This window comes from Erithacus rubecula (assembly GCF_903797595.1).
Source record: "Erithacus rubecula genome assembly, chromosome: 3".
Lineage (NCBI taxonomy): Eukaryota > Metazoa > Chordata > Aves > Passeriformes > Muscicapidae > Erithacus > Erithacus rubecula.
In genome coordinates this window covers 6,197,495-6,341,673 of record NC_136689.1, presented here as the reverse complement: position 1 = coordinate 6,341,673, position 144,179 = coordinate 6,197,495, and the positions used below count along the sequence as shown (strand labels likewise).

General features: G+C 42.1%; 4 protein-coding genes across 18 annotated transcripts in view; 2 read left to right on the top strand and 2 right to left on the bottom strand.

The window, feature by feature from the left end:
* Positions 1–31,704: 31,704 nt before the first annotated feature.
* On the bottom strand, positions 31,705–58,145 carry ACTR3B (actin related protein 3B). 2 transcript variants are annotated; one of them, XM_079301092.1, is made up of 12 exons: positions 57,988–58,145; positions 50,691–50,746; positions 48,743–48,867; positions 47,706–47,816; positions 47,245–47,340; positions 46,985–47,092; positions 45,607–45,750; positions 44,867–45,040; positions 42,413–42,505; positions 33,705–33,830; positions 33,220–33,303; positions 31,705–32,643 (listed from the first exon to the last, which is right to left on the bottom strand). In XM_079301092.1, exons 1-12 carry the CDS (start codon positions 58,029–58,031, stop codon positions 32,548–32,550), a joined length of 1,257 nt encoding a protein of 418 aa, XP_079157218.1. In that variant the 5' UTR covers positions 58,032–58,145; the 3' UTR covers positions 31,705–32,547. The 2 variants fall into 2 exon arrangements, with proteins under 2 accessions (XP_079157218.1, XP_079157219.1); XM_079301093.1 differs by having other exon boundaries at positions 32,364–32,639.
* Positions 58,146–80,560: 22,415 nt separating this feature from the next.
* On the top strand, positions 80,561–94,734 carry XRCC2 (X-ray repair cross complementing 2). Of its 3 annotated transcripts, none has more exons than XR_013773640.1 (4): positions 80,561–80,641; positions 84,938–85,019; positions 90,584–93,998; positions 94,537–94,734. XR_013773640.1 is itself a non-coding variant. In XM_079300900.1 (3 exons), the coding sequence occupies exons 1-3, from the start codon at positions 80,603–80,605 to the stop codon at positions 91,297–91,299; spliced, it is 837 nt and encodes a 278-aa protein (XP_079157026.1). In that variant the 5' UTR covers positions 80,561–80,602; the 3' UTR covers positions 91,300–94,734. The 3 variants fall into 3 exon arrangements, 1 of the variants encoding a protein (XP_079157026.1); XR_013773641.1 differs by having other exon boundaries at positions 94,517–94,734; XM_079300900.1 differs by having other exon boundaries at positions 90,584–94,734.
* A 35,229-nt stretch (positions 94,735–129,963) lies between these two features.
* Positions 129,964–135,589, bottom strand: LOC306800002 (uncharacterized protein). Of its 4 annotated transcripts, XM_079301729.1 has the most exons (3): positions 132,929–135,589; positions 132,391–132,556; positions 129,964–131,485 (listed from the first exon to the last, which is right to left on the bottom strand). In XM_079301729.1, the coding sequence occupies exons 1-3, from the start codon at positions 132,974–132,976 to the stop codon at positions 130,833–130,835; spliced, it is 867 nt and encodes a 288-aa protein (XP_079157855.1). In that variant the 5' UTR covers positions 132,977–135,589; the 3' UTR covers positions 129,964–130,832. The 4 variants fall into 4 exon arrangements, 1 of the variants encoding a protein (XP_079157855.1); XR_013773737.1 differs by lacking the exon at positions 129,964–131,485 and having other exon boundaries at positions 132,426–132,556; positions 133,058–135,587; XR_013773738.1 differs by lacking the exon at positions 129,964–131,485 and having other exon boundaries at positions 132,433–132,556; positions 132,929–135,587.
* The window catches only part of KMT2C (lysine methyltransferase 2C), a 190,884-nt gene continuing 179,250 nt past the window's right edge, over positions 132,546–144,179 (top strand). For all 9 annotated transcript variants that reach the window (XM_079301725.1, XM_079301717.1, XM_079301728.1 and 6 more), the window contains exon 1: positions 132,546–132,737. In XM_079301725.1, coding sequence (XP_079157851.1) covers positions 132,562–132,737 — 176 coding nt within the window. In that variant the 5' untranslated portion in view covers positions 132,546–132,561. The remainder of the gene's footprint in view (positions 132,738–144,179) is intronic.

Below are 144,179 nucleotides of genomic sequence, written 5' to 3'. Positions count from 1 at the left end.
TCCAAGCCACAACATCCATGAGTACTCTCCCAGCCCTTCCTACTACTCCTCATGTGCTTCCTCTGAATATGGAGTTTGTGCAGAGTTTTTCATCTTTAAATTGTCTTTTATCTATTTTTTTCCAAACATCTCCCCAGTTTTCTGTCTCAAATTTTTGTACAGACTTATAGAATCATAGAACAGTTTGGGTTGGAGCAGATCTTTAAAGGTCATCAAGTCCAACCTGCCTGCCACAGGTAGGGACACTCCTCACTAGACCAGGTGTCTCAGAGTCTCACCCATCCTAGCCTTGAATGTTTCCAGGAATGGGGGTTCTACCACCTCTCTGGTCAATCTGTGCCATCCTCATTGTAAAAACATGCATTTATTATATCTAGTTTGAATCTACCCTCCTTCACTTCAAAACAATTCCCCCTCATCCTGTCATAGGAGGCCTTCCTAAATAGTTAGTCTTTCTTATAGGTTTCCCTTAAGAACTGAAATGCCACTGAAAGGGGCCCTGGGAGCACACAGCACTAACCTGCCTCTCTTGAGGATCTCTGGCACCCAAATTTGTTGCCATTAGGCACCATAAAAACTTTGGTAAACTTTTTGATGGGAAGGAGGAACATCAACGTGACTTGTTTGGGTTATTCCCACTCTAAGACACCTCATTCTGCTGCTGCCACAGTGTTAGTGCCTGGTTTTCATCAGGTCCAAGGACTTTAAAATTCCATAATAAACTCCTAGTAGAGGCTTACTTAACACATGATTAAGGAACTAAAATGAAACTGCTGCAACAAGCATTTTTTTCCACTAAAACCTCTATATAGAAAAAATTGATAAGATGTCAAGTTTTCCCTTTAACCAATTTATCTTCCTTGCAGAGTTAATAGTAAGATCATCTTGAATAACTAATCCACAGCCCTAAAGCAGAAGCTATCATTTATTTTAGCATTTGCATTTAAACAAAATGATATTACAATTCAGCAGGACATGATATGTAATCCAATAGCCTGAGGTAATATAATTCTAGTCCATGTAGCAATTATTCCCACAAATAATCTGACCACACATGACCAGTAAAATTTATAGCAAGTACTTTTTGTATTTACTGCTAAATATGGCTAAATTCAGTAATGAAAAGTAAAAATGTTCTTGACTTTAAAGAACTGATTAATTGAGCTTCAAGCATTCACTGGTAAAAATTTAATTTGCTTCAGTACATCAGCTTTGTTGTACCATTAAGGCTTCTGATTTTTAATGAAATACCAATGTGAATCTTTGACAGCCATTTGAGGGAATTCACTACCAAGGTTTATTTATTAGTGAAATGCAATCTCTTCACTATCTTTACTCTTACAGAATGTCAAATCAGTATCTCAATTTCCAGAGAGTAAGTCAATCCTACCTGGTCTTCAAACCACCAAGATCTCCAGTCCTGGACTCTTCCAGCAGAAAGTGTTTTAGATCAGCAGCTCTGCCATGGCTTGCATAACTGACCTCAGCCTGATGAGAGCATTAGGCACTTGTACACAAATCTATAGCATGGCTACTGACTTCAGGATTATGATCTGTGCTTGTGAAGGAAGAAGAATAAATCACACACACAAAAAAACAAGTATGTGTCTAAGGAAACCATAGAGTGCTGGTGGTAAAGAGGGTAGATTGTCTGCTTGCTCTTCTGTTCTACATTTTCCCTCTCACATGTTATTGGCTGTGCAAAACACAAGCTTGGATTGATTTTGATTTGATCTTGAATGGTCATTCTCATGTTCTTATGAATTGATCATTCAGTAGAAGCTATTTCATCCCCTTCAAACTGATAGCATGGCTTTCCTCTTATTATATGGTCAAGTTAACAAACCAGAAAGCTATAATTTTTTTTTTCCCCAGAAAGCCCTTCTGTACATAAGGCAGACATTTCAGACATTTACACATGAAATGATGGAATTGTTGGGTAAAGTTTCCAGGGACCTTTACCTAGCATAAGACAGCATAAAGTCTGCAAGACACTGACAATCTTTCAGAGGTTTTTCAAACACCTTCCATAAAACACTTTTCATCAAAACACTGAAGTTTGGATAGGCATCAGTATAAATGAAAGATTACAAACCTCTGCATTAATTACCAGGAGAAAAGACATCAAATTCTTCTTTCCCTAGAAACACAAATACTTCACACACAGCCTCTGGAGCTGTGTGCTGGAACCCTTGGCAGCAATAAGGAAAATTAGCACATTAGTAAGAAAGTTGAAGGTAATGCCAATGGCTGAAGACAGAGCCAGGCTGTTGTCACATTCCCAGCCTTGAGCTGGGCATGCCTAAGAGAGAAGCTGAGGAAGACAAAAATCATCATCCCTATCCTCTTTGAACTGTCCATACAAGAAAATTTCTCTTTGTTAATGTCCAGCAAAATTATGCCAGCCTAATCTGACAGTTTTGTAGAGGGGCTTGTCAAGCAGCCTGGGTGACAGAAGTGTCACCTGTGGATGCTGCAGGAGCTGCTGCCTGCACTGAACAGAAGGTGGCTGCACCACCTGCCTGGCAGCTGAAAAAACTGGGGTGTGCTGCCTCTCCCAGCTCACCAGGCCAGACTGGCTCAGCTGTGATGCCAAACTGTCACCACAATGCAGCCTTGTCCCTGTGACAGCTATTTCAGGGGATTGTCTCAATGTGGGGAGCTCTACCACAGCCCAGGGCAATGCTTTTCACAAGTGTTCACCAAATTCATTCAGCCTTCAGGTTCACATTTGCTACCTCTGGATTTTCCTCTGAAAAATGAACAAAGAACCCACAATTATTTCAGGAACAGGACAGGCTATTGCTGGTCTCATTCTGCAGTTTGCAGAAGCTCCAGAGATCTCAAGGTTTTCTAAGGGAATAATGGTATTCAGATCTCTGCTGATATTAAAGAACTGTCACAGATTTTGCTCCTAAACCTTAACCTCTTCAAATAATAAATTACTTTTCTTCTGCTTTATTAGCTATTTCTTCCAGCCTCAGATTCTTTACCTCAGAGCAGTAATTTCTCATAAACTTTCTGTTGAAATTGCATTTGTTCCTGTACTGTGCATTTTATTCCTTGTCTATCAAGCTCTCTTCCCTTCCTGACTTGTATGACTTACACTTTACATCTGTAAGTGCTTTGCAATTAATCTGCGCTGCAATAATTTTTCATCCCTGTTGCTTTGTCCTTTTTATTGGTTACACCTTTTAATCTCCTCACTTGATCTGGTATTATCTGCCTCTAAAAATGCCTGTCTGACTCTTGATGTGACAATGTAATAGCAATAATTTTACAGGGAGCACAGGATACAGGTTCCCAATCAGTTCCTGGGAACTGCCATGATTTAGTGAGTCTGAAAAGTGCCTGGGAGTGTGACTATGCCACACCACGATGAACTGAGCAAGAAATGCCAGAATTTACTTTTCAGTACATTAAACATTCCAGAAAGGCCAGAGCAAGTGGTGCCACCCAGGCTGCAGAGCAGCCCAGCCCCATTTCTGAGGACACCAGTTTTGCTGAGAGACAGAGATTACCAGCATGGGTTTATTGCTGTGCTGAGTGACAAAGAATTATTGGGGTCTGATCCAGTATCTCTGCATGACTCAGTAGCCCACATGATCTGTTCTCCCTCAGAAAACTCCACATTAATGATCACTCCATCACTGATGCTTGCAGTGAAATCAGCTGTAAGGTGCAGATGTGTTAAAGGCAGGACAGATCAAGTGATGGTTTCCTAGTGTAGCTGTGCACTATAAGGAGACAGTTTTGACAAGAAAATGAAGCACAGGACATCAGTCCTCCACAGAAACCTAACCTAGATAGCTGTGTCCCTGTCCCACTGCATGTCTGTACCTGCTCTGTATAGAGGTGTCCCAAATGTGACACTCAGCTCCCAGCCCTGGGCACACTGGGCTGCCTGGGCACCATGCTTCCTTTGTGTTGGTGAAAACCCTGATAAAAACTTCACGTGGCAGAATGTCCAGCAGCAGCTTGACTACTGGAGCCAACTGACTGGCAAGCAAATTTGGAGATAATGCAGAACTGAGAGGAGTGGTTGATGCACCAGAGGCTGTGATGCCACTCAGAGGGACCTCAGACTGGAGAAATGGGCCAGCAGGAATGTCATACAGCTCAGCAAAGGCAAGTGCCAAGTCCTACAGCTGGGGAAGAGCATCCCAAGCACCAAGAGAAGCTGGGAGCTAAGTGACTGGAAAGCAGCTTGGTGGAGGAGGCCCTGGGGTTCCTGGTGAACACCAAAATGAGCACAAATAATTTCAGTGGCAATGTGCCCCTGTAGGCAAGAAGGAAAATGGTATCCTGGGCTACACTGTGAGAATCATTGACAGCAGGGGATGGCACAGTGCTAAACATGGGTAATATTGGTCTGAATTGTTGCTGGAATGGGGGAAAACCATACCAGCTCATTCTGTGGCCACACAAACAAGCCCCCTGCAAAAATGTTCCCCTCTTACCCCTCCCAAAGCTTCATGCAGAGCCAGCCAGGCTCTGTCTGCAGCAGACCTTTGCAAAAGCAAGGCTGCCTAGGACTGGCAGGAAAAGGTGTATTTTTGCAAAGAATGTGCATTTGCAATTCCTGTCACTGAGAACAAGGCAAAGGTCAGTCCTCACCTCTGCCTGTCCCCCCAGCACAGCACAGTCTCTCTCCCCAAGATATGACCCAGATAGCTTTCTCCACTTAAAAATGCAGCAGCTGCACCATGGCTGCCCTTCAGTCATGTGTTTCTGAGGTTCACAGATTTGTAATGCCAGGAGGGAACATTAGGATCAGTGAGTATGACAGCACCGTAATACAGGGCATAACATTTCACCTGCTAATTCCTGCATAATTTCTGCTTGAACTGAGTAAAGCTTACCAGGAGAAATCCAGCAGTGATGCAGAATCCACAAAATCATTAGATGGAGTATTACAGGGCTGCTAGCTTGTAAAAAGTTTTGTGTCATTACCCTGGATATATCCAGCTTGAAGTTCTGGCACAGGATCTCACCATGTCTTTGCCTGCTCATTTCCCCAGGCCTCTGTCTTCTGTAATTTTCTGTCCCACACAGGTGCTTACAGTCTATGAGTAACCTTCCTCCTTTAATTAGATTTTTTGCTAAACTCAGATAATATTTTTAAATATAAGTGGCTATACTTGAAATAAGGACTGCATTGCATCTTCATTCAGACTTCAAGATAATTTCTGGCCACTGAACACACTACAACAGCAAACAGCAATAATATCACTTTCTTTTGATCCATTTTCCTTTGGATTTACATCAGAGGCTCCCATTAGATTAGAGCCACACAATTATATCAGACAACCACTGCACACTGTTTATTGACCATGACCTCCCATCCCCTCCCCAAGTCAATGACTTCCAGGAGGCAGAACCACATCCTGCCAGCTCCAGGCACAGCTCCACTTCCCAGAGGCACATGTTGGCATTTGGGTGCATTGAAAGTGCTGGTTCTTTAAATCATTCCACATCACAGAACACTGTATAACTGTCCTTCCCTCACCATTATTCACCACTTCCAGCTGCTGCTCCAAACCACAATGAGCCTACCTTTGCCTTTATCTGAATAAATGCATTGTATTGAGCTACCCCCTGTGTGTAACTGCTCCCTGAGTTTTCCTGGTAAGTCAGCTCTTTAAGATATTTGCATGGTTCAGATGATTCAGTATGCCTTTTATTGTGGGGTTTAATAGATGGTTTAATGGTCATTTAATATCACTGAGCACAATTTCTGTAATCCTCCCACCAAAGCCAAAGTTCCTGATTCATGTCATCCCTCAGGGGCAGAAACACCAGGATTGCTTTGGCTCACAGGCATTTTGAGAGATGCACACCTCTCTTCTGGGAGCCTTCCTACCCTGTAAACATCAATACAGTTTTAATCTAACACCAAAGAGAGCAAAGGCTCTGTGTGTGTGCCCACACCCCCTCCACACACATCCATAAACTCGTGGGACATGTGCCTTTGCCAGATGTGTGGGTCTGCAATTCCCAGCCCTGTCTCTGGGCAGATGAATTGCACCAACACATCACGGGCAGAGAGCACTCTGATTAGGAGTGGGGGTGACAGATGACCAAAGCCTGTTCCTGGACTGTGAACAGCTCACAGTGCTGCAGCAGGAGGTACAAGATATCCTGCATTCTGAGAGGGATGAGCAGCAGTGGGGCAGGAGGAGCTCAGGAGCCCTCAGCAATCTGTACTTCAAACATGCAGTTAAATCTCCAGTCCTGTCTGGTATGATCACACTAGCAATTTGTCAATAGTTGTTAAAATATCCCATATTTTCAGGGTGCATCAGGATCACAATCCATGTTAAGGGTATGTTCAGTTTCTAAAGGGTCACTCAGTGTTATAGATGTGGGTGTTCAATGCTATGAGCTCCAATAACTCTTATTTGGCTTTTTCATTTCTTCCTGGTGTTTGAAAGCCCTTGGTAAGATACAACTCCAGTGACTGCACTGTGGTGCTCTCACCTCAGCTCTCCACCTGAGATTCTACTTTATATTCAGTGGTAACACCCTTCTTGGCAGGGTCAGGTGAAAATTTCAAAAGCCCATTGATGGCTCTACAGCAGGAGGCTCCATGACTTACAAGCTGAAATTTTGTGGACTTTAACACGGACTCTCCTCCTAAATAATTTTGATGCTTTGGAAAAGCTGTTATTTCCAGCTGCCTTTTGCTTAACAGCAGGATCCCCAGTTCCTGCAGAGGTTCTGTTTTGGTTGCTGCTGTTACAGTGCTAGTGAATATGGTGGAAAGGAATAAACAGTTGATCTGTTTATTCTGATGACTCGACTCAATGCATCTGGATGGAAAGATACAGAGAATTATTGTCTGATTATGTATTCTTTGGCATTAATCTCAGTAGCTGAAATGAAATATTGGGCTATTATGAAGTGTGAATGAGCTTCTAATGTGATTGGGAAGGTTAAGATTTGAGCAGTGGCTTGGTTCTCTCATTCATCTTCAGCATGCCAGATGGTGTGTCATTGGGCTTTTATTGGTTCTTTATCAATTTTATTAGCCATATGATTTGATTGATCTTATTTTGCCTGAGCAAAAAGATCAATTCAAAAGGTATAACTTACAAGAGCAGCTCCCTACCTTAAAGAAATAGAAGAACCTAACAAGCATTAAAGAAGGTTGAGATCAGTGTTCTTAGAGGAGCTCCAAAACACATCCACACAAAAACAGATGTGGCCATCGGGAGATGGAGGAAGGTGGATGCACTTCATCAGATTGGGGCACTGATGGCTCCTGGAGATGCAGCTGAGAAGGGGCATCAAGCACAATCATCCTGCAGAAGCAGCACAGCACTTGCACTGCTGTGTGCAGTTCACCGCTCAGGTGAGAGGCACCTGTGTAAATTGGAAGTATCAACAAGAAAGAAAGAAAGAAAGAAGCATTTCCAAGCTTGGGATCACCCCAACAGCATTTCTAGAAGGGGTCTCATTCAGATGAGGAGTCTGGAGAAGACAATTGTCAAGGTTTCTGCCATCCCTTGGGACAGACATCACAGTAGCTTTGACATCCAGCACTGTCACCTCCAGGCACATTTTGCCAGTGTCTACATGGAGACACTGCAGGTGACCTCACAGTGTATCTCAGAGATCCTCCCTGAGCAGTTAGGGAAATCTAGGAAGTATTAACTTCATCCTACATTTAGAGCTGAACAACTCTCTGTAATATCAACATCTCAACAATCTCTCTCCCCCAACAAGTTCTTCATGGAATAAAATGTGAGCACATGGCTTACACACAGCCATCTCAATCTGAGAATTTACTATCTCTAAATTTAAATCTGCATCTCACCAGCAATTTCTGAAAGCAGGACTAGAATGCATCTCTTATACCAAAGATAAACTATTTACTGGATAAATAATGGAGACATCCTAAATTAGGGGATACAAACACCATTCACACTGATGGCCATGGATTTTCTACAGTAGAAAATGGGCCCAAACAGGTACAAACACACCTGTGCTACAACAGCAACCCCAAACCTAAGGGCAATATGGGGATTTGTAAACCTCATTCAGTGCCAGGAGCAAGCCAGTGCTCAGAAATGGGGTTTTATGCCTCACACCCTGCCAGAGTAGTGCCACTGAGCTGGAAGTTTAGGGATGGAGCAGCTTCTTCCACAGCCTAAGAGCCAGGGGAGCTGACAGTACCTGTGAGAACACATATCCTATTCACAGCCATATGCTCCTCCAGCATCCTGGCCTCTGTGAAACCCCATCTAACAGCTTCCTGATAAGAAAGTGTTTCACAGTCAAGGTTAAAGCAGAAAATCAAAAAAGAGCACTTCCCCCCTGCCCACAGTCCAAATGGAACAGGGAGAGACACAAATAAAACACCCAGCCAAGAGGAGGGAGGAAATGCTGATGAAGAGAGTGTGAGTGAACATTATGAATCCCATTACACTTCTATCTCACAGAGCAGATTGCTGCTGGCAGGAATTTCTGATGTACAGTCTAACTTGCTGTACAGTCTTATCACATATAAAATTGCAGTAATCATAATGCCAAGGAATGAGACAATGACAAATGAAAAAGCTTTCAGAAGTTAATGTTCACAACACACTGCCAGCAAAACACACAATCTATTTAATTAGTAAAATGCCATGAGATACTGTTCAATTCTCCATTCAGAGAGACTGTGAGTAAATATGCAAGAGTGTTATAATCCAAAGAAATAGCTGCATTAAAGATTGAAATATATGTGGCTGGTGAGATGCAGACACTGCACATTAAAATAAACACACTGCCTCATAAATTTAACACACTTGACATCATAATGGGCAATGAAAACTATGTCACCTATGAAAACAGCTGCAGATCCTTTACAACCACTGGCACAGACTGCTGCAGATTCACATCAGCTTGCCCAGTGTCTGGTCTTGCTACTCAGCTGCTCTGCCACCAGAACAGCCATGGGTGGAAGAAAAACCAGTGGTTCTATGTTGGGATGGAGAGAATCAATGATCCACCCATGCCATGGTGTCAGCTCTCTAGACACAGCTCCTTTCTCCATTTTCCTGGCTCTTCACTTGGCTCTTTGCCTCAGTTTAGACAACAAATTCCACACTCTAAATCAGATGCAATCTCACCAGCTCAGCCTTTCCTAAATGTTCTTCCCCTTTCTTCTCTCATGCCTGGGGACATGTCCCTTGGTGTGCTCACAGTGTAGTGGAACTGGTTTCAATCTCCACCACACACCACCTGCAGCACTTACATAACACTCCAAGCCAGGAATGGGCAGGTATCTCCTTCTATCATCCTCACAGTCACCTCCATTGATAAAAATATTCTTGAAAAGGCATTCACACTTCCCAGGAAGCTCTGGAAAGCAGCCTCAGCCATCACAACCTTCTCTAACAGACACAGTGCCAAAGGATAACTTTTATTCAGGTTTAGCACCTGTGCCAACATGGAAATCCCAACTACTTGGTTGTGCTGGGCCCAGCTGAGAGTGGAGGGCTCACCCCAGCACAGCTGAGATTCCCTGGAAATGTATGCATAGGATGAGGGAGTGAGGAAAAGGACATGATGGCACTGTCACCAGTTCAGGTCCCTGTGCATATTTTAGACCATTGTGTTGCACTTCTTACATGCAGCACGGAATATTTAATATTCAGGGGACTCCATGTGGTCCTCAGGATGTCTACCCAGCAAACCATAAATTCTGTTCTATAAGCATTTACTTTGATTTAACACTGCTGGTGTCTATTCCTAAATCAGCTTTGATGTCTCCAAGTCCATGCCATTGTATGTCTGTTTCAGCAAGTGATGCAATGATTCACAGTGAGCAATCTGGTCCATCCAATAATCTATTCCCTCACCTCAGTAATTATTTTTAATTGGTGATTTATGGTTTTATGAGCAAAGCAGATTATAAGCCTAGCACAGCATCTTTCAGGGTGTGGTGCATAGTTACAGATTCTAGGATGTGGGTTTAAGCTCATATGACTCTCTCAAGTCCAGGATTGACTGACACATCACAAAATGTCACTTCATTAGGAGACAAACAGAAATAATCCAAGCAGAACAATTTTTATTGATAAAATGGAGCAGAGAAATATCAGGGTCACTTATCATTTTGTGTGTGAGGAAGAGGCAATGAAATCTTTATCGGGAAATTCTCTCTGACAGGAATGCACTTAATCTTGTCAGAGATAACACAGCCACAGTAATGTAGTGCTTGATATTTATAATAGCTACAGCAGATAGCCCTACCCAAACATGCTGTTTCAGCAGTTCACAGGGCTTAAACTACTTTATGTCAAATGCCTTTGAAGATTTCATTTCTCCCTATTTTTTGCCAGAAAAATCCAGTATCCAAGCATTTATAATGTGTCTATTGCAATTTCTCAGCCTTAATACAGAGCACAAAAGGTGCCATGTGCTCTAGAGCACACAGGTTTTGCTGCAAGATTCTTGCACCTTCAGAAGCTGCTTCTGTAGGACATGCAAAAGGTTGATTTTGATTTTGAGAGGTTCAAAATGGTGGATGGGTTCCTTTAACAGACATGCTTGCAGAAATGCTCATACCACTTGTTTTACAAGTAGCTTAAACTTTTGAAAGCAAAACTGCTTTTGAATTGCTCCAGTAAATCTCTTTTGTTCTTGCTGCCACGTTAGTGACTGCTCAGGAAAATGTAAGCACAGTCAATAACCTCCACATGGGGAACATCCCAGTCTGTGACTTCCTCAGTTCCAGGGCAGGAAATGCTTCTGCAAATGAAGCCATGATTTGTGTAGTGTATTATACATTGTCTTTCAATTATGCTACAATAGTAAAGAGAAATTCTCTTTCAGTTACTGAACTGTAAGGAATCCAAAACAACCTCCTCTGCCAGATATTTGTTGACAAATACCTCAAGTGTTGACAGCTCTACATCCTTCTCAGTGAATCTCTCTCCAGTGTTTCATTACCAAGTTTCTTGTGATGTCGATTTTAAATCCTTCTTGTTGCCAAAATCCATAATTTCTCATCACATTCTGCAGGAACTTGAGAAACAAGTTATTCTTGGTAGCAGTCCTCTGTGTGTTTGAAGACTAGCAGTACTCTTTCTCAGTCTTTTCATATTTAGGCTGAGCAAGTGTTGATCTCAATCTCTCCAGGTTATATTTTCTGCTAATTTACAGTAGCATTCAGAGAATGAACCTCTACATAAATCCCTGCCTATAGCTCCATACATGGAATCCAGGTGTCTAAGATCCCAAGGTATTTAACAGTCAATAAATAGGAACTTAGAGAATTATTTTATTCAGTTTAAAGCAGATATCTCCAGTGACTATTTTGCTTTCATCTTCATCAGCTATAAGAGCTTAGACATCTGCTTTGCCTGCAGTTGCTTACACTGTAGCCACAAAATCTTAGGAATCAAAACCAGGTATCAAATGATCCCCATATAATTCTCATTGTTTTCCACAGAACTGGTGGACTCAAATCTCTGGCAAGCCCTCACCACTTGGCTTTTATCTCTCAACAACTGCATTTGAAGAGTTTTCCCCAAAATTAGTTATTTACACCTTATATATGTATAATAAGTTATTTATAGCTCAGACAAACAATTCCTGTCCTGACCTGAAAACACTGAATTAGCAGAAAGTTTTCAGCCATGGATTTTTTAATGGCAAATATCCCCATCCTAGGAATTTTTAAAAATATTAAATCTGGGGCTGGGGAGCAGTTTCAATGCTCCACCAGGCTGAAAACAATGATAGTGATACTGGCAATCCTCCTGACCTTTCCACAGGGCCAGATGCAGCTACAAAGCAGTGTCCTTCTCAGGGAATGTGGGAATATGCTTCAGCATCTGGTGATCCAGATGAATCTCAGCCTGTCCCCTGTAAATCTTATCCCCAGATGAAGTTCTGAGGAATGTGATAACACCTTCTCTCTCCTGTGGAAGGGTTTTATGTGGATGCTGTCACCCACACAACCTGAGCAGCCTCCAGACTGCTGCCCTCCCTTCCTGTGCTGCAGAAATGCAGAGCCCTGCACAAACACACCCTGAGGGGCAGACCCTGGGCAGGCACTTACAGGAAAACCAGACTCAGCAGGAACACACAAACAGAGAAAAACCTTGCCAGGTCCAGGGTCCTCAGTCTGGGCTGAGATGCATATGTAAAAAAGCATCCCTGCATTGCTCAGTCTCCCTGCCTTGCTCTATACACACATTACCTTGCAGGCTCCGTGGCCAGTTCACCCACTGGGACTGACCCCAGCTCCTGGCAGCTGCATCTCTAATGGGAAGAGAAGCAAGCCAGTGCATGTTAACTGGCAGCATATTTCTGCAAGATGAGATTGGAAGTGACTTCAGCAACAGCTGCCAACTGAAGCATCCTTGACTGCAGATAAGAAAATTTCATTTTCATCTGCGCTCCCCTACAGACCAAAGCACCTGACTGATGTTCCTAAAGAGCACCTAAAAAGCAGGTCCTGCTAGTCACCTGTGGAAGAGGGAAGGGCAAACCACACCTTGACTCTCCAGGTTCTTCAGAGCAAATATTTCAAATTGTGATTTTGATTCTCAGAGTTGAGGTTAAGCATCCCCACTTCAATCTGAAGCTCCCCTGAAGGCCAGGATGGGGAGCAGAATAAAGCCCCCACAATCCAAGGGGAAAAGCTCAGGGATCTGGCACACCACTAAAGACACACACAGCTCTATGGGGCCAGATGGGATCCACCCACAGATACTGAGGGAGCTCCAGGAAGTTCTCACTGAGACACTTCCCATCATTTACCAGCTGTCCTGGCTAATTGGGGAAGTCCCAGTTGACTGGAAGTCAGAAGATGTGATGCTCATCTACAAGGAGGTGCAGAAGAAGAATGCAGAGAACTACAGATTCAGTGCCAAGGAAGGTCATGGGAAAATCATCTTGAGTGTCATCACACAGCACACAAGGACAAATAAGGATCAGGCTCAGCCAGCAGGGGTATAGGAAGGCAAGTCCTGCCTGGCCAACCTTATCTTCTTCTGTGACAAGGTGACCCACTCAGTGGGAGAGGGACAGGCTGTGGATGCCTGCCTGGACTACAGTAAAGCCCTTGACATTGTCTCCCACAGCATTCTCCTGGAGAAACTGGCTTCCCATGGCATAGATGGGTGTTCTGTTCACTGGGTAAAAACCTCTCTGGATGGCCAGGCCCAGGGAGTGGTGCTGAATGAAGTTTATTTGAAACATCCTGGAATGGAAAAGTAAGGCACTTTCAAGGGCCCCAAAGTATTCATTAAGTTATTTATTGTTGTTGTTGTTTTTCTTTTTTTTTTTTTCTCCTTGCTTTTCACCCTGAATGTATTTATTTTGAAATGGAAACTTAGAAATGGTGTTTTGTTCTGCCCAGAACAAATTGTTCCCTGGGAAAGAAAGGTCATGGCAATAGTGAAGTTACACAGGCAGTTTCCTGACCTTCCAGGTACAAACCCAGATACTTGACCTAACCCTGTGCCTGTGAAAATCTTCCCAGCATCAGCAGCTTCTTGCCCAGACAGACCTGGCTGGGACATCACGTGTGGCAGCTGGAGCTGAAAGAGCCATTGATTTCACCTGTACTGAAAAGGACTCCATGCTCCACTTGATTTTAGTGCTGCTTTTGTGCAGGAATCTTTGAGACTTGTTCTCCATTATCTCCACACATAAAAATGTATCCTGCCTTGAATTACAAATGCCAATAGTCCAGGTTTAAGAGATAACATTTTTGTGTCCAGGTACCAGCTCTCTGTAAAAGATGTGCAGGAATGAATCCATCACTATTGCTCTGGTTCAACAAACTGGACATTGAGGTATGGGACAGTCAGTGAGTTTGAATTTCATGGAAGTACTGATATTCAGTAAATAATAAATAATAAAACAGCAAAATTCTTGACCAGAGGGGGGAAGGGTTGCAAGCTTAGTCTTGACACACATGTAAATATCTAAAAGCCTGCAAACCCTGTAATCTAAGGCACACAGCAAAGGCAGGAAGGTTTGGGGCACATTTCCATGGACACAGTTGGCTCACAGTCCACCTCAGTTCTTCCACCTGTAAAATGAGCAAAACAGCATTGCTGGGCTTGTGAGACCCTGCAGGGTTTATTTCACTAAAGGTAACCTGAACATGGGAAAGTGATAGTTCCAAGATTCATAAAGCACCAAAACCTTTTTACCAACCCAGAGGTGAAAGCAGGGAGAAGTTCTGATAAGAGAAAACCTACAGAGTCTTCACAAACTTTTCAAGACAACAGAATTCTTCCTGTGTGAAACCACAGCTCCAGCAGGAAATAATTGGGGTCAAACTGTTGAAGTCAATGAGAGCCATCCCACACAGAGCAAAGAGCTTTGGGTCAGCCTGTTAAGGAGCAAGTTGAGCACAGGAGCATCCCATGAGCAAATGTGTTTCTCACTGGAAAACACCTCTTATAGCTCATACAGCTCTACTGACTTCAGAATTAAAAGTCAGATTTTTTTAAAGCAGATATTTTCCTTTCCACTGTAGCAGGAAGTCATTGTAAGGGAAGCTGAAATATTCCTCTATCAGGGTACCCAAATTTTTCATGGAGGTCAGACAGGTAAACAAGCTCAACAAAACCCAATTTCTTATGCAGAAAACCTATTCCAAGTCTTTAAGTGTTGTCATTAGTTTGGAAAACAATAGTCATGACAGGTTGGTGATATTGAAATTACTGTTTTGAAGAAAAAAAAGCAAGGCTGAAATAGCACATATCTTTGTCTAAGAGCTCCCTCTAGCTCATCAAAGAGTGCTCAATTCCACAGAACTGTTTCTTGCACCACAGAGCAACACTGCACATTTGCAAGTTGGATTTACAGAAAAGTATTGCAGTACAGAGTATATGCAGTATGAAAATCCACTTCTTGTCACTCCCGTAGGATCGAGAAGAGCAATAAGTACAAACCAGTAAGACATTAAGTTCAGTTTCCCAAGACTTTTATTTTCCTTAATGTTAAATCCAACCTGGCTTTAAAAGAGTTTTTGCTCCTTCTTGCATCTCAGAATCTTATAAAAAAAAAAAAAAATCACAGCTCTCAATACTGTTTTGGCAATTCATGTAATGCAGTTGATTTTGCTCTGCAGATTCACCAGGAGGAGATGAAAACAATTGATTTTCTAGAGGCCAAAGCAGGTCACACCCCTGGAGATCACAAGGATGGGGCCACAATCCCCACACCCAGCACTGCAAAGGCTGGACCACACAGCTGCAAATGCTGAAGGCTCATGCTGGGCTTTAACTCACTGCCAAGGACCTCAGCACAGCTTATGCAGAAAATAAAGCACAGCTGCCCTGCACTGCTTTATTGAGCAATAGAGAAACTGGTTTCTCAGTCAGCTGCATCTGCCTGGGGGTGATGTCTGAACAGAGAGCTGGGTCTGGATATCTATCAGAGGTGGACAGAGCTGTGATAACAACTGGGGAGGATCCAACAATGGCAGCAGGAAGCCTCTTCCTCCTTTTCTGCATGATGGAGCACAGGCAGCACCATGTGAGGCATGATGGGGAGTGACTGGGGGTCTCCAACACCATAAATCCACATTGACACAGTGCCAGGCACTTCAGTCTTTGCCAGTTTTTACCCTTTGTCGAGTTTCCCCAGACACTGTTTCACAGAAATCAGCATGATTCTCTTGATTTATGAACCTTGAATGAAGGACTGATAAAGAAAGTAAATGGAAGTAATGCTTGGAGTAAATGTCTTGAGACAGATCTGTTCCTGCCTCCTCCCAACATCCCACCAACCTCAATTCAGTATTTCTCTTTGCTAGGGCAATATAATCAGAATCACCATAAAACTTGCATTTTTAGCTTTACAGAACTTTCCCTCAGAATAAGTCCTACCTAAACAGAAGAAAGTCATAACAGGAAAAGCTGAATTTATTAATCCAAGCTGGATCAAGACACTTATTTTTAGTTAATAGCTCATCCTGTGTGTGAACATGCACAGTGCTCACACACAGACATTGCCTCCAAACATAATCCTGGTTAAATACCTACTCCTAGCCAAGGAGAGCTTTTTGTACAGAACAGCAGCCAGACTTAAAGAATAACTGCAAAAAAGTTTTCTTCATCTAAACTTAATTAATGAGCATTCTTATCAATTTTTAGAAATTTGCTGAGAAATCACAAGCTCTGTGCAAAAAAAAAGTTTCAAGAAGTAGAAAGGTCTAGAGTTTCTTTTCTGTTAGAAAAAAGATAAAAAATTGTGTGCCTATTTAATGTATAATTGTCAAATAAATTGCCACTATCTGATTTTCTGTTAAAGGCCAAAAGGCAAGAATTCAAATGGAAATGCCTTCTATCACTATGTTCTGTACATAAAGTAATGTATCAATGAAATGAGGAAGTTAATTGGTTTCATGTTGCTTAGAGTGCACATGGAAAAAAAATTCAAAGGACCCAATTGCTATCTCTAATTAGAATTTCTGAGGAGCAACATTGTGGAGATGGATTTTTCAGCTTCCTCAGGCATTTCCTACTCATGCCAGTCAAATTTATGCCCTCCATTTCCAATTAGTACCTTAATTCCCTCTCCATAAGTAACAAACTAGGGCTGGCTGATAGTTTATTCTAATTTACACAGTCAGAGATCTACCAAAGAATATCTGGGCAACTGGGTAAACCACTGTGTTGCAGGGATAGACAAACACTGCTACATGGAATATTTCTATTACAAAATTAAACCCATTGCAATTGTCAAAGACAGTACCTTTAGTGGAGAAAAGAAGGAGATAAAAATAGCAAAGATATTTTGGAAACAATATGGCTGTTTTAAGACCTTCAAGTACATGAGAAGGCTTTAATGAGTATCTCTGCCTTACTCACATTCTGGAAATGTGGGCTGGATCTGGTTATTCAGTATAGTCTCCTTTTGCTGTATCAAATGCACACAGGAGGCTGTCAAGTCAAGCACCTCAGAAGGGCAAACTCATCTATGGAACATGTCCCTGTGTCCCTCCCATTGCAGGGGGTTTGGACTAAATGACCTTTAAAATGCCCACCCAAACTATTCTATGAGGCTATGGTCAGGTGTCCTTCCCCAGTACCCAACTGTGAAAAAGTCAAACTTGTAAAAAAGCAAAAAATTAGAAACTGTTTTACACAAATTCATGCTCTGTTTTTCTTTCCTCCCACTCCTTCCCTGCACAGCTCAGCAAAGCAAATGGGAAACTCTTGCCACTCAGCAGCTTTCCCAAAGTTAACTGGTTTCATTGCAAGCCAGAGTGGATCCTAGAAAGGGCAGCACAATTCTGATGGAAATGGAGATCTTTCTTGGCACAGAAGACTGCTGGGCCTGGGACCTGGATGCTGATGAGGTGTTAGGTGAGTGTGGTTTGTGGGGTGACAAGTAGCACAAGGTGACTGTAGGCACAAAACAGGGAAACTGTTCAGGGGACAGAGTGCTCTGTCTGTGGCAAAACTGACAGACTGCAGGGCAGGTGTAAATAAGAGCTGTTGGCTGGTACATGCAGGCAGAACTAAAACTTGTTGTTCTACAGATGTACTGAGCTATTTCACCCTGCTCATTTGGTGCTGCTCACTGCAAAATGTCTTGGCCTTGGAATGCTGCAATTTTTTCTCAATACAGTTTTCTGAAAAAAAAAAAACCCACAACACACCACCCTCCTACCTCTAACCATTTACTGAAGGTTTTTTTTCACTAGATGTGCTCTAACCAAAGGTATAAATGCTAATTATAGAAGAAAACAGCTATGCAGTCATTCCTGTGACTGGGAAAAGGTGCAGTGGGCTTTGTGCTACCAGGTTCAGGATTCTACACAGACAGCACAGAAGGACTGAGACCACTCTGTCCCAGACAATCTGCAAGATCCCCTCAGATATTGAATCCTCTTATCCCATCACTGCTCCTAAACTGTGCTCTCCTGAGGATGACAAAATTAGAGGATGAAGACCAAGCAGCCCTCCCAGACCCAGTTTAAATCACTGCTGAACATTATATTCTGTATTTCATCTCTAATGGGACAGGAAGCACTGGACAGTGACAGGTGGAATCATTACTGAGAGTAGGAATCCTGCTAGGACTGACAAGAGACATATTCTCACTGTATAAAGGCTTACAAAAATGGCAACATCTATCCATCAGTTTCCCAATTATTGACATTTCCTGAAAGCTCTGCTCTGCTGATTCCCACTCACCTCTGTAATGGAGACAGCAAACCAAGCCCAGATTTTGGGCTGCCTCCACACTTCCATCAAGTGCCCCAGAAAAATTTCAGCAAAGATCACTGAGATGTATGACAGCTATTTTTTACCATCTTCAAAATCCCTGAAAAAGTGTACCTATTAATACCTGAACATTTCACTCTTCTGAGAAGTATTACTAAGGTATCCTTTCAAAAGAAATTGTTACAGCATATAAGGATTCCTAATTCAAGTTAGGCAGAGCTATAGCAGAATTAAGCACTATGATACATTAAATAAAAATTACTTTGTTAAAAAAAAAAAAAGGTTGGCAATATACCAGAAGCACTTTACTTACACAAAAATCAGAGTAATGAAAGAAATTGCTGTTCAGTATCTGACTTTGCACTCTGTAGGCAAACTGTAGTGGTGCAATTCCATTTACTTATACAAATGTTAGGTGAGGAATAATAAATTTGCATCAGTTAAAACTTCATGCAATGAACTAGCCAAAAGCTTGGATTTTTTAAAGTTATCAAATGTAATGACAGGATCCTAACACTACAAGTAGGATTTAAAAATAACTAGAAAGCAGGAGCCAACAGGTTAATGCAGACTGTTCATGATGGTAGTGGTGGATGGCTGTTGGGAAATTCTTCATATAAACTTTTTTTCATCAAAATTAGGAAAACCAAATGTTTTCACATTCTTATCCAATTTAGCACAACAATAAGTAAATCAGCATTTTAAAAACATTTGAACTTTTAGCAACTACCCTAGAGAAAATTACAGAACTATAAAAATACTTTCTCTATTGATCCCACAGGATAAATCAGTGTATCTTCTCCCACATTAGGAACCTGCACAGCAGCTCAGGTTCTTTGCTGAGGAACACCAGAAGTACTGCAGTAATCAGCAGGACACAAGGCAGTGCTATGATAAACCCAGCAATCTCCAAAAGAAGATGGGCATAGAATTGGAGACAGCAGGCACATGGACCCGTGGAGCAAAGTCATGCAACCAAAACAGCATCAGCTATCACAGACCTCAGATTAAATGTCAGTACAACCCTCCTCCCCATCCCTCTGTGCCCCACAACCCTCTGTGTTCAAAAACCAACACAATCCAGACTAATGCAGCCATTTGGAGTGAATTAATGCAGATTTTGACTCCCTAAGAAAGCCCTTGCAGTTACACCTGACTATTATAACAGGGTGACTAACAGGATTGTGCTGTGCTCCCAAGCAAAAGGATCAGCTGAAACACCCTCCCCAGCACCAGTGAGGGACAGGACATCCTGTTTTCAGCCACTGTCATTGCTCTTCTGGTTTTAGGTTGGAGAAAATAGATTGCTTGATCCTGGCTGCTGCCAGTGCATGCTTTCCATAGGTGCCTCTTTCCCAAACATCCCAGGCTTTGCTGCCAGAACATCTATTGTCAAGATCCTTCCCTGCCAAGGGTAAGAGACATTGGCCTCTGCATGCAGCTCACAAACTTTGCTCTAAAACTGCCAACAAATAAATGAACACTATTCAGGAGCAGTCACCCATGAAATATTGGTCTGCTTCAGACACTGACATCCCATAGCCACTGTACACATTGAAAAGATTGTCAGAGCACATGGGAAATTCATATGATGGATTTTCAGACACAGAAAAATTGTGCTGTCCTGAAAAGCAACACTATATAGTCCAAAAGGACCAACAGTTGAGCTGCTCAAGTTGCTTCTGTTATGTTGATTCCAGAAAAGTCAGCATAGACTGAGCTGGTGCATTTTTCCTGGTATGTTCACAGGGAGGATTTTCCTGCAGAGAACCTAAAGGCTCTGTGATGTGCCCAGCACTCCTAGTCAGTGCAGCAGAAAACAGTGCAGGCAGCCCAGCAAACCACTTGTCTGTAAATAATTTATTAGAAGGCTATACCCAGAGTAATGTCCTAGGAAATGGAAGCCCAGAGCAAGAGAATATTGGCAGTCTTGTGTGTGAGCAGGGAAAATGCTCTGGACAGGTACTGGAGAGGGTGCTTTTAATACTTTACCACCACCACTGATCCTTTGTACTTCCTACAGCAAGTCATTTACTGTCCTCTGCTTTTGCTTCCTCACCTGAGGCCATCAAAATTTGCACAATTCTTGACATTAAAAAGAAAACCCACATTTAAGTGGAGGGGGTCATTCTTGTGACACAGAATTTGTTCTCTGCTATGAGCCTGATCTTTTTAACCTTACAATACATCATGTGGCTTGAAGAGCAGGTAGAATTGTACAAATAATTGTAGGTAACAGCACCTGCCTTTTGCTTCTTTGAAGTCATTATTATTGGGTTAACATACCTTCACCAGCTGAATCACATCTTGATGAGGGACTTGGGGTGCACCTCAAAATTTTGAGGCAGTTGACACACAATATCTGATGTCAAAGGCAATTGCTGTTGTTCACTGCAGAGGAGCAAACCTGGCTGAAACAACAGGACACTTGACAGTAATTTTCAGTGTGCAAGACAAATAGCTGGATACTGTGCAGCTGAATGGCTGGAATGATAGATGGGCCCTGTATAATAACAGCCATCACACAGCAGCTGAGAGCAGGGAACACAAGCACCACATTCTGTTTTACAGCACCAATGAAAACACCACCAAGCTGGACTTGTCCAAATGTCCTGACCAGCAAGTGCTAGACTGACCACAGTGATGCCTCACACTGGCTAAAAGGGATTATTTCAACTTCTGCCTAATGGATTGGGCACTCTTTATATGTTTAAACTTTATATGAAGGTAATGCTTGTGACTTCCAAATTCTTTACTTTTCCTCCTGCTACACCAAGGTCAAACAGATCACACTGGGACTTTAGCCCACACGACAGGAACCACAGGCACAGCTTTTTTACCAGGACCCTCAGCAGCACATCACCTTTGTGGAAGTCAAGAGAAGGACCACTGAGCTGGGTATTGTCATTCAAAGCCCAACCAATACTGGTCACATTCCTCATCAATACCACAGATAACCAGAGATGTCCAAAAGAGCAGGCCAGCTGTTCAAAAGGCAGCTTGCAGCAAAGCCATGGAGTAATTCCCACCAAGATTATCATAAAAACAAAAGATCAGGTTCAAGGTAACAGCATCCCTTTGGCACCTCCTATATTAATATCCATTTAGCAAATACTGATGGGACAGGCTCCACTGCCTGCCCTCCTCCCCCCCAAGGAGTGGTCAGGATTTAGTCCCAATCTTCTTTCAGTGTGCTCACAGTTTAACATACTGCTCTCCTCCTTGTCTGTCTGCTTCTTCTTAGAAACTCTAATTCATGGTTTGGAAAAGGTGAAAGCCATCCTAAATAATAGGAAATTAATTCATAAAGCTATCTAGGAGTTTGTTCTTTGTTTTCAGTGGCAAGAAATGCAGACCCAGAGAGGAATTACAGTCACTGATGAACTTACAGTTGCCTTTAGGATAAGAAGGCTGAATCCCTGTGTCTGAACTCCCTATTACTGAGCTCCAAAGCTATAATAAATGCCTTGTTTGATGTCCCAAGCCCTCGATAAATCACAATATAGCAAGTCATTGTAGCCCAGTTTGTTAGAAGGAAGAGATGCTGACAGCTCAGTGAAGATAAGCAAAATAACATTAAAACAGATTCATGAAACACAAATATGGAAGGACCCGAGAATAGCTACAGTCCAGGAGTAAAATGATTTCAAAGACATCAAAAGATGATCTTTAAACATAAGCAGTACTGTCACAAATAACAACAATGTGAAATGAACCTTCTCAGCTCTGACACTGCACATCAACCCCACACCTTTGAAAAGATGTAATATTCACACTCACATAAATTATATTGGGCAGCTAAAGTACACCATCAAAAAGTACCACTGAATAATGAAGAAAGGATGCATGGAAAGAATAAACACTCACAGTTTTATCTGATCCTGACAGTTACACTCAATTTAGTGCTACCACCAGCTGGTAATTGGTAAATGGATGTCTGAATTGACTCAAAATTCAGGGCAGCACGAAAACATCACCAGAAATTTTATTAGGAAATCCAGCTTCTTTCCCTGCTTCTAGAAGTAAATAGCTTTTCTCAGCCTTTCAGAGATTTCAGTCCTAACCTGATCTTCTCAGGACTCAGAAAAAGCCTGCTGCTTCTGAAGGAGGGTTAGCAAATGTCTGTCAGAGACTGCATATACCACCAGAAGATTTAAGCCCAAGCTTGTGACACAGATCTGAGTTGAAGAAAACCCTTCTCCTTCAGTTTCAGCTGCATGTCTTGATCTCATTGCATGGAAAGAAACACAGAGTCGTTCCTCTGACCTATTTCAGACCTGTGTGAACTGCACTCAGCAGCACACACCTCCCTCCTTGGATTACAGAGAGCCAAAGCTGATGAGCTCAGGTTCAGGTATCTGAGAATCACACAGTGGAACAGATGAACTGTGTCCTAAAACACAGCACATCATCTCAGGATTGTAACCCCGTTTTCTCAGCACAAAACAGCCAATTACCTGAATATCCACCAAGGAACCAGGAATATCAAATGTGACAAATACCTTCCTCACAGAAGAGCTGACATTTTCAGGAGCAGGAAAAATTTTAAAGTAAATGTTTCATAATACCCCCTGCTTCCAGGAGGATTTGCTCACATCTGGCTCCACTTGGCTGCCCTTCACAGAGCTGAAAACAACAGAACAAGACCAAGAAACTGAGAGATCTAGAGCAAGAGATGCTGGTGTTGAGCAGCTGTGCCAGGCTGCCATGTGTTTGCCTTCCTAGTCAGCACTCACCATTCCCATGACAGTATCAGAGATCATCTGGATGGAAGAAAATTAGTATCTGTTGTTAATTACCACAGTGGAGGCGTGGTAGAATGCTGAGTGTATCTCTGGCAGTAAACAATATTGGTCAAAACACTAGATTTATTAGAGTTCACAAAAAAAAAATAGCCCTTTGACCAGAACAAACTTTTGAGAGGATTCAAATGAAAAAGAAAAAAAAAAAAAAAAAAGTAGAGAAATACTGAAAGCACTTGCCTGTAGCCCAAAAGGAAAGGAAAATCCCAGTCAGAGCCATTCATAGCAGCTAAATCACAATTTGATTTTATTAGCATAATTTGGGAAAAAACAATGCCAATTTGGGGACTGAAATACTTTATTTTCCTCACAAAAAAAAAAAAAAAATAAAAGTCACACCTGTCACAAAAATGTGCTTTATCAAAACTGGTTTTGGACTAACCTGCTTTGGTTGAGAAAATGCTGAACGGCCCATCATGAATCCTTCCTTTAAACAAAGAACAAAATCAAAAGAAAAAAAACCCAAACCCAAAAGATCCAGCCAAGCACAAAAAAAAAAAAAAAAAAAAAAAATTAGTACTTAATTTTGGGTGTCTAGTTAGAGTGACAGCTACCTTCAGAAGTTACAGACCATCCCCCAAACGGAGAAATCGCTAACAAAGAACACCAACCCCCAGATCATAAAGTATCTGAATGGTCTCAGGGAGCTGCTGGTCTGCCTGATGATTTCTGGTGGTAGCTGGAAGAGATAAAAAGTGGCTGCAAAGAGGCAGCTCCTCTTCCATGTAATTTATTATTCAAGTGTAAAAGTTTAATGCACCTATTTGAACAATTAAAGCGTGCTCTCTAGAGCAAGGTTTTCTTTTTGTCTCTGAAGACACAATGCCTCATGAATCACTAAATGCTACAGCCAGGACCCAAACATTCATTTAATAGCAAGTTGCTTGTTGCTCAGTACATACCCAGGAGCAAGAAATAGCTTTATTATTATAACAGACACAATTAAAGAAAGATAAAATCAGGAACCTCACACAAAACTCAATGGGCTTCTGCGACAAATCTGCTCACAGATGGAAGCCTAATATGTTCAAGGGTGGCTGATCTTTAATACAATTTTTATAAGATTTTTGCAGTGTTGCTATAAAAGCCTGTGGCCCAAATCATGATTGGAACAAGCCAACCTTCCCTTCAAAAAGAACTGAGCTGGCTGTTCTGCAGTTTACTTTGTTTAATGTTTCAGGTGTTTATGGCTTTGCACTTTAACTGATGGTTGCACCAAGCTGCTGCCCAGTTACATTCAGCACCAGGAGAGGAAAGGGGAATTAATTTCACTGTTACCTTCAGTTATTAAGACTTTGGAGTACACATGACCCAAGGTCTCTAACTCACTGGATAGATTTAAATTACTACCCTGTGAAAGATTTGCTTTCTTTGGCTTTAATTATGAGCATACAGCCTAACCTGTGAAAAAGAAGGCAATGTTTAGCTTTGAAAAGAATAACACCAATAAACTTGTCATCTGCTGATATAAAGTTTATTTTTCACTGCTCTTCTGCTGCTATGCAAACCACAATGGCAACTGCATCTAGCAGTGCTATTTAACTCTTCTTTACTATTTCATTAAGTTGGACCCATTTGAGAAGGTGTAAGTTCAAAAGATTGCATCTTGCCAAATACTGAGAACTGTATTCCCTGTTCTCAAAAATTACTGTTTGTAGCAGAGTCGCACAAAAAGTCATCCCCTTTCCACTGAAAAGTCACATTTTGTCACAGCTAATATTTTTCATTACATTAATCATTTAATCAAAACATCCATGGCAACTTCTCAGGACCAAGACAAGAAAACGTTGGCAGAGGGAACAGGAAAAATACCATACAGACACAAAAGGACAAAGGAGAATTTTTAGTACAATTTCAAAGCAGTTTCTGCTGGAAGAGAGAGACAGAAGAGCTTTAATGTTCATGCCATGCACACAGCAGGCTGGCTCCAGCTGCCAGGCCTTATTTGTAGCAATACTCCAGAACAAATTGTTCAATTGATAGTTCTGAAAAGCCATCCGGAGAAATGTGAAAGTCAGGGAGGGTGGTTCTTCCTTTTTCACATGTTCCCATCAGGAGGAAAGATTTTCAAAGACAAATTAGATGCTAGATACATCTCTGTAATGACAGCTTTACTGAGGTTACACGATGGTAACTCATGCAAAACAGTGAAAGAAAAGATGAAGGAAAAATTCTGTTAACCATGAAAAACTGCAAAAGCTACAAAAAGTCAGGAGTATAAACTGACCTGTATTGTTACATATGTACAACTCAAATATTTAAACATTATTCTGACATTAAGAACTGTAACAATGTCTTAAAGATGTGTTGTTTTTTTTTAAACAAACTGGAGAGTCTTTTTTTCATCGTTATCTGACAGTCCAAGGTTCACATTTCTTCAGCAACTACAGTAAAAGCACTCTCCTAAAGCATAAATCAGATTCACGTAGAGACCAACATGACAAAGATATGGGGTCTTAGGAAAATAAAACATTCTGTTTGAAATATTTAGCATCACTCCACTACTCAAAAGACACTGGTTTGATTTACACTGGTAAATTAAACACTGCCAAAGAACATTCTCAGGTGCTGGAGTGCCATCAACTACACCATTAAATTGCAATCATGATCCACAGCACCACTTTGGCCATGGCCAACTGTCAGGGAGCCAAGTAATGGCAGAGCACAGTTCAGGAATCAACAGAGGGCAGAGAGCAGCCCATAAAGCAGCCCAGACATGGTCACTTCATTGGCACAGCCAGGGAGTTTTGTAAGATCAGGCTGCTTCATGCAAGTGGGTCTCAGTGCCAAAAAAGGGCTCTGAGCATGTCCAGTTCACAAAGCATTGCTTCAACCACTCACAACTGACATGGGAAGCAAGATGATGCTTTTCAAAATTAATCTAAGGTTTGATACTTCCCTTTAGGAGAGTCATCCAAGTTCACAAAGTTAAATAGTTAGTTTACGTGTAATTTGACAAAAAGCAGCCTAAGCTTTCCAAACAACAGTTCAGCACTCTTCTGCTACTCCAAACACAGTCCTTGGTTACATTTTCATCCATTCCAAATAGCACCAGCACTGGTTTATCTTCATTGCAACTAAACAACTGCAGTTCTTCAGACACGTGTGGATGGCAGAGGTTCTTGGGAGTATATGATTTCCAAATATACAGAAATAAAATGTTTATATCCTCCTACTTGTGTTATATGTAACAATATATCATGGAAGCTCCCTTCTCCATTCCACAGCAATGGGGAACCCACAGCTTCTTGCTGAGGTGTGAAGGAAAAGAGGAGTGAGTTTAACAGTACAGGGTTGGCTAATGAAGCTTGTCTGCTTTCACTCCCTTAATACTTCAATTTCAGGGTTGTCTAGATCTGAGCTACTCTGACCAGTCCCTGCATGATAAACTCAGGGTTAGGGAAGGAAAGAAGCATAACATAACACAAAACATTCTCCTGGACTGTATCCTTTAATAACATTCCCCATGAGAGGTCACCAGCTCCTGAAAGTCAGTGAGTTGTGAACAGCATATCCATGAACTGCATGTTACAGGAAAACAGCCTGTAATCCCCCTATTAATCCTTGGCATCAGGGCACACATAGTGTAATTACAGACTGCAGCAGAATAATTTGAAAACTTTATTCCACAGGGCCATAATTAGATCCTGGCTGTAATCCTTTAATTGCCAATATAATCTAATGCATTACAGACATAGCACACAACCACACGAGCAAATGTGCTGAGAAGTTGTGCAAGAGCAACAGCAAAAGCAACAGCAGAGCCAGGGATGCAGGCTGTTAAACAAGGAACAATTAATAAACATCAGAATACACAACCTAGAAACAGCAGGGATTCTCCTCTCACTCTGCAGATTTGTTGCAATCAGTAGGTGTCCAAGAGCACAAGTCAGACTAGTCTGACTAGAAGCACAAGTCAGAACCATTGAAAAAAATCTGACATAAATTGCCACTTACGTCATTCAACAACCAAGAAAATGGCAGAAATAGATTTCCAGCAATTCTTTGGAGGAAGTTATGAGGATTTACACTGCAATAGATGCTGACCCAGCCCAAAATGGAGTGAAACCACAACAGACCATACACATCAGCCAGCACACACCCAGCTGTCAGTTCTGTGCTCATCTGAGGGCCAGGGAGGTGCCCATCACCTCAGCAACACATCTTCAATTGTATTTCAACTAATTCTTATTGCAACTAACCCACCTACACTGCTCCCAACTGCAGATTACTAGCAGTGATAGAATTACAAGCAATACAGGTTTACATTAAAAATATTTCTCCTTCATACCACCTGTCAAAGGCAGTGAACAATTTTCCCTTTGTAAAAGTGGCTGCAACTCTTGTCATTACCCCTCAGGGTGCTGGAAAAACCAACAGCAAACTGCTGAAAAATTGCTTGAGAGGAACTCAGTATCCCAGTTAAACCACTCTGCCCCTATACTTACTGATAAGAACACACATAACAGGGCAGGACTTCTTTAAATGCATCACAAACTCAAGATATATGTGGAGGCAATAATTCTCATAAACACCCTCTATTTACTGACTTTTTAAATCCACTTCCACTCTGTTTCCTGTGTAGAGAAACACCTCCCCTGACTGGCAGCTCTGTCATTTCCTTGCCTGGACTAAACTGGAAGATTAATTGAAAATGAGGGAGAAATTCCTTCATTATTTTCCATAAAATATATTCATTAATAACACAAGATACCATGGCTGTTGGGAAATATAAGTCTTTAATTTTAGAACAGTCTAAGCAATTGGGAAGATATAACAGGTTCCTGGAACCAGAAGCACAGCAGCACCCAAGCTCAAACCAGGCCTAAGTAAGAAACAATTACTAATAATATAACCTTGTTATATTCAGCTGAACTCAAGAGGACTTACAGGGAAATAGCACCAGGAAAGCAGGAGAGGTGACAGGAAGCTTGTTTATTTACAGGTATTTATATGAACCCTATGCCCCTCCCCAGTATGACATGCTTTGATGGTAAAAACATAAAATCTCATTTAAACACCTAGAAGAGTTACCAAAGTCTCCTTCTTCCCATTTTCACTCAATGGAAAGTTGAAAAATAATCCAGATGTCCTGATTTAGCTTGACCTCTACTTCAGCAATAGCTGAAGGCAGCAGATGGGTTCCTGGGCCCCTCCAGAACCTTTCAGCAGCAGGAGAGAGCTGCAAGGCACAAATGCCACTTCTACAAGCAGTGCTTGCAGAGGACAAAACCTTCTTGAACAATGTGACAAGAGCTGGCACAGCTGAGAAGGCTGCTGAGAGCTCTGTGCTGTGAGATCACACCATGGCAGCTTGTGTGTCCCCAGAACTCACCCTTACCTTGCACCAGAGAAAGCTGCAGCTCACAGGAGTTGCCCTTCCATAGAAACAGGCAGGAAGTGCAACAGGTTGGCACAGTGAGACCCAAGCTGTGAACACACAGGCAGCACCACACAGGTGGTTCACTTAAACATTAAGGTAAAAACTCTCAGGTGTTTGGAAGCCAAAGTAGTACAGCAGCATCCTTCAGCATTTTTCTTGGCTGTAGTGCAGAGAAGTGCAGCAGCCCCTCCTCAGCCACACTCCCTCAGTGTGTTCCACCAACAATGCCCAGAGACCAAAATCAGGGTGGATGTGGTTTTTTTTCCCCTCAAACTTTGAGCCTTTAAGAATCAGATGCAGCATCTGTTAATCATATCATAGAGTTTTATTAACTGAATGGAAAAAGTACTGCCAAAGGATGAATGAACCAACTTTTTAGATGCATACATGCTGGGATGACTTGACCTCAGAATATAATTATGCTACTTTTGAAGCCCAAGTGACCATGTCAGACATCTGCAACTAAGGATTTGTCACTTATATCAGAGCATACACACTGGGTGCTAAGGTATTATCTAAGAGGCAGTCCCTAGGAAAAGGTCAGGAAAAAGCACACAGAAATGAAGTGACCTGCCTGAAGTGATGCAGCATGGGCAGGACTGATATGGCATGTGGCTGTAATTAATGGAAAAGAATAAAGAATAGTATCAATATCAAAACAGGATCAATAATGCCAAAGAGAAATATTTTCCACTGACTTTGGATCAGGCCCTGGATATTGACAGAGGAATCATAAGAGGTGAAATAAAAGTGACCACAAAAACAAGACATAGATACATATCCTTTTGATTCTTTCTTCCATCATATATGCTTAGCTTGCAGAAAAGAAACCTAAGAAGCTGGGAAGTTATACAAACCCTTCACCACTTCATTTTTCCTTACCTTTTGCAAAAATGCTCTTGCTAGAAACCAGTGCATGAAAGTGAGGTAAGTGGTTATTTCACAGTTTTACCTGAGCTTTCATTTTCTGTAACTATCTGAAGGCACCACACAGCACTTCTTAATATCATGCAACACACTTTCCCATTAGGCTGGAGGCTGTGTTTCTCTGCTCAGTAGCTCTAGTGGTTTTTAATAAGGTTTTTGCTTGTTCCATCTTCAACACTTGTTTGACACAACAGCAATTTTTTCCAGATGAGAGAAAACCCAGCAATCATAAAGAATGAATTATTTACAGGAAGATCAGTCCTCCAGTACACATCACAACTTCATTAATTGTAGTTAATTGAAAGTAGCACACTGAACATATGCACAGTGCTCTTCAGGTTCATAAAAGCTTCAAGTGTTTTTAAATACTACTGAAAAAAAAGAGAAACTGCTCAGAAGATTGATAACTGGGAACAATACCTTTCAGTTCTAGAGCACTGACTCAAATCAGGTTAAAATTAATTAAAGGTAGAACACATGATCTGCTAATGGCTATGGGGGCCAGGTAATCCTTTTTTTTAAATGGGCACACAGTATCATAAATCTTCAACAAAGCCAAAAGCCCCAATTACAGCTATGCAGATCAGGGTGAATTTCTTGCTGCAGTTTAGCTTACCTGAGCTCTGCCTCCATGCAGTCCCTCCACCTAAGCCATGCTGATCTAGATGTTGGAAGAGCTTTTAGAAAGATGTTCAAGGCATTCTACAAACCAATTAAAAAAAACCAAACAAACTAACCCAAATAAACAAACAAAGCAGAGGAGCCAACTTCACAAGACTCATTTAGAAAGCAGCAGCAAAGCTCAAGACCTATTTAGCTCCAGGTTTATTGCTCAATTCATAAATTTGGAGTTTCCCCAAACATGGTGGAGCACTCTAACCGATTATTCATTGTGTTCAGGAAAATGGGTGGGGTGAAGCTATCTGCAAGATTAACACTTCAAATCATCTCACAGAAGTGTCCTGTGATCACCAGGGACAAAGTAGGATCACCCCTTCACAACAGCTGTAAGAGCAGCAAACCTTTACTCTTACCAAGCTCCAGAAATGTGCTATGTTTAGAGAGAGCACTCCTTAGGAAACCATGCTGCTGTGGAAGTGCCTGGAACTGGACCAGATACCTGCTGGTCCTTCTTGTTTATGAGTCTTGGGTTCAATTCCTTCCTCTGTCCAAAAGAATTCAAAGCCAAACCATGTGCTCCTTCTTAGGTTAACACCCAAACCACAAGGTGGGGGATCATTTTCAGAATTCATTAAGTATTTGCATCAAATCCAAAAATGTAACTGAAAAGGCTTTTCCCAACAGCAGGGGGGCTAATAAACTCACATTTCCATTGGTGCCCTGACTAATCTCACCTTGGATTTTTTTCAGCCCAATGACTGTTTTAGACTCACAGGGTCTGCAGTGCACCAGGTAGTTCAGCCTTCCAAAACTTGAAGAACAGGGAAATTCAGCTTTAGATCACTCAAACATCCTCAACACTCTCATCATCTGTATTTTTTCATGAAGAGCAAACATGAGCACATTTCCTGGTTTGTTTTCAATGCAAGTCTTGCTTACTTTCTGAAAGCTTTCTTTGTCCCCAAGACAAAATGTGTGCCCATGCCTCATGTCAGAAGATTTTATCAAAATATTACCCACCTCCTGCACATTTCAAGATACCTTGATGCCTGGCTAGAGCTGTTTGCAAATCACATGTAACTTCTCATGCTGCTTGCCCAGGATTCCCTGTTTTGTAGCACCATGTGAGTGTGCTGGTGCCTCAGCAATAACTTTCTCAGTGCACCAAACATGTGACTGTTCCTCTGAAACCTGACTTCAGCCATGCTGTGCTCATGGCTCTGGATTCTGCTGTACAGGCCAAAATCCTAAATAGGCAACAGTGCACTGGAAAACTTGAAATGTAGAATTAAACACCAACAAACTGATGTGACACTGGAACAAGCTGGAACAGTAAAGACTGTAATAGAATATCCATTTCTTTCTTAGTGAGAGGATTGAGCAAATTATGCTTCAATGTTTTTCCCAAGTGCTGAGCTTTAAATTGAAAAGCATTCAGAAGCAGGCTTGAGTCCTACAGTCCCATCTTGTTTAATTTCTAATTTATGCTGAAGCAATAATTGCTTGGTCTCAATCCCTCCATGCAAAGTAAAATCAAACTGTTTTGTCTTAAAAAATTCTTATTGGGCTACACAAACTGTATAAAACCTCTGATGACAGAGATAGGATAAATATGAGCAAGGACTGGGCAAGCAGGATTTCATCTCTATTGGATTTAAACCACGGAAGAACAAAAGCTCTGTCCATAACACAAGAACATTTGAGTCTGACACACAAATGCAAAGCCAACCTCATGAGATGAGGTGGGGGAGTAAATCAGGACTACCACAAACATTCATAAAGATGTTAACAGCTTTTATTTCACTGGTGCAAGGCCCTTGTGTCATCCACCACTCACCAACAGCAAAACAAAACATCATCTTCTAAAAAACAGCTTCAGAAAATTCAAAACAAAGGAACAGTAGCTATAATAAACTTCATACAATACTGTAAATCACTTTGTATCATCCAAACATGAACAGATCAGCTTCTATCACACATGGCTTATTTTTTCCCAAAAAAATATACCAGCACTACTCCAATACATGCCTCACACCTGAAAATGCAACACCACTCCATAACATTGACAGCTGTTCGTGCTTAGAGCTAGTCATCAATTCACCCTATCAATATCATAAAATACAAAATTATATGAAAACCTACATTTACAAAGTACTGTCCCAATCCTGCAATCTATTCCATTTGGGCAAGTACCTGTATCCATTTCAACTCCCCTAAAGGCAATGTGGTATTTAGTGCTCCATTGCTAAAGGTTTGATTGCAAACTCAGGGCACAAGTGGGAAAGGTTTAGATCTTTCCAGAAGCAGTAGAACACTGCCATATTCTTCAAGATTCAGTTTCAGTAGTATTTGCACAACCTCCTAAACCAAGACTTACCTATTTTCAATTACCTCACATTTAGGAAGAAAGAAGGAAAGGCTCTGAGTAGTCAGCAGAGAAATGGCTGTTACTGAAATGACTTGGGGCTGTATGCTGTGCTTTAGTGCACAATGGTGATCCAAATGCCTCAGAGTTACCCACATCTTGTTTCAGTATTTACAGTATCTGCTGTGCTCCTCTGCACTGCATGAGTTCCTTTACCAGCACGGTATCAGAGATCTCAATTCCACTGGATGAGCATTATGACATGACTCCAAAAACGGGATTATGACGACAAATACTAGGGCCATATTCTTCATAGTCCTTCTTGGTGTGACATACTTGGAAAAACTCTGGCTATAGAAATATAAAACAAACCCCCCCCAAAAGCGTAAGAACATAAATAGAAAAAAACCAACAAATAACATCTTGGCATTTCTGTAGATTACAGGTTAATGACATTGTATTACATTTGGAAATATAATAAAATAAAATTTGGATATGAATACAACTAATCAAGAGAAGTTTGGTCATAAGACTGCTTTTAAACACATCCATAAGAAATCCCACTCGGCAGACAGCAATTCCTCCTATTTTCCTGCATTTCCTTCTCTCTTGCATTTAAGACCATTGATTTGGATTCTATATTCCTGAAGTTCTAACTAATCTCTTGTGTTGATTTAAAGAATACAGGGACTATATTGGAAGTATCATATCAAAACTACTTCAAAATTATGTCAACCCATGATATCCTTACTTGAGCAAAGCTCCCATTTGTACAAATTTTACTGAGATAAAACTTGGGTGACGACTACAGAATGTGACATAATTTAGGCTGTCACAACAAAAAAGTTTAAAACTTTGTACTCAGATCAAATACACCCAGAATTCAACATGCAATAAAAATTAAGAACAACTTGGATGAAGACTTACTGTTGAAGCCAGCATGGAGCCTCCAAACCAAACTGCATAACGCTGCATGTGATGCGTTATCACTTGAACTTCCACTGGTTTGGGCTAAGGAAAACAGTTCATATTTAGTTGGTTTTCAAACTTAACATGGTCAGAACCAGATACCTTCAACCCTCCATTCACATCACTACCACACTTATTATTCAGACATGTTCTTCCTAGAAGACCAAGTCCAAAAACTCTTCATGATAACTCTGATGAAGGACACAAAGTTAAACCCTTTTTGCCTACAGCTCACACATCTCCTTGAAGGAAAACCAGAACTGCTCACAATAATTTTAAGATTCCTATAAAGAGACGTCATACACTGCAGGTCACCAGTGCTTTTAACAAGACATAAACATATCCTACTGACTTTACAGTGTATTTTCACTAGTGAGGTGAAAACTTTGAACTTGATTTCGGTTACTAGTCATGCAATTAATGTACTTGAAACCCTCACTTACTTTAATGCGACCGCCGCTGAGCTCCTCGCTGAGCCGCAATCTCGCATCCACCACTCTCTTCAAATCCCTTTGCAGTCGTCGTCCAAAGTCCCTGAACATCGTGGACCCTCCTGAGAGGACCACATTCTGTGCAGGAATTAAAGACACGTTCTGTAAATCCATCTTCAAACAAGTTTTCCAACAGCCAGCACTGCAGAGGTGACTATTTCAATCTCAGCATCATTAGGAAGCTGATAAGGTTAAGGTAGAACACTTTAAGCACCCTCCAGGTCACAGGAGGTTCATGGCTCCTCTGCTTTTCTCCTTTAAATGCATTTATATAGAATGGGTTATTACAAAGAAGGATTCCATTAAAACTATGAGCTAGTACCCCACATATGCAGAGCAGCAGAAGTAAGACACTACATCAAGAAGTTTTTCTGGGATGCTCACAGAAAGCAGTTTTAGCCCTGACACTAAATAAGGCTCAAATATCATCACATTACATAGCTACAAAAGCTACAAAATTATCTAGAACTCTTTTCTTTAATTTTCAGAGTTCCTCAAAAAGACACCACACCTTCACAAAGAACTGCAGCACAGAGGAAGGTATGCCTCTTCCCTTGCATGTCTGGTATTTCTCAGTTTTCAGAGCAAAACCAAATGTTTTTCAGCCTGGACTTGTACTTGGATTCTAAGGAGACATTGCACAATTTCCCATCCCTAATTCTGCAGCATCCCAGACTAACTCAGAAGTCAATTCAATGGGGGGGATTCAAAACAGGGCCTCCAGAACATAATATCAGTGGCAGCAAAAATGCAATTCGAAAATGCAATCAGAAAAAAGAACTCAACGTGACAAAACTGCACATGTGCCTCTGCACAGTGCTAAAACCACTCACATGCCTTTGGCACTTGTCCATAAGGAATTTGGATCAGAAGTTTATTGTACACAGATCCAAGGATTATCTCAGCAACATTTTTTGGCATTGCAGACCAAGACTGTGCCCATAAAGAAAGAATCCCTGACCTACTGTTTTCAGCCTGCATATAGATCTGAAGAGTCAAAGACAGGCATAATAAGTGTGCACATTTGCAGGGTGCAGAAGTGCTTGGATTTTAAACAATAGATAACCAGGGAAATCTTGTTTGTACCTTGTAAAGTGAGAAGAAAGCTGTTTGTTTATTCATGAGAAAAAAATTCCTGCACATCATAAAAACCATTACAATAGGAAAAACTCATTTCTTCACAGCTTCAGATTATCTACAGTATAAAAGAATGCATAACAAGGCAGGTGTGCTTTAATGAAAAAAAGCAGAAGTCCCCATAACATTACTGAAACATTTCCAAGAGGAAGAGAGGAAGACAGCAAAGAGGAAAGAAGCCAGAAATCACAGCTGATCCTAAAGTTAAAGCAGGAGGGAGGACTCCCCCTACTCTCCCCATACAAAAGAACATCTCTTCCCCTGCATCAAAGTGGTCATGCACTCCACTTGAGAAAAGGAAATTACTAATGGGCAAAAAAAAAAAAAAAAAAAAAAACAACAACCAACGTGAGTGATGAAATAGCAATTAAAAAGATGCCATCAGAAAATATTACCTGGAGATAATGAAGCTGGCAAAGAATGTGAAAGCAGTAATTCTACTCAAAGCAAATTAAACTTCAAGCATGGAGTCCACTCCATAAAGTGGACAATGCTATCACTAAAAATAGATTCCAGAATAAACACAAGAATAATTCAAGACCAATTCATGTAACTACAGAGTTAGCAATATCATTGGGAGGATCTTTCCACCTAGTTACCATTCCAGAGTTAGAGACTAAGAAGTCACATCTTCTTCAAATTATGATTATTTAAGTACTTCTACACACTGAAATCAGTTCAACAATAACACTGCCCAAGGAGAATACAAGCACCAAGGTAAATGTTGAAAAGGTAAGTCACCTCATTATCACATATCTGGACCAGCAAGGCTAAGCAAATTTCTGGATATAAGTAACTAGGTGACACCAACTGCATTTAGAAGGTGGTTAATCATACAGTCACAGTGCCTCTGCTCCCTGAACTTCCTGTCAGTGCCAGACCAAATCCATGCTAACCCTTTAGCAGAAGGCTTATCATACAGCCTTCAGCAACTTCTTAACTCAGCAGGTCAGGTCAGAAGCCAGGTACTCCCCACTTACAATGAAAGCAGAATCCATATCCACTCCAAACTCCTCAAACACCACACCTACCACTTACAAAGGACACAATATAGGTGAGAAAAGATGGTCAGATTAAAAAAAACAACAAAAACTAACCCAAGAAAACAACCAAGGGGTTGATTTATTCTCTAGAATAAATCTGTGTAATTCTAATAACTACTTAACAAAAAACTTAAAAATAAAGGATGATAAATCCACCTGTGGAGAAAGCTTACTAGCAATGTTTGAGTTTTCAGCCTGCCAGGAAATCCTCTGGCCTCCCAGAAAAAAACATCAAAGAAGTTTGGCTTTAAGTATCTGTTTCCAGCTGATTCCTTTAAAGAAGACTTCTTCTGATCTTACTCTGCTCAAACACACTTCAGCTGGTTTAACAGCTCCAAGCAGCCCATGTGTTTCCCAGCTAACACCAATTATCATACCTGCTGATGGAAGGAACCTCCAGCTGGTTTTTGCTTTTATAGCTAACTGGCTGAACATTTAAGTTGTTTTGAAAGAATGTGCTCCCTTGGCAGAGAGGAACCAAACCCTTCCACACACCCAAAAAAGTTAAACACAACAAGCAAATCAATGGAAGTAAGCTATTTCTGGAAGGAGACCAGGAGGGTAGATGCCAATCACAGAATCATTAAGGGTGGAAAAGACCTCTAAAATCATCGAGATCACCTCAGAGGACTGGCAAAAAAGTTCTCTGTTCTCATCTGTACCTTTTGCTTCTCTTATGAACTTTGTGGTAATGAGTTTCTCATTCTGCCATTTCTGGTATTATGCCTGTACAGTGTAATGCTGCAGAGAAATTAAATTACCCAACAAAGCAACCTAGCTCCTCCAACAGAAATCTCTGACTAAATCAAGCTTACATAAAAATTCCAAAGAGTGAAACTAGCTCCTGAAGAACTCAACACTACCAAACACAAGGTGCTGAACTGGTCTGTACATCTTCACACTGCACTGTGATGAGAGCACACTCTCAGCTGGATCCATCAGACTCTGCAGCACCAAACTGAAAAGCATTCCCTGCTTTTCTGCAAGTAAGAACAACACAGCCCATCTATTCTTTCCAGCTAACAGCCCAGATTAACATGACATGACCAGACCACCAGAGACATGTAATGAGATCAATATATGACTGTTAATAAAAATTATTATGGGTAAAACAAGGAAGGTTCATAAGCTGAAGCCAAGCACTACATTAGTAAGTGAATCAATTAAGCTACATGTGTCTGTTAATTTGGTTAAAACAAGGCACTATTTGTCAAGACAGCATGGAAATTATAAGGATAAATAGTGTTCATACAGAATGATAAATGAAGTAAAAAGAAGTAAATTTATTGTAGGAAACACTATGTTAAAAATATGTTTACTTCTAATAATGAAGAAACCATTCATTTTTTCCTTAAAATAATGAATGTAATGTGCATTTTACATTTCAAGTAATAGCAAGAGATTTCAGCATGACTTATGGTGGTGCCATTCTGCAGAAATACTCTTCAGACACAAAGGAACCAGAAAATCCTGCGGATTAAAACAACTAGCAAATTTACAAGTCTTACAAATTTATTTACAGCTGTGATAGGAATAAGCAGGGCTTCTCCACAGTACTCCTGTGCTACAATGACAGAGCTGATCTCTTGGGGCTCTCACTCAAATACAGCAGGAATACAGCAATATTCAACAGAAATGCTGCTCCTTTCCCCTGTCCTGTCATGGTGCCAGCAGATCCAAGTCCTGGCATTCTCACCACCCCTCCCTCACCCCTAGAGTCTCCCCACTCTGCTCTGGGTCAGTAACAGGGAATTTCTGTGGTGTTGGAGCACAGATCAGCAAAGCCAGTCCAACAGTGCCATCTACCCACCACACTGTGCAGCTGGAGCTGCTCTCACACCAGCTATTCCTATTTACCAGCAACTGAAGTCAGAAGTGATCTCAGAGGGCTTTTACCAGCCCATTAGCTCCTACACCTGGGACCTCTCCAGTGTTCAACTTGCTGACTGAACACTGACACAACAAGCCAAGTCCAAATCTTAACTGTAGCAACGAGACTGACTTTACTATTTCACTATGTTTTCATTTTGAGAGAGACTGAGCTGCATACTCAGCTAAGTCACCTTCTCCAAGAGCCAATTTGTCAAAATCTTCTCACCATGCACTTGTGTTTCCATGGAGAACCAGAATAATTCATCTCCAATAAAGCATCACACTTGCCAATATCCCACAGCTCCCCACCTCACGCAGAGTTTTCAACTTGAGAAGTTGGCTTAAAAGTTTGAGGTCAAGGATGTTGTCACTTGATTCAACATGATCTGAATCATGAATATTTAAGCATGCTTGGCTAAGACCTTCCAAAGGTATTTCTGACAAAATTTACCTGGCTTCAGATGTCATTTATCTTATATTCTTTCATTCAGATATTTGTGCTAAAAACACAGCAGAGAAAAGTTGAAAGAAATCAATTGTGGAACAGTGAGTGACCCTGCACTTCTATTCTTTGTACTGGGAGAAGGCAAGGACCTCAGAACTGTTAATACTGTTTTTAACTCTGGAAGTACCTGGGGAGAGACTCTGGATAAGGAAAAAGAAAGATGAAGTAGAGCCTGGAATAAAAGTGATAGTTTCTGAACCTGTTACTGACTAAAAATATTGTTTATTAGGATAGCAAGCAGTTTTTAAAACATTTCAAAGACCTTTGTCAACCTCTAAAGTTACTATAACTACATTCAGGAGGAGACTGGTTTTTGACAGGAAATGCCAAAACCTCATGTCCTTAACTGACAAATGTTAGGACAAGTTTCAGAGCATTTTCAGGTTGAAAAGAGACTTTTAAATACCAACTAGTGCTGAAAACATTCCACACCAGCATCTGCTGTGGCTGTACCACAGGAGCAGATGTTCACCACTGATCCAAGCTGGGTGTGCAGTAGTTATACAGAGTTCATTGGTGTGCCCACAGGAACCTGAAAGCTGGGAAAGGGTCTCATTTTTTTGCAGACCATCATGCTACTGCACTCTCCCTGCAACTTCTCTCCATTGCTGAGATATCAGTTATACTATGTCTTCATATAATTATGAGGTAAGTACAAGGAAAGATTGTGCAACAGTATTTTAAGAAAAAAGAAAGCTAAGAAATTCTCAAGAAATAGAACTAGATTAATTATATACTATTCTTCTCAGAGAACACTAAGGGTGATGGAATATGTCACTGAGCCCCACAAATGTAGAATTTTTAGCTGCATGCAGGATGGGTCATTTTTCAGTGGAATTCAACATATACAAATGATCAGCCTAGCCAGGATGCTAAATTGTTTCATCCATGTGGTAAAATCCAAAAATTATCTCCTCTGTCATTTCTCATTTCATTTGAACACTCATTTTAAATTTAATTTTGCTTTCTGAAACTTTAGGTTTGCCGCCTCAAACAAAAAAAAAGAATTAAATAATAAACCCACCAAAACCCACCTCATTTCTTCCAAGTTTCAATGCAAGCCCCTTGGTTTCATACCCATACCTATCTTTCTCTGTTTTAGCAGAAAGCAATTCATCACATGCAAGCCAGATCTCTCAGCTCTGTGTTAGATAATACAAATCAGTTTTCCAAGCAATCACATTAAGGTGATGTAATCATGGGAATTAGAAAGTGCATTGCTGGCAATCATTATACAATTAAAAAAGGCTTCATCACGTGTGAAAGGATGTTTGTGCTCAGTATTGAATGGCTGAAGGCTATGGGATCTTCTGGAAGCACACAGAAAAAGGTGACTTCAGCTGTGGGATGGATTTCTAGGGGTGCATCTCCCCCAATCCAGGCCCCAATGGGATCTGAGAAATGCTCATTAGGCCCCAGCCCTGACAAACTGCACTTGGACTAAGCCCTTATTGAGCTTAACAGAAACAGAACACTGCTAACAGAAAAACATTCAGTTCCCAGAACTTACACGTGTTAAATGAGAACTGTTAACTAACAGCCTTCAGAACTTTTTTCTTGCCCAAATAACAACTCGAGTGAAGTAATATTTGCTATTGAACTTTCAAAGAAACTTACCAACTCAAATTATGGCTAGGATGGAAAAACACTATGATTAAAGTCCACTCTCTACTGGTCCTGTGAACAGCAGTCCAAAGTGAAATCCTTCTGAGCTCTCAGTTCCCAGAAAATAAGGGGCTCACATGTATGTCTCAAACAGCAGTAACTTACAACTGTGGAGCCAACCAAGGACTGTTGGTAACAGCAGACAAGAATTGCTGGTAATAACCAGGGACTATTGGTATTAACACACTGGGAGGAAGAACAGGATTTGGCTGAAGAGGGGCCAGGCACACAGAGGGCATTTATCCATCAGAAGAAGCCACAACACAGTACAAGAATGAGTGGGATGAAGTTGGCATGGACTATAGGGTGGGATTACTACCACCAAAAGCCCCAAAGCCCTCCAACCCATTTCCAGAAAGGTCTGAAAGAACAGACTGCACACTGTAACTAATTTACATGGCAAGCAAGAAACCCCTCCATAAAATGGTACCCCCAGGAGCCTGGACATGCCATTGGCCAGACTGATGCAGATGGATCAACACTGAAACCAGGACTGGTGCTTCCTTCTTCTTTCTTTCTTTAATTCTTCTCTCCCTCTTTACCCTGCCCCTCTACCCAAAACCTACTGCTGTGTGCTTAAATAGCAGGTCAGAGACTAACAGATCAATTTCCATGACAAGTGTGTAATTTATTAATCAAACTTTCAGACCCTTTCAGACTTTTGTCATTTTTTTTGATCAATGAGCATTTACAAATCTTAGATGCTTTCTTCATTTTAGACTGGGTTGTCACAGATCTGTCTAAAGAAGTCTTATCAAGGTTCTGCTGGTCCAAACATCAATATGAGCTAAGATAACTGGCCTTGAGAGAGATGTTGATCAGATTAGGAAACAGGGATACTAGCAGTAAAACTCAGAAATACCATAAGACATCAAGAGATGGGTTGTGGAATAATGACTCAAAGGCTACATACCACATAAAAACTGCAATAAGGGTACTGTTAGGTACTTTTTGCAGGAACAACACTGAGGAAGAATCCAAGCACATTTGATGGAAACTCAGCTCCAAAGCACAGAACCTTGACTGGCCACCACTTAACACTGTAGGCAAGTGAAACTGATAAAGCTCAGAGAGAAAATATGAGAGGAATATTTCTGCATGCATACACTGTTTCAAACAATGAGAACAAGAGATGCTCATCTTTGAGGTGACCTTGCTTAAAGAAGACTGCAACTAATACCATTAATAACTACTGACATCTCTCAGTACATTCACCAAGTAATTGTGAAACATTATTTTAATTAGGAAAGTATAATGAAAAACAGGAAAAGGAAAAACAAAGTCTCAATCAGTGGAAAGCCAAGGGAAAGTTACCTGTATACTGATTATGATGAGGTAGAAGTAACTTAACCTCAAATTTTAAACACCACTTTCCAATCAGTACCAAATCCTGCCCTATCAAAGCAAAGAATCTGTTGCTCTGAGGAAGCTCTGGTCTTTCAGATAAAAAGCAGAGACCCTAAGCCAGCCACACACTAAGGGGTTCCTAAACCCTGCTGCTACCTAAGCTTGAAATCATTGAAAACATCTAATGCAGAACTGACATAAGAGCCTGTTAAGTAGTTCAGCTTTCCCTTCTATCCTGCCCCACAGATCTGTTCTGGAGTGCTACATCTCATCCTAGATTACAGAGGGTGTTTACCAGGCAAGAAGAAGAAAATGTAAAATTTTAAGAATTACAAATTTTCTTAAACATTAATTAGCTGGAACTTAATGCTAATTCTACCAGGTGAGGAACTACCTTTAACATAAGCTGACAAATCTCTGCATGGCTCTAGCTTTATGCTGTTATTTCCAAAATTGCACTGCTCCTACACAAGCACAAAAAAGGGAACCATGGGATGTGGGATATGCTACCAATACAGACAGAGCTTGCCATAGACTATGCATGTCAGTACCTTACTTGTCATTCCTTAAAGAATCAGGAATTCAAAGTACTTTCTGGACTACACCCTGGATTTAAGCTGGCCTAATTGTTCTCTCCTAAAATATTTTCAATTTTCATGTACTTTATAAATGATGCAGTACTGACTAAACTGCAGACAATGGGCAGGAACAGGACAAGACCATTAAAAAACATTTGGAAAGCACTACTTAATAAAGGAGGCAAAGTGAGTGGGGCAAGACCATAGTATAACCCTTAAGCAAAACCAAAATCCTTCATGCACAAGAATTCACATTACAAATACAGATACAGATACAAATAACATCCCCCTGCCACAGCTCCTCAGGGACAATACTTACCTTGGTATCAAGCCTTTACAGAAACTTTTCTTTCAACACTAAAAAGCAGCGAATATCTAGTGGCATTCAGAAGTGACACTTTGTTTAATTTCTACCCAAAGTGCACATTTCTCACTGTGGAGGAAGTGGTAGCCACGATGCTGGTATTTAGTCCTTAAATAAATGCCATGAATCTTGCAAGAGAAAGGCCATACCTTATATAATGGACGCCGGACATCAATGGGACAGTTCTGTATAACCTCATCAACTACATCAGAAATGGACTCCATGAAATCAGGGTTAGCAAACTAAAATGAAACAAAAACAGGCATTAGATTTTTCATCCAAAAAGCAAAGAGATAAAAAGGCAGAAATAAGACTGTGGAGCAACTTTATAATAGGGGATGAGTAGGAGTTTCAAGTCTTGTTCACCACTTATTCTACATTATGGCAAACATTTCTCTACAAGGGAAATGATAATTTATTTTTCAGCTGAGAAACACATTCTCTTCCTTGGTCAGAAATTCACTGTTTACAATTTATGCACTATGCACCTTTATTGCCTGCAAGATGAGTTTGAGTTCTCCTGCAATATTAAACACACTGCTGTTGCCACTGACTGTGGTCCTGCCTTTCCTTTCAAGGGAGATTAAAAACATTAGTGTGCAAATCAGAATGTCTCCCTGCAAAAAGATCTTAATGCTACTAAAACACTTCAGTTAAATTCCCACCAAAAAGTCAGATTTTTTTTCCCAAGCCCAGGAGGTATCTGATGTTCAAAAAAACATAAATAGTCTAAGGTTTTGAGTTAAAGCCCCAATTAATGCAACACGAATACAGTGCTAATGCAAATTTCTGCATTTATAAAAATAGAAAGTCAAGAGAAGCTAAAGCTAGTAAACAGTCTAGTGGAAATTTTCCACTTAAAAACATAAGCTTTAAGGAAAAGAACTTGTGATAGCTCATGTTTGTTTTTTTCCTTTCAGAGATTAAACTCTGAAAAATTAAATTAATTACCAATACATAGTAATATATTATTCTAGATATACTAAAAGCTTTTGTGTGAAAGTATGTGGGATTTACATTCAAAACAAGATGAGGTATCTACATGGATGAATAAATAACAACAGTCAAACATAACAAGGAAACACTGAACTGAGAGAAAATTAGCAAAGAAAGTTGTCTTGGAGTTCAGAAGCCCTATAAATGATGGGGGGCACTCCCCAAGATTTCAAGCTGACTTCCACAGTAAGAATTAATCAAGCAAGAAGCAAAAACATGGAGCCACATAAATCAAAAGGGATGCTGCTGCACACTGACTTTTCATCTGAATGAAGTACAGACTGCAAACTCCTGAGCTCCCCATAAAGATATTGATTAAACAGCAGGGGAAAAAGCAGTAAGTAGAAATGGAAGGTAGGGTATAACATCATCCCAGAACAGGGACAAGAGAACTGAATGTAAAACTGCAGTCTGCCAGCCAGTATGATAAGGTTGGAGAATGGCAAATAAAATATCTAATTTAAAAAGTAGAGAAATAACCTGGATAGCCACAGACTCCAACATCTAACTTCAGGAGTATTAAAGACTTCAGAACAAATTCTGTAAACTGAAAACAGGAAAAGATTACAAGCCAACTTTACCAAAGACAGATTTTACCTAGCAAAGTTGCTACCCTTTCAAGTGAGGAGTTAATCAAACACAAGAAATTCTCTTTGGATGCAGTACACATCATCTAATATGTGTTTCTTGTCTAGGAAGTCACTTCAGGTTTGGGTGTTTTTTTTCAATACAAAAGCAAGAATCTACCTAGAAATGAAAAAAATGGAAATTGGTTCTTCATCCCATTCGTAACAGTTTTTAGAGATCATGGAAAAAGGGGCTCTTAAAATTATGTCTGACATGGGATTCAATGTTTTTTTCTTAAATCACATTGGTAAACCCAAAGACTTAATATAGACATAAGATCAGATGGCTACAAACTGACCACAGAAAATTAAAGCTGGAATTTAGACAAAAGGTGGCTGAGAGAATCTTTTAAATATCTTCCAAGGAGGAGGGCAGATAAAAGAAAAATTCACCAGCCTCAAAGTGAATTTTAATAAAAGTTTTCAACAGCATTACAGATTATGGGTGCCTGCATAAGCTCAAGTGTGTAGGAATGGAAAGAACCTGTATTAAAACTAGACTCCTTCCTCTCACAATATCCTGAAACTGGAATACCAAAAATCAGACAGACGACCACACCAAGAGATTTCCTTCAAGAATAAATGAATCATTCATGCCTTACAAATTGATTCACTATTAAAAGTCTGCACCCAATATTTAGAATATAATCAATATCATGCTTACTAGTGTCCAAAGGGATTGGCAGCATACAAATACAAAGTATAAAGGTAGACTTGTTTAAAGATGCTGAAAGAAAGTGAAAATGTTATACAAAAACTGTGAATTCAATTTCTTCTCAAGTTCAGATTGCCTTTAAAGGAACAGAACAAGATGTTTCAAACCTCAGACCAGACATGAGAAAACCACTTTTCTGCTGTGCTAAAGTTACCCGTGAGTGCACCTGGCTGCTGTTCAGGGGACTCAGTGGCCTCTCACTGCCACGGGATGGCGCCCAGGCACCGGGAATGGCACAAACGAACAGAGCTACTCCCTGTCCTTACCTCGGGATGGAAGAAGATCTCGGGCCCCAGGAACCTCTCGTAGCCAACGTCGATAACAAACTTGGTTTTGTTGATGGCGTTGATGCCCGTGTATTGTTTGATCCACCTGCGAGAGTCTCCGTCGTACTTGGCAAATTCCTTCACTATGTCGGGGCAGATGTAACAGTATTTCTCCTGTTAACAGACACCAGGAGTGACAAACTGCTGAAATAATTAGTGCACCACTGAATTCAAGTGCAACACAAGCAGGGAAGAAAAATGTGAGTGTTTTTACAAATGGAGCTGTTGAAGGGACTTTTCACCCAAACCACTGCTCAATCCCACGAGGCACTTTTGCTCCAAAGGGCTGCACATGCTGACTCAGCTACATTTGCCTCTCAAAATGAAAACATCATCAGTAGGTCTGTGACTATAAAGAATTTCAGGGGCAAGCTTTCACTGCAAGAGCAGGCCCTACTGTTTTTTTTAAATTCTATTACAAAGCAAATTTTAAACAACTCCTAAATTTAAATGCTGGTTTAATCTGTGGAACATACTCACTCCAAACAGTCCAGCATGAATATTTTTTTCCTCTTTCTCCTTCCCCCACACTTGACTGGATAAATCACCAGAAGCTGGTGTAATTATAATACACTGCCTACATTTGCACTTATAAGAGAGCCACTGGCAACTTGCTAGAGCCAAGAAATTAGCTCAAGGAGATTTATTATGTATTTATTAAGAGATAAAGGAGGATGTACCTTTATGGCTTTTGCTGTCTCCAGAGATTGTTCAGGAGGAATTCCTACCTCCCTTTCCCTTAGAAGCTGTTGAATAAAGTAAGTAATATCTCTACCTGCAATAGGAATATGTTTGATGCAACTTCCAATTACATAGCCTTCTGCCTATGTAGGAGGAGAGGAAAAGACATATTTAAGAAGAAAATTTACTGTGCATCAATAATTAACATTCATTTCTATAATAATCTGGTTTTCTATTAAAATTAAAATCCTGAAACTGCAAAATCACTCTAAAAATGTGCACCCCACTGCAAAGTGGATAAAATTTTTATTTAAAGACCTAGATTATCACATATAAACAGGTATTGATTATCTAACAGATACACAAGTGATAAATAATCTTGTACACACTAGTCAGACCTGATGGCTCCTTTAAGGTATCATCAGAAAAGCAAACATAATATAAATGAACTACCTGTGTTCTGTTTGAGAGTGAAAAACTAATAGAAAATACTATAAAATTTAATTTCTCAGACAAGAAAAATCAAATAGGAATAGAAAACTCAAATAGAAGTAGGATGTTACAATAAGCACAACAAAAATAAGAAATCTACTTGCTGAATTGTTTTATAATGTGTTTAACTGAAAACACTGATATTACTGAGCCACATTATTTCTACCCTTGCTTTTTTTCATTTTTCAGAGTTTCACACAGTAAATGTTGTTTATTCTCAGCACTGCCCACAAGACAAAATACTGAGAAGATCAAGTAACCACCAAAATGCAAGAGGAAGTTAAAGGGAATCAAATTTTCTTTTCTAATACACCTGATCATTCAAGGACACAGTATCATTTAAAATACAGAAAATTACATCAATGCATGTCAGTATTCACAGATAACTCTGTATTTTTAACATCCTCACATAACTAAACCGATGAGATTGGACATGTATAAGAACACGTATAAATCTGTAGTTATTTCCACATAAGCAGAGTGGAAATAATAAAATACAATAAATCATATAAAAAGCACACATTATCAGTCAAAATGCAGGGTGTCAAAAAAGTTAGGACACTTCCTATCAGACACTGTTGGCATGCAGGAGACATAAACCCATAGTAATTATTGATATTTAAGAGAACTGAGGCATCAGAGTAATGGAAGGCAAGGTTTTACACAGAAATAGTATTTTAAAAGCTGGACTGATGGCTCCTTACTGTGACTACAGGAGTAGTCTGCCAGCTAAACCAACACACAGTGAAATACATACTTTTGCAAGGAAAGAAATCCCAAACAACACTACAAATTTAGAAACAAGGCTTCACTTGAAGCTTAGATTTACTGCAAAGAAAGGCTGTCCAAAGCACTGCTGATTCCCAAGTGCACCCTGCTACTCACCACGGGGATGACGTGGGTCACCCCGTCACCGCTGTCGATGACAATTCCAGTCAGAGTCCGCTCCCCAACCTGCCGGGACGTCCAGGAGGCAGCTAAGGCCAACACTGCCTACAGCACAGAGTTTATATTTAGAAGCAGGCAGAGTGTTCTAATTTACACTCTTAAAAAATACTGTTTCAAATATTTTAGGCACGTGTCTATGAAAGACTAAAACACTGCAGTTATTTCGTGCTTTAGAAGAACACATTCACTTTGTTCACCTGCACAGCAATGTAAAGTCCTGGGATGTTAAATGATTCAAACATGATTTCTGCAAGATATTCTCTGTTTTCTGGTGTGTTCAGTGGAGGCTCTGTCTGCAAAAACAAAGAGTTTTGAAAAAGCATCTCAATAAGATCCTGTCTTGATTAGCTTGGTATGGTATTCAAACTTGTAAAATCCTCAGTGCACTCAAAACAGAAAAATTTACAACAGAATTTAAACAGTGCTTGAAGCTTTTCAAAAGCAATAGCTGACCTGCAGTATCCTGCATCACAAAATTATCAAAATATAGTCATAATGCAGCTTTAAAGATTAGTTTTCTCTTCCCACCCCAATCCTTGTCATTGCCAGAGAAATAAGGCATACAGAGAAAAAACCTCTAGCAGAGCTACTTGTGCTTGGAATGGCATCTGGTTTTCCTCTTACAAAGCAATTTCCTTACCAGGACTCATCAACTCACCATTAAAAAATAGTGATCCTCGGGCTCAGCTCGAAGGTACTTAAAAATAACCTGCTCCATGAACCTCTCCATGAGGTCCCAGTCCTCAACAATTCCATGTCGGATAGGCCACTGCAACAGCAAAACTTGTCAGCACTGGATCATGCAAGGACAAGTAAACCCAGCAACAGGAACAGTCTGACATCTCATCAAAGCCTCCATCCTGACTTTAATTCAGAGAAACAGCTCAAAGATGCCTCCTGCTCCCAGGTACTTCCAAGCCCAATTATACCTTGCAGGACTAGCAGCCAGATTCCAGACTCTATTCCTGTTAGTCTGTTGCAGAACTGTGTTTTAACCTCTTTTTATATAAATTTTATCACATAGCAAGTTGAGAATCATACTTGGTTTCAATATGCCTTTCCATATTATAAAAAGAAATAAAAACCATATAGGCTATATATTTTGCAACTAAAATTTCTGGCAGGGATGATGTTTACATTTTGTTCGATGTTAAGAACACAGCTGACATTTAAGTAATACAGAAGGATGTATAAAATATGATTTTTTTGCACATAGTTCATAAACCAGTAACACTTTTTAAGTACAAGAAGTCCTTTACTAGGGTATGGAAAATATGATTCACAGAAAAGCTGGATTGAAGACAGCCCTTCACAAAACAATTGTGACATTCCCTGAAGCAAAAGTATCCAACACATTTCCCTGTTTGTATGCCATGTTAAAAGGGTACACTTTCAGCAAGATTTTAAATATTCAGTGTATATGACTATTTTAATAGCTCAGAATTTTGAAAACTGAACAGCTGCACTGTATCAATGAATATTTACACAAACACCAACCACATAAGACAGCACTAGTAAAACAGATATCTAAAAAAGGGTAAAGCCATGAACCAAATCGTGCAGTTTTTAAAAAGCAATAAAAATGCTTTACAAAATAAGCAAACGTGTTTTGAATGGCTATCCAGAAGTCCTAGCACATTTTATCATAAAAATGTGAGACTTGGGAAAGGCTGCCTTGGTCTCCTGAATGCTCACCTTTGTAGCATAGGTAGGTTTATCTATGGCTTCATCTCCTATGAAAAAGTCCAGATCATCAACACCTTTCATCACCCTCCTCTGAGCCTGGTCCCCCACTTTGGCTGACTCTCGGATTGCAATACCTTAAAAGAAACCCAAAAAACAATTCAAAACAAAATGAAAACAGCAAAATACCAAGTGATGAATATTTATTTACTTAAAGATTCTTCTTCAGAAATAAAAATTGGGATATAAAAAGTAGAAATCGTGTAAGTGATCTACCAATAAGCCAACAGAGCCAAGTCATTCTCACTGCATCCTGCAGGATTCTGGTCACCCATTCCATTATTGTACATAATAATTCACAGAAAATACTGAAAATGCATTTTGTTACAGACTACAGCAGTCACTAAACCTGTACTAGGTGCAGCATTCCAGAAAACAATATGATTTTCTGAGTTTTAACACTAAAATAAAGAGGAAGAGCACCAGAGAAGAAGATAAACTGTGTATTCATTCAAAAGTAAGTACTGGAGTCATTATCCTGGTTGGTGAGAAAGAGGAAAGAGAGAGGGGAGAAATCAATTTTCAGTGCTACAGACAGATCTTTGGAGACACTTATGCTTCCCATTAGCAGCCTGCAACTATCACTAAAATTATTAGATGATGGCTGCTGTAGGCAAGAAGATGAGACAGCAAAAATCAAATCTGGGGCAAGCTAAAAATATAAATGGAATGAAGAACTGCTAAAATGTAACCTTATTTATATAGTTTTCTCTTAATAGGTCATAATCAGGATCTAAACAACATACAGCAGAAAATGCAAAGTAGGCAGACACTATCCACAAACACATAAAATACTACTAGCACCAAAAAGTTACTCACAGGCAGACAATTATTTTGGAAAAACATCTACCCCTCCCCCAACAGGTTTATAGTTGTATAAAACAAGATTTATAGCAAATTCACAGGAAATTCCTGCCATCCAACTTTTTTAATGTAGGACATTTAAATCTTTGCCAGTGATTTAGATTTCAAATTTTACAATACTTAAAACAGTGAGACTGTAAGCAGCACTGCAGCTACACCTGGTGAAGAACTTGTGTCCCCTTCACTTCTCTGGCCATCAATTACCTTTATAATTTCCTTATCTCTATACTTCTTACTGTGAGTAGCTACAAGGTAGTCTAGAAGCATTAGAAAGTAGTTAATTGGCAAAGTTTACAAAAAAAGTAAAAAGCAGTGTTTAATATAAATGGAGGTAACAGATGCCACTGTAGATGTAAACACATAGTCAGTGCTACTATTTATAAATATATATATATACAACATTTCAGAGAAACTAATAAGATGTCAATTAAAATCAAGAACACCAGAAAAGTATAACATTTTAAACAAGTTTAACACACAAAAAAATTAAAGAGTAAATCTGTTCAACAAAAGTATGTTAAATGTGCAAGAACATTTTAATTGGTAAAAACACACACCCAAAAGGAACATTTTCTAATAAGAATAACTTTTTTGAATATTATACTGTCTACAGTCCCAGACAATGTAAATAAGGCAGACACCACCTGCACTTTAGTATTTAATTTGATTGGGAGCCTTCCCCAGATTATCCAGGCTGTAACCATGGTGTCAGGTAGACAGGAGGTAAATTGCATTCTGTCTACTCAAGAGTCCTGGCAAAAAAAAAAATGGAGATATAAAGGAAATTGGACTGGAGTTCTCTTCATCTTTGTCATAGCAACCAAGAGCTGGTTTAATGAGCAACAGTCCTAGCTAACTGCAAACAAGGAGCTGTGTTTAGCTCCACTCCAGCCAAAGATGCTAACAGGATGAATATCACTTCCCAGATGGACACGGGACTACCACGGCTGAGCTGGGAGTTGGAAGCACCTCATTTCATCATGAAAGTGCTCAGTGACAGCAGTGTATGTTACAATTTGAAACAAAATCAACTCACATGATGGGATAATGAACTGAGGTTCTGTATTTCCTGCATAGCCAAGCTTCGTATACCTAGTGGGGGAAAAAAAAAAAAAAATCACCAGGTCATTAGATGCATTTAGATGCAAAAACATGAAGAAAAAAAAATACTTTCAATTCACTCCACTTCTTAAAAGTAAAAGTGAAACATGCATCACATGCCATGTCCGTGTCTGGGTTATTTTTTCAAGTATCATCCTGCTGAAAAGAAAGCTCAAAGAGGTAAATATTTTAGGTGTTAATTTATTTTTCAACTTCAGCTTACAGATTTTGCTATTCAGAACTATCAAGTGTGAGAACTCTACTCTTACTTTTTCCATCTTGTTGACCAGCTATGACAAAGGACATGCATGTCACATTGCATCCTTTGGTAAAAATTAGGGCTGTGAAGATTTCACCCTTCAGTTACCATGACTAAAGAGAACCTTAGACTTTACATATTTGTTTAATATTCTCAAATAAAGGAAAATAAAGAAATAATACAGTGCCACAAGTATAAACCAGAGCTGAGAACTCTTGCTACAATCCTGATAAAACTCCCTTTCAGGCCCTTAGCAAACCACTCACTTTGTCACAGGTATAGTATGTTATGTGAGAAAAGACAAATACTACAGCAAAGCAAGCCTGCACTGATGAAATGTTTTAGAAATGGGCAGCAGATGGCACAAAGCATTTCTTTCAATATACATATAATATCTATTTTAAAAAGTAAAAGATCAAGAGGAAAAAAGAAGGAGGAAGCAAAAAAAGTAATTTTAACATAAAATTATCTACAGTTATTAGTGGCTTCAAGCTACTCCAGGTCTTTAGCAACTAGAAATAATTAACATCCCAGACTATGAAAAACAGCTCTATTTCCTAGGGGGAAAAAAAAAGAAAAAAAAAGAAAAACCCCACAATAACAAAACCCACATCAGAAACAGGGTTAAAAGAAAAACCAACCCAACTAAATTGATTGAATGCTTGCAGAGATGGATGTCATTCTTAATACTGCCATTAGCTTGAAGCAGAATTACAGCATGATTTGAGGCAATCAGCATTGTTCACATCATTTTTACACAAAAAACCTATAGCCACGATATTCTTAAATGAGACCAACCCCAGCCTAGGTCCTAAAGTGAATTTAAAGTCTTTGCATCTTACTCTCAATATTTGCAAACAATACTATGCCATGGCCAAAGCAGAGTTTACATCTTCATTAGCAGCTTGAATAGTAGACTCCTCTTTACAGAGTATTTGGTATAAAAATACTCATTAAGAAACACAGTTTTCTTAGATAAAGGAATTAATCTAAACTGAATTACCAATGACCCTGGAACTTAAATATTTGTATTTCAACTTTTCTTCAAAGCTATAGCTTCAATAGACTTCAAACAATAGTTGAAAAGCCATTCCCCTCAAGGCTAAAAAGACAAGGACTATGTTTTGGAGGCAAGGGTTTGTTGGGTTTTTAATCATCATTATAGACATATGCTTTCAGTCTAATCCAAATTGTTTATGCACACTTGCTGTGGTTTTCAGAAAAACGTAATCAGGATGTTAAATTAGATTGACTGTAAAGAAGGACATTACTAGTAAAAATCCTTTTTATGATTATTATTGCATAGATTCTTCACATTTTAGAATGAGGCCTACCTAAGGGAATACTGTTAAAACATAACAAGCAACAACAGGAGTTCCACTGGGATTTAAGACCAGTACATGCCACTTCCTCTTATTTCTCTCTCTGAAATGAATCATGACTAAATGAACATAATGAAAACCAAGGAAATTATTTTGCTGTTGTTTAAAAGACCTGGTTTCATGACTTAGAAATGACAATTAGTCAGAAACATCATGAAAAAAGCCCTTCAAGCCTCAGAGACAAAAACCAAAGACAGTATCTACATATACATACATGTAAATACATATATATATATTTCATACTATTTTTATATATCTGAGTGCATGAATAAATTAAAAGCTTCCTGCAGTCTAACCAGACTTCTTAAACTAAAGTCTGGCCAACAGGTGAGTTCAGTTTGCCATCTTTTCCCCCCTCAACACACATGCTAAACTCACACCCACTCACAGAATTAAAAAAAGAAAACACTCTCTATAAGTCAATTTGGGCTACCAGTCTGCAAGAGATTTACCTTCCCTCTCCAGAATGGATCACATCCCCTTACTAGAGTAACTTGTAAAGTTACCAAACCCCTACAGCTCAGTATTTTACAGATTCATTTTTAACCTGGATTAATTCACCTGGTGAAAAAACTACCAAATAAGTTTATTCCCCAGTATAATGAAAAAAATTCTCTTCAAAGAATTCATCTCACAGAAGGTAACATATGGAAAGATTTGTTTTGCATGCCATTAATCCATGAAAGACTATTACTGAAACTAAGAGAATAACTAATTCTCAGTTCAATGGTTAAGCAAACAAGCAGAAAAACAAAATCTGTTAAAAAAAATCTACTTAGGATCAAAAAAGAGACAGACTGGAACAAGCAGCCGCATTTCAAGTGTTTTTGACAAATCCAAATGGAAGGAAAACTCTTAATTTCTCCCAAGACCACTTAGGAAGAGAAGGAAAATAGATGATGGAGTCGTGCTGCTCTTTGCTATCCAGGAGCCTCCAGACTTGGCACACTTGGTCCAGATCTCTGTTCTGCCCAGCAGGACCCACCTCATTCCACCTCTCAAGGGCACATTAAAGTGTTTGGGTGACCCATTTCTAGACCTCCTACAGAAAATACTGCCTTTCCTTCATGATATTTAAATATTCACTGGCTGGAAAGGCTCTGGGCTTAAACAGTTAGAGAGGTTACCTGGTCTTCAGTCCTTTCTCCCATGAATATTTAAGCATCTAAAACATAGTTCTTTCTCCTGGGTTACAGCCTAGCAGACTAATGGTAATGCAACATCTTGTGATCTGTAAAATTACAGAGACAGCTGTAGCAGAATGTGTAGATAATCATTATTCCAACTTAATTTCATTAAAAGCAGCAATTTGTTGCCAGTGATAGGAACCTACTGGAAACTGGCCAAAATATAGGATACTGCACTAAAAATTAGCAGGAAACTGATCCAATAGACTAAGGCTATTTCATGCAAGGAGATTTGGAGGACTACTCATTTTTTTTTTAAATCTCTGGAAATTACATATTGTTGAAACAAGCAACTTCTAAAAATAGTGTGGTCTCCTTCATATTGTTTTGACCAGGTGATGAGTTCATACACAAGCCAGTTTCACAAACTTTTGCATGAGGATTGGTCATCCTAACCCTGTTCTCTTCTGAGGTCCCACCAAGATGGAAAAACTTTTATCTAGAATTGACATAATACAAATGGACTGCATTGGAAGTAGATGCTGCAGCCTTAACCACTTTAGAGAGAAGAGATATGTTATGGAAAATTCTTCCCAAAGCACGAGAACAAATCACCAACTCAAGCACTTCCTTTATCCATCTGAAAACACAAGACACCCAATTTTTTCTCTGTACAAGTATGCAAAAAAGCAAAGCCCAAATGCGACTATTTTAGCATTTGGATGTTCTCTATTGCTTTTTTGGTCCACATCTTCAAAACAACGTGTTACATTCACACAAAAAAAACAAAAAACACTCTGAAAAGATAAATATGATGTGATTAAAAATAGCAGAATGCTTTGAGAAAGTCCTGCAAACAAACAAATAGCCTCTGTAAATAGAACACTTTCTCTGACAGCTGAGAGTCTGAATAACCAGGCTACTGCTGCCAGAACACCTGTGATACCAGGTTGCCAGAGCAGACTCTATTATGTCTCAGAAACTTGCAACACAAGTTCCTAATGAAGATTTGGAAAAGCACTTTTGAAATTGAGGGATGGGAATGAAGAAGCCATGAAAGAGAGAATATCAAATAGAAAAAAGAAAAAAAAAATCTGTTTTGTCTGCACAATTTACCCAAGAGCATCAGCAGCCACTATAAGAATAAAGAGTACAGTAGAGCCATTGGGTTTCTTGAGGAAGTCTAGCACTTTGCAGGACTGAAGCCTGTGATTATAAAAAACAGTTAATTAACTCAAGATCCTTAGACCCAGAACAGCAATTACAATAATGCCTGTTCACATGAGAAGAGCAGAGGTAATACTTGTCTAAAGCAACTCACTAGGCATCAGAAATACAGTAAGAGAGGGGAAACACAGTGTGTTCTGAGGATCCAGCTATCTTTAATAGCCACATCATCAAAAAACAGCTTAAACTTCAAGTCCAAAGACCCAGTCCAGCTCACTTCTCCCAGAAATCAAGTATTTACCTTTGAACTCATCTGTAAGACTTTGCCAAAATACTTTTTCTTTACTAAAAAGGAATGGCCTCAATAAAATACACCCAAACCAGAAGCACTCCTCAGTGTCTGCAAATAGACTAAAGAGAGGTATTTTAAGATATCTTTGTTTTGCCCACCCACCTACTACTGTTCTGATGTCCCACAGCTAAATGCCAATTAATAAAACTAGTTGTGAAGTTTAAAGCTATTTAAAACAGCAACACAGAAAGGCCTGGTAGTCCTAAGGAACTAAAAATAGCATGCCCTTCTCCACAAAGAGTGACAGCAATGTGTAAACTGATCATGAGGAGAACCTCATGCAGAGAAAATCAAGATGTAGTGCATCAAAATTGCACTATGTCAAGTCATTTGCAAATACTAATGGAAAAGATTATAGCAAATTATTAACTATTTCTGCAAGATTTGTGAATAAAGAGTGAACAGTTCATGGCTAAGGGAATTCAAATCATCTATATCCAATAGACTAAAGGAGCATTATCCTGTACTGATATAAAAATATGTTTCTCACTGAAGGTCTGCTCTTACTTTTTTTTAGGAATTCTGGCACTTTACAAGACTGAGGCATGTGACTGCAAGTACGAGTAATTTAAGTCAGGCTCCTTATGCACAAAACAAACAACAAAACCATTCTTTTAACAAACTTCTTAAAATCCTTTACATGAAAAAAGATGGATTAGTGGTTGGACAGAACACGTCATTCAGTAACAAAGATTTAAGTAGAAAAGTGTATTTTACATACACAATGTCCCACAGTGCATGTCTGCAAATACCTTTCCCTTTCTGCTATGCTCTTCCAGATTTTTCATCTGAAAGCCCTTTCATGAATAATTTGAATGAATTGTTTGAAGCTTGTAACCCGAAGTAGATTCATTCTAACAATAAGAAGGTTTTCAGCCCACACAGAGGAAAATTCCAGAGACTGCGTATCAATGAGTCAAGCTACATCTTCTGGCTGCTTTTGTTCAGATTCATTTCATCCTGAATTCTGCAAAATAACTTATTTCACATTCAGTAGTCTCTTTGCTGAAAAGTCTTCCATTTTTGAGTGCCCTACAGCAAAGTCAAGCACAAGTCCCACAGCAGAGATATGTTGTCTCCTGGGAATTAAGACCACTTGGAGGCATTGAAAAATAAATGTGCATCATTTGGGGACAGACCCTTCCTGAAACAAAACAATACACATGTGCCCCACACACAAAATCCATCAGCTTTACCCATTCAAGCACTAAAAAGATTTTAGAAATTCTACTTCAACTATTATTTCTTTGAAAAGAAACAATAAGCAATGTCCTATCCTTCTTTATTTCGTGTAACTGTTGGCCAGCAATATCTACTGCTAGTCTAACACTGGAATTACTCCACAAACTGAAAGCCAAGGGGGTCTCCTGCATAAGGCAGCTTTGGCATTTAATGCATTTTCAGGGTTTTGAAGTTTCCACTGAACCCTTTCTAAAGGATCCATTTAGACCTCCCATTTCTCTCAAAACTATCAAATAGTATCAAGTAGTAATCCTTTAATATTAACAGATCTGTGTATACAATATCTTCATTAAATATACAGAATAAACCTGGGAAACTACCAAAATATCTAAAGAGCAAGCAGAATTACACACAAGGTAGAATTTGGTCTCCATTCTACTTCCAAAGTCTCCAGCTGTGAACTCCAGCATTCCTCAATGAGGAACAGAGCTGGTTTCTGGTAAGCTAAGGTATAAACAGAAACAGGCAAAGATTTCTACAACTTTCATGACAGTTTAATATAGACATATTTAAAATGTGACACACTTTATCAGGAGAAGGAAATGTAGCACCACAACACTGGAAAGTGCTTCCTGCAGTTACCTAGGAATCGGTGTTTCTTCATTTGGGGTTTGGATTTTTAAAAATTGTTCATTTCAAGAAATTTTAAAGATAACTTTCCAAGTATTAAAGAAATTAAAACAGTGTTGCAAGCTCCCTGCAGAGGAAAGGCTAAATTAATGCAATCAGTGATATTGAGTCTGACAAGTAAAGCCACTGCATGAATAGTTACTCATGGACCGGCGCTTCACTTCCTCTCCTCAGAGCTGTCTGTAACTGCTGGGCCAAGCGAAAGGTATTAATTAGCAAAAGCACACCACGGATTCAATATTACCTTCATCACAGCTCCCTCTGACATCTCCCCGCTAAAGCACAGCAGGACTGGATGCAGAATGGGTTTGCTCCAGCAAAGAGGTAGGACAGACCCGCTCCTGAAACGCCTCCCAAGCAAAACCTCTGCAATTCAGAGTCACTCCCGCCCTCAAAGACTTGAGTTACAAAACTCGTGGTTTGGTTAAGTATGGAATAAATCTCACACTGATCAGAGAAAGGTGAAGGGATGACCAAGGCTTCGCTCTCCTACCTCAGGCGAACATGTTAAAACCGGGGGACGGCGGGTTTCAAACGGGGAGGGGAGGCACAGCCGCAGCGGGAGCGGCCCGCGGCCAGGGGAGCTGCGCTCGCCGCGCTCTGCGGCGTGCAGGGCGCCCACACGGCTGCACCCGGCCGGGGCATCTCCGCACCCTGCCCAGCTATCGTCTCTGCACCGCTCTCTGCGGGCTCCCCGCTCCTCTCCCCTTCTGAAACACGTCCCCAATTTTAGCACTTGCATCATGCAATACTCCAAAGCCAGAGGACATAGACGAAAACGGGTCCCGAGAGGCGAGAAGGGCACAGAGAAACACGCACGGCGGGGACACGGCAGGGCTGCCCCGCTCCGCGCTCCAGCGGGATGGAAGGGCTGGAGGGGAGAGGAAGGACGAGAGCGATGGGCACGAGCTGAAGGCCGGAGGGGACAGAAACCCTCAGCAAGCCGCGAGAGCACCGGGACACACGGCAGGAGCGCTCGCCAGCAGCGGGAGGCGGCGGAGGGGCGCGGCGCGCAGACACCCCCCCGTCCCCAGCACGGGCTCCGGCAGCCGGTCGCCGCCGCCCGCACTCACCCGGTGCCGCCGTCGATCACGCAGGGCGGCAGGCAGCTCGCCATGCTGCGGGGCCGGCAGTGCGGGCCCTACGCCACCATCCGGGCGGCCGCCGGCTCCCCCGGCGCGGGCTCCATGCGGGCGGGCCCGCAGCGGCCGCCGCCAGCGCCGCCCCCCGCGCCTGCGCCGCCGCCCGCGCCCCGGCCGCCATGTCGGGTCAGGGCCTGCGCGGCGTGAGGAAGAGCCCGCTGCGGGCTGTGTCTGTGGCGGAGATTCGTGCTGGCCCTGGGGGATGAGCTCGGACGTCCTTGAGTCCAGCCTATCACCCAGCACAACCAGACCACGTCCAGGTTTTCTAAAACACCTCTAGAGATGGTGACTCGAGCCCCTGGGTGGGTTGGTTGCCCATTCCGAACTGAACTCCTGTTCCCAGAATGGACATCTCTTATGAGCCCTGTGCTCAGCACAAATCCCAACAAGCCACTAGGTACTGTGAAGAAAATAACCCCAGCTGAAGCCAACACATTCCACTCACTATTCCACACCACTGGCGCCATGCACAGGTCCCACACTCACTCTTCTGCTTGTGGAAACACTTCTTTCACCCATGTCATCCAGGGCCCCTGCTACATGGCCTGACGTGATGAATTTCATCAGCTTAAAATCATCTTAAGTTAGATATTAAAAAATTTAGGTTGGATATCATGCAGAGGTTCTTCACCCAGAGTGTGGTTGGGTGAGAGTCTCCAGGAACATGGTCACAGCACCAGCCTGACAGACCTCCAAAAAATGTTTGGAAAACGCCCTCAAGCACATGGTGTGGCTCTTGGAGATATCCTGTATGGGCCCAGGAGTTGGATTTGATTATTGTTGTGGGTCCCTTCCAACTCAGGATATTGTGTGATTCTTCAAGGCACATATGATGGCAAGGGCTACAATGCATGTTGAAGAGGGAAAAAAAGGCTCATCACCCCCAGCAAACGCTGCAGATGCTGCTGCCCCTCAGAGCAAGACCTGCCTCGGTTCACATCTCAGTGAAGGTGGGGTTTGCCCCCGGAAAAAACACTGACGTGGAACCAATCACTTGTAAAAACACAAAATGTTGTTTCTTGGGTGCAGGTGGCTGCGCTACAGCCCACAGATCCTCCAGGTCAGCCCAGAATACCATGTACTGGTACACTTGAGCACTTCAAACAAAAAAAAAGATAGGCTGCAACAAACATCACCTGCAAAGTTGTTGATGTCTAATTTGCATACGGGATAATGATGTGTGACTCAGCCCTGGTCACACTGCGAGTGAGTGCATGGTGATGCCAGAAATAGCTCCTCCAGATGCCTTGGCCTGAGCATGAACTACAGAGCAAGCCTGTTTCCCAGGAGGAGGGGCAGTTTCCTATCCCCCACTCCCAGCTCCACATTACTTTACCAGCAGCTCGTGCTGACTAAAGGCTGGTGGAGGATAATTAATGAGATGCATCCTCTGGTCCTCATACCCAGCGTTGGTGTGATGGCTATAGACTGTGCATATGTCCTGGGGGGGTTGTTCTGCCGTTTGCCACAAACTGAGCACACTCGCTCAACATATTTGTTCACTCTGTTCCCCTTGGAGATTTTGGAAGATAGAGAACATGATGGAAGGGAGCCCAATTTGCTTGTTGGATGGGCTCCCTTATCGGTGGGTTGGAACAGCGAATGTTCAGACTCTTAATAAGTACCTCCAGAGCTGGGGATTGGAGCGTGATGGAAATTGTCTGCCCCCCTCCTTGTCTGGCCAGTGAAATCAAACAGCACATGGAAGGGGCTGCTTTAGCATCCAACAGATAAAAGAAAGAATATGCTTTGACTTTCCTGGCCAAAATTTCCCCTCTCCCATGCTGTTGCACAATATGCTGCACTGGGCTCAGAGAATATCTGCTCGGATGCTATATGGGCACATCATCATAAACTTTCTTATAAGTCTAAACTTTCATTTAATTTTATTTTTTTAAGAAGCTGATAGCTGTCACAGCTGAGGAGAGAGAACACCTCATCTGGAAAACCAGTATTGCAGTAGCTCATGTGCAGCTTACAGGCTCTCTGTAGACATTCAGTTTGCACACAGCTGCAGAGGTTTGAAACATTTTTGCCCTGCCGTTCTCTTTTCAAGCCGTTTATAGAATCCCTTGGGCATTGATTACTACCCGGGTAGCTCTCCCAGCTGTTTGAGTGCTCCCTAACCCACTTCAAGCAGAATCAGCTGAGTTCAAACAATTTAAATAGGAGCCCTACACTATAACTGTGTTGATTGTGCCTGAAGTGGGTTAGGGATTATTCAAACAAGCTGCTTTGTTAGCAGAAGTGAGGAGAGGGGTAAGGCATAGTAACATCTTAAGCTGTTTCAGAAGATGACATCTGTCAGTTGTTTAAATAACATAGAGACAATTTTATGGAGTGCCTGGAACAGAAATTGTGCCATGAAACTGTGATGACATACAGCTGATGGTCTTACAGCAATGAGAAATGTGAAAAGATTCATTCATCCTGGTGCTGTATTAGAAGCCCAGTATGTAATGATTATTTAACTGGCAATAACAATAACTAGTTTCTCAGGTAGAAAAGGAAGATGGACACACCATCTAAGATACAGGGAATGATAGATTCTTCCAAAGCCACCGTCATGTGGCATTTGGAGGATCCCCTGGCCTCACCCTCGGAACACAGCCCTTGTAATTTTCATTTCATGCTTCAAGCCCACAGGCATCATTATCTCCTTCTGCCCTCAACACTGTGTAGGTCACCGCAGTTGCTGAGTTTAGGCTGTGCTGGAAGGGAAATGGACACCCAAGGAGGTCTCAGTTTGGATGTCTTTCAGTGTCTGCCACGAGTTACATAATTTAAGCTTTGTTGTCTTACTGTTGGTTTGTCTACACCTCTTTTCACTACAGCATCCAAATGCCTTCCAGGAATGTGTTAAGTGATAATATCTATAAGATGTTATCTAATGAGTGGGTAAATATCTGCCACTCTTTCATTTCAGACTCAAAGGCAGAACTGTGTAGGCAGGACAGGGTTGGGGGTTTACTTTTTATTTTAGGGATTTTATCTTAACGTGTTGATGTTACTGTATGTTTACAACAAAGGAAGTAATCGAAGGGGTAGAAGGTGGTGTAGCTTTGATAATCCTTTACTCCCATGAGAATTTATTCAGAGCTAACAGAGCAGATCCCAAGAAACTCAGATAACTTTGAAAATGCACATCTGCACTTAGCTACCAGAAGGCAGTATGTGAGAAGGGGATGCTTGTGATGCTTTGTGTTAAAATGAGCTGCACATTGTGTTCTAGTTTGTGCATCTCCAAAGGTAATAGTGCCACACCCAGCTATATCCTGTTGCTGTTTCAGGGAAGGGGTAATGGAAACCCAGCTTTGGTTATATCTGTAATCTGCCAGGAGGAGACAGGGGTCCTTAAACAAAACAGATGCACAAGATTAGTGGCAGCTCAGAGTCCAGGGCCATCACCAAATGAATTAGCAGGTTAACCAATAGTGTTTGCATACCCTCAAATGAGACTACAAAAAATGTTTTCTTTGTTTACATAACCTCTCCCCTGCTTGAGATTGGCTTCAGTCAGCTTTGCCTCCTTGCTGAGCTGTTCTGTAAAAGCACTCTGCTGTCTCACTGGTACTGATAACACCTAAGATCCACTGAAGGACTTTCTGCTGGCACTGTGAGTCTTCACATTGCCCAAAGAGCCTCCCTGCAGGCCACATGTTCATGGTAGATTCTAGTTGAAAGGATTAGTTGTCAGAGTGTACATCTTATTTGGTGGACACTTTCATAGAGGTCCTGAGAACATTCTCCTGCGCTTCTGCCTCCTCACAGAGAGGTCACCAATATCTTGAATTGTGTAACTTGAGATTGAGGAAGCACTATCACATGTTCCCTGAAGTTTCTGTGCTGCCTAGCTATCATGCTTCATCCAAAGTAACATGTTTTGGGGTCTTTTTAAAATTACTTTCAAATCTAAAATTTCAATCTTTAGATACATGTCCAGTCAGCATTCTTTCTTTAAACATTTTGATTTTTGGTGTGGAGAACTGCTACTATATTCAGTGAATTGATTTTGAGGTAGATAAACTATCCCCTCTGATTTTGTTCAACATACCAGCCAAAATCAGTGCTGACATCTCAGTCACAAATACATGATTGAATTCCCACCTTGTTTTCTAACTATCAGAAGTGATGACAACAAGAAAGGCTCACTTCAGAAGCTCAGAAAGCAACAGCACAAAAAACAGGTCTTTAATCCCTTGATCATCATAAACTTGAGGCTGGTTTAAGAGCAGCTGTTACGCAGTTGTCATCACACAATCGCTTAGGAAAGGTCACCAAGTAATGATGTTCACACACCAGCAATCACAGAGTGTTACTCAATCACTAGAAAGTAAGTGGATGAAGAAGCTAAACCTTCCCCTTGGCTGCAAAGCCTCCCAAAAAGAGCAGTGTGAACTGTTCATACAAAAATATATCTGTAAAGCACACATTAACTTATTGCATACTTATACCTGTGCACAGCTATTTCTGGGACCACTCTTCAGCAGGATACTTCAGTCCACCTGCAATTTAAAGTCCATGAGTACTCCCACTGAAAACAACAGAACCATCCATGTTCCTGAAATGTCCTTTAAGTAAGTCTGCAAATCGAGGCCTTTAATTCCTGCCAAGCAGACCTTAATATACTGTGGCAAAAAACTACAAGCTGCTTATGCAAACAGTCTAAAAAAGTACTAGCTGTCTTTAAATTATATCAGGGTCTTCTGATACAAGACAAGTTAAAGAGGGTTTGTTTGACAGGGGACAGAGATGTATTTTGCAGAATAAGTGTCTTATTTCTGAGTGTCTTTCCTAGTTGTGTATCCCACTGTTGTGGGATCTTTTGTGTGCTTCATAGATTCATGGAGGAACATTGCCATTACTGGCACCTATCTGTATAAAAGAAATTTTTGTCTCCCAGCTAAAATTTTTTCAGTGCTTCTCAGGTTTATAAAACATCTCCTGTATCTGCTTTTTTTTGTGCTAGGGATGAACAGAATCGGAATCCAATACTCCTGTTGATATTGTACTACTAGCCATGATATAATCAACTACTTCCTACATTCCTCTTTCTGTAAGCCACTCTAGATTTACTATTGGTGTGTATTTTCTTAAATTTTGCTCAGTGACTTCCTACCTCCCTTTCCTGAATGGCCACTGTTAATTTAGATCTACTCAGAAGCGTTTTGGATTCTATCTAATCTATTTTCTATTTATACCACATTCATCACCATGGTAGCTGAATGCCTTAGAAAGTGCCTTTGAGGTAGAGGCTATGCAAAGCTTATTTTAAACCACTCTGATTCTTTGTCTTTAAAATTGAATTCTCACAACTTCATCTTACCCCAGCTGAGAAATTGCCCTTTTGCACTTTGCAAGGAACCGTCTGTAATTTGAAGCCAGTCCAGCACTTGGGACTCAGTGTTGGCTGAGAATATCAGATGCAGCAACTCTCACACCTATGTAAATAATATGCTTATATTTTGATAGCTCTCATATTCAAACAGAAATATGATATAGAACATTCATAATTAATTGAAGCAGCAGTTCCTCAAACATGAGCAAAACCAGGAGACTTGCAGTAAACTCATGATCACTTTCACCTATGTTAATGTGCCCATCTACCTCAAAATCTGGTTATTGACTGTACAGTCTAAGTCTGCATATCAATTATATACATTGAGGTGTGTATGACATAACTGTCACGTGGTTTTAAAACAGAACACCCAGTTTTGTTCCATATACTCAGTTCTGTGTACTTCATGATGCTGCACCATGAAATTTGCAAAAAATTGCATCTCTAATTTTAAAAAGAGTACACCAGAAGCCACATTTTTACATCAGGGGATTTTACACCTGCACTTCTTAAGAATTCTGGCAAACAACAGAAGGTCTAGCCAGTACTTGGGGAAAATCTGAACTACTCTGTCATCCTATTTTGCTAAACTGTCCCAGCAATACACTAATTAATTGTAAATTTAAGGAAGAAAAGATAAGTCTGCCCATATTGAACATGGGAATAGCATAGAGTCAGTTGTATTTGTCCAGTTTTTATAGTAATTGTAGCATTCACTTTCAAATTCCTCCTTTGGGTTTTCAGTTTGGTATTCTTAGGAAAACAGTTTATATTATATGATAGTTTCATCCCTCCTTCCAACACACTCACTGGGCAATTTCAACCAAACTTGAGTCAAGGATAGAGGCCTAAAAGATTTTCAGGAGTTGTGTAAAGAAAATTGCTGAGAATCTTACAGGGAAAGGCCAATAACACCCTCACAGAAAGATTGCAGCATCAACACAGCTCTATTGTTAGACAACAACAAATTAACAAATTAACATGGTGGAGGCAACTTCCCAGGTGCCACTATCTAAAAGACTATTTGCTTAGTTTGCCTGAAATAGCTACAGAAACCCAGCAGAAAGGCACAGAACACAGCAACACAGTGATGAATTTGTCACTGTTGGAGCATGTATGGCCACCCAAATAAAAACCACCAAGACAGAGATTAAAGGTCATGCAGGGATCATCCAGGATACAAACAATAACCCAGCTCCACACATGTGGAACCAGCCCTGCTCTGAGAAGTGTGTCACCCATATGTGTGTGCTGAACCTCCTGTCCAATGGTTAAATAAATTAAATAAAATTGTCTGCAAACTGATCTGAGATTCTGTTACTCCAAATTGACAGCTGCACATCTTGTCTCTTGTGCACTAAGTGGAGTACTTTCTCCTGTTACTGGCTGAGCCATTAAAATACCACTCAGATAACTTTTATGCAATGTAGTTTTTATCAATATCAAGCCTGCTCGAGTTTCGTGGTTTGCTAAGTTTCCCATGACGTGCTGTTCATAAAGCATAGATGTGTTTGTCACAACGATGCCATATGAAACCTCCTCTGAGGCCCAGAAGACCTGGTGGTAATAGAGAAATGATTTCTTCATACAGACCATGAAGCAAACAAGAGATCACAATAATCTGACGAGACGATCTCGACATCCTCCAGCCCAGCCTGCTTCTGCAGACATGTCAGTAGACTCGTTTGGACAAGCACTTTGTTGTTTGTTTTCTTTTAAAATACATCAAATGAGTAGACACATCAACAAAGCAACAACATATTTTTCCAGTTACTAAATGCATTTGTTAATCAGCCAAACCAGAGATACAGTGAAGCCTCTTTGTGATGAAGTCTTTGGTTCTCAAAGTCACCACAGCACTGTCACACACAACACAAACATCATTTTGATCTAGTCAGGCTTTAAGAAAACATTTATTGTAGCTGAATACAGCTGTTCAAAAATCACAGACATCCAATCTGCCCGTGACAGGATCAGCCCCAGAGGCACAAAACGGGCTCTGACCAAGCTTTGCTGCAGGAGTAGGGCACTAGCTGGTTAAAAGCAATGTGCCATTCCCCATCTCCTAAATTCCTGCTATTCAGACCAACTATCTCTCTGAGCCTGTGTGAAACTTTCCTAAGAAGCAGAACTATTTTTAAAAAAGCTTTTGAGGAAAAACTTGTGAATTTTTCAGGTTGAAACAAGTCACACACCAGAAGGGCTCTGAGGCTGGTACTGGCACACAGTAATTGGAGGTGGAAACCCAGCCTTCCAGAGAGGGCAGGGGCTAATTCTCTTCAGTTACATGAAAATCCTGGGATATTCATTCTGCCAACACTGAAATGGGCTGCCTCATTCTCCAAGGCCTTCCCACAAAAATATTCTCAAAAACTGGAGCTAGGTCTTACTGCTAACTCAAGCAAATACATCTTTATTGGGCATTTTGCATATTAAAATTCCCCAGAATTTCTAGTTGGACTTAACTCACTGCAAGTATTCATCCATTTAGCAGTAAAAATGCTGAGTGTGAGGTGCTGTTTTGACTCTAAGTTCACAGGTCCAAAATCCAAGAGCTGTCACTCATTTCAAAGTGCTCAGACCTGTGGTAATTGTCCATTGATTTACACCTTTTTTCCTTCTCTACCTCAAGCACCATAAAGGTTTATGTGAGCCTCAGCATTTTAAAGCTATGTAAGCTCAGTGACTTTCAAAACTTATTATTTGCCTACATAATATATCAAGGGAAATCCATCTTCCCAAAGCAGTATTTTCATCTTCTCCTATATGGACAAAGATAATTTTCTCAAATACATTTTCCTGCTGCTTCCCTCTCAGCTCCTATGTCTCCACTCATACCTCCCTGCATTCAGCTCCACTTGTTTTGGGGCACTGAAATATTTATCAACTAGCAAGCAAACTAGGCTGTTTCCAAAAAGTACAGAATTTTTCTAATGAATAACAAAATATTTTGATACTAGTGCCATACAGAGGCAACCCCCGTGTTCCGAGTCTCGTGTATCATGGCATCAGCGTTTGCGAAAACAGTGACTTTCAAGTCTGTGGACACCTGGTTTCACACACCACCTTCACGTACACCATAGTGCAACAGGTCTGTTCTGCAACTGGAAATAAAAATACAATTGCAGCACCTGTAAACATATGCAAACCATTCCTAATCTTTGTATCTCAGCTGAGGGCAGCAGTGATGGCGCAGCCTGGAGTGGGCTGGGGGTGATTAACCGAGTGGGTGGTGCTTCCATTGATCTCTTCACCCTGCTTGTTGCCCAAGCAAAGTAGATCAAAGTTAAATTAAATGTGCTTCCCCACACTACAAGCAGACCCCCAGCTGAGGCAGACATGCATGGCCACTACACCGTAAATCCTTGCATATCAGATTTCCTCTTGCCTATACTCCCACTCTGAGAAAGGCTTGTAGCAACTCTTCAGAGCAGCTAAGGAAGAAGTACTTCTCTGGGACTTGTGTGGGTGCCATGCCTTTCCTCAGCTGGTTTAGTTTTGTTGTTTGTGGGGAATTTTTTGCATAAAAACCTGTCATTACAGCATCTCAGGCTATCACACCATGAGGTTCAAAGTTTGAAAGACTATCAGCAGATGCAAGCCGTGAGGTGAAGATTCAGTACTAATAATTTCAAAGACTGACAAGAGGAAAGTGGGAATCACACACTGACAAAATAAGCAGATGCAATCAAGCAGCTGCACCCTTTACAATAGAGCAAGTTTTTATCTATTATTTGCAGATGCACTATTACTTTTCCACTTAGCCAGGCACTCTGGCTCCCTCAGGAAAGGTATGGAATTGGCCTGAAAAAAAATAGGAAAGAAAAATGTTCATACTGTTTGAAAAATGTATCTGCTTCACAGTTTTGTAGATGAAATATGAGATTCTAATGTAATTCAGGAGCTGAGAGTTCCATAGAATGAGGCAATAAAGATTATCCAGCAGTCACAGTCTGCCGGGCACACTGCAGGGACACAGTCACTGCATCATCACTTTGTGAAACCTTACTTATTTTCTAATGACAGTGTCATGGGTCATCTCTATGCACCACACCTCAGACACCAGCATTTCTGCTGGGATTTGAAAAAAGTGAAAGACAAGGGGCTTGTTCTATACTGACTTCTCTAATACAATTAATAATTAAAAGAAAAAAAAAAAAGAAAGAAGAAAGATTGAATTGCTGATTGAATAAAGGTCAAATCCTCCCCATTTACATTACCAGTAAATCAGCCAGTTTGAGGAACTCAAAACAGTGATTCTAGTCACTTATTGCAGTACCAAATAACTCCCAGAGGAACTTATTGTATACATATACGTGTGTGTGTCTCTGTGTGTATATGTATGTATATATATACATACATCAATACCAACTTTTGTCATCACTTTGGAATTAACCTTACCTGAGGTCTGAAAAAGAAGAGACATAGTGAGCCCTTGAAGGCTGCCTCATAATTTTGCTTTCTGCAAAGCTCCTTGGAAAAAAGTAAAATAAAACATGATCTTAGTATATCCAAGTGAGCCTAACACAGGGGTTCACTGCTGAACACGGGTACAGATGACAGCTCAGTCCCTGCAGCACAATTCCAGGGTGTTAAGGACCCAGACTCTTCTTTGCCACAGTTCCCACTTCTCTAGTAAGATCTTCCAGCCATCAGAATATAAACTGCTCTGCCCCCCTCCTGTGCATCTCCTATGACAGTGGCTCACTGAGCTGCTAAGAGGGAAGCATTCAATGGGCCAGTGAGAAGCTAAGCATCAATCTCACTCCTTAATTCTGAGCACCTCTGCAAGGCAGGGATCTGGTTCCCACTCTGGGGCTGCTTTTTCCATTTAAGAGTCCACCTGTCATCATCTACCTTCCTAGAGCTCAGTACTCTTGATCTGCAAGGGACAGAGACACCCCCAGGCAGTCCCAAATCAGGCACCTGGTCTCAAACCCATCTTCATCTCATCATCTGTCCCAGGAGCTTCTTCCTCAGCCCACAGGCTTCATCATCCCATGGATTCATTACAAACAAAAGGAGAGTTATTGCCTCCAGCACACTGACATGGCCTCTGAGCTATCTGTCTTCACTTAGAATCACTGCCTGATGGCCAGAAATTAGTTTTGAAGCATTATTTCACTTTAACCTAATGCCTGAAGCTACTGGGTATATCAAGTCCTTGGTTGTGTTTTCAAAAGCACTTGTGCAACCTCAGATCCCCAGAGTCACTTTCAAACTGACTCATTGAAAACACTCTGCAGCCTCCAGTTATCTCCAGAGGACAAGAGGTGAGTAAGACTGAAAAACAAAGGAGGTAAAAGATATATATAAATGTACCTGTGTACACAGTGATAATGCTTAACATCACAGGAAAAATTCATAGAAAGATATTTTACAAATTACATAAACCATTACATTTCGGAGTACAGATGAAAAACTCCTTGATATAAACCAAGGATATATTTCTCTTTCAGTAGAGGATCCTCTAATGGTCCAGTGGTTTCTCTTATCAGTGCTTTGAACTAAATGGTTGTTCCTCTGTTTGGAAGTAGTGAGGTTCAAACCATGACAAGCCTCACTAGTTAAAAACTTTTATTTTAAACGGAACTCTATATCAAAGTAGAAGATAGATCTTGACTGTCACTTGGCAGTTTCTTCCAAATTCCCCTTTGATGCCCAGTTGGGCACCCAGCACTTGTGAGCAGGTTTTTTTTCCCCATCCTCATCAAGCAAACTGCCACAGGGCTGTCTTGTCTCCTTGCAGGTGGCAGGAAGAAGTAATCACAAAAAGGAAATCCTATCATAGCCTGATGAGCATTATTTTGAGCAGCTTTGTCTGCTAAAGGAGTCCCTGCTCCTATGTTGTTCCTCCTTGTACCTCCTAGGTTGCTGCAAATAAATTAGAGCAGGGAGCTGAGCTAGATAACCCTCCACCTCTTCTTTTTCAGCCAGAGTTTTTTTAAGTCAGATTAGCTCTCCCTTTGCACTTCACCACATGCCCAAATGCTTGTGCCAGAGTAACAGAAGGAGGAGTAAGAGAGTGGGAAGAAGTGGCTGGAAGTAGGAGGAGGTGAGGGAGCAGAAGGGACTTCTTCAGCTCTGAGGCCTGCAGCCTGAAAAAATAACTCCCTCACTGGGATGAAGTACTCCTGGGGTACCCTTGTGAGGTGAGGATGGATGTGCTCACTCCCTTCAATGCTTCACTTGATGAATCTTCATGTACTAGCAAATACCTAATTTGCTGTAGTGGAGATCTGCCACTGAATGCATCATTTTCCAGAGGGGACATTACCTGGAAGAGACAGAGGGTTTCAAGCAACCACTGCCAGCACCTCTCTCAGCCTGTTGGTCTTGGGCTTTTGTACATCTCCAGCCTTGTCTTAGGGCACTAAACAGAATTCTCACCTAAAGCAATACTGTAAGCAGGTGTTCTCTTGCCTCGGATTTCACACAGCCCACAGTGCAGTCACAGAACCTGCAAGTGGCTGGGTTATATTTAGAATCCCACATTGTCATTACTTTCATCCTTCAAAACGGAGGTGGGGAGAAATAAAGAAAAGAGGCAGATGAGGAGTGCACAGCTGGAGAACGTCAGCAGGCATCAAAGCACTGGCTGGGCCTGGTTCACCTCCTGTGTCACTGAAAGGGGGTGGGAGAGCCTGAGAAAAAGAAAATGGGCATTTATTTCTCCTGCTGTGGTCAACACCTGGCTGTCCCTGCAAAGACTGTGCTCTGGTAATCCTCCAAGCATCATTTTCTGTGCCAAGTCACTGCTGCCACTGAGGAATGAGTGGGCAGTGGGAAAGGACACAAGTCAAAGAGCTGCCAGTGAGGAGGGGAGCACGTGGCTGCTACCTGGACTGAAATATCCCACAGAAAAAGCACACTCTAAGGGCAAAAGGGACTGAAAATAAAGGTGATAAAATGAGAAGAGAAAGCAGTGGCACAGTTCATTTAGCCATATATAGGTCAATGCGTGGTCATATATAAGCAGAGATGCTTGTAATTAATGATTTAATTTTTTTTTTTTTTTGCTAGTTCCCTTGGATGTGAAGTGGGATTTTTTTTTTCAAGACAGAATCCCAAAGAAAGAGAACAATATTGAAGATAAAGTTTGAATTCTACCTCCAAAAGACGCTTCCACAATTGCTTAAACTTATCAGCACTGTTTCCTGATCATTCTCCAAGCCCCTCATTTATGTCTGTGTTAAAACATGAGCAGAGTTGCTTCCAAGGGAAGCAAATTGACCTGTGTTCCCTTTCACTGCTCCTAAGGCAGCTTTATTTAAATTCTCAGAGGCACCTCATCTCTTGATAGCATGGAGAGCACTTGCTCCTGCAGCTGAAATAATGGGTATGTCAAACAAATTATGCCTTTATTTTTTTATTTCCATGCTACTCTTTACATTAATTTGTGGAGTTGGGGATTACTGTAGTGAAGGCTTTGGCTTGTTGGGGCTTTGCCAATGGCAAGAAGGAAAAAGGAATAGAGAGAAAGATTCTGGCTATTTTATTTTATTTTTGAAGGAACTATTAGGTTCACTTTAGAAGAGCAGGCAAACACAATAGTCTGCTGAAGCCTACAGATTATGGGGTCAGAAGAGCTTTTCTGGGCTCCCACAACTCTGTTGCTCTCTAAATAATCCTTGTTATCCTTAATTTCAGAAAAAAACTCCAGCAATATTAGGGCATGTTCAATTAGAAGCTGTGATGGTAATCTCAGATCCCTAACCACATCAGCCCCCATTTCCCCTCTGTTGCAAACCAGCCCCATTCTTTCCTAGTCCCTTGCTCTCAGTACCAGTCAGACCAGTGATTCCACTTAAAAGTGATGCACATATTTTGCAGATGTTTCCATGTCCCATTGTCCTTCTATAGCTGCATCCTGAGAAGCAGATTTTCCAGTTAACATAGACACAGATAAGTCTCTTAGAAAACCAGGAGCTTTGTTAATGGCTATGAGGTGTCAGAAAGCCTGCTCTTATTGCATAGGATCCTTGTAGTGATTTTTAATATTTCAGTTAACTTCTGGAATACCAATTGGATAGGGAGAGGTTTTCAGAAATCCATGGTCATGGGCTGTGCAGTTCCCACAAGTCTGCTACTGCTTCCCAACTTTCTAAATTGTCCTAGATCATCTCCTTTGGTATTGACCATCTAATAACCCAAGCAAGTTTAATCAATCCAAGCAAGTGCTTGCATGCAGGTCTTTGGGGAAAGCGCTGTAACACACTTGTTGCTGCTGTTGCTATAAGTGAAATCACTCTTGTTGAAATTCTGCTGCTGTCAGAGGATTTATCCAGAAATTGTTTTCGCCTGAGGATCTATCTCAATCCCCTCACAAATGAAAGAGTAAAAGCTGTCCCGTGTTGGGTCAGGCACAAAAACCATTTTGGATCACCTCCAGGTGATCTAGCAACAGGGTATTTTCTTCTGGACATTTCATTGCATGCTTCAGAATTTCAGGCTTTGTTTTTGAGACTAAATCTCACAAAGTTAGATAAAGTAATCTCTCAGATTTAGCATTGCTTTGAGATCTCCCCGCAGCTGTAGTAATTTTTTACCACCCCTAAATACAGAGGCGTGGCCTGACCTGTCTCAGTTCTGGTTTCATGATGCCACCTCTGCACCAGGGAACTGAGCACCAAAACTGGGGTACCCTCCTTCCTCTCAGCAGGGTTGCAAGGCTGACCTGATTCAGTGCATGACCACCAGCACAGCCCAAAGGAGACAGCAGGAACATGCAGCCAAGAGAGGGTTCACATCTTCCAGGAGCAGCTTGAATTGCTTTAAAGCCATCAGGCAATTGCCACTTTAGCCTGCACATTGAAAATTTTACATTACTCAGGTGTGATTTAGTGAAGTGCTTAATGTTTCAGCAGAACACAGTTCACTGCTGCACTGATTATCACAGATTATGGCAGTGAAAGAGGTGAGCATGTTTCCATGGTCTACATAAGCTGAGAAAGTAAGTCAGAAAACCCCATCTGCAGAGAAAGGATGTTGTCACATACTTTTCCCCCCAGAGACTACCATTACCAAATTACAGTTCTAACTTTTTTTCCAAATGTTGCTGTAAGAGGAACATTTTCTGTAACCTATCCCTCAGCAAGTTTGTTATGAACATGCATCATCAGAAGATTCAGGTCATCACTTTTTATGTGAGTACACAGAACATACATTTGATGGAATATATATATTATGTATAATATTTGATTTATTGATTGATATATTAATTTAGAATTATTTATTGAGAATTAATTTTCTGCAGATATACTTGAATGTTGCCTTACAAATTTCTGTTTCAGTGAACATTCCTATCAGCAGTTTGTTGAGAGGGCATGTGCAGAAAATTGAGCATTGAAATAGGCATGAACACAAGCAAAGTGAATACATTTGAAAATTAGGGAAATGCTACTTATCCCAAAGTGAATTTTTGCAGCAGTGTTAGGACTCAATGAATATAGGAAATCAAACCACAGGATAATGTTCCCAGGCCACAACAAGCCATCTAACCTCACACAATATTAGGTGGCTATTTTATTTAACAACCAGTAGGAGCAGGTTTCCCATCCTAGGGGAGTTTCAGTATTTCAAAACCCAAAGAGCAAAGTCTTGTACTCTAATTCACCAGTGAGTTGAACTAACAAGAGCATTTTTAAATCCTTCATTTTTAACTATGGCCTCCTTTCATTCAAATATGTATTTAGTGTATTTAACATTAAGATCAGAAAAAAAAAATTTAATGGGGAAGTTTTCACACTTGAATTGTTAATCTTTGATGTCTCAGCAACTTCCAAAAGACTTCTACCTGGAGATTTTGAAGATGAGATATCCATTCAACCTGTTTTTATTCAGCCAGCAGAGTCCACGAGAAAAATTTTGTTTTCTGTCAGACTTTATTCTCTCATAGGAGAACAACAGATTGTTAAACTGTTAACTGACTAAATTCTATGTTGCTCCCATGACCATATTCCATCCTCATGACAGAGCTACAAGCATGCCAGGGTGCAGGATGTTCTCTGCAACTCTCCACGTGTGCAGCTTCACAGCAGGTACTGCCAGTTGCCTTACACAAGAGACTCTCTGAGGCTGGTGTAACATCCATCATGGATAATGCAGCTCTCCACAGTACCAGGAGACTGAAAAGGCTCTGAAAAAGCCATTGTAAAGCCATTTTTGATCCATAGCCATGGTCACAGATGTCCAGTTTGCACAGATTGGAACTTTCAAGAAACTTCCAAGCAAGGAAAATCTGACAGGGCCAGGCAGGTCACAGGCAAACTCACCTGAGATTCCTCTAGCTGCTGTGTGGAAACAAGGACTGCAGAATCACAGAAACAGGAATAAGCTGCTGAAAACACTTAAACCAACCTCCCACTCAAAGTGAGACTGTCACTAACTATAAACCAAACGAGCCATGGATTTATTTGGCTGAATCTTGAAAACCTTCAAGGACCAAGATTTCACAACTCTTCTGAAAAATGTATTCAGTGCTGTACTGTCCTCCTGCTGAAGAAATTTTGCTAATGTCCAGTATAAATCTCCCAAGATGAAAAACTGTGACCCTTGCCTTCAAATTTGCCCCAAGTTTCCATATTTCACAGTAAGTTGCCAGTCTGTGTTTTTGCATGATGTTATTCTGCTCCAGGTACCAGGTTTCACAGACCTTACTGAATGTCTTAGGGTCGAATCCAGAGGTGTTTTCAGTCCCTCTGGACTGAAGCTCTGTTGTTTAGAGTGCTAATCATTTCCCTTAGTTTAGCATCACACACAGGTTTTTAGAATTTGGATTCTCACTGATCACAATGAAAATATTGGACACCACCAATCTTGGGGTACAAAACCACTGAGTTTTGGGCTGTTGATAACAAACCTCGTGGTCCAGTCAGTTTTCAACTGATCTAACAGTCTGTTCATCCAAGCTGTACTTCCTCATCTTCCAGATAAGGATGCTATAAAAGCCTTACAGAAGAGATAATGTATTACATCCATTTTCTCATCTTTTTTAGCCAGACATTTCACCATAAAATGCCACCAGGTGGTCAAAAAAAAATTAGCCATTGGTAAATAAATCCATCCTCACTCTTTCTTGTCATTACCATCTTGTCATTTTTGTGTTTCTACATGGGTTCCCAAAGAATGTACTCCACGAAGAGCAGACTGAAGGCCAGCATCACACAATACCCAAATTTATTCACAAATATGGAGGTACTGGGATATGACTCTGCTGGAGGCACAGCAGTGCAGGTGTAATGAGGTTAGCTCAGACCCTACAAACAGTTTACCCACAGTAGGACAGACTTGGTCACTTTACTGAGCAAGCTTTTGTGGGGGCTTGGAGCCAGGGTGAAATCAGAAAACCTGTCTGCAGTGCCAAAGATGGGCAGTCACTGCAGGGAATGTACCCCAGGTCTTTCTGACAGATGGAGCTCACAGGCTGTTCAGGCTCAGCTTTAGGTGTCTCTGGGATGAGAGCACTGTCAAATCCCAGTTTTAAGGCAACAGTCAAAAACAAGGCATTCCCTGAATAGGGTCTGGAGTGAGGTAAAAGTCTGGTGTAGCTTGAACAACAGTTTATAGCCTTCTATAAAACATACCTTTTTCTATTACTGCTGGCAGCAGATCTGACAGTGTTATCTCTCTACTTATATTTTATGCTTCCTAATTCCAACATATGATGGCACTTCAATTCCTAATATCCATTGACATTCTTTTGATGTATCTTTTGGGCTAGTGCCTAAGCACATTTGCAAATAGTTTAGTGCTCAATTTAAGGCTGAATATATTCCCAGAATTCCTTGGGCAATCAATTATTTATTACTTACAAGTGTTAAGATCAAAAAGAAAAGAAATAGATGTATACTCCACGCTGACAGGAGGTCCATGGGGATTATAGAAAACAGAAACTTTAATGCTAAATTTGTGTAAAAAGGATAAAATGGGGATTCCCTAGTCAGTTAAAAAAATAGAAAAGAAAAAAAGGAAAGAAAAATTAAAAGAAAAATGAAAAGAAAGAAGAAAAGAAATGGCCTGGATTATACAGTTATTTTTCTTGCACACTTGAAATGTACCATTAGTTCTCTGTACCACATGGGTGAATTGTGGTTTGTTTTCACCAAGAAACACCAGTTAGCTTGAACTCAGTGCCAACTACCCTACTAGAGGATGCCCTTTCAGCAGTGTGCCTAGGGGAGCATAAACAGCTAATTAATTAAGATACTGATTCACTCCTATTGACAGGCCTAGGATTTATGTGAATTCTTCAGCAAGGTCATAGTGCCTGCATGGATTCTTTGTAAAACCTGAGCCTTATAAGGGCACCAACACTCAAGCAAAGGGTAAGCCACAGGAGTAGGATTTAGAAAGATCATTCATACTTCATTGAACAGCACTGTAGAAGGCAGAGGACAAGCACGTCTGACTGAGGCAAAATTTGCTTTATTCCCATCAGTGGGGTATGAGCAGAGAGGGAGGTTCACAAGGTCAAGCACAAGACCTCTCTCTCCATGGGCTGCAGGTCAGAGCTCAAGTACTGAAAGAGAAACTTCATCTGTAGTCACTGCTGGCTATAAAAGTGGCTTTACAAATCATGTGTTCTTCTCTGTAAGCTTTACTTATTGCTAACCTGAAACTGTGCCCATAGACAGGCAAGAAAATACCCCTGGCTGGGTCACCAATACAAACCCAGTCCAAGCAAGGGGTATCTGTCAATTTTGCAGTGAGCCAGTGCAGAATCATTCAGGCAGGACAGAAGTAGCTGCAGTAAAGGGACAATGTGGTACAAACAAACATGAAGTAATTCCAGCTCAGGAATACAAGCTGATGAAAGGCAAATTAGAAACCTAGACATAAATACAAGTGAATGGCTCCACAGAGTGAGTTTATTTCTGAGATTTGTCTGCAAGCTGAAAGGGAAAGCAGAATATCCAGCAACTGGCCATGAAACTATTCCAGACCAGGTTGGATTGTGCTCTGAGCAACCTGGTCTAGTGGAAGGTTCCCTTCCCATAGCAAGGGGACAGGAACTGGATGAGCTTTAAGGTCCCTTCCAACCCAAGCCATGTTATGATTCTATGATCAGAGATGCAAGAATTAATAAAGACCTGGACTCGCTTTTTCATGGCTAGCAGTCCAGCTACCAGTGGATTAAATTATTTTCTCTTTGTGAGGTTGTTTTTATTTTTTCAACAAAATTCAGGAAATCTATTCAGCAAGTCCATCAGCTTTTCTGAGGTCAGTGGAATTGTAACACATTTGCAATTTAGGTTACTTATTTCTCAAATAAACAGATAAATTAGACTACCATAAAGCCCAAATGCATCTAAAGAAAGTGGCAGCTCTCCAGGTAAAAAGAGTCGGCCATCTGCTCTAAAAAATAAAAGCAAAAATCTAATAGAACCCAGTGACAGATCACTTCACTCATTGAGAGAAACTTGGAACAGTGAGGCTGAAATCAGCTCCGTGAAACTGGGGGAGTCACACAACAGAGGTTGCAACTCATCTGATGGCATTCACTACATGGAGACTCAACACATACTTTAAGTCTTAATTCTTACTACCACTACTACTTCTCTTATTATTACTAATCCTTTTTAGGTCTGTTTACAACTTTGATATGGTCTTTAGTTAATAAACCTTTTGGTGTTTGAGCATTACTACACAAAGGAGGAGGTAAGAATCAGCTCAAAACCTTTCTGCTTCATTTTTGGGAGTGATTCTTTTGTGTAATGACTTTCAGAAGGCTCAATTTGTCACCTTTGGAATGAAGGTATTTAAGAGTCTGGACATTAATTAGGAAGACAACAATTTACTTTAGTTCAACTACATGAACAAACAGTTTTCAAGCTAGAAGATCTGTTTGGAGCTGGTTTGTGCTGGAATGTCACCCACACAAATCTTCTGAGGGAACATTTAAGTGACAATGCACTGAAAATTATGAGGCTTGTGTTGGAGCAAAATCTCTGTGACTGGGAAAAAAAACGTTCAAAGGAGGAAGCATTTACCTTTCAGTTTCTAAATTAGCTATTATTTAATTAAATATAAAGGTTTGATGTGGTTTTTTTGCAAGTGTCCTCACACAGTCTTTCTTTTCATCATATTGGTTTTCTTCATGCTTTTCTCCTTTTGTTTAAGCTTTTACCTCAGGCCTTGTTCCAGAACAGGGTGGTAGTTCTTTAGACTGCCAACTAAAGTCTAAAAATCTAATTCTTGGGACTATTGTAGACCTACTGGCAATTTAAATTTAGGACTTTGCATCTTAAAAATAAATAAAATGTTGATATTTACAGTAGATTCTCAACAGCCCTGGGGCACCTGAACTAGTCCTTCCTTCTCCAGAACCCATCCCAGTTTCCTTCTGTTGGATGAAATTAACAGTAGTGAATGTACAAATAAGCAAATATTTTTTAAAAAATACAATAAAATATAATTTTACTCAGGGCTGCAAATCCACTTAAAATACCCTCCTCTCTTGCACTGTCATTTTTCCTTGCAACAATGCAGGTCTTAAATACATGCAGTGGAAAATACAGGATCCCAGAGTGGGAGATGTTTTAAATCAAGATTAGGAAAGAGGAATTTTCTCCAGAATACACATTTTATAAAGACAGAGATGCTCACCCCTAGAGTCTGATCTTTCTGCTATTAGGAAAATCTTGGTTCCTGCTGCTGAATTGCTACACGAGCAGTGCTGTGGCTCCAGGGGCCCCCTCAGGCTCCCCTCTTGCCAAACAAAGGAACATTAATTTTCTGCCTGTAGAAGCAGGTGTGCTGGGGCATGGAGACCCTGGACACTACCAGGAGCTTTAAGGAGGATTCTGCTGTCCCAGAAGGAAGAGTAAAGGGTGGGTGGGATCCTGTACTCCTGGATCGCCCACTATCACTCAGAAACGTGACAGAAAAATATGGAAGAATGAGTCATAAATAAATAAATAAATAATCCCACCAGAAGCCCAAAAAAATAGAGGGTGCATTTAAAATCCTTAGTCTGCTGAAACCAATGGTAAAGAACTTCTCTCCTTACCTATGTTACTGCTTTTGTCCAAAGAAGTAAGGTCAATGGAGAGGTTTACCATGCATGATGAACTATGAGAACTAGATAGACAGATTTGATAAAATATTACAAAATGTGGTAGGATGCTGCTGTGCAATCTGCCTATGAAGATGACCAGTGTATTTGATTTAACATTTCTAATTATTATGTGTTCCCTATTTCAAGCTATTAAATACCCCTTAATATCAGCTTGGGTTTTTTTTCTGCTCAGATGAGTTCTATGATTTTACCCTCTCTCTCAAATATTTGTTGCTCAATTTCCATTGAACTGTGATACTTCATTTTGCATTAGATGGTAATGCCCAAGCTGTGTTCAGCCATGCAGTAGAAGAGCTCCCACAGAACTCTACTGGGACACTCACAATGGTAAGTGATGGGGTAGGAATGGGCTTCAGTCGACTGGTATTTATCTGTGCTGTATATTTTATGGCTCCAAATTGAAGTAGCAATAACTTTTTAAAAATTAGTGCAACATCTTTAATTAGAGGACAAGAGTAATAGAGAACCTATAATTATATATTAAAAAAAAAAAAATCATGTGGTTGATGCAGTGAGTAGTGTCTTTGTCATCACAGCAAGTCCACTCTGCTCTTGTGTCAGGTCGCTCCTCAGTCAGCTTCAAGGGCAATCACTGCTAATTAACAAAGCCTTTAAACTCTTCCAGGGAACGTGGCCCAGACTGCTGAGGTACTGTAAGAATACTCAGACAAACAGCTCTTAAAGTTGTCTGTCCCTTATGTTGACTTCTTCCAAAATGCAAAGCAGAAGCTTCCTTCATTACAATGAAACCAAAAATATTATAGTTGCATTTTTGTGCCCTCCCCATGGCCATCCAAGTCTTTCTCACCAGAGAACCATGCTCCTGATAATTGGCACGTGTATCCATACACAGAAAAGGACAAAGACTACCCAGGCTGTGCAGAGTGACCATTAGGAACTGGACACCAAAACTAGAGGTTTGAGTTGGTTAAATCTATCTGCTGGCATCCATCTAGAGTTAGTAAAGTGGCAGCACAGTGTATTTTGTATTGGAGCTGTGTATTTTGGGCTGAAAGAGGGTTGAAAGAGAAAACAAAGCTAATGCCTTGCATCTGAGGTTAGATTTTCTGTTGTGGTGCATGCTAGCAGAAACTCTCTTTTATAGACAAACATGATTTCATTGAAGAAACAGAGAACTGCACCACCAGTTTTCCTCCCAACTTAAGGACGTGCAGTATCACGGATAACCTCGCTAGACCCCAAGGGATGATATCATCACTGCTCTTTGATATGCAGATACTGGGAGCTGCTATTCTTATCCTGCTGGTTTTGCATTTAGCCGATGGAAGAAACAAACAGGTTCTCCTGTTTGCGTTCTCCCTGTGCCCATCCTTCTCGCCTGCCCGGGTTGCACAATGCAGTGGACAGGTCTGGGAGGAGCAGCTCCTGCTGCTGACCGAGCCGCTGACCGTCAGCTCCTGCCTCAGAGCATCCCGCACCACGTTCCAGGGACTTATTAAAAATACTCTAGACCCCTTTTAATTTAAGCCATAATTGATAGCTGGCTTTGGTAAAGAGCAATTTCACAGGCGTCAAGGGTTTAATCGCAGCCACGTGAACGAGCTTCCCTTGAGTCACAGTGTCACCAAGGAGCATCCCCTGAGTCACACCAGCACAGCCAGCTGCCCCTTCCCAGCAGGAGCAGAAAAAAACACACACACCTATACAAAGACAAGTCCTTAAAATAAATAAACAGCTTGTCTCCGGGTCAGGGTCAGGTTCTTCTCTCAGGTAACTCGGGACAGGACAGGAGGAGGACATGGTTGTAAGCTGCGCCAGGGGAGGTTTAGGTTGGACACCAGGTAGAATTTATTCTCAGAAGAAGTGATTAGACACTGGAATGGGCAGCCCAGGGGGGTGATAGAGACACTTTCCCTGGAGGTATTTAAGGAAAGACTGGGCGTGACATGGTAGTGTTCCATCAGAAGTCGTATTCGATTACTCCAGAGCTCTTTTCCAACCTATTTCGCTCCGTGATTCTCCCGGCCGTGAATTGATCCGGAGGCGGGAATCGAACCCGCGGCTCCCCAGCCCGCAGGCTCCACCCCGCGCTGCCGAGGGCGGAGCCGCGCAGGCGCAGAGGGCGCGGCCGGGCGGGGGCGCTGCGGGGCGGCGGGCGCGGGGCCGCCATGGGTGACGCGTTCGGCGGGGCGGAGTCGGGCACGCAGGTGAGCATCGGCCCCCGCCCGCTCCCTCACCCCGGGCCCGGGCACACGGGTGGGGAGGCCCGGGCGAGGCCGCAGCCGGGGGGAAGAGGAGCGCCGAGGCTCCCCTCCCCTCCCTATCCCCGCGGGGCCTCCTGAGGGGGCGGTGCGTGAGGGAGGGGGTTCCGCCCCGCGGCTTTCCCGCTGGATTTCCCCGGATCCGGGAGGGATCGGGCTCCCCTGGCTCTGTGTCGAGATGCGGGTGGGCTCCTGCCATGGGCGCTTCTTGCAGCAGGGGGGGAGGTTGGTTCAGGTGTCTCGATAATTCCTTTATAAATTTTATAAATATTATAAATATTCCCTTCGCGCTGCCCTCCTCAGCGTTTCAGGGGATGCCTAAGGAAGAAGACCTCTAAGGAAGGTTTCATTTAAAGGCTACTTAGTTATATTAGAGGCATCTTCCAAATTGATGATTTTATAAATAAACATAACGTGGAATTGCTTTCCTCCTCTTAGGAGAAAAGAGGCTTGAGTTTCAATTTTGTTCTGCTGTATTATTAGTCTTTTTTTTTTTTTTTTTTTTCATTTCTGGATGTTTTATTTAGTAGAAACTTCCATTTGCAGTCAGCAACTTAATTACTTGGAGATCTGCATGTAACTATACCAGAATATGCTGAATTGTTCACATGAAAGAGAAAAGTGTGATAATATTTATTTATTGTTAAAATTCTGTGTGGTTTTTAGTGAGACTTGTACTTTTAAGCCCTTTTGACACTTAAAAAAAAAATAAAATTAGTACCTGATGCCCACTCTTAGCAAATAGACAGGAATTAAAGAGATGAGCTGTGCTTCTTGTCCAAGGGATAAATGCATTTATTTGTCCACATGAGTGGTGCCAACAGGGAATGCACATGGCATCAGCTGCCTGCAGTGGATGGATATCCAACCTGGAACAAGGGAGGAGCTGACAACCAATGGGTTAAGAAAAGTCAATGTATGAATACAGTGTCCAGACAAAAAATGGGAAAACACTTAATTTAAAACAATACTTCTTTAAATAGTCTCATGCATAAAGTCAGATTTTACTGAGTTACACTGAGACCGCAGTATTGTGCTTTTATTATTGAATGTAATTAATAGAGCAAATTAGAACTTCTTGCAAAACACCTTTGGTATATCACAATAAAAGTAATGATAAATAGCTTGCATATGTCTTCATGCCCAAAGTTTACAAAAGCTCAGTCAGAGTGGTTATAGTGGTTGAGAATTAAATTTTGTCTAGTACTCGAGATAGGTTTGTGTGTGTAAATAGCCTGTAGGTTAGCTCACAGCCTCTACCAGAGCTGGAGTATTTAATTTGAATTTCTTTAACATTTTAATGAAGTAATCTCTCATTCCTGTCAAGACCTACTTGTGTGCTTCCATTGATGCACAGCTCTGTTGAAACCAGCAGAGTACGAGCGTGTCATGTATTAGTGGGACTGTCCATATGCATATTTGTTTATTAAAAGGATGATAAATTATAGAAGGCATAGCTGAAATATTTGAGTCCCATCAGCTTTGTCATTAGTGACATTTAACCCAGCTGCTGCTGAACTTTAGCTGTACAGCTTGTTCTCTACATGTAACTGCACATCTGTGCAGTTTCTTGCTGGCATTATTATTGCAGTTTGCATTTTGAACATCTAAGAGTGAGGTGCTACCACTAGCAAGTTGCTGAAGGGTGATGTTTTGTGTAAAAAAAAAAAAAAAAAAAAAAGATGAAGAGAGGCTTATGGAGGAAGAAATAAGCACCTACACTTTAATTATAGAATCTCAAGTCTCTAATATGGGATTTGAAATTGACTTGGGATTTTTTCCTAAGATCTCTGCTGTTTCCTAAGTTCTCTGCTGTGTTCTGTACACTGTGACAAAGCTTGGGACACCTGACATCCACCCTCCAGACTACCCTTTACATGCTGTAGATTTCTCCTACTCTCATTTTCCAGAAGAACATCTGAGGAGGCAAAATGGGAAGGAAGGGCTCCCCTAGAACAGAGCCAAGGTGGCTCTTGCTCCATTTGGAACAGCCAGTGCTGTCCTGTCTGCAGTGTGGGCAGAGGTGAGGGATGCCTGTGTCGTGTCTCATCTCAGCTTTGCTTCCATCACTTCTGCTGCAGTGTGGACAAACCTTTGTGAGAGTTGAAGGGAAATTGTTGGCTGTTTCTGCCAGGAACCCCGTTGCTCCCAGCATGGCACTAATGAGGCAAGTGCCTTTGGAGATTCTGCTTCAGAACTCGGAAGTAAATACAAGCCTGATAAAAACACAGGTGCACTATCATCAGCAAATTACCATAAATTACCTACATGAGCAGTGCTCAGAGAAAGCACCTGTAGTTATTTAAAATTAATATATAAACTTGACATTTAAATAACGGCAGATTCATATTTAAATGATAGCGATCAATTTGCTGTGTGTTTCCAGTGCTCTCCCAGTAAACTTAAAGAGTTTATAGTCTAAGAGGAGACAGGGGCTCACTGTTCCAGAAAAAATAAACTGCAGAGGATATATTTGTTAATGTACAAGTGAGGAGCAGGAGGCTGCAGCAGCGTGTTTAGGCCAGCAGCAGTTGTGACTGCTGGTCCTGGCATTGCCCATCACTGAGCCCCATTATCCCTGTGTGCTGCAGCGCTGCTTCCTCTGCTGGGAAGTGAAGAGCATCGGAAAGCAGCAGCCTGTGGTGGTTTTCCTCTTTCCCTCAACTTCCACTGCTGATGAAGGGGTGAGAGATTCCTGGTTCTTCTCCCCAATGGGTACAGTCTCTCCTTGCACATGTAGGGTCTGCTGAGGCCCTCTTGGTAGTTGAGAGCTGCTGGTTTACGTGCCCCAAGTTACATTCCTCTGTTCTTATGTACATATGTCCATCTGGATTTTTGATTTGTCCCAGTCATGGAACCCTGCTGGTTCCCAGGAGTTCACTATGTGTTTTTTGTGCACAATGTGCACAGATGTGTGAAGTGTAATGGGAGGATCTGATGATCCAGAGCAAGGTCAGTTCGAGTGGTTTTTTTGGCCCTTCAGAGGACGAGTCAGAAAACTCCTGGATACGTGTGAAGAGGCCAAGGCAAACACATTGACATTTTGTTAATGGAAGGGACTCTTAAAATGTCAATGAAAATGTCACACTTAGATTCCCATTGTGACCACTTGAAGTAAATTCAGGGCCATTTAACGGAGTTTTATTTTACTGTTAAAGGTAAACACACACACACAGAGCTGTTCAAGGAACTTTTAAGATCATTCAGAGCATATGTTGCTCATGGATGTGACAAGGAGAAAAACAAGAGAAAGCAGCAGTTGTTTGAAGGTGTGTGCTCATTACTCTTTTGGTCTTGAGAATGGGATAAAACTGAACAGGATTTTTGTTCAGATCTTTAAATGACAGCTGGGTGTCTTAGAGAATGTAGTATTTGGCACCAGGGTCGGTGCTCTGGTGACACTTAGCATCCCAATAATGTCCTTTCCCATGTGTGCTAATATATGTAAGGAGTAATAGGGAAAAAGGGAAAATGTTCATTCTTTCTTTACACAGTGTGCCAGAACTACTAACAACACAAGTTTTGTGAATACCTGTCTACTTGCTATGCAAATACTTCTCAATTTAAGAAACTGTCCATGATCCTTGAAGTAATTAGTTTTACAAAGGACTTACTTTATGAGGGGCTTTGGAGAACTTGCTTAACAAATTCAAGCTTGCTTTAGAAAGGTTCTTGCAGAGTCACTGGTGACTAATTACTTTTGAACATTCTTAATCCATACTCTGTTTGAACAAGTAACTATGATATAATAGGATTGTAGCCCAGAGGAGTCCTGTGTAACATTTCAGGTGAAATGCTCATGGTTTTGCTTATAAATGCTCAGAGAGGCTGGCTCAGGGGATTGATGATGGGTAAGGTTTCACCTCTCTGACAGTATTTTTTTTTGGAGGTGATGGTTGATACAAATGATGTTCTTTCCCTTTGTTCTTTGGAATGGCAGCACTGCTGTGTACCAGAGGTGATTCCTCTCACTAATGTCCCTGAGCAGCCTTTGCTTTTTAAACTTTGTTCCTCCCCATAGCCACTGGATCTGTGTGCTCATTGTTTGTAAGGGTGGGACCTTCTGTGCTGTAGTCCAGATTGCACATTTCCATATGTATTTATGAAAACATTTTTAAAATCAGGCTAATATTTCAATAGGACTGTCACAGAAAACTGTCAGTTCTTAGAATCCTTTAAATTTCTTTCCTGAGGTCCATTACTTTAAGTTAACAGCATGGCTCTTTGTCTTGTCTTTAAAAGCTGCTTGCACGACTTGAGGGCAGAAGTTCTCTGAAGAATCTCGAACCTTGTCTGTTTGCTGAGGAAGGATCTCCTGTTCATGGTAAAAATGTGTCTTTATCCCATTTATGGAAAAATGTTCATGTAAAAGTATTCTCAGAGACAAGCATACAAGTAAATTATTTTTCCCTAGATCAGAATTTTAATTGTTGCTGTAGTTCAATGCAAACTAGATAAAATGGAATAATGCAATGTCACTCTTACAGATATTATTAAATAAGCTTTAAAATCTATTTTATGCATATCAAGACATAAGTGCAGGTGAGTAAATACCAAGCATGTTGGTCAGTGTCAGTAGTTTTCCAGCAATTTGTTCTAGAGTCTGTCATTAAACCTCTTTGTTTGTTTTTTTCAATCAGTGGTTGAGACAACCACCACAAAGTCCTAACTGCAGAAATTGGGAAAGAACCATGAGGTTCAGTAAATAGCAAACAGTTCAGTGATACAGAGTGGTCTGGGTAAGTTAGGATAAGGGGCATGAGCAAACTGTTTTTCAGTGAAGCCAAGTCATCAAACCATTCAGTCTTGACCTGAAAAATCCTAAGTATGCTTAGATAGAACTTCATAAACAGTTCCATTATGGACATAGGTACTAATTAGTTGAATGAGTTCGCAATGTCAGTATCAACATGACTCATAGAGACCTTCAGTGAATGAGGGAGAATGTCACATTGGAGAAACCTTTCAATGACATCAGTACAAGAAATTTTAAGACTGAGGTTGGATATTTTAATGTAAGAAATTAGTGAACTAAACATCAATTAACACACTATTCAGGAAGTCAGACTGATTTTCCAGATGGTGTGAAATTTCATGAATTTCAGGATGGAAGAGACAACTCTGATTACACAAGACTAAAATATATATATATGGAAAAAGGCATATGAGTGGCAGACTGTAAGGATCAGTGGTGAGGTACTACTGTTGTGGAATTTATGTATGAGTGAGTGGATTTCATAGAGGGCAGGTATGTGGCTTCAGTTAGCAGCACACTTGTCTGCAGTTTGAATTCCCACAAATACGGAAGGTTCAGAAAAAGCAGTAAAAAGAATCAGGATAATTGGATGAGAGATGATGCTCAGTCTTCAAACACAGTGACTGTGAGACCCCTTGTGTATTGTTTTGCAGCACTGGAGAACATGTGGGCTTTAGCAGTACATGGTTCCTGCCCTGAAAGTTTCCAGTGTGACATAACAATGATAAAGGGCAGAGAAATACTAAACCACTGCAAGTAGAGCACAGAATAATATTTGAATACTCTAATTTCTGAACTGCTGTGTTACTCATTGGAAGCATTAAGGGCCAGGAATGAAATTGGTGTATGGTTAAAAAGGCTCTCAAATTCTTATTTTTTTAGAAGGTGAGATATTACTGTATATTTTCAAAACATAAATATTAAATGATCTTTTAGTCTGGATGTTTGGTATTTTTTTAGTCAACTTTACACACAACAAATGTTTGAGACTGAACTGGTTATGTAGTGGTCAAACAGATTTTAAGATGTTTTCTTAGGGATCTCTAACTGTCCTTGCTGCAGTCCATAGCATTGCATACTTTCATGTCCAATTATCTGCTTTGCTCTTAAAGCTTTATAGGTTGTTCATGTCTGTCTAAAGACTATTCCAGAACCTCAATTTTAAGATGGCTGGAAACCTAAAATTCATCACTGGTTTCTCTGTGCCAACAGAGTCATTGAACTTTTGAAGCACTTGTATTTTTCTTCTGCTTCCAACAAATGGTATCAATTATTACCCATATTGGTCATGCTCTTTGGCTGACATTAATGAAGCTGCCTAACATATTAGCACAGCTCTTTAGCTGTATATATATAAATGGACTTCACCTTTTATTACTTTTTTGCTTTGTCTTTTAATACCACAGTATTCATGTGAGCCCATGTGTTATTTTGATGTGTGTTCTCATTATTCAGTCTTAAATCCCTGTTGAAGGCCTACCTCTCCATTTGTCATGAACTTGACTTTTAGTGTGTCACTGTGGAATTCTGTAATGTGTTGCCTATGAAGTCAATACTGAACAGCTCTTAATCTAAAATGCTGTGATTAAAGCAATGCAAAGACCTAAATTACTCTTTTTTTTTTTTTTTTCTGATGGAATTTAAACCAAACAAATATATAAAATTTCAATAAATTATCCAAAGGTTGCATTTTAGTGAAGTGTTTATGACTTGCATGTCAGGGTACTGTAAAATAGGGACAGGTAATATAGGTATTAATGTGATATTCTAACCACTGCTTCTAATTATGATGGACTTGCATATTTAAGAGCACATAAGTACATTAATTACATACCATTTAAGCTCTTCTGGAATGGAACAAAAGTGACACAAGCATTAAATAATCTTCCACTATTGCTGGCCATATTTCCCCTGTGCCACTGGCATGAAGGTGTGGGTGTCAGTGTCAGGCTCTGATGTTCACCAATTGCATGACACCCAACATTAATGTGGAGTAAATATTAGGCCTTCCTACTTCCCTTACAAATGGTGTAAATATTAGTGACAGCTTCTGCACTGTACTGTAAATGACCAGCCCAGGAACTTCAAGGTAGCCTACAATGTGGAGCACACAAAGTTATTGCTGAGAATTCCAACAGCCTGTTTGTATCTGCAGTGTCAAAAAATAGTTTAACCAGCATTTGCTGGTGGACTGATTACAGACAAAAATAAGGCTCTTCTCATTCAAGACATGACACCAAACTGATGACCAGGACTGAGCACAGTGTTTCAGCTGAAAATATATTAATCTTAGATAAATAGTCACATTTCTTCAGCATCATTTAATTTAACCTGCCTGCCCATTCATAGGAGTGGAATGTTGTTCTCTTTAGTCTGCCCATAATGGGGCAGTTCAGACTGCCCTGAGCCAGGCAATGTGTTGGGGAAATCCTTAAAACCTAACTCTTGAATTCACCATTGCTGAATTTCCTGTGAAATCACCCTGCTCATCCATCTCCATCTGTTAAATCTTCACAAACTTAAGTCTTTATTAACCCAATTAGTTTGTCTTCTACATGTTTTGCCAAGCTAATGGAACATTCATCTACTGTTATGTTTAATGTCTGCCAACACCAATACTAATAGAAAAAATTCCCATTGACTTTTTTCAATGTTAAATTGCTGTTCCTGCTCTGCCTCTCAGACTGTTCTTGTCCTGTGACAGGATCTTTTTACTAATCCTCCTTTCAAAGTTGTTTTGACATTAATGGATGATGCTAGTCCTGATCACTCAGTTTCTTCTGTGACCTATTGTCAGCATGTCAGAGGCTTCTTGAAAATGTTGCTGGCCTCATTTCCTCCTTTGCTGTGTCATGGTTTGTCATCTCTGATCCAGAGCAATGAATTTCCCCTCTTATCTTACTGTAACAGCCTGGTTGTTAATTCAATGAAACCCTACATTTATAGATGTTGCTATAAATGGCTCCTGTTTTGCACCCGTTCTTCTTGTGGGCAGCCTCTTGGATAATCAGGAAGGCACAGAAACCCCCCAGCTCTCTTGAGGTTTTCTTACAGTCTGAGCTGTTACTGTTTTCAGAGTAACTCAAGTGTCTTGGTCAAACTACAAGGCAGCTGTGTATCTCTTTCAGCAATGTTGAACAAACTTTGAGGGGTGCTTGGCTGTCTTGCTGTTCACATTTATAAACCACCACCACAGAAACCTTGAGAATTATTTTTGTCATTCAACTTAGAATTTTTATTTAAATAAGTTTTACTGGTTCTACCAATTAAAAAACCTCATCCAGTGTCATTCTGTAGCACAGACATCCTGCTAGAATGTCTTCAGATGGAAAAAGTGAAGCATTTATTTCCCAGAATAATTTTTGAATTCAGCAGGTCATATTTTGCTGTAAAGGCAGGTGAAGCAGTCTATTGCCTGTTGGTCCCACTCAGTTACTGGTTTGGATTCAGAAATGCCACTCAGGGTGGCAGAAGTTTTGTGCCACAGCCAGTGGCAAGAGATAAACTTCGTTCTTTATCAAGAGCTGCCTTACGCAATTGTTGTAAAATATTTCAAGAGACAAAATATGAGGGAATGACCTACCCAGCACTTTTAGGAGGAGCTTTTCCAAGCTGGTATCTCACCCTGCCAGGGTGTGGTTATGTCTCTGGCTCAGGCTGTGTGACAGCAGAGCCACTGGCTGCAAATGCCAGAGTTGGGCACTGCGACCTCTGGACGGGAAGAGAAAATAAAAACATAATTATGTCCCAGAAGGTGGAGTTATCTTTCATCTCAGAAGTGAGAGAGCCATTCAGAACTGCTTAGTAGGGCTTGGGAGGCAATCAGACTTTTTAATAAATTTCAAAGTATCACAAATTCATAGAAATGGTATTTCTGAGTGTCACTGAAATGGACAGACTTGGAACATCAGGTGTAAATTGCTTTTAACACTTGCAAAGGGAGAAGAGCTTGATTTTTTTCCCTGCCATCCCCCTCCCCTCATCTCAAACTGCATCTTGATGTTGTAGGCACTTGTGAATGAGGACATCCTCTCAGAGTTGAGCAGTGTCTTGAAAAACCCTGTTAACTCAGGCAGGCACAAACATGTTTAAGGAAAGTTGCAGTTAATTCTCTACTCTTGCATCCCCCTATGGAAAGCTGTTATGCCATTTGCACTTGCCAAGGCTGTGGAAATTTCTCACCTTCCTGCAATTACAGTTGTGTGATTCTACATACTGCATGTAGTTACCCTTCTGTCTATAAAATGCAAAATGTCATAAATAAATAATCCAGTTCCTAAAATTAGAAATTTATAAAGAGCAGCTAATAAATTAATTTTTTCTAGAGTCTTGCTCTGATACAAGACATCAGAAGACTTCGGATAAGGCTTTAGAGTATCTTGCATTCACATCCAACAAAAGAACTCATTTCCTAATGAAGCATAATGCTGTTTTTAATTAACATTTTAAATTTTTATGATATATATTTTATGACCCACATGGATGAGGTAATTAGGCTGAATCCTTTTATGAACAGAGATCCTTTGCTCCAGACAGAGGCGTTTCCTAGAGTTGAAGGAATCCCTGAGTCTCCCTTGTCAAAAGGGAGTTTCACATTATTATCACTACAGTAGAATGTAAGTGCCAAATAACTTATTTATGTTCTCTTCACCAGTCACAGATTCCTGTTGGAATCTTGTGATATGCAGCATGTGACATCTATGTGAAATGACCTCTAATATGTCAAATATTTTTGGTCTTGTCTTCTACTTTGTTACTTCTTACTTGTGTGCATAAGTGTAGATGGTTTCATAGCCACTTTTGTGTAGCAGCTTCCTCTTCTGCCTCCATCTGCCAGTAATGATACAGATGAAATCCACTTTCCAACCTTTTAGTGATGGGAGTCTCCTAGATGGTGCTGACAGAGGTTTTCAACCTTTGTTTACAGTTGATTAACTTCACTATAGAGGCCTTTCTTGAAAACTGAAATATCTTTTGTAGATGCTGACCAGGACTTAAACAGTTTTATGAATGTCAAATAAAATGCTTTCCCCAATTTTTGGAATAGTGAGTATTGGTTCAGGAAGCACTGAAAACCAACTGTGGGCTGTAAATGCTCTTACCTGACAACGTGCTGCTTTGTTTTTGAACAGGAGATGTTATTGAATTCCATGGCCCAGAAGGGACAGGAAAAACAGAAATGCTTTATCACCTCATAGCCCGCTGCATCATTCCCAAAGCAGAAGGAGGACTGGGAGTAGAAGTCATGTTTGTTGACACAGATTACCATTTCGATATGCTCCGGCTGGTCACCATTCTTGAGAACAGACTGCCACAAGGGACTGAAGAAATGATAAAGCAGTGCCTGGGAAGGCTTTTCCTTGTGAGCTGCACTAGTAGCACTCAGTTACTCCTCACTCTCTACTCTCTAGAAAACCTGTTCTGTGCTCACCCCTCGCTCTGTGTTTTGCTTTTAGACAGTTTATCAGCTTTTTATTGGATAGACAGAAGCAATGGAGGGGAGAGTCTTACCTTGCAGGAGATGAACCTGAAGAAATGTGCTAACTTCCTTGAAAAGCTTGTGACACAGCACCACTTGATCCTCTTTGCAACAACACAGACACTAATGCAGAAATCTGCAAACTCTGCAGAAAGCTTTTCACCTTCAAAGTTTCCCCATGAAACTGATACAGACTATAGACCATATCTCTGTAAATCATGGCAGCAAATGGTAACCCACAGGGTGTTTTTCTCTAAGCAGGGCAATTCTGGCAACAGCAAGGATTTTACTGTAGTTTCTTGCCACCTCAAAAGAAATCAGATAGTAAAACGTTCATTTAGTGTTGCAGAATGTGGAGTTCAATTTTAACATCAGTTTATTTTGTAAATGTTTATCAAATCCTGGTGCTTAAGGCCTGATTAGGTCTAAGTAGATTTTAGTGACTTTTCAACTAGTTCGTTTTTGGTGGGTGATTAATAATTGTTGTCACCATTTTCTGGAAATTCAGTGAAGGGCAGGGAATGGTAAAATTTTTTAATTACTTCAGCAATTCATTCCAAACTGTAGATGAATATTGCTATTACTTGTTTGTGCTTAATCAAGAAAATGGTAACCAAAGACACATTAAAGTCCTGATATCCTTCAGCAGTGTAACCTTTGTGGCCAAATGCCTGGAATTTCTGTATCTTGCTGCTTTACTCTCCTTCTCCCCCAAGCTCCAGAAGTAGGAGCCTCCTTGTCTGTGGCAGAGGTTGCAAAGAGGCCAGAGTTCACTCTTTATAAACATTGGCCTTGGTTTATTCCCTGTAGCATTGGGCACAAGAAATGCCAATTTTGCCTGAAGAAGGGGATTCATTTTCACAGCCTATTAAATAGTGGTGATCCTGGCTGTGCTGCTTTTCCTGGCTCTCAGCCTCTCCATTTAGTAAGTGCTGACAGGAGCAGGGATTGCAGGTATTCTGACCCTTACAAACATCTGCCATTGCAGAATCTTCAGCTGTTAAAGAAATAAAGGCCTAGTTTCCACAACTGAAGGAAAAGTGAAGACCCACCTCTGGGTACCTGTGAGTTTGTACTGTGTGCAGCAGCTTAGTTTCTGAAAATAATTAAGTGCAAGTTATGGGTTGTTTTGGGAGTGGAGGGGTTTTTTTGTTGTTTATAATTTTTTTAAATGATGCACAGACTTTTTTCTCTCCCCTCCCTCATTAGTCCTTCCCACTTCTTTCCCTTTCCCCCTCTTTCTAAGAAATCCAGGAATGCCATTCCTCTGGTCTTTACCAATGTGTATTTGCCCCATGTAGAACATTTGTGTGCAGGATTTGGCATGTAACATGTTGCAATTCTGGCAAAGAAGATTCAGAACTTATGAGAAATGCCCTACAGTTCTGGCAAAGAACACCACATTATTTATGAACCTAGAGTGCCCTTTGAAAGCTTCAAAGTGCTTTACAAGAAAGAAAATTGCACACAGTACATTATTTAATACAAAAACTTACATTAGCTTACAAATTCAAATTACTCAAACAAGGGGGAAATACTTCTTACAGCAATGTTTGTTCAGTCATGTTGCACAGCACGTTTTATAGTTTAGATTGAAGAGATTATTAACAAAAATGCATATTAAGAAGAAGTATCTAGCTCTGTATCTTTTTGAGGAAGATGCCTAAAAAAACTCTGTTGTGAGACACATACCTTTGAATTCCCTGACTTCTAAAGCAGCTTTTTCAAGCTGAGTATATGTCTGGAATGCCAGCTGTGTATAGTTCAGTTACCCTCTTGGGTTCCACTGTGTCTGTTCACAATGAGTTCAGTTTAATTATTCTTTCTGTGGGAAAACTTCCTTTTTTCCCTTCTCATTTTAAACCTTCCTTCTGATCACTTCTTCACCATCAGTTCTTTTACTCTGACACATGAGCAAACTTTGCCTTTTCAACATCTTCCCAGAGCTGATGATTTTATAGAATGTCATTTCAGTTGTGCTTTCTCATCCACCAGTGCCAATATATTTTATTTCAAAACCTGCATAAGTACACAATTCATGAAAAAATATGTAACTACCATTCAGGCTAGAGTGGACCCAGTTATATAGTTTACCATGAGTAGACACTTCCACTATGAGTTATGATAAAGGGCATTATTGAATTTTTTTTGTAAAAAAGAATGGGAAATTACAAGTAGAACTAGAGAACTTTAAGATTGGAAAATTCTAGGATTATGTAATTTATATTAGGAAAAAAATCAAAACCAGAAGCCCCCCTTTCCATTGGAGAATACAGCTCTACTGATGATTAACTTCTTCATAAAATCATACTTGCTAAAGAATATGCTTGAGAAAAAAAAACAATGGATATGTTCTGGCATTCCCGTCTGGAAAAAAAAGCTTTTATATTCTTCACAATGTAGTTTGTATTTTGCATTGTACTATAAAAGAAATGCCTAAATTGAAATGAAGCCAAAGTTCTAGTTGATCAAAAAGAGCACCTCAGGAAATTTTGAAATTTCCCAGTTTTATTTTTACTTTGAATGCAGACAGATTTTTTTAATTCTCTGGTAATAGTAATATTCATGCTCTGCACATTTGTTTTAGCTGTACAGCAAGCCTGGATTTCTGAGGTGCTGAGCATCTGCATATCCCTGTAATGCTGCAGGAGGGATAGGCAGTACATAATCTGGGAGTTCACTGACCTCATCCTGTGCCAAAATTATGCCACTTGGAAAAATGAACCTTTAGGATACAAGTCTCAGAAAGATGCACTGATAAAGAACCAGGGCAGCTGCAATTTTGTTTGTACCTTAATGCTCTGTAGGTATTAAACATGGGGTTTGCCTTTTTTAAGTGGAGAATTTTTTCAAAATTTTGTACTGATTGTAGTTAGTGAAGACTGCAGTCCATCCTTATGAGCCAGGAAGAGTGTATGGAATGCAGCATTATACCTGGAACACTCTGATTAATGCAGATCCTCCTCTTTCACCTAAAGCTGCTGTACACCCTGTCTGCAGCCCACTGTCTCACCTGGGGTGCCCTGAGCTGCTGCAGCTCAGTCTCCCAGGGAGGAAGCACATTTCAGGTTAGTAGGTCTGTACTAAATCAGCCCTGCAGAAGAGCATGGAATACAAGTATTCCTGAGCTCTGATTTAGCCAGGTATTTCTTAGAAATGAAAATCCTTTCATGTCAGTGCCATTATTCTTCAGCTCAGGGTGGTATTATAAAGACTTTTGTAGGCACAGAAACTTTTTGCATTCCTTAGAATTTTGTTTGTTGTTACATTTGCAACATGGAATTAAAGCAGCAAGCTTGAAATAAAGAGGAACTTGTTCACCCTTTCCCCCATCTTTTTCATAACGAGACGGCTTCTTAACAAAACCAAATTAAGGTATTTTGCAAATTTTATATTTATTTTCTACTAAACTAGTATTTCTATGAACACCTAGAAGGAAAATGTCGAATTTTATATTCAGTTAAAAGTTCTTTGTATTCCTAGACTTTTTATAGAGCAAATAAAATACAAATAACAGTTTGCTTGGTTTAAGTTTGCACTTGCACATGAAATTCAAGTTTCCTTTTTTTTGTATAACTAATCTCAGAAACATAATTTTCCTTGGAGTTTGGAAATGGCAGAAGAAACATGTTGTCCTTTGGAAATATACCTGCAGTTGTATTTTTGCTGGAGACTAATGGACAGAGGAAGAAGAAATACCACTTTAATGGCAACTGTATAGAAGCCTTGGACTGTGTCTGAAGAGGAACATGACTTTTTACTTTTCTGTGGCTGCTCTAATAAAATGTCTCTTGAACCTCTTTATTCAAATGTACTTTTAATATGCAAATACCATACTGGGGTGATGGACAACATCATTTTGCCATCACCAAGCCTGATACCAAACTTAACACCCATTTCAGGACAAAGCTGTGCCACAGCACCAATCTCCATCTGGTGTAGGAAGTTGCAGTGAATACTCACCTGTGTAAAACTGCAGACAAGTGCAATGTGTCCAACAACTACAGAGCAGCACAAGATCCCTGCATTTTGTAAACAAGGGGAGGCACTGGAAGGGCTTGGAAATCTTTGGCAATGGAAAAAAATTCAGAGAGGTAAAGGAGCATGAGTACAATGCATGTGCATGATCTGGATGGAGAATTGATGCCCTGCAGCAGTCTCTGAAATCAAAGGTCTGGCCACATCCTCTGTGTGTGAGAGAAGACAGCAGAGTGGTACTGGGCTATGAATAACATGGAGTGTGACAAAAGGGCCCATGAACTGTTCACAGACCTCTGAACATGGTAGTATTTTCAAAGAGAAGGTTGACTAGAGTGGACCTGTAGGTTGTTCCCATCTGGGAATATGGATTCCACTATGTAGATGCTTTATAGCTTATTTATAATGAAAATATAAAATTCTGCTGCTCTGGACTCAGGAGGAATTAAATGTAAAAACAGACTTCCTATTTTATGTTGGGGTTTTTTTCCCTCCAGCTCTAGGCACCTTCCCAACAGTCAGCACTTACTCCAGAGCACTCTTGCAGCTTTCTGTGGCAGGAGTAAGCTTCACTGAAAGTGAGTTGTTTTCTCCTTTGCTGAGGGTTTATGTACCCTCTTTATTACCAGCACAGACCGGGCTACCCAGACAGGGAAGCTTGAACCATGTGACACATCAGTGTAACTGGTGAGTAGCTGTGGAGGCTTGATTCTGTTGGCAATCAGGAGTAATGTCACATTTGAGTAGATGATTTGAAGAAACAGGGCTGTGACTTCGTTTGGGAAAAGTCTGGCACTCTTCCCTCTGCTTTCCCACCCTGCTTTGCATCGTGCCCCAGCCAGCTGGTCCTTGTACCTGTGTGGGCCACAGTGCTCCAGGAGAGCGGTGACAAGACGTCACCGCCTTGCCAAATGCTGGTGAGCAGCCATCTTTGGATCTTGGCACGCTCCTTCTGCAGGAGTTGGCACAACCACTAGAGTTAATTTAAACTTTTTGCCAGGTTTCTTTCTCATACATCTCACTGGGCCTGTGCTAAAGACCTCCTAGCCGTGGGGGAGATGGAGAAGAAATCTTGGGGTTCGAATATAAGGACAAGATTTTAGGCCATCGCTCCAAAAAGAGGCCAAGCAAGGCTGTGAGGTTCCTGCAGTGGCAGACAGAAGTCAAGGACTCAAAAGTGGCTTGGCAAAGGTCAGGGAATGGACTCCCTATCTCCTGTCAAGGAATGAATAGGAATTTTGACTTAGGATATCTGCATACTCCCACACTGCTGATGGAAAAGACCATCCTGTGGTGGGCAGTGCTGTCTCTGAGGCACATCTCAGGCTCCATCACTGACAGTTCTATCTCTATCCCAATATCTCTGTGAGGAGGGATGAGAGGGGAAGGGGTTTAGAAGAGGAGAAACTGTTTGGGAAACTCCTCAAGGCTTTGCTGAAGTATGGGAAACAGGGGAGCCATTTGGTCATCAAAAGCTGGCAGGCAAAAGGGCTCCATTTCTCTCCAGAGGCTGTAGAAAAATGCCCATAGTAGCAAAGAATGGCTTAGCTAAAACCAGCACACTCTCATGGCAGCCTGCAGCCACCATGAAGAGGAAGACCTGGCTGGAGAGGAGACACCACCAGAGCTGCTGTTCTGCTCTGAATTCCTGTGAGCATGTCCTGGTGGACATACTGCCACTGGAAGCTCCTGTCACAGCTGGAGATGGGACTCCATTCAACCCCTTCTGGGAAGCAGGAAGCTGGTGAGAGGACACCCTGTTCCCATGGCTGCTAAGCAATCTTGCCTGTGATGAAGAGCATTCACTTACAAGGTGAATACAAGGTGGCTCAATTTCCCCTCATCTTTTATTTTAATGCCTTAATTTAGTGGCTCTGCAGTGATACTACTGCCACTGCTGGCATTTCAGTTACCATATGCATCAGTAGCACTTTTCTGACAATAAAACTACATTTTGTGAAATTATACAGGTGCTTGTATTTTCACCCATCAGAAAAAAAATGATGCTTTAAAAAAAATTTATGAATCCCCTAAGAAAATGCTATAGACCAGTTGCATAGGCAATGAAGTTACAGAAGCCAGTGGAGCCAGGAATTTGAATAGTCCACACAGTTAAAGGAAAGGACTCACCATCTTCAAAACCCATGGAGGCATTCCAAATATGATTATTCTGCAATCCTGTTCACAACAAATCTTGCAGGCTGACACTACATGCCCCTTCCCATTGATTGTATGGCCTGCACAAGCACTCTGAGCCTATTAAGCCTGAAGTCCCTGCTGCAGATAATAACTTAGGCATTTCAGTCCCTCAAGCAGACACAAAAAAGTACTTACTAGCACAGTTGTCAATTTTGTGGAAATGTCCTGTGGGATTCCATAAGTATCCTAACAACTGGCTGAGCTCTTTCCTTTGCTCCCACAGGTGTGGTTAAATCAAGGAGCAGTCAGTGCTAGCTGGAGGCAAGCAGGGCTCAGCTGCCTGGTGCCTGCCAGTGTCCATGTTCCACTGCTGGCTGCTAAATGCTCAGGAAAGGTTCCATCTCCCACCATGGCAGAGGAGTCAGTGAGACCCCCTGGACTCAGAAGGGAAACCTTCATATGCTGATTTTCACCATGCCATGGCAGCAAATCAGCCTTTCTCAGTGGTGGAAATGGGAATTTCTGGCATTTCTCAGGTCTTTGCTGGTTGCAGGTCAACTTATCACTGATGTCAGTAATTCACTCCTGTGACCAAGCACCTCAGCACAGCCTGAAGGAGACTCACCTGGGCACTTGCTGGGAGGTCCAGCATGGCTTCTGGAGCAGGTCACTGCTCCTGGCATCCCTCCTGGCACAGGGGAAGCTGGTTCTGCTCCTCTCTGGAGCTGCACAACGCTCACATGGGGTGACAGTGACTCTCAACCACTGTCACAGAGTACAGACACCACTAAAGGAAACCCCTGTCTCTCCTTCTGATCAAATTCCATAGCTTTGCTCATGGCTCTGCTCTGCTGGGATCTCGTGCCTGTGTTTTGTGTCGAAGCCACTTCTGTTTTGTGAAGGAGCTCAAGTGGTTTTCCTGCTCTGAATGAAGGACAGAGGTTGCATCCACCAGTCTCAGGGACACTTTACCCATCCTCATGGCTGTGCTGGCTATGAGTCAAATAGTAAGGAGAAAGAGCAGCATAGCAAAGTGTCAAAGCTACAAAACAGGCTTTTCTTTTTGTGTTGGTTTGGATTTTATTGCTTCTTCTAATAGCTCTTCTAGGAAACAAAATTTCCCAATACTTCCTTTTCTGGTAAGACAGAGTGTGTGTGGTATCCTACCCCAAAGGCAAGAAAAGGACATTCTCTGGGTCTATTTTTTGAACTAAAACCATACTCCAGTTTGCGCTGTGCATTCCTCAACTCAGTCTTGCTCCACTCATGGATTGATCGAAGATACCATGGACAATGGTAAAAGTAGGAGGGAATGCTAGAGCACAGAGAAGGCGGTGCTGCAGACAGGTATTTAAATGAACTCGCTGGGTACGAAGAAAATTCTGCAGATCTAAAAGCCAGAAGTCAAACTCTGAACTATTCCTTCTGAATTTGCACTTTTACATGTACTGCACAGCTGAATTAGAGCCTAAAGATGATAAAATGCAGACACAGAATAACTAGGCTGGTTTTCTAGAACTTTTGATTCTACAACCTGTTTTCTTCAAGAGCAAGGTTTAGTCTCTAGGAAAACAAAGGTGACACAGACAGAAGTGCTTTCTGTTAGGATAAGAAATCATCAAATACCAGAGCAAAGTTTCAAAACCTGCTGAATTCTCAGTATGTAGAATTGGTCCTGGCTACTCTCTGCTCTGGATGATTTCAGTGTCACTGTTGTCCTGTCATTTATTTGAAGACAAAACCATTGTATTTGGGAAGCAGGTATAGGCTTTCAGACTCTCCAAAAACAATTCAGTGTAATTATGGGGTAGGATGTACTAAAACAAAAATGTTAATTCATACACAGACTAAAACATACATTTAGCTGCCCTCAGGATTCTTGTGAACAACAGCAACACACAGATAGGACAGAAGGCATTTAATCTTGCAAAGCCATCATGACAAGAGAGAAGACATTCAAAGGCAATGGAGAAATCCTTTTGTTTAATGAAAACTGAATGTGAGGTACATTTTCTTACACTGTGGTCTCCTGTCCCAGATCTCCTCCCTGTCTGAAACACTGTGCCAAAGCTCGAGCAGTAAATCTCTCTTTGCCAAAAGAAGCCTGCTGGAAACCAGAATAAATACAAGTGGAGACTGGAGTAGAGACTGAACCTCATCTCATTTTGGATTTGCCTTGTTTCCCCACAGCTTTCCTTCTCACCAGTTAATTGGTCTTGATACTGAAAAGCAGATCTGGATAATCCTGGGTAGGGTGACATGAAGTTTTGAATGCAGAAGAAAAGAGAGGTCAGAGCGAAGTCTTGATTCAAAGACCCAACCCCCCCGAATCCTGTAAACTGTATAAAAGCCTTAAGTACTCCTGAATAAGGAATTGCTTTTTTGCAGACTTTTAGTTGATGGTCCTGTTTGAGTACTCATTTTTAATTCATCAAAGGAAACATAGAAAGTGGTTGAGGATGCAACTTGCCCAGGTTTCTGCCATGAAACAGCAAAGCTTAAAGGTTGTTTTAAGGTGTTTCAGCAAACAGGTCTAAAAGGCTTGAGTATAGGGCAGCTTTGCCAAACAAGTGGCTTTTGGCCTCTAATGGTTTTGATTGTGCTGTAGGCTGGGTTCATGTTGTTGTCCAGTCACCAGTTCAAGTCTCAATTTTGCTTATTTGCTGAAAGCTTGTGTAGCTGACATTCCCAAACAGGCCATGGTAACTCCAGAACAACCTATAGATTTAAATGATAGTGATTAAAGCACAACCTAGACAATAAACCTATCAAGAAAAACTATGGGAAGAAACAGCTCCAGATAATAAAAATAAAAACATTTTCCATGTGAATATTAAAAAATAATTATGGGCTAATAGCTAACAGAATTCTTGCTAGCCCAGGTAAGCTACTGCTTGAATGAAAATGCATTACTTATGAACAGACTCAGGATATCTTGCCCACAACAGACTGCCCAAGTAATGTAGATCCTGTTCATTTTTATCCATTCCCTTTGTCAGGCCCCAGTGGAATTGTTTTAGTTGGACTTAGCACAGAAGCCACCAGCAGAAATGCACTGAGTGTGCTGCTCTGTTGGCAGGACTTGAGGCTGTCAACGCACTGAAAGGATCTCAGCCACACAACCCAAGTTAAACTTGCCTCCTGCCAATCTGCCACATGCTAAATTCCAGTAAATTGCTTAATTAATGTAATGAAAGCAAACTGCACTCCAGTCTGCTCTATAGGTAGCTGAAAACATCCTCTCATACACAAGCAATGATGCCCTGTCCTTTAACAGTGTGGCCTATGTTTATCTGTTCCTAAGAGCTCCTATATGCACACCTCTCGTAAATTTTTCTATTCCATTATATAGAAAGTATTTCTGGTTAACTATTTTGGTAGCCTCATTTATATTCCCTCTTTCTAGAAAGGCTCATGCATATGTTTAATGCATGAATAGTTCCAGGGAAGTCAACGGGAAAATTTATACCTTTAAAGTTAAGGGTGTGCATACATCTTTACAAAGTGAAAATGGACTTTTCATCTACACCTCAAGGTTTCCTCCAGCTGTGTCTGCCAGAACATACATAACTGAACCAGTCTTCCAACACTAATCCATTATTCCTCCACCTAGAAACTTGGAATCCACCATTAACTCTACGATCATTATATATGGCTCTCTTCCTTTTTCCTGCTTCTTTCCCAAATTACTCATAACATAGGGCATGAAAAAGTTACTGTGGTGGCTAGGAAAGCACAGGCACAGGCAGAGCCAGGTGGTGCTGGCTGGAGAAGGACATCAGGCCATGCTGACAGTGCTGTAGTCTCACATTGTGATTCCAAGGCCTGTGGAGGTATCCACAGGCTCACTGCACACAGGGGAGTGTCCTGTTCCCAGCCTGTGATAACTGGCACTCACTTCCACCTTGTTCTGGATCAAAATCCATGATCTAAACATCTGTCCCCCATCCCCTGTACTCTCCATGCCTTGGTGACTTGGAGCCCTTTCCCACCAAACACATCAGTCATCGTGTTGACGGCTTAGGACCACACTGGTATTTTTGGTTTGTATGTTCCACTCAGGAAAAAATCCAACAAAGTGTAATAATCTGTATTGCAGAAAAAAAGTAGCTGCATTTTATCTTAGTTTATTTTCCTCTACTACAAGGACAGTCATAGACTCCATGGAGTAGAAATGTGTGTTATAGTAGAAAAGCACAACTCCTGCGTACATGACGTTAAACTATCAAGTAGAAACAACATTTTTTGCCTGGTGATTGCATTCCCTCCCACTCTCACACAAGCCAAGGGGAGTCTCTTGTGTTTACAGCCAGAGAATGGGAGAGAAGCACTGGGCTGGTCTTGGCTCAGCTCGGTTTTTTGTTTGTGTTGGACACACCATGACACTCCCCTCTTCAGATCCAAGGTCCTAAAAGCAATTTGTTTTCATTTAAAACCAGAAAAGGCTGTGCTTTCTTCCCAGCACACACGCTGGGGAAGGCTGACAAAGCAGCTGCCTGTCCTTGTGCCTCAGCAGAGGAGCTGGAGCTCCCATGGCTCCCACCCAAATCTCGGGTGCGTCAGAGAAGTACAACTACAAACTTTCCAACCTTTTGCGATGGAGCCAGCAATATTCCCTGTTTGGCAACTACAGCTCCCAGTTGTCAGCCTTGCTGGGCTGTAGCAGAGCCACGTGGCCACGGGGAGCTGCTCACACAGCCCAACTTGCAAGACCGGTGCCTCAATTTGTCATGCTCATATAATAAATCAATTTGTTTCCTTTAACTAGGGGTTAGTCAGCAAACCCTCGCTCATGCTTTTCTCGTACAGTAAGTCCCACTTCCCTGTAGGATTTGCCATTAGGAGAAGCAGTGAGTTGAGGTTGGTTTTCCTGAGATATCCATTCTCTTGTGAATCCCCCCACCCACAAACACCTGATTTTTCTACCCATGATGAACAGCTGTTGGACCAGTGATCTGCCCTGTGTCCTATACAGGGTGGTGTAGGGAAGGGATGTTGTCCTCCAAGCCAGGCTGACCTGGATATGGCTGAGCAGTAGAGCATTTCACCCACAGCCCCACTGCCACCCCTGTGTGGAGGCTCTTTGTTCCTGAACAGCCTGGGACACTTTCCTACTGAGCCAGGGGAGCTCCTGTCTGTCCTTCTGGACAAACAGGTTGTTGTGTTAAGCAGGAGAGGCCTATCAGTGCTGGCATCTCTCAGTCTGCCCCAGCAGGGCTCTATGGGAGGGCTGGGTACCAGCACCAGCAAATGTGGCTCCTTGGCTCCTCTGGCCCCACTTGAACCCTGCTTGAACTCAGGTTCAGGCGAGAGATTTTTGCACGTGGTTCAGAGTGGGGCTTGGAGCAAGAGGACAGGGTCAGCAGCAGATCCCTCAGCACTGCTCTTCCCCAGCTCTGGCTGATGGACTGCAAAATCTCCAGCCCCATGTGCTCAGCCTGCCTCGTCCAGCTGTGGGAGGAATTTCAGCTGTGGAATAATTTCTCAGAGGAAGTGTCTATCCATGAATTAATGTCTCTAAGAAGTAATTATTGGGTAAACTGTATAAACAGTCCCTGGAGTGCCTCTTCAGTACTCAGCTTTTGGGCTTCAAAACAGAGCAGGCAAGAGGATTTTCAAAGGACTCTCTGTCTGGGCAAGCAATGATGTAGGTGACTCAGTGGTTTTCCCTCTCACAGATGGAAAGGTCCATAGTGGTCATTTGGGGTGAAAATTTATAGCATATTCATTAAAAAAGAAGAAGAAAAAAAAAAAACATTTCTAGGCCAGATCATAGATTCTAGGCTGCCATCCAATGTCAGAAAATGTTCCCCTCCCAGCAGGGGATCCAGGCTAAAAGGTTATTTAATACTTTCTGGTTGATTTTCTATTTGGAATAACTGCCTTAAAGGATTGGTTTTGGCCTGAGAAACTGTTTGCTTACCTGGCACCTGAACTTCAGTGATAAACTTTTATGTCCTCCTCTGAGTATTCCCATAGCACACAAAGGAGGCTTCATGCAGTCCCACTAGCTATAAATCTGACCTTTCTTTAAAAAAAAATCAAAATCAGATGTTGTTCATTATCTCTTCCAATTCCTATCTATCCGTGAACATCCAAAAGTTTTAAAAGCCCTGCTTAAGCAGGTCTCCACTCCATTGATGGAATATCCTTTAATATTTTATAGCTCTGACTTGCACTTCTAAAAGTACTAATTAATCTCACTAGATAAAAACTGGCACAAAATGGCACAAGTGAGAATAGCTCCATCCTTTCTCACAGCAATCGTGTGCCAGTTCATCTTGAAGCATGTAATGATTTACTGTAATAGTTTTAGGCCCGTAATGGGGCCAATAACTGGCATCTGGAAGCTGTGAGGCTCTTTCCCAATGGATGCCATTCACATATAGTTATTTAATTAATTAACAGCTCCACTACCATAAGCCAGTGAAGAGTCCATTAAAGTTGTTGTTTTTTTTTTTTTTTAAATATCTTCCAAAGTAAGAACATATGCTGCACACTGCTTTTCCCTTGGAGAGTGCTTAATGTTGCAACCTGTTTATCTTATGACTGATTTTCAAATTCCACCTTAACCAGCTGCTTTTTGCTCGGCTTTGGGATTCAGCAGAGACTGAATTGCCGAGCGCTCAGCAGGAGCAGCGGGATAACATTCTACCTGCATGTGCTCATTCCTGAGTGAGGTGCCAAACCCCTGCAATGGCTGCCTGGCTGCCTCTCTGCTCTTCCCAGACTGTACATGTGATGCACTTTCACCACTTGCACTTGCCCATTTTCTCTGCTGAAAGAAACAAAAATAATAAAAAAAAAAGTCAAGGTGCGGAGTTCATTTGGAATAAGCAAAATATCAATGGGAAAATAAACCCTAGTAGATATTGGAGGGAGTTGGTCAAATTTGTAAAATGCATTTGAGAGCTCAGTCCCATGTGAAATGTGGAAAAGCCATCAGGGGCTGTAAAGCCAGCAGGGATGGGTTTGGTCTGGTAACGGTGCCAAAGGATTTTGCTTCCCAAACGAGGATTCCTTCTCCTGAGGTGCAGTTAAATGCAAACCACATCCTAATGGGTGCTGGCCTGCAGTGGGGCAAAGGGCTCATCCATAAGCCTCCATCCTTCTGCAGGGAGCTGGAGTAGGAGATAAGAGCAGCTTCCCCTGGCCCTGGCCAGGCACAGGCATGTGCAGCCTGCAGCTCCAGGCTGGTGCCACGCAGCACATGGGATCCCAGGAGCTGCCCCAGAAGGACCTGGTAGACATGAAATTGGAGAAGCTCTGACAGCAGGGGAATGTCATTTAACAGTGGCTGTCCAAAGTGAGCCCTGCTAACGTGGCAGGGCACAGTGTGAGCTCCCTGGTACTGGATCGTGATATGTAGGACATGTCAAAAGTTACATAATCCCTGATGCAGAATCCTTTTCCCTGGCTGTAATGTGTTGTGTCATTCCTCCTCCTGCTCTCCCTCCCACTGGTCTGCAGCACAGCCTTCTGCCTGCAAGGCTTTTACTGGGGTGTGCTGCAAGGCTTGGGAAAAACAGCAGTGCCCTGGAGCAGCTGTCACCCAGCACCCTTCAGCTGGTGCCTGACCCTGTGATCCACCATGGATCATCTAGGGGCTGCCAGAAACCCAGGGGAAGCCAACAGGAGCTGGGTTTGATACCCTTGTGAGAGATTCAGGTTTGCTCTGCCCACATGTCAGGTGTGGACAGTGAAGAGCCAATCTTTTTAACTGTGATGTCTCGTGCTCCTCCCTAGGTAGAGCCTCAGGCCTGACAAGCCTGAAGCTTCAGCACTCAGCTCACTTCCAAGTCCATCAGGGCTCTGAAATTGCTCTTCAGCTTAAACCCTGTGAAGGAACCAGTCTGTCCAGGCTGCTGAGTCATGGCAAGACCTCCTGGCATTCTTCCTCCTCCCAGAAGGTAACAGCAGCCACTGCTGCCTCACAGAGCAGGGGCTGTACAGGAGGTGGTTCCCACTTTCAGTTGCTTTATGGTCAAAACACTCTCCTGGAAGCAGCACGTGGACCAAATTCCTTCTCCTGTAAAAGGGCATTCAAACATGCATCTCCCACTTTGCTCAGCATACCTCAGCCCCTGGGGTAATGTTCTCAGTCCCTGGGATAATGCACTATCCTTGGCTGGAGGAAGAAGGGACACTCTGTATTCACTCTGCTTGTGTCCAGGTGACCTGTAATCTGCACAAATTCCATCAGAATTCCCTGAAGCAGAGATCAGAGCTCTCTCCTCCAGGAGACTGTCATAACCAATAGGCCGTGCAAGGTCACCTCAGCTAACTTCACCAGTATCCAGGTACCTATATGTCTCCTATAGGCAGCAGGGAAACAGGCATTTCCTGTCCTGAGACAAATATCTTGACTTCTTTTTCCTCTCCACTGACTCTATGTGGAGCCTGGGGTGACTAATGCAGTCTTTGAAGTCCAGCTGTTCAATACCTACATCAAGGATGATGAGTCCTCCCTCTCCTCCCTCCAACCCTTTCCTGTCTTCTCTTTCTATCCCAGTAAACCTTTCATGATGCCACAGCTCTGACAGGAAGACCTGGAAGCACAGAGTTATCCTAATCCCCTGCAGAACTGCCAAGAGTTAGGGCTGGAAGGCTCACCATGGAGCTGTGAGCTCAAACCATCTCCAGGAACTCTCCTGTGAACCAGCAATCCCCCCAGCACAGGAGGTTCCTGACATCTGGTTTCCTTTCCCAGTTTATTTTTAACAGGCAAGACTGACCACTTCTTGGTTCTGCACAGCATATGCTATTGATACCTATCTTCTGCAAAGAACTGTAAAAAAATATTAATTAATATAGTAATTAATACCCCACGGGTACTTTGTGCTTTTGTGGAAAGCAAAGGAACTATAATCCAGTTTGACTGGCTGTTCTGTTTTACTGAATTGTCCTGCTCTACTACTTCAATTAATATGCTCTTTAAATGTGATTTAAGCTTAATATTACTCATCTTCAAAATATTAGAAGCATCCCACATGACTTCAGGTTTCTTGATTAGTGTTCATTTACAGATAAATTACCTCAAGGTGCAATGAAGGTTAAGCACATATATTTGGAATATAAAGTAAAATATGTCTGACAGATTTTGCAACTAAAGTAAAACTGCAGCAGAAAATCCAAAGCACTCATTTCTGAAGTTACACTTAAAATCCAAACCAATTAATATTAGAATCATTGAAAGGTTTGGATTGGGAGAGACCTGAAAGATCACTTCATTCCAGTCCTTCTGTGAGGCAGAGATGCCTTCCAGGTGCTCCAAGCCCCATCCAACCTGGCTATGAATAGTTCCAAGAATGGGGCATCAACAATTTCTTTGGGCAACCTGTTCCAGAGCCTCACCACCCTCAAAATAGCAAATATATTTATACTCTGGTAGATTTTACTTCATGAGAAAAACACATTCTATCATAAGCATAAAAAAAAAAAAATCTGACCAGCTCCAGCCATGGAATTTGACCCTGCAAGGTCATAGGGAAGTCCAGAGATTCAGTGTGGGGCCTTTTTGTGTTGACTTCCTTCCTCCACATCTAGCCTCTAGAACAACCTTTCATTTATTTTCTAGGTTTGCAAACACATCAGACTGAACTTCTGAAAATATCAGAGGTTCTTTGTTTCTGTGATGTGGAAGAAAACCCAATTCACAGCCTGAGAACTCCTTGGGATGGAAACAGGATGGTGTGATTTTCTGTTTCCAGGAGTGTCGCTGGAGGATCAGGGAGTATCATTAAAGCACAAGACAGAACTTTCCCTGGACATATGCTGTATAATGTAAAAACACTCAAAGGATTAACAGCAATCGGGGATATATCTCTGCTGTGCACACATACCAAATCTACAAACAAGGGATTAGAGATACAGCATATGAACCTGCAAGGAAGGAATACAGTGGGGCCCAAAATGGGATCATAAGGGAAAGGTTATTCCTGCATTTGTAACATTTTATACAGATCCTTGTATTCCATGGTGGCTTATTTGTATTTCAGGAATATGCAGAACAAGAATCAGTCACAAGCTGCTGGGGTTTGTGTACGCTGCTCACGAAGGAGAGTGTCTGCCCTGGAGCTTGCAGGCCAAGAGCTGTTCCCTGCAAGTGCATCCACATGGTTGGACTGTCAGCATGTGGAATCCCAGGCGTTAGCCCAGGAGAGTTCTTTAAACAAGAAACAGCTTCATTCTTTCGATGCTCATTATTAAAATAAAACACCCTTCTGAATTTTAACAAGACCCCTGCACTCCCTGCCTGGCTTTACTGCATCACCCTCTTATCTAGAAAGTTTTTCCTAATGTCAAACCTAAATTTTATTATCTGCAAATAAAGCTGGTTCCTTCTTTCCCTATCCCCCAGCAAGCATGGGGAAAGATTTATCACCATCCTCCTTACAATAAACTTTAACATATTACAAGATTTTTATCACAGCTCTTCTTTAGACTCTGCTGTTCCCAGACTAAACAAACAATCCTTTCAACATTTCCTCCTAGGTTGTTCCTTCTATGCCTCTGATATTTCTAGTGTCTCTCTCCTGGACTCTCTCCAGTTTGTCTACATTTTTCTTTACAGCACAGTACCCAAATCTGGACACTCTATTCCAGCTGAGGCCTCACCGGTGCCAAGTGGAGTAGAATAATTATCTCCTATGTCTTAGGTTGCAGTCTCACATCCTGTTCTGCCTGCAGCTGAGCTGGGTGAAAAGTTTATTTCTTTTCACCCACTCCAGCTGCTTATCACCCCCCTCAGCTGCAGGCTCTCCCCCTCCCAGGTCAGCAGTGTAACTGCCGGGGGATTGCTCCAAACACAAGCTGGGTGAGCAGTCCAGGTTCGAGGCAATAATTCAAATAACAGGGCTTTCCTCATCACCAGTTCAGCTGGCCCAGGTGAGGCTGAGCATAGGCAGGTATGAAAAAGCTGAAACCTGAGGTGGGAGGAAATGATGAGCAACAGGGTAATGGACAGAGGCCTTCACAGCTGGAGTGAAACTGCAGCCAGGAAAGGAAACCTGATACTGTCCTTACCCTCAGCCTTATGTCCCCCCTGCACCCTCAGTCCCTCCTGATGCTGCTGCCCAGCTGGGAAATCCTTTTTGTATTTCTCCTCCCAGAGTGCTGTAGCTTGCACTTTACCACCAGGCTGACTTTAAAACATTTTTCCTCATTATCAATTCCTTTCTAAACTCAGATTTTGTTGTTCTGAGTAACATGACCCCAAACAGGTCTCTTGTGAGGACATCCATTGTTTCCACACCCAAAGTGGTTTTGAAAAGGACAGAGAGGAGAGCACTGAGGTCTGGCTGAAAAGCTGTCCTGGTGTGGCAGCAATCTTTTCATAGCCATCACCTACAAGTCCTCATGCACTTCTACTCCCCCTCAGAGTGACAAAGTTTGTTGTCTGCTCACAGCTCTTCACAAGGATCACAAGGCTCACCAGTGTCACAGTGAAAATTCCTGTTGCTTTCCTACACTTGCTCTGCCTGCAGAGAACACCTGGCAAGATCCCATATGGGTTTTCCCCACTGACAGGAGAAATACAGCCAGACAACATGGAAATACTGCACTGATTACTCTGAAGATGAGCCTTTCTTTGCTTAATCTGTGGCTTCTGCAAAGATATGATGGAGGCCTGAGCTGGCTGCTAATCTGTCTTTCTGTTCCCCTGCAAAACAGTGGTTTGTGCTCTGAAGAAGGAAGACTTGGGAAAACAACAATCCTGTGAGGTCTAAGGGCATTTCTACACCAGCACCACCTGCCACAGTGAGAACATTGGTGACATGACCCTGAGGGACTCCCTCCCACAGCTGACTTTTCCTTCTGCTGTTTACACAGAGTTACACCCATTGTGCTTTATTGCCTTCAGCTCTGGCCATACCTTCATCCCACCCTTTGCTTATCCATGCATCCTTTTATTGTCCATCCTCATTCCTTTTTTTCTTCTTCTTGCCTACTTTCCATCTCCTTCCATTGAAACTTCCCTCCAGCGGCTCCCTTGTTTTCTCAGGCTGTCTGTGCCACCTCTCCATTCTCCTGGCCCCGCCACAGCCCCCAGTAGCCTCAGGCAGGCTCTGCCCTGCCCGGACACAGCTCTGGGGACTCTGTTCATGCCACAAATCCCCTCTTTTCTCAGGCTCTGTGGGAGCTGAGGGTTGGGAACTGCAAGCTCATGGCAGACTGAAGTAATAAGAGTAGAGATGAGGTGAAGTTCTTGTTCTGTCTTGAACACAGACTGCCAATCATGCCATAATAGATGGTGGTTCTAGGCAGGGAACAGCTTTTCAGTCCACCAAAATTACACCATTAAATGGAATTTCCTCTATGGGCTAATCAGGATTTGAAACCATTTCTCTGGAGATAAAAGGCACAGCTCAATCTCCTGGTTTGCGAGGTCATCTGGAATACAAATCAACTTTCATGTATTCGTTTGAAATGTTTTTATGTAAAGGATTTTTTTTTTTTTTAATCTGCTTGTTAGTGCCTTGTGCCTAAACTGGAGCTGTGAAGTGACTTTTTCTCACTAGAGGCTAAATAAAGTAGTGTACTGTTTTTATAAATGTCCTAAGCTTTGCCAGAAGGCTGGCAGTGAAAGAGGCTGGCAGGAGACAGGCACTGTCTCTGTTCAGTGTCACGGAAGTGAGCCCGAGGCCAGCGGCCAGCGCCTCCCGTCCGCGGGAACGCCACCAATTAACGCGCGGCTGATGTCATGGGATGGCAGCAGCACTTCCCTCGCAGCTCCCCTGCTCTGCCAGCTCCAACCTGCAGTGTATTTTCCTCAGTCTGGTCCATGTACTGTAATAACTAAGTCAACTGGAAAAAATATTGAAGAAAAGACTGAGGAAAAACAGAGTGTAGGGGCAGCTGGAGCCAGCAAAGAAGGCACACTGAGAGCTATAAAGACGCTTTGTGCCGCAGCTTCTCTCAACTTCAGGATATTTAGTTCCACAGGAGTTGGAGAAGATGGGTAATAAGCTGGCCTTTATTTTAAGGGATATCCCTTGTAGTCTCAGCTGCATAAAGATCAGTCTTTGGGCATGTGGAAACAGTGCTAACAGTATCTCTCTTTCAGTCCCTCCTGCTGCTCACTCCATTGAATGGCCTTGGTCCAGCTAGAGAGGAAAAAAGCCTTCCATCCCCAAACAGTCATTGGTCTGAGGGAAAGGAGGTGATGAAAAGAGGCTGCAAGTGATGAAGTGAAGTAATTATTTATAGAAAGATACATGACAGCACTCAGGTGCCTGCTCAGAAACAGGGCCCAGTACTGCTCATCCTGAATGCAAGGGAGATGTGCCTGTGCCTTCCCTGCACCAAAACGGGCAAGGGAAGCACTTCTCTGGCTTCAGGCACAAGAACCACACTGTGCACAGGGCCGGGGAGCACCATGGGTGTGAGATGAGGCTGCTCCCAGATCCAGCAAGGTGAGGGTCAGTGAGGGATGAGGCCAGACTCAGATGTAGCTGCAGCATCCTTCGGGCACAGACTCAGGTGGTAGCTGAGAGAGCAGCTCTGGAGAGAAGGGCTCAGCTGCCAGTGGGACTTCTCCCAGCTCTCCCACACAGTCTTTTCCCAGCAGCCTGCTCCCAGGTTGCAGCCACAGCACATCTGAGCTGGCCTGGAGTGCTGGCAGCCAAACCTCAGAGAGGGAAAATGGTCTTAGAGGCAGCCAGTGCACCCAGGTCTGTGTGTACCTGTGTAACCACTCAAGGAACTGGCATAAAGAGGAGACCACTCTGTAAAAACTATGAGCTGAGACATCCAAATGGAGCTGAGATATCCTAATGGAGTCAAGATATCCAAATGGCCATGTGCCACTTGGAGTTATGGATGTATTTACAAATTGGTTCTGTGTGTTCTGTGTTTGTGAACCAATACATGCAGTACTGATGATGCATATATATAAATTCAAATTGGCTTCATGTGACTGTGAATCAGTACATGCTGATAGTGCATGGGTAGAAATTCCTGTGTTAGTGTGAATAGATATCCTTCGTGCTGGTTAGACCCATCCAAGTTCTTTCATTTTGTAGCTGATGGGGAGAGTCAAGCTTTGAGCATGGATGGGAAGAAGAAGCAACCCTACAGGCATTGAGTATAATATCCCAGGGACCAATGTGTTAAATTGATCAGAAAATAAGTTTAGAATTTTACTTGGAAAGAAATTCAGACTAAAATTGCCCTTGCCTAAAATCGCAAGGGAAGGTTGCTTGCAGTGTTCTGTTGTGCTAGGCAAGCCAGCAAATGTTCACACTTCCTTTTAACCACAGTCACCTGCACACACTTAAAGAACATTTTTCTACCCTCATCATTTTGCTCCCAATGCTTTGCTTTTCTGTTCTATCTCCATTACAAAACTGGCTTCAAACCATCTCCCAAGTCCCTTGTGACAGAGATGAAGAGCAAAGAGATGCCAGATTGCTGGTGGGGGTTCTGGCTGACTGGGACATTGCTGGTAGCTGGAATGTGCTCAGACAAAGGGAGAGCAAAGGAGCTCAGGTTTTTCAGATGGAATCAGAAGGTTCCAGGGGACCTATCTCTGCCTTGTGAAACACTTTGCAGATCTTCCAACTGGTAAAATGTAAAGTGACACTAAGTGAAATAAACTACTTTATAATTCAACTATAAGTATCTTCAAGAGCCATATGACTAATTTCTAAATCGTTTCATAAAATAGAAATTCTTGTTCTAGAAGGGTTTTCTTTTTAATGGATACTTCAGATGTTCAGTTTAATGTATTGTGACCAATGTAATTATCATTTGCCTGTATCTCAAAATTGTCTAATCAAGCACTAGTGGTCTGAGTAGTTAATAAGCACAAATAGAGATACTGAACTCTCTTTCTGTGGATTTCATCATCCATTTCCACTTACCAGAATTATCAAAAATGTGGAGACAAGGGCTAAACATAAGAGTATGACAGCAAAACTAGCTGGGAATAAACACAAGCTCAAAAACTAAAACTAAGGCTGGGTATAACTTCATTGCAGGAGTACAGGAGAGCAAGGGGAGGAAAAAAAAGGAAAATAAGCAAAACTACTTTTAGAATGGAAGTTTGCCCATGTAATGAAAGGGATTACATCATGTTTGTCTGCAGCAGTGAAGAGCTGAACTCGGTGACCTCAGATATCCCTTCCAGCTCCTCAGGTTCACAGATATCATTTCACTGAGCACAAAAGAAACACCTGACCCTGCTTCCTTCTGCCACAGACCCAAACAATGCAGCTGTCTGTGGGCAGGAGCAATTTATATAGAGTGCTTTTTTAGAAGGATACTCAGAGTTTATCCCTGCTCCTTAACCTCTGGTTTTGGACAGAATTAAGAGACCTTATTCCCAGAAGTGCTAAAGAGAGCACTGCCTAACCACCATCACTGCCTGATCCCCAAGGGGCCCTGGTCAGACTCTCACCTGAACCTCCTGCAGCCCAGATTTAGGCTAGATCCTGCACAGAACTTGAAAGATCACTGCAAGGGCACTCTCAGAAAACACTGACAAATGCTAACAGAAACACAGTGATGAGGTGACATCTCTGCCCATCTCTTTCACAGCAGTTTGAGCACTCCACAGAAGCAGGAAAAGAGCACTACAGGCTCTGCTCAGCCCAGTACCACTGACTGTTTCTTAACAAAGACTGGACCCAGGTCAGTTTAGTGCCCAAGAGAAGTTCCTCCAGGGCCAAAATCCCAAAAGGATCCGGGACAGCCCTGAGAGGAGGGCTGGAAGTTCAGGGAGGGGAGTGAAGGCAAACACAGCATTCAGCACTGTCTACATCCCCTCAACACCTCCTTTCCCTAGGAAAGCAGGCTGGCTTTTTGACTTGTTCTCTGCATGTGAAACACAAATATCCAACCAAGGTGACCTGGCTCATCCTGCTGGAGTCAAGTCACTTAATTTCAGCAATGACTAATGGGGGCCTAAAGTAGGTGGTCGTTTTTCCTGAGCTCAGTTTCTTACCCAGCTTCCCTGGTCTGAGGTGAGTTGCCATTGGCAGCACTGTGACTGGTTTATAATAGTTTCAGGTTGTGCTGCACGGATTTTACAAGTTTTTCAAAATGCATTGAGCTTTACAGTGCACTGCTTTCCCCTGCAGATGGAAAGAACAGCCTCCACCAGCCCTGTGTACCAGTTATGTCTGTCAGTGTTAGCAGTGCTAATTCACCGTAAGTATTGCTTTTCCCCTTCCACACGAATATTGTCTCTATCTCCTCTTCAGGAGGTAAAAAATCCCACTGTGCTTCCTATTTCTCAGAGTAGCTGGGATCCAACAGAAGACAATATCCCTCCTTTGGTATTTTGTATTGTTACTTTTGTATTGACATTTCGGGAAGAAATGGGTGTATGGGCTGCCTGCAGAGGCAGAAGCTCTGGAAGAGCTGTTGCTCCTGCAGTGTTCCTGCAGTGTGGGAGCAGCAGGCTCAGAGCCTGTCCCTGTGTGTCCTGCACAGGCAGGATCCAGCTCAGAGCCTGTCCCTGTGTGTCCTGCACAGGCAGGATCCAGCCCAGAGCCTGTCCCTGTGTGTCCTGCACAGGCAGGATCCAGCCCAGAGCCTGTCCCTGTGTGTCCTGCACAGGCAGGATCCAGCTCAGAGCCTGTCCCTGTGTGTCCTGCACAGGCAGGATCCAGCCCAGAGCCTGTCCCTGTGTGTCCTGCACAGGCAGGATCCAGCTCAGAGCCTGTCCCTGTGTGTCCTGCACAGGCAGGATCCAGCCCAGAGCCTGTCCCTGTGTGTCCTGCACAGGCAGGATCCAGCCCAGAGCCTGTCCCTGTGTGTCCTGCACAGGCAGGATCCAGTCCAGCACCCCCAGCTAGGAGCGCTCTGGCTGCCAGCACAAGGTGGATTCAGAGGTTTGTCCTGTTTCTTTTTCCACCCCCATTTTTAACTCTGTCAGCACAGACAGATGTGAGCTCACCCTGCCCCTACTCTGAGCCCAGGGGACTCGTGCCAGCCCCTGTGCAGGAGCCATGGGGCTGTGTGAGGTGGCTCAGTGCCCAAGCCAACACTCTGCTGAGAAGCCTCTGTGTGTCTGCACAGAGCCCAGCACTGCCCTGGAAAGCCCAGGCACAGCTACTGCTCTTCAGTAAGACAGCTTTTTTCTTCAATATGGATATAGGCACGAAAGCAAGGGATTGTTAATTCCAGGAAAGGTTGTGTTATCTTTCCTTGGAACTGTCATGGCTCAAGCCAGCAGCTGCCCCAGGAAGAGCACAGTAGGAGCCAGGGGAGCTGGCTGCCTCCTTACCTCTGCTCTGGCCCTCCCAGCCCAGATTGCCCATGTTTACCTCCCCCTCCTTGAGGGAAATGGAGCAGAACGTGCACTTTGCTAATGTAGTTTTGGCCAGCAGCTATCGCTTGAAAGCTCTGTGGTGGTCTGACATTAAAAAATTATAAATCTGTTAAAAAAGGTAACACTTTTCTAGAACACAGTCACACATTATATCCTATTTTGATAGAAGGAGAACAGTACCAGCATCCTTCAGGCCATATGTAGGCATGTCAAAAAAAGAATAATTTTCAAAAGAAATTCCTGGCTGCTAATAAAAGTTTACTATCTGATCCTTTGTATATCAATATGGTGACTCAAGGCTGGTTCTGGTGCAATATACAAATGCATTCAGTGTTTCTTTGTGTAACACCTACTTGGTTTACCATGCTGAGACATGACTTCCAGTGTTTGTGGCCAGGTGGAAAATGTCCAGCAAAAAAGTCCAGTGTCCATGTGCCCTGTTTTCTCAGAAAGACAAGGACAATTAGGAAGGGAGCTAGTTCTTGATGAGAAGTTTCTGACTAAATTTGTATTGGTAATCAAAGGTCATACTATTCTAAAACTGCAGTGATCTTCACACCCCAAAATGGCAGCATTTGGTAGAATGGTAAATGACAGACAATTCTTAAACAGAATTCATGAAGATGATCTCAGGGGTCTTTGAAAAGCAGAATATTATCCTGAGATCTGGCAATGACTGATAGATATTTAAAATTTCAGTAAAGTTTTGTTTATTGGAGGAGCCTTCCTATTGTAATCTGCTTCCATATAAGACTGTGTACAGAGAAGTTAGTATGAATAAAAAGAAACGACTGAAATATTCAAATCATTGGGAAACAAAATCAAGAGTAGAAATTGCAGTTGCTGGGTGTTTCCTCTCTGCACCTCAATGGGTCAGTGTGGAAGAAGGAACAAAACCAGTCACTATCTCCCTGTGATCCCAGAGGCTGCAGCTATCATCCTATCCCATATCCTTGGGGAAGTCCAGACTGAAAAGACTGAGCAGTGCTTGAAAAATTATTTGGGTTGTGGCGTGTAACAAACATCTATTCATTAAAGTCTTGCAATTGTGACCCAGCCCTTCATCTTGCACAAGATCTATAAAAAAGGCTGAGTGACTATAAATGTGTCCCTTGGAGCAAATTATGGAAGACATTATAGGAAGACTGGTTTCTAGCCAGCTTTTCCAGCTTAATGAATTCCTTTCAAGGATGTGTGAAAGCTCCATTGAGACCAATGGTGAGTATCCTTGGACTCCTCCAGGAAGATTTTATAAGGGGTCTCAACTATTGTATTCTTATTTTACTTCTATTTTCAGAGAGCAGTTAGAAAATTATTTGAAATGGTAACACTACAGTTCAAGCACTTTTCACTGTGAGGACTGACCTAACTGATCCATGAAAAGTCAGCAAAGGCTCTTGGACAGATCAGTTTTATCATGGTATCAGCAACATGAAACTATTGGAATTTGTGTGTTGACCACTCTGGAAGAGATAAAAAATGCTTTCCTGCACCTTCCATGCTAAAACCTCACTCATTTAATTAATGTACAGGTCTGTACTTCCAGTCTGTTCCTACAGACATCAGCTACACATGGACCTAAGAATGGGAATTCTGAGAGTCAAGGAAGACTTTCTCAGATCAAATACCTATAGGTACCTTATATTTATGATATCTCTTCCAGCAAAAGGACTTTCATCTGCACACTTATTCTGTTATCAGCTGACTTCACATATTTTCTGTTTCTCCATTAACAGAGTGAGAAAGATAATGATCTGCAGTGTTTCTCTCTCTAGAGACTGGTTTGCTCTTTCAGACTCCATGCCTTCAATCACTCCTGCCCAAGATGTTGGGATGAGTGGGGGAGGTGAGGGAGAGAAATTACGAGCTATATGGAGAGAACCTACAAAGGGCAGTCAATGGAAAAAACAGGGATGTTTCATCTGGGAAGAAAAAAGCACAGAGCAATGGGGGAAAGATGGTGAAGAAACAGAGCAGTGTATATGCAGGCAGAAAAGATGGGAGATGAATAAATGGAATAAAAGAAGGAAAGAAGTTTTAACTGAAAAGTTCATCAGGAGTCCTTTACTTGTGTGACATCCCATCCAGTTGTACTGGAATATCCTGATATTCAGCTTTTTACTCAGGTACAGAGCAAGTCACAAGGCACAGGGAGTGAACAAGTGCTGCACACACCAGGCCAGCTGCTCACACTGCTGGACTCCTCACATTGACCCCTGGAGCTGCTGCTGGCACCTCTTTGTAAAGTGCTGCACAAATGAAAACTCTTTTTATTATCCAAAGACAGAAACATCCCAAAATACGTTGTCACATGTAGCAGGAATTACAGTCACACACTGAAATACATGACATTACAGACAGGTCCTCAGGCTGATGGCAGGGCAGCAGTCACCTGCAGATCCTCTGGCCTTGTATCAGTAAGGCCTAAAATATTGTATTTGTATAGAAAAGGCATGAGCATCAGGAATCTGCTACTGTCTTGATTAATGGGCAGAACCATCCTTCATCCAGTTTGGAAAGCTGAGCCATGGATTCTAAGCATTTGCTGTTTTATTGTTTTTCAGACTACAAGCAGAGACAAATTAATTCCCCATGTAATTCCATTGAAATCTAGTACATTAAATAAAGGACTGCATTTATTTAAGCCTCTACCAATATTTATGAGATGAATTTAGGCCCAGAATGTGTTGGCTGATTGCCCTTTATTGGGAGATGAACAGGATTGCTGTAATGGAAAGACTCCCCAGCCACTGGGAGAGACAGTGGGTACTGGGGAGGAGGATAAAGAAGAAAAAGGGCAGAACAGAGTGTCAAGACCACAATAATTAATGCTTAGTGAGGCAGAAAAGGAGACAGACTCAGAGAACAGCAATACCAGCACTTTAATTTATAAATTGTGGACTTTCAAAGTCAAATCAATGGCTTGAATGCAGATTTATCTACACAGGTGCCACAAGGAACTTACATACTTTCTATTATTTAAAAAACAACAACCAACATTAAATTGTCCTGCCACAGCAAGAGGGGTCCTGCCAGACTGCCATGGAACCAGGGACAATACAGGTGGGAAATCTTTTAAACCTGACTCATTTTAGATTTCAAAAATGCTTCTGACATTCTTATGCCAGCACTACAGGCCTGCATAGGTGAGAGCAAGAGAAAGTTCATTTCAGTACAGGGATGATGATTTGGGTGTATTTGAAAGTAATTACAGATAACAGAGCTAGAAAAAAGCTGGAAAACATCCAAAAGAAAGTTCCTTTTCACAAAAAAAAAATAATATATAAAAGATGCAGAGCCTTCTGATGTTTTGTATAACCTTTTTAAAGTTACTTTAAAGTTCCTAAGGCTGAAGAATACATCTTTTGGAAGATTTTTCACAGCCTTTTGCATTAGGGATAAAAAAATGTAAGTCCATAGGCCTCAATAATGTGGTTTGTGATACACAGAAACGTGTGTGCCCTCTGAAACACTCAGCAAAGGGATCAAGAGTCAATAATGGTTTCTTCAGCTTTTTACAGGGAAAGCAGCTTAGAAGCAAGGTGTCAGTCTCATGGAAATCACCACATGGAAATTACTGCTGAATTCAGGCACAAAATTAATAACAGGAGCAGTGTAGAATCAGTTGAGTTTCTTTAGCTCTTTGAAAATGTTATCCAATTTTAGTTTGGCACCCCTTTAAATTTGTGGAACATAAAACCTCCCTTGTTATTCCATACACTCAGGTAGTATTTGAGTCTAATGGATTTTTCACCTTTTTTTTTTTTTTGCAATTAGGTTTTGCCAGTTATTTGTAATTTTGTCACCTGCAGAATGGATTACACCATCATACAGGGCAAGCACAGAGAGCTTTGGCACCACCAGTCTGACTGCAGAGGAGTTTTGACCAATGTGCCCACACCACACTCTGACTCTGCCCATTGCTTTGGAGACCCCTGCAGTTCTTGGGAAAATTCATACTTTTAGTGATATACTGGGAAGCCTTTGGTAATTTGGAACTCTTTTTAAATATGGTGTCTCCTTCAAATCTGAGTTGTTGCTGTTGGGAGCTTGGTTTTTTCCAAAACCAACAGCTGAGTATTTTTGGTCTGTACACCAAAACCTGCACTTGGCACATTCTGGGAACAGTAAGTCAAACCAGCTGCTTTTCAGTGTTTCTCTATTTCCATACTTGCATTGGTTTGGTTCTTTGCCCTTTGTTGCTGGATTGGCAGGGTGGGGTATTCCTTGATAGAGCTTTATAAAAGGCAGATGAGTTTCCTAGACTGGAAGTCAGAACATTCCTGGTTTTACAGGTTTTTATGCACAAACCTGCCAGTCTGTGGGGACTAAGGAGTGCTGCAAAACCTCTCCTCTGTGTCAGCACAAGGAGCAGTTTGAGCCCTCCAACATCAGGCAAATTGTTACACACCAGGACAATCCCCTCCAGACCAGCCAGGCTGGGGCTGAGCCCTGAGATGCTGCATAATAAAACTAAATAGGAAAATGTGCATGTCTGAAAAGGGAATTATCACTGTGGTATAATGACTGCTATGCCTCCCTGGAAAATGCAACATGGTGTGGGACTTTGTTCAAGCACTTTTTTTTTTCAAGCTGCTATTGCCAGCTCCAAATGTTCAAGAACTACAGTTTGACCCTCAAAATCACAAGCTTGTCTGTGAAATGATAAATGTGGAGCTCTTTTACTGTGCTTTCTGGTTTTTGAGCTGTTAGGGTGCACCTGGGTCACACTTATAAGCTTTATACTCTAACCATTAGGACTAGAAACTTACTTTAAATTAAAGAAAGGAAAGCTGAGTTTCTAACCTCATTACACAACTGTAGTAGCTGGAGTGTAAGTGAAACATCAAACATCACAAGACTTGTGATAAAATCATGAGTGCTGACAACATCAATTTAGAGTAAGAGGTGGGATAGCAGGGGAAACTCAGGGCAAATGGATTTACTTTTTATCTTAATGTTTTTACAGGCTGTCTACTTTTATCTTTAATCAGAAGTTTTCAGTGGCAGTTCTTTCTTCGTGTATCTGTGCATGACATTAAAAGGTCAGTTCTGCATTAATACCTGATGCCATTTCCTAACTGCATCTCTCTATCAGAGATTACATGAAAAGGCAGGTGTACTGATGGTACACCTGGTGCTCATATCACAGCAAAGAGGAATTATGGAAGTCCAGGTCATGAGTGCATGGGTAAAACAGCATTGAGAGGGATTCTAGTCCCCTGTGGGGTGTGTGTGTGAAGAATACAGAATGTTTCTCATGGTTCTGATATTTACTGCCTGAGAAGAGAAAACTGAATGGAGAATTTGCCAGTAAAGCTCCACAATCTTTGTGGAATGGGTTGTTTAAAAGCATTGCATGCTGGACTTTTTATGCTTGAAAATTACCTCAATGAAAAATAACATGGAACCTTACAAAGGTAGGTATAGTTAAAACCTTTCATTATAATAAATTGTCAGTAATTAAGCCAAGTAATTAACGGATCACTATGATTATAGATCAACAGACTGGCCAGATCAAGAATTCAGGTCAGTCTTCTGTAATGCCAAAGTGGCAGCAGTGACAAAGTGGTCAGCTGTCCCTCCACTATTAGAGGCAGTTTCCAAACCATGCTTTTATTGTTTGAAATGCTGCAGTTCAAGGGAATAGTGCAGTCACCAGTCCTTCCAGCCACATGCAAAGAGTTGTCAGTGGCAGGTTCCTTGGTCACCCACCTGCTGTCCCTTGGTCTGATGTGTCACTGATCTGAGAGTGCCAGGACAGCAGAGTGGCCAGTTAGAAGGCAGCTCCAGCACAGGGAATGCTCCTGCTCTATCATCATAATCCTGGGATTTAAAGTAGTGAGCTAAGCCAGGTCCAAATGGTCAGTTTGCTCCAGCTGCTTTACACAGCACCAGAGGTACAAGCAGAGTGCACAAGTGAATTTCATGGTGACAAGCCAGAGGTTTTCATATGACATAATGCTGATATTATATATCTTCCACTGCTGGAACCAGCTCCAGATGCATCTGGGTGGGACTGAGTTCTTTAGTTCATGGGTGATTATGTTGCTAATTGGAAGGAGAGACACAGCCCCTGTGTGAATCAAGAGGAGGTGTTCTGAGTCTGTAGTGTGGCCCTTGTCACAGCAGAAGGGATCCAGCCCAACACTATTCCAGCAGGTATATAAGGAAATCAGAATATTCCCCTTATTCCCCCAAAAAAACATCGCAAACTCAGAAAATTCAAGACAAGTGCACACAATTCAAAAATTCTAATAATCTCAAGTTTGGTTTGATGTGATGCATAACCACATGTAACTCAGAAGCATGAGAGAATTTCATAGTTCATACTGTGAATTTGGGGGAAAAAAACCCCTAAATTTTAGAAGAGAAATTACTTTAAAAAAACATTTTTCAGTACATTTTTGTTCCACATATTGCTACAGGAACAGGGTTTGACTTGTTCATTCTCATGCAGGTGATTAGGCGTTTGGTCTGATTAGGCAGATTTCATCTTTCTACAAAACTCAAGTGCAGAGGTCAAAGAAGGAAATGCTTTGTCATCCCTGCCTGCTTTCATGGGGGAGCATTGAGGTTAGCCTTCTGGATGTAAAATCTTACCACAGAGACAGAAAACAAGATTGGCTAACCACAATGACTTGACTCAAAGAATTAGCAGCTCTGACATAATGGAGGCATTCCTGAAAAATCTCAAGTCAGAGTTCTGCCCACTTTTGTGAATAAATAGCAATCAAAAAATCTAGGGCAATAAAACTCCATAGGCATCTCAGAATTCTATTTCAGCCAACATCAATCTTCCTTCCCTTCAGACAAGCTAAATTATACCGGTAAATCAGCGACATTAAATCACTCAAACCAGCTGAATGCAAAAGCTGAGGGAACACACCAAATTTGAACTGTGTATACTGAGAGAAAGAAAACTGCTCATAAAATTAAATCTTAAATAAACATGAACCCTTAGAGGGGGTACACAGGGAAAAGGAAAGACTGCAGTCCAAAACTTCTGAGAGGCCTCTGAACAAATGTACAGGGGAGTGGGAAATGGACTTGGGTTTCTCTGTGCTTCAGAGGCTGCAGCTTACGGAGCCAGAGCTGTAGAGGAGCTAAATCAGACTTACCAAGAGGACAGGAACAGAGCATGGCCTGCCCAGCAGCCAGCAGCCAGCAGCCAGGAGCCAGGAGCATTCCCAGCCTGGAGCATTCCCAGCCTGGAGGGTTCTGCTGGGGCAGTGGTTGGAGGCGCAGGGTGCAGCTGCTCTCATCAGCTGCACAGAGTGGGGCACGGCAGCCCCGGCTCCCCAGGGACTCACAGCCCTCCTGTGTGTCACTGCTGTGCTGAGGATGTGACATCCCTGCCTCCCCAGCTCAGGACCCCTTCCTGCCAGCTCACTGATGCAGCAGTGAAACCTCCCTGTTAGTTTAAGGTGGTTTTTGTTGAAGGTACCAGACCGGGAGCTGCTGAGCCCCAGGGGTAGCGTGCGTTGGGTTCTGCTGATCCTGCAAGAGGGAAAACTCAGTAATGGAAGCTCCAGTGGCTGAGGCACCCATGGAAATGCTGGCCACACTGCAGGATCGTGCCTCAAACCCTGTGAGACTCCAGAGGCATCTTTTCACCAAGGCCAAGGACGTGTCTTACATCACCCACATCTCTCCCACACAGACATGGACATTTTCAGCTCCCAAACCACACAGGGTTTGAATGCTCCAAGACAATGTTCTTCAAGCTTGCCACATCTGTAAGAACAGGATGGCTCACTGCTTTGTAGGTGCCCTGGAAAAACCTTTAATCAGAGCAAATATTGGAGAAACTATAATGAAAGAACACCCATGCACATACAGACAGCAGAAACCAGTAAGAAAATTCTGATTTTCTCCTCCTGCACTGCAGATCAGCTCCAGGAGGCATTCTGCTGTGAACTGTGGCTGGGATCTGCCATCCCCTTGCAACGATTTTGAGTAAGGTTTTTCTCAAGGAGTGCCCAGAGATGGAAAACTGAACTTGCCTTAATGCAGAGCTCACAACAGATCTCCCTCTGCCCTACTCCTACTGAACAAGGGACATCTGAACTTGTCTGCAGAAAGCAGCTAAAAAAAAGAGGCAGAAAAGGGATAAGAATGACTTGAGATTACTCATCAATTGGGATACCTTTGATTTCCTCTCACAATATGGAACAGCAGAGGTGGAGCAGGTCTAGTAAATCAGTGAATGCATCTTACTTGAAGAACAGGATTAATATCTTCCCACAGCCATCCACAATGAAGAATTCTTCAGTTGCCAAAATAATTCTGTGCTGAACAGAGGAATCCACAGGTGGGAAGCAATCTCTGTGAATTTGCTTTCAATTCTCTGTGAATTTACTTAATAACTGCACATATTCAACAGCATCATTCTCTAAAACAAACAAGAACATTTTTTCTGTGGTGCCCTCCTGCCTGTTGGCCAAAGGGATCAGAATTCCCAGTACTGTTCCTAAAGGCTGGATTCACACTACCAACTGGTAGTGTGAAATGTCTTGCCAAGACATTTTTAGAGGAATTATAAAAATCCCTCTTACAGAAGGGAATTATATGCAGTACTTAGGCAAAACAGGCATTCCATTTATAAATATAATTACTTCTGCTATTCTATCAAGAAAAAGAATGTAGTAGTGAGGGATACAACAGAGAAAATTATTTATGTGTTGACACTTGACAATATAAATAGAAAACAAATCTGGCTGGAACGAAGTGGGAAATGAAAAAAACATGAGAAAATATGTAACTGAGATTACCAGTTGGGGGGATAATTTATGACCACTCCTAGTGCATTCTTTCCAATAGAAGTACAGTCCCTCATTTTGCTTTATGTTTGGATTGTAATTATATGTGCACTTAATTACCAACAAATGCACGAGCTTACTTTGCACTTTTTGGCAAATTATCTTCCTTTGACTGATGCCCTGAACACTACAAAGCAGGCATTGGTCTGCAGTGCAAAGGAGGGAACAGAAGATGGCTTGGACATAGTCCCTCTGCTTTAGTGAGCTGTAGCACAGGGGAAGAAAGGAGTGAGAGTGCCATTCACACTCACAAGCAGTGACTGGATGAAATATTATCATCTTAGGAATGATTCTGACCCCATCTCTTGTATTCATTCTCCTTTTACTCAGGCTGCTTGTCTGGGTATGTCCATTACTGCACATCTTCTGCTTTAGATTTGGGAAGAGTATTTTTCTCCAGCATCTTCATTCTTAATATTAGTGATTTATCACATATGGTGCACTATATTTTCACAAAGCTGTAAGATACCATGGTGATTAACACCATATGAGAACCTAAATAGAAGGGAACAGGATAACAGAAATGTCCTCCCAGCAGACACAGGGCTTTGGCTTGTTTTTAAAGACAGTATCTCAGCTCCATGATTTTACTCTGTACAAAAGAATTCTAGGAGTTCCATAATAGAAAGCTGTACTGTACTTGACCATGTTGTAGAGAGAACAAAAACCGTCATGTTTAATTTCCCTCTAGCCTTTAATAATGATTTTCAGATCAATTTGGAGAGATTGATTATTCTAACCCTTTTGATCATACAGATTTCTTACTTTGAAGAAGGCAGAAGAAAAAAATGTAAGAACCACAAGTATTACCCCTTGTGTATACATGCACATATATATATTTTGGTAGGAATTTCTGGTAGGAAAATATCCCAGCTTCACCTAGCCTTGCAAACTTGTCCTGTCAATATTGCAGTCCCCATACAAAATCTATGCACTGAATTTACATGATAATGAGAAACTAATCACATTTTACTTACTCATCCAAACACTGAAAGCCTGGAGACACCAAAGGCTGCTTCCAATGAACACTACTGGGCACGGCACAGCCCTGCTTTCCAAACAGCTCTGTCCTCAGCCACCTGGATTAGGGCTGCCACTGGGACTGCCTTCCCCCCTGCACTTCTGGATCCAAGACAGGGGCTTTACTAAAGTGTGGCAGCCAGCAAAAAAGGGGATTGTCTCTGGGCATAAACCAGAAAGACAGCCTGGGGGATGCTGGGAGGTGCCAGGGTGAAACCCCTGTGGTACAAAGGTGCTGGACATGAACTTTGGCTCCTGCTGGGCTCCCATGGCAGACAGGCAAAAGTGTGGGGAAACCAAAGAGGCAGGCTGGCATCCCTGGGTACTGCTTGATCCTCCAGGAGTGCCAGGAGGGCTGCAAGGAGCATGGGGAGATGAGCAAGAGCAGCTCCATATGCATCTTCCCCCTGAGCAGCACAGCACAGGTTAAATTAAAAAATGCACTGGGGAAAAGGTTGTTTCTGTAAAACTGGTCACTAGCAGCCAGGCCCCCAGGGATGCTCTCCTTGCCTAAGGATGAAATGGGATTATGATGGTAATGTCTGCTGCACTGTAATTAAGGTGGTGTCAGGACTTTCATTAAAAAGTGTGTTTTTGTTGAGGGACTATGGCTTAGAGAAAATTTTTGCTGGAGGCTGAAATATAACATGGTTTCCAGCCAGAAAACACATGCACAACTTTTATTGTATGTGTAATATAGAATCTCACTATAGTCTTGTCTGTGAAGGCTCTGCTATTGTTTCCATAGGGGTATGTAGTTAATTGGTTTAAAAAATTAGTTATTAAAGAAGTGAAGGGCTGAATTCTCTTCTGGAACCCATGTATGTGACATGCCCCCATTAATTGTCTGCAATTAACTCCAAAAACCAATGGCCAAATGGTGTCCTTCTTACTCAGACACACAATGTTATTGAAGTAAACAGCTGGAAACAGGATTGGGCACCTGTGTCCAAGAGTTTACTTCACTACAACCCAAGGCCTCTCCCACATTATGACAACTCTACTGAACGTGAGGCCATCCCATGGTGGGGCAGAGATTAATTCCTTGCAAAACTGGCAATCTATGGCAAGCTTATTTCCACAAACAGTATTTAAATTCCTATTATTGTAGCAGGATCTCAGATAAGGAACCATGACCCCTGTGCACAAGGTGCTGTGCGAAACAGAATAAAAACCCAATCTATGATTGCACACAGACAAATCCTTTCCCCCATTTCATGGCCAGGTTTGTATTATTCCTGTTAAGTAATCTGAGTGTAATGCACCACTCCTGCAAACAGCAAACACTGCTCAGACATTTATTTAACTTTCTGCATGATAAAGTCCCAACTTCACAGCAATCTATTGTCTTTCCCCAGAGGTGCACACGAAGGGGCCAGCGACTGCTCTGGGTTCTTGCTGCTGGCTCTGGGTCTCTCCATCTATCTGCACTGTTTGGCACTTACTGCTTTCAGGTCCTAATTTGATTTTCCTCAAACTACTAGCATTCTACCTTTTTGGATTAAAGTCTCCATGTAATTAACAGTATGTCACAAAATATCATTTCTCTTCTGCCTACCACCACATAGATAAAAAAAGAATACTAAAGTTTATAAAATTACATTTTCATAAATGTGTAAACCAGACAGGAATTCACAAAGAATGGAACAGAAGTTCCTAAGTAACTTGTAGATATTTTATGTGACTTCACATGGGTGCTAAAAAAATGAAACATAACATAGCGCAGTTTATTGTTTCTTCTAAGAAAAGATTATATACATTGTAAGTTTGGGAAGAATTTAAGCATTTCTGCAAATGTTTAAATACAGAACAAACTTTAATCAGGAGGTAGTTGTCGTCAGTGAACCCACTTATGCATCTAGTTACTTATCTGCCTGATTTAGCATCCCCAGGATCATGGCCTCAGTTTGGAGTAACTTAATGAATTTCAGTAGAGTGCCTCAGCTACCACTTGTCAAAATAGCATGATTCAAATGCAAATAAGTGCAAACATGTGCAAAATTAACATTCTTAATAGACAAAGCTTCTCCATATAGGAAGGTATTATTAATACTACTAGCAGAGACAGGCAAGCATAGTTCCTCATGTGGACAAACTCACTCCAAGTACCTTATTTTGATTTCACCTAGCTGAATTAAAGAAATTAGACTTAATCTAAAAAAAAAAAAAAAAAAAGCCAGAAGAAACCAGGATGAGTGAGTCTGCACGAGGGTTATACTACAACCACTGGTTTTAAATTCACACTCTGGCGTGCACAAAAAGAACATTTTTTTATGAAGATAAAAGCCTCCACATGTAATAACTCAATAGATAGACAAGCCCTAGGGGCTTGCATCTTGAGCACTTAACATTTTTGGCCTCATCTTAATGGATAAAAAAAGGTGTGTTTCTCAGTCACATTAGCCCAGTCAAAGGAGCTTAATATGATGAAAAGGCCTTAGGGTTTGGTGAGGCTGAGGTGTAAAGGTGTGAGGCAGCACATCCATCACAGGTGGGCACTGCTGCCTTCAGCTGGTCAGGGGGAGCAGGCAGGGATGGGGGCAGGCAGGGATGGGGAACACGCAGGGATGGTGGAGCAGGCAGGGATGGGGAGCAGGCAGGGATGGGGAGCAGGCAGGGATGAGGAGCAGGCAGGGATGGGGAGCAGGCAGGGATAGGGGCAGGCAGGGATGAGGAGCAGGCAGGGATGGGGAGCAGGCAGGGATGGGGAACACGCAGGGATGGGGAGCAGGCAGGGATGGGGAGCAGGCAGGGATGAGGAGCAGGCAGGGATGGGGAGCAGGCAGGGATGGGGAGCAGGCAGGGATGGGGAGCAGGCAGGGATGGGGAGCAGGCAGGGATGGGGGGCAGGCAGGGATGGTGGAGCAGGCAGGGATGGTGGAGCAGGCAGGGATGGGGAGCAGGCAGGGATAGGGAGCAGGCAGGGATGGGGAACACGCAGGGATGGGGAGCAGGCAGGGATGGGGAGCAGGCAGGGATGGGGAACACGCAGGGATGGTGGAGCAGGCAGGGATAGGGAGCAGGCAGGGATGGGGAACACGCAGGGATAGGGAGCAGGCAGGGATGGTGGAGCAGGCAGGGATGGTGGAGCAGGCAGGGATGAGGAGCAGGCAGGGATGGGGAGCAGGCAGGGATGGTGGAGCAGGCAGGGATGGGGAGCAGGCAGGGATGGGGAACACGCAAGAATGGTGGAGCAGGCAGGGATGGGGAGCCTGGCCTGTGTTAGCCCCATGTTCCTACAAACTCTGGACCCGTTCGTGTGGGGGCAGCTGTTGCCCTGCAGAAGTCAGGATATTTCACAGAGGGGAGCAGGTGAGAAAACAAGAACTAGAATGAAATTATTTTTCCTCACAAACTGTGAATGCCTCCAAAGCAAGCAGTTAGATGGATTCTAGGCAAACTAGGGCTCCACACTATGTGCACTGCTCCAGAGCCCCTGCTAACTGGATTTCTCCAGCTGCTTGGGGATGCTGCTCAGGATGAGAAGCTTTCCTTTTCCCCCCCCCATGACAGCAAAAAGCATCTCCCCAAACTGCTGGGAAAGCCCCCGCTGCTCAAGGAAGGGTGTGTGTGCCATACCCACTACCCAGGCTGGGCTGCTGCCTGCAGCAAGGCAGATCCACGAGATGACAAGCAAGCTAAACTGATGAAAAGAAGAAACAAACATTTCAATATTAAAACTAGGCGTCCACAACACATTGGTTAGCATGACAATTAGCATATGCTGACATTTTTTATAGTCCAGCCAAGTTTAGTACAAATTAACTAGAAATCACATATTTGTATGATGTAATCCTGATTTTGTCACTTGATTTAGGCTTTGTCTAGAACTCTTTTAAATTTTCCTGGGCTTTTTTATTGCTGAAAAAAATTCCAGTAATTTGGCTATTTCTGAACGATTTGGTTATATAAATGCAGATGTAAAACAAGTATCACAGGCAGCTAATGTGGTTGCTGCACTCAGCTGCCTCTGCACCTTCATCCTGGAGTTTGCTACAAGGAGAACCATATGGAATGTCCACAATTTTCAGAGCAGCACAGTCAATTATCAATTTAGCACAGGGCAAGACAAAGTGGTTCAATGTACTGAACATTTGAAATGTTAGCATGTTGCTGATGTGGCTTAAATGCAGTCTTTGTGATAACCTGGACTTTTCTGCAATGGAAACATAAGTGTGAAGAGAACAAAAATTAAACTTTTATTTGGTTTATGTAGAGTGATGAATGGTCACTGAACTGGCAGAGTACTGAATTAATGCCATAAAACAGAAAGTATCTGGATCTCATTCCTGATAGAATCCAGAATAATTTTTTTATTATGTTCCATACACCACTTTAGTTCTATAAAGGCAAAATTATATTTACATTCCAGTTGTCATTTTCCTTTAATTATAATAAGATCATTTTCCTTAACTAGCTGATTTAAGACAACATCCTGTCTTCAGCTTTTTCTATCATGAAAGTATTTGTTATTAAGCACATTGGGACAATTTAGGATGTTTTGAAGTTAAAACCGCATGCATGCCTTGTTTAATCAGAACTGCAAGGATTTCACTTACATTTCAGAAACAATTCCAAAACTACAGAAATGTTTATTTTATGGAAGGCTAAAATGTAAAATTCTAGTTGAATGTTTCAACGCTGCCTGCCCTTGAATATTAAAAAAGAAGCAGGTGTGTCAGCTCACCTGAGTTAGTTTACAATGAACTAGAGGATCTCTTAACATTCAGTAAAGCAGACAAACTGTTCATTCAATATTATATATTTGCTGCAAAAATGTGTGTTTTCCAGACAGCGATAATTTATAATAGGTGGTTAGTGTGGCCAAGGTATAAACGTAAAAATTTTCCTGACAGAACTGTTCAAATATCCTGAATCAACAAAGCACTCCCACACTGGATTTATGTGTGGTGACACGTCTCCCAGCTCGTCCCTCTGCCTCCTCTGAGTGATGATAATGCCAGCAAATACAGTTTCCTACAATTTCATCTCCGCTTCAGGTTCCTGCTCACGAGTCTCTCAGTCCTACCCAGTTCTTCACACCTTCGATTGCCACAGCAGTGGCTGCAGCTGTTCTCAGCACAGACCTGCCCAGCTGTGTTTGGACACGTAAGGAGATAAGGCACAGCAGCAAAACTCACAGGCTAAAACCTTAATTTGCTCCTGTGCTAGACCACACTATACCAACACTGCCTCCACTCCTATTTTATATCATGTTAGATATATATACATACAATTAATATATTAACAAAAACAGAAGAAAAACTTAATTACACATTTTTGCATAAGACACGCATCCAAAGCTCAACCACTTGCAGGTGGTCGAGGCATTAACATCTAAAGGCATTACAAACGTTTCGAGGGGGCTGGATGAAGCACGCACGGACAGGTGATGCCGGTGGTTTCGCCGGGCGCGTTTCCGCCGCGGGATGTGGCAGCGAGTCCCCGCGCCCCGAGCAGCCGGTGCGAGCCCGGAGCTGCCGCGTCGCGGCTCCAGCCACTGCGCACACGCACAGCGCTTTGACACGCGAGGCTCACCCGAGCGTGTGCGCTGGCTCTGCTCACGCACTGTGTTTCTGGAGATGGCCATTTTTTTTAGTAGAGCAGATGGCAACCTGGCAACTCCAGCAAATGCCACACCAGCAATCCCACTGTGCAGAGGCGGTGGCCTTTTCCTTCCCTCTCCCTCGTCCTTTTTCTCTCTACTCCACCCAAGCTTGGGCCTGTAGAGCATTAAATGTTTTCAGTTAAATTACGCTATTTTGCCTGAGTTAACAAAATTCAAAGGCACTTTCTTCTGTCAGACATGTAAACAAGTTAAGATCCCATATCTGAAACTGCATGAGCAATATACCATGGTGTCATTTGCAGACTTCATAGCACAAACATTTAACTCAGGATGTATTTTTTTTATTTGGCATAAATAAGTACATTTTCAGTGATAGGGCCAAGAAAGCCATACCAACAATCCAGCTGTTCTCCTTGCATGGTTGAACAATAGGGATGGTTCTACGTAATTTTATATGTAACTGGAAACAAATGTGTTACTTTTCAATGTATTTCATACATTTTATGAAAATGTCACAAAGGTCCAATTTAATTACAAACCTAGAAAAGGAATCAACAAAGGTTTTACGTTATGAAATGGTACTGAAGAAAACAGGCCAACAAAAGTCATATTTGTCACAGCATACATTTAATTTTGTATTCTGACGCTAACAAGTGAAAAATTGGGGAGGGAAAAGCAGTGAAGGAAGAGGTATGAATTGCTTTGTTTATTTTTACTTTAAAAAAACAATAGCCACTAACATCAGCCCCTCCTTCCCTCTTTGTACCTGTATGATAGATACCCCATGCCATTTTTATCAACCGGGATTCAAAGAGAAACCTAATAGCCACTGGAAACGCGCTCCGTGCGGGGCTCTCTGTGTGTTTACTCGCACCGTTGGGGCTATCGCTCCCCACCACGTCTGCAAGTCCGGCGAAGTTCCCGAACCCGCCCGCCGAGCAGGAGTCACCGCGCTGCTCCCTGTCCGTGCGCCCCGCTCGGTGATTCAGCATCCGCGCCCCGCGCTCGCTCCTCCGCACCCAGCGCTCCGGCCCCGGCAGGGAGCGGAGGAAGGAAGGAGGGAGGGCCGGCCGGGCTGGGGCCCCGCGGGGGCGGCTCAGGGGTGCCCTTGGGGCGGTGCCCGGGCCGGCGGCCGCGCTCCGCTGGAGCCGCTCCCGCCGCGGGCAGCGGAGCGCGTCGGGGCAGCGCCCGGCAGGAAAGTCTGGGGGCGCGGCCGCTTCCTCGCCCCGTAGCCGGACTTTTCTCCGGCTACAAGGCCGCGGCGCTCCCCCGCCTCCCCTCGGAGCCCGAGTCCCCGCTGGCCTCCGGGACACGTTAAATCCCGTGTAATGAGGCTTAACCCCGCCCCGCAGCCGGGCGGGCAGGCAGCCAGCCAGCCGGGCCCCTGCCCCGGGAGCCCCCCCCGCCTCGAGCGCCCGCAGCTGTTCCAGCCGGAGCTGCTGGAAAGCGGCCACGCTCCCCAGACTTTGTCTCCCTCGCACACAGCGCTGAACTCTGCTCCCTCCCTCCTTCCCATCCCCCGGGGCGCCCGCGGCTCCCCCCGCCTCCACCGCCCCGAGCCGCAGACGCGCGGCGGGGGGAAGGGGGAGCGCTCCCGCCGCCTCCCCGGGGGCTCCGCGGGGCTCGGGGGGAGCGAGCGCCGGGGCGGGCACCGAGCGCTGTCCCCGGAGCCGCGTCCTGCGGAGCGCAGCCCGTGTGCGGGAAGCGGCCGCTCACATCCAGAAGGGGATTTTATTTTTTCCTTTTCCACTTGGAAATAAATAAAAAGAACCAGGGTGGAGAGAGGGTGGGGGAGCGAGTCGGGCAGCGGCCGGGGTGCGGTGCGCGGAGCACCCCGTGGCGCCGCGTCCCGTCCGGGCCCCGCTCCGCGGTTTCGCCGCAGCCCGGCGCGGCCCCGGCCCAGCCCGTGAGGTCGGCGAGGCGGCGGATGGGTGTCTGCGCCGGGGGACGGGCGGTGGGCGGGCGGGGCAGGCGCAGTGTGGGGCCGCGGCAGGGGAGGAGGAGGAGGGCGGGCGGTCGCTGTGTCTATGTGTCGCACTGGCGGGGGGGAAGGGAGCCGGGGAGGGGGGGGTTACACACCAGGGCAGCGCCGGGATCCCTTCTCCACCCCGCGGGGAGGGGGCAGGGCGCCGCCTCCTCCTCCCCCTTCCTCCTCCCCCTTTTTCACCCTTCCTCCTCCTTCTTTCCCCAAAGTTAAACTTCCTGCTCCCGGCCCGGCTGGGAAGGGGACGCGGAGCCCGGCCGGACTCAGCCCCTCGACACACACAACAGCTGGAGCTGTCAAAACTTCCTCCGCTCGGCCTCGGCCCCCGCCGCCTCCGCCGCCGCCGCCCGCTCCTCCTCCGCCCCCGGGGGCTCTGCGCGGGGGGAGGGCGCAGGGCCAGGGTACAATGAAGCGGCGGCCGCCGCAGCCGGGCAGCGCAGCAGCCGGAGCCGCCGCCAGCGCCCGGGGCCTCTGAGCGGGGGCGCCCAGCGGCGGGACCAGCCGCGTCTCTCTCGCTCGCTCTCTTCACCTCCCCCAGCCCCGACAGACCCCGCCGAGCCCGGGGAGGGTGTTATTGTGTGTGAGACCCTTCCTTCCGTCCTCTGCGCTTTCTCTTCGCCCCCCCCCTCCCCTCCTCCTCCTGCTCTCCCCATGCTGCTCCCCCTGCTACCTGTGCTGGTCGGCGGCGGCTGAGGCCAGCGATGCGAGGCGGAGGTGGAGGAGGCGGAGGTGAGGAGGAGAGGAGCCGCGGGAGCAGGAGGAGCATCGGGATCCCCATCACCATCCTCATCTTCATCCTCATCATCATCATCCATGTGTCTCTCTCGTCCTGCTGACTAGGATGTCAACGGAGGACAAGAGTCTGGTGGTGGCGGTGGTGGAGCCGCCTCAGCAGCAGCAGCAGCCCCCCGAGCCTGGAGCTCCCCCCCCAGCAGCAGCAGCAGCAGCCACAGACAAAAGACCTAGGGGCCGGCCTCGCAAAGATGGCGCTTCCCCTTTCCAGAGAGCCAGAAAGAAGTAAGTTCAGCGTTTGTGTGTGCGAGGCAGCGAGGGGCCGGGGCAGGCGGCCAGGCGCAGGCAGAGCTGTCAGTGGAGACTCGCTGCTCGTCGCCCCCTCCCTCTGCCTAATGCCATTTTGAGAAGGGCCCTTCTTTCTTCTCCTCCTCTCCCCTTTGCACTTTCCCCTCCTCCTCCTCCTCCTTTTTCACCTTTGTCTTCCTCCGCCTGCTCTCCCTTTTCCACTTTTCTTTCACCATCCCTATTCCTTTCTTCTCGTCCTTCTTCGGAGTTTCTCTTTAGCTCTTCCCCCTTCACCCTGTTCCTCATTTTTCCCTTGCCTTTGCACCTTCCCCCTTCTTTTTGGGTCCGTTCCCTTCCAGGACGCTCGGCTGCCCTCAGCGTCTCCGGGGTACTCCCTATGCGCTGACGGTAGTTCCTCGTCGCTTTCCCTTGCTGTGCCCCCCCCTTCCCCTCCTCTTTTTGGGAAGGAAACCACGGTTCCCGGCGGGTGGCGGGGAGGACACCCCCGCACCCCCCGCGCACACGCAGAGTTGAGGCAGGAGTTTCTCGGCGGCGCGGGGGGAGCTGTCAGCGGCCGCCGCACGGAGGGACGCGCCGGCGGGACGGTGCCGAAGCACAACAAACACACGGAGGGAGGGGGCGGAGGATGGCGGGGGGAGCCCGTTCCCAGCCGCTGGCAGCTCTCCCTTCGCCGCGGCCTCTCCCCGCCGGGGGCGCGGGCGCTCGCCCGCCCCAGCGCCCTCCCCGCCCCGCCGGGCGCTCCCCGGGGGCCGCCCCGCTCCCCTCAGCGCCGGGCGGGGATCCCGCCGGGCCGGGCCGCGCTGAGGGAACCGCTGAGGGATCCCCCCTGAGGGAGCGGGGGTGGCCGCGCTGCCCTGCGGGTGCCCGGGGTGCGGGGCCGGGCAGCGCTCGGGGAGAGGCCCCGGCGGGCGCTTCCCGAGAAGCTGCCGCGCTGGCTGCGCTCCCCGCGGGTTATTTTTGAGTAGGATGCAGCTTGCCACGGCATAGCTGATGGCAGCGGTAATAGGGCAAAGCTGGGCGGCACGTTTGGCCCGGGAACGCCAGGAGGTGACCAAAGGGGCTCCTGCGCTGTGAGGTCTGTCCGAGCCTCGGGGTTCAGAGGTTGTTCTCTTTGTTTTGGGGGACGCGCTCGGTTTGACGCTGCCGTGTTTGTCCCGGCGCTTCCCTAAACGCCCACCCCAAACATCGCTGCCAATTTCCGTGCCGGAATCATTTCCGTTGGAAAAGACCTTTAAGGTCAAGCCCGACCATAAGGTCACGGTAGAAGTCCTCAACATGTCAAGGGATTCTGCTGGGCTGGACCTAAACACATGCAAAGACCATATATCTTTTATATGCACTTGTTTTTGCAAATATTTAAGTATCCCAGGACAGAGCTATCATTAGTTTGGGATGCATTATTTTTTTTTTTTGTTGTTGTCATTGATAAAAGTTTGCCTGCAAAGATTTTTGTGTCGCCTCTGTATGTTGTTAAAAGGTGTGTTGTTTACAGTTCCCTCTTTTCATTATCTAATGTATTTTCCTAATAGAATTTTTAATATAGCGGTTGTTGAAAGTAGTTGGCAAACGTACACGTGGTGAAGTTCTTGGGTTCATCTCCTTTATGCTTAGTTTTACATACTTTACTTTTATTTTTACTTACAGAATCCAAACCTTACATAGGAAACCTTTGAATGTTTTATTTTAAACGAAATTTTTTCTGAACAAAATACAAATGCAACTGAAATGTGCCAGTCTGCACAAAAAACCTGAATAGGGTTATGAGTGAAAATTGACATATCTTGTTAGGCCAGTTTGAGGTTGTTGTGTGCACTCTTGAAGAAAAGCGTGTGTTAAATAGGTAATTCCTTGCCTTCAGTTAGGTTTTTGGTGTCATGGGAATGTTGTTGGCTAGGTTTAGGAAGAAATAAAATATTCCTGTAAAATACAAGCTTATGCTCACATGACTGTAAGTGTTTGTGTAAAGGTGGGAAATTAAACCAGCTGAGACAAAAATTAAAATGAATCAATACTCTTTGTTCACACTCTGGTTGTTCCTGGCTGGCATGGTGCTCCTTGTCCTGCTGCATCGTTCTGCAAATCCTGTACTTTTGGTAAAGGCATTATGACATAAGTCATAAATGCTTTTGAAGCTAGGATTTTATAAAAAATAGTTGTTTTCTAACCTCTACAGCATAGGTATAGACTGGTGATTCGTAGTTGCATCTATTTTGGGGAGAAAATGGTTTTATTTTGTAAGTTCTCCAATGTACAAAATACTGATTACAGCTAGCCTAGCAAATACAGAAATAAGACAACTATAACCATTTTCTGTTTTTTCCTTCCAAGTGCTTGGTCCTGTCTTCCTTTTCACTTCTGTGCTTTCCAGTTGGATTAATGTGCCTCATGTAAACCAGATAAAAGAGCATATGTCAGACCATTTTCTGTACTGTAATCACATGTCTAAATCACTATTAGCCAGTCAAATTGTTCAACTGCTTTATCCCATTATAGGAAATGTTCCACTGAATGTTCAGTCTAAGTGCAGTCTAAGTAATGATAAAACGAAGAGCCCTGCATTAAACTGGCAAAGCCAGAATAGAATAATTCCTCAGCTATGGATGCCTCCATTAAACAGCAGTGCCATATTGGAGAGTGCTTTAGGTTGGTACTTTACTTTCTTTGAAGGCCATGTTTTTAAGCAAATTTGATGAGTTTAAGCAGACAGATGGAAAACTGCCTTGAATCTGCTTTTGTGAGATGCCAGGGACTTCTCAACTTTTTGCAGAAGTAGGCTTATGTTAAGAGAGCAGAGGGTTTTTCAGTAGGACAGTGCTTGCTGCCCACATCTCATTCTGTGTTTTACCTGGTTATCAGGAAAAATTCCAATGGTGCTGTGGACACAGATAAATACAGGGAACAGTGGAGGCCTCCTGTAGGTGAAGAACTGGGAATCAGTGACATCAGTACCTGGAGAGAGGTTCAGATGGTAGAATGTGGTGCTAGAGCAGCCTTTTATCATTGCTTGAAGGATGTAGCTTCATGTAACACTGTCAGGAGAGTTAATCTTAGGTGAACAGTTCATTTTTATTATTTATATTGTAATTGTGCCTAGAGGCCAGGGCACCATTACACTACATGCAGTACAAATGCATAAGCAAAGGTTGTTCCTGCACAAACAATTTCTTCATTTAAATGTAAAGATAAGGCAGCATGTAAATGTAAGAAATGTATTGGGAAAGCACAAGGGAGCTGTGAGAATGCTGTGAGCAAGACAAGATGCAGAAGTTCAAGTACCCTGGCTATCTCAGCATCTGGGAGTGATTCACAGGCGTCCGACTTGGAGGGTATATTTAAAGCAGGGTAGCACTGTCACCCTGAGGATTTTCACAGCTAGCTGGTCTCCTGCCTGGACTGCCAGGCCAACACTCCTGTTTTCTTCCTTACATTTTGATAGAGGGGATCTGTACAGAGCAGCAATTTGAATTTAAGAGGTGGAGCAAGAACAGGCCGTGCAGAGCTTGAAATTGAGAGCAAGGAGGTTGTTCATGCTGTGGTGCATCAGGCAGAATACAGAGAACTGTAATCAAAGCAGTGAAAAAAGAAGTATTTTTGTAGTATTGCCTTTCTATCTTAAAAGACAGGAAAATATTTATTTATTTATTTATAAATTTATAAAAGTTGAGAAAAGATAATGAAGTTGCATTACTAAAGCTAGGACATGATGGAGAAGAAGGAAGCTTTCAGATGCATGGTTACAATCCTCTTGCTAGGACCATAGAGGAAAATTGGAAATAATTAGGTGCTACCTCACTGTATGGCCTGAAATCTTGGGATCTTAACTCTTGCTTGGATTATACCTCAAGTTCCAGGGTAGGGACCTGAAGGATAGGAATGTGGTCAAAAAAATGTTGTAGAGGAAGAGTTCTGTTTTAACTATACTGTCATTCTATGAACAGCTGTTTGTTCATGAAAACGTATCATAATAGTATTGTACAGGTGCAGTAAACATCTCTGCAATCAGTTTTAAGTAGCAGACCTTTTTTAATCTCTGCAGGTTAAAAGCAGCACAAACAAATGCATTTCTTATCAAAATTTACTAGCAGAGGTCTCATTGATTGTGACCCTTGTAGATCAGTGTCTAAGCTCATTTTAAACTTTGTTTTCAGCATCCATCAGATCTTGATGTATGTTACAAGTTAGTTTTGTAAATGTGTTTAGTTTAAAGCAGCATATAATAACGCTTTCAAAATTGTGGAGAACATTTTGTGTGTCTTTTTTAATTACCCATGTTTTAATTTCCATAGTAATTTTTCATTACTTTGGCCAATGTAAGCTGCAGTAGGTTTTCAAAGGCCATTCATTTCACATATGCAGATAGTTTTGAGGACCCTTAAGCATAAGTGTTTTTGCCAGGAAATGATTATTTGAGAATTTTTATCATCACTTTAATTGCATTTGCATTGGGGTAGGCCAATATTTAAAGATACCTACTCTCATTTTGAAGGAACCTTGGTGTGTTGGATGGAACTTTATAGCTCAGCTGTGTTTCTTCAGTTCATCACACACCTTCTGTGTGATACTTGTGTCTTTACTTGCCTGCCCTTTTCTCAATTCAAAATTTAACATTTGCAAATGTAAGATGTATGTTGTGTTGTAGGATAAAAAATGTTCCTAAATATGAGATCACAGTCGGGGAAGGTCATCACTACCTGGCAAGACAGATCTTTTGATGGACAAGCTTTGTCCAACTATTGCACAGCAAAGGGTTAATGTAGTAAAGCAAACACTGGCCTGTACAAGCCACGTGTATCAAACTGTTTGGCCAAAAGCCAGAAGGCACATAGTGGAACACGGAGTGAGGAGGAGATGAGGTGTGAGGATTGAAGTTGGCTCTTTGCAGAACAGGGCTGAGCTTTGTGCCATTTTCTTCAGCAGCCCGTGTTCTGTGACTTCCTCCACTGTATTTGAATTACCAAGCAATTCCCCAACTGCTTTATGTATTTTTTATGTATTTTTTGCATAGGAGCTTGGCTCACTGTGCTCAGGAGGTGAATGATATCTGTATTAATTTTCAGATTTTCAATTCTTGATAAGTACTTGTGTGTAATGGATAGGGTTTATTGAATTGCTTTGCCACAAAGCTGTTAAAATGTGGATTCATGTAGAGTCTTCACTTGTGTCTTAAGGGTGACTGAAGTTAAGCTGAATGCTGGAAATAGATGCACAGTGTCTCCAATTTAAAACAGCCTGCATTTGCTGTGAAAGACTCTTTGGGATTTTTTTGACATTTCAGTTGTTAGTTTCTCTATGTTTGTATTTAGTGATCCACTGAACTTCTGTAGCACTTGTCATGAGAGGACCACCAAGAGGGACAGATTAAGTGTGATGTCTATCTGAAATCTCAACATTTTGGTCACAAGGTGTGTCTTGCCCAGTCTCTTGGTTGCTACTCTGAGCTGTCTACATACCAGACATCTCTTCATCCTGTGTGCAATGACACAGGAGACTTTTCCCAGCTTAAAACAATAAAACAGTTCCATTTTCTTGGCTTTGCTTGCGGGTTTTTTTTTTTTTGGTTTTTTTTTTTTTTTTTTACTTGTTAGCGTGTTAACTCCTACTAACTTCTTGTCATTGTTCTTTCATAAGATAAGTAATTGGGAATGGACATTTCTATTCTTTGTCATCACTTCAGCCAAGAGATGGTTTTCCAAGGCATTTGGATGCTGAGAATAGGTGATCTCTGCCTTTCTCAGGCTAGTGGAGTTGTTTTTTTTAACTCCTTGCACCACAGCAGTATTGGAGGGGTAGCAGGGTTATTGTATTATCAGGGAGAACAGAATTTCCTTATCCACCACTAATAATCACTCCCTTATACAGTGTTACTATACACAAATGCTGTGAAATTACCTTTTCAAGAAATGCTGTGATAGGTACACTAAAATGTTATTAATTGCTAAATAATTAGGTGACTGACAATTCCAGGAAATACTGAAAGCTTTCCTCCTTTCTATGTTTTATACATTTGATCACCAGTTCATACAATCTGCATGGTTCATATAGTTTGGGTATAAACAAAGGAGCAAGATTTTACTACTTTTTTGCTTGTAACTTGCAGTTTTGGTAACTTATACCAAATTATGCATTTTTTTGTTCTGCTTTTTTTTCCCCACTGGAGGGATGGCACTAGTGCTGTTCATGCTATTCCTCTGCTAGTCAAAATAAGTTTGGGCATTTGTTTCAAGAACTATGCTGAGTAAGTTCTTCTAACTAGCTTGGTGCTTTTGAAAGCAAGTAAGATAAAGTAAGAAAACCCTTAAAATGTAGAATATTTATTACTTAAAGAAATATAGGCTGTGAGTGTATGGAGTGCATCAGGTGTTTATTTTCTCCAACCACCATAAATCTAAAGCTGGTTCTGGCAGTGAAAAGGAGCAGCAGCTCTGCCCTCCCTCTGCTACCAGCTGTTTGTTCTCTCCTGTGCTGACCCAGGCACTTGTGGTGAGCTGCACTGGGAAACTGAGCTGGGGTAGAACTAACCTGGCAAAGAAACGTGTTTGTGATAGCACGAGGGAGGAGGAGGAGGCCAGAGCAAGGGCCAGGCTGCTGGAGAGAGGCAGAGCTGTGGCTCTTGGCAGCACTGCCAGCCTGCAGCACTCTCTGAGAAGGTACAGCCTTGGCTCTCTGAAATTTGAGGGAATTTCGACTCCTTCGAGCTTTCCAATACAGGAGGAAATTCAGGAGATGGAGATTTTCACAGGCTATGGTCAAATGAGGTTGGTTCATTGGATGTTTAAAAAGAAATAGTGGTGTTGAGAGGGTTCTTCACAGCATATAGAGGAATTGTTCTCATCTTCCTTGCCCCAGACATTGGCATTGATTAAATAAAGAGTTTCAGTTCTCACTTTGATGCTGAGACTCAAATGAAGCATTTAAAGCACCCTCAAATGAAAATGTAAATAAAATATTGTATATTAACAATAATTTCTGGTGTTGTGGAAGGTCCTTCCTACAGGTATATCAATATATAGGCATTATAACAAAATCAAATGAGTTCTTGCTTATTTCAGAATATTTTTGCCTTTTGCATTTTTTGGGGAGGTATTTTTACTAAATCACACATGCATTCAATCCTATTGCCAGCCATTCCCATATAAATTTATAGTTACTAATTTTCAGTCCTGTATTTATCAACATTCTAATTGCTTTTCTTGAAGAAACTGCTGGAAGCACTCTCAAACCAGGATGTTTCCACCCAGGCTTTTGGCATTGGGTAGGGGGAGGGAAAAAGGACTTTCTCTTTTCTACTGCGTTATTACTGAAAATAAAGTCTTGCCAAAACTAGTTTTAATTAGGCTCTCAGGAAAAAAATCAGCTGTAGGAAAAATTGCCAGTTTTTTACTTTGCCTATTATATATTTATATTCCTTGGAGCATGTGCAGTTGAGTCACTTGTATGGCACAGTGAGATAAAAGGGATTTTTGGTAGTGAAGATGTGGTCCAAATGTGCAGTCTCTGCCATTAAGCATTTACTTGACATCTGAGGTGGCTTTTTGTGGTGTGAGTATTGTCTGGAAGCTGTAGCTAATCCAGAATGACTTCTGGAACATCCCAGTATTTATGGAACTTGGATGTTCCAACAATGGTCCTACCCTCCTGTCTGGCAGTGAAGTCTGTCTGCAGTGTTCTTAGGGCTCAAGAGAACAGGGTAGGATAGCTCCATATTATTATTAATAAAGACAGGAGTAATTTTGTCTTAAAATTTGGGAGGTTTATTAGTAAGCCATTTCATAAACCCAAAATATGAATTTTTCAGGGTTCTTTTTCCTGATGTATGAAGTTCAGAAGCACAATGACATTCTTTTAAAAAGAAGGAATATTTAGTTTTCTTGTATCAGCAGAGATAAATGGAACTGAATGGCCAAAAAAGACTTCAGGGTGATCTTGTGCCTCCTTCTGTGTATTGTGTATGTGTTCCATTTCTGACAAATGGGTCTCTGACTTGTTTTTGAAGTATTTAGTGAATGCAGTTCCCCTTTATCTCTAGGCAATTGGTTTCAGTAACTAATTTTGTACAGTATAAAATAAATATTCTTTACTGCTGATTAAGCCAGTTTTGTCTTGTATTACTCACAGCTAAGACTCCACAGCTGAAATGAAGAACAGTTTTTATCCCAAACTTTTATTTATCAGGTGATTGTCTCCTTTGTTCTGCACTGAACAAGCTTAACCTCTTTAGCACATATTAAATAAATATTTAAATATAAATATATATTATATAAATATTGATTTAACTGATTTATCATTTGGAAGATTGCTAGTCTTTATTAAGTTTCACTTGGTTGATATGAGCCACTTCTCAATTTATCAGAATTATTTTTGTTAAGATCTTGGCTTCAAAAATATTTGTAGCCCCTGACTCAGCCATGTATTGTATATAACTTTACCATGTGTCAAGGTCCTCATGAAGGTCCTGGAAGAATGTTCAATGTTCATCCACATGATTGAAAAGATTTGCAAATAAAAACCCTCTGAGTGCCATGGGTCATTGTTGCCAGCTTCTCTTAGAGCATTTTTATCAGGACTGTATTAGGGAAGATGATTGCTCATAGTTTAGAGATTACTTCTCTCTGTTTCTTAAGCATGGTGTGAAATTCTTCCAGTCCTGCTGACTTGAATTTCTCTGATTATTTAGTCTAGCAACAAAATCAGTTTCTAGTATTAGCTGTAATAACTGTTTTATGAAGGCTAAAATACAGAAAATGGCATTTGAGTCTGTTTTGTTATCCGTTTGTTCTTTCTAAACACTGTTTGTACAGACTTTTGTATTTTCCTTCTTACTTCTGAAATATTTCTGAAACTTTGTTTGTCTTTTATACTGCACAGTGGTAATACTGCATGCTGTGCTTTTATCTCCTCTGATTTTTATCCCTGACAGTTTATGCTGTTCCTTTATATTCATTAAAATGCCCTTGTTTCCATTCCTAATATGATTCTTTCTAGTTTCAGACCTTTATTACTGGCTGCTTTTGATGTAGCCTGTATTATTCATATACATTTCCTATCTCTCCCCTGCTTTGGAATACTTTGCCATTGTGCACGTTCCAGTACAATAACTGCCAGTCCTCCTTTAAAATTGTACTCTCAAGAGATTCTAGCAACAAGTTCAAAGAGTTTGTTGAAATTTGCTTTTCTTCTTGCAGTTAATTGAAGATAAAAATTTGCTCTCCTCTCTCTACTGCTCTTGCTTTCCCCCTTCCTTGGCACAGCGAGTGCTTCTCGTTACCACTTCCAGCCAAATCACTGTACACATTGAGATGTTTAAAATGGAGCCTGCCCTAATAGAGTGAAGTGTGAAGTAACTGCTCTTCTGGCACCCTCAACTTTGTGAAACAGTTGTCCTCAGCGTTTTCACAAACATGTTGGGCTGTTTGTTCTGATATTTTGGTTTTCTATTAGACGTATGGATGATGAAGGCCTCCTCTTACCCTCTGAGATACGTGCTCTGAAAACTTCTGTTAGCTGATTCCAAAGACTCAGCAGCTTCCTCAGACTTTTCTCTCCCAGCCATCCCAGTTCCTTTTTTCCTAGTTCCCATTCTCGGTTGCTTCTGTGTTTGTTTCACCTCCAGCTTTTTTCCTTTTCTGTTTTTTTCTTTGTAATAAAAGCAAGTGACTATTTTTTCTTACCGTGGCCTGTGTGAGACTAGAACTTAGCAATGGGCCAGATGCTTTTCATTGTGAGGAAAAGCTTGGAAAAGGGAATTTTGAAATAAAAACAACTGATCATTTCAGTTTCCTTACGTTTTTCCATTTCCAAGTGGGGCTAATTTGTGGCTTGTGTTTTGTATGGATGAGGGGCATGGCTGTAGCCAGCAATAGTGTCCTGGCACATGAAGCACTCAGCTTCTTGTCCGTGGTTGTGAAAAACTCAGCTGGAAATGTTTGGAGTTGCTGGACTCTCTTGTCCCCTGTGCTGTCCCCAGTGTCACACGGTTCCAGTGGTTGCTCATCCAGTTCTGACCACTCTGCCAAACAGTTCTCAAGGCTGGCCCAAGGTTCCATGTGGTCCACACGCTGTTCCCAGCATAGTTTGTGTGTGGCTGCTTTGTGTGGGAGTTTGGGAATTAGATAGCAGGGATGGAAGCTGTCCCGTGCTTGTCAGCCTCAAGGCCAACATCACCAACTACACTTCATGTACTGCTATAACCATAACTGGATTTGTTTTGTTGCTGGTGTTCTTTTAAGGAGGAATTCAGTCAAACTGATAGAATTCTCATCAGTTTCACTTCCAGCCTCCTGGGCAAGCAGTGTGCCACAGTTAATTTTCTCTAACCCATAGGGATGTAAGTTTGGGAGGAACAGCTCACAGCAGAATTGCTCTAGAGGGAGCAGAAGAGATGGGATGTACAAGCCAAGAGGCTCTGGGAAATGCTGGCTTTCAGTGCTACTCCAGGCTTCTCACATATAATGTTTCCTGGTACATGTTTTGAGTAATTAACCTTGCATCAGGCATCCTGATAGAGATTTATACAAAGGAAAGTGCAAAACACATTGGCAGGAATTCTAATTTATGTTTCTGCCTGCATCTTCTAGAAACCCTTTAGGAGGGAACTGGGCCCAGAAATGGGAGAGTAACTCAAGAAATAAATGATCTGTAAACAAATTTATTTAAAGAAATAATCTCTGGCCTCTTTCATGTAGCACTAAGGGCTAGCTCATGCCTGGCTATGCTGTTGTCTCTTTCTTTAATGGAATGGGAAAGTATTCTTTGTTTTGCAGTGTGCTGTACTTGGAACACTGAACAGCTTGGAAATACATTCATTTCAAATGTATTGGTTAGTAAAGAATAAATATAAAAGCTTGGTAAACTCACATTTTATGTGATCTCTATGTGGTCTTCTCAAACAAGGATACATTGCTAGAGCAGAACAGAGGAAGTACTGTTGGTTGTGAACCTACTTTATGGACAAGCAGAAAATCTTGATCTCCAGGCTTGTTAACCAGATGCTGTCAGTGGGGGTTTTAAATTACTGATAACATAAATAAATATTTGTTTAAGAATATTTTCAGCTTTTTTTTTTTTTTTTTTTTTTTTAAATTAATCCTCTTTTCATTTTACTTGTTTTGGACTGCCTTGATAGACAAAAAAATAACCAGTTTTTACATTGTTAGATTGACCATGTTATTTTAAAGGCTCTTTTAGACCAATGAGAGTTTCTTGTCTATACTTAGCTAACATGCTCACACTAAAAAAAAAGTGAAGTCATAATTGTCTTGGACATGTTTAAACTTGTTGAGGTGAAGCTTGGGCTCTCAGCTATTCCATATCTTCTCAGATGCACTGTTTATCTCATGTGGGTAGAATTTGGAAAAGTATTGTGATAGACATTTGTTAGGTGGCTTTTATCTAAAGATTATAAATGTTGTTCAATCCAGT

Excerpts from the sequence above, each read along its gene's own strand:
- ACTR3B (XM_079301093.1), bottom strand. The coding sequence starts at position 58,031 with ATGGCGAGCTGCCTGCCGCCCTGCGTGATCGACGGCGGCACCGG. Across the intron at positions 45,751-46,984 it reads TGACCCACGTCATCCCCGTG|GCAGAAGGCTATGTAATTGG; the intron begins GTGAGTAGCAGG and ends CCTCCTACATAG. Across the intron at positions 33,831-42,412 it reads TCCGGCGTCCATTATATAAG|AATGTGGTCCTCTCAGGAGG; the intron begins GTATGGCCTTTC and ends ATTCCTGCACAG.
- XRCC2 (XM_079300900.1), top strand. The coding sequence starts at position 80,603 with ATGGGTGACGCGTTCGGCGGGGCGGAGTCGGGCACGCAG. Across the intron at positions 80,642-84,937 it reads GGGCGGAGTCGGGCACGCAG|CTGCTTGCACGACTTGAGGG; the intron begins GTGAGCATCGGC and ends TGTCTTTAAAAG. Across the intron at positions 85,020-90,583 it reads GGAAGGATCTCCTGTTCATG|GAGATGTTATTGAATTCCAT; the intron begins GTAAAAATGTGT and ends GTTTTTGAACAG.
- LOC306800002 (XM_079301729.1), bottom strand. The coding sequence starts at position 132,976 with ATGGTGAAAGAAAAGTGGAAAAGGGAGAGCAGGCGGAGGAAGACAAAG. Across the intron at positions 132,557-132,928 it reads GCAGGCGGAGGAAGACAAAG|TCAGCAGGACGAGAGAGACA; the intron begins GTGAAAAAGGAG and ends TTGACATCCTAG. Across the intron at positions 131,486-132,390 it reads GCCGCCGCCGACCAGCACAG|TGGAAAAGGAAAAAATAAAA; the intron begins GTAGCAGGGGGA and ends TTTATTTCCAAG.